Consider the following 140,458-nt stretch of genomic DNA (forward strand, 5'->3'; position numbering starts at 1 on the left):
TGAACGTGCCTCTGTGAGCCTCAGCCTCTTATGTGGGGACTGTGCTCCTCACAGCTGTCTTTTGTGAGCACCCAAGTACTGTACAAGTGTATATTTTTTGATTCTCATAAGAACTCCATTCGTCCATCCACCCACTCATCCATCCACCCTTCTATCATGCACTCACCCATCCATCATCCCTCCACCCACCCATCCACCACCCATCCTCCCATCCATCACCCATCCTCCCATCCATCACCCACCCACCATCCACTCATCCATCACCCATCCATCCTCCCTCTGTTCTCCCATCCATCACCCACCCACCATCCATCCAGCATCCCTCTGTCCTCCCATCACCCAGCAGCCATTTATCCATCCATTAGTTCACGAAGTTTCTGCTGTGTGTCTCACTATTCCAGGCCCTGAAGAGAGAGCGACAGATAAGACCAAGGTCCTCGCTCTCCAGGCGCTGATGTTCTGCTGGGGAGACAATGACGTGGGGAGTTTTGTTTGCCCTTACATGGGAAATTGAGGCTCAATTCCGGTTGACCAACTCCTCTTGGTTTGCCTGGGTCCCTCCTGGATTCAGCATGGAAAGTCTGCATCCTCAGAACTCCGTTGGCCCTGGGCAAACTGGGGAGATTGTCGCCCTTGCTCAGACAGGTTAAGTGACTTGGTCAGGGGCGCACAGCTGTTGGGTGCTGGAGCTAGACTGTGAACCCGAGTGTGTCTGGCCCTCAGCCTCGGCTGTCCCATGCCACGTCAACTCTGGAATTCCTTATGGGGAACTGGTAGAACCCAAGAAAGCCCTTTGCTCCTCTGTCTTCTTGTTGTCAAGGTACAAAAGCGGTCAGTTCTGAAAATTACACAGAGGCAGTTAGAAGGCCCAGAGAGGGGAAGCAGCGTGGCCAAGGTCACACAGCCAGCCAGGTGTGGAGCCAAGTCTCACTCTCTTTCTCTTCTCTCCTTCTGTCTGCCTGCTGTGGTTTTCCAATGCAATTTTTTTTAAAGATTTGTTTATTTGAAAGTCAGAGTTACACGGGGCGGGGTGGGGGGGTCTTCCATCCGCTGGTTCACTCCCCAGATGGCCGCTGTCGCTCCCCGTCTTCGTGGGGAAACGACACTAAACCCTGCCTAGGTTTCCTATCCGAGTCACGGCACCATTATGTCGCTCCCCGTCTTCGTGGAGGAACGACACAGGACCCTGCGCTGTTCTTTCATCTGCTCGGCCCTTCCCGGGTTTGCTGCTGGTTCTTCCCGGGTTGGCTACCATCCCTTCCACCTCCGTGGAAGGGCGGTTCCCCCTGCCACATTCCCCACTTACGCGGGGGAGCGGCACACCGCTGGCCGGCTCTCTCGGGGGCTGCACAGGTGTTCCTTCAGATAGATGTTCCCCTTAGATGTTCCTGGTGCATGTTGTCTCTCTCCTCCTTTATAGTCCTCTTCCACCAATCCCAACTCTGCTACCCACACGCCGAGCGCGCCGCTCTCCTCCAATCAGGAGCGGCTTCTGCAGCTTGTCAAGTTGGTGAGAGGCAGCTGGGTAGAAGCTGTACGCTCCTCTCCCAGCGCCACATTGTGGGAGAGCAGATGCATAGAATAAGTCTTAATTCCAGTAACAGTATAGTCCGAGTTGCTCCCCACAGCCGCAATGGCCGGAGCTGCGCAGATCTGAAGCCAGGAGTCAGGAGCTTCCTCCAGGTCTCCCACATGGGAGCAGGGCCCCAAGGACTTGGGCCCTCTCCCACTGCTTTCCCAGGCCATAGCAGAGAGCTGGATTGGAAGAGGAGCAGCCGGGACTAGAACCGATGCCCATATGGGATGCCGGCACTTCAAGCCAGGGTGTTAACCCACTGCGCCACAGCACTGGCCCCTCCAATGTAATTTTTAAGGTGCTGGAGAACAGCAGGAGGCAACTAGGTACTGAGGGCCCACTGTGTGCCAGGCCCTGAACCAGGAGCCATCACCAGCCTTGTCGTTTGATTTTCAGGAGGTCCCCTTGGGATTGGGGTTACTTCTCTTGTACAGGTTAGGTCTCCTGAGGCACAGCATGGAGGAGGAGGGAAGGGTGGAAGTGGGGGCCCCTGGTGGGGTCTCCCTGTGCCCCCAAGTCCCCATGCCCAGGCTCTGGCCTGGGGGATCGACACCTTTCTATTGGTTGCTTGTATCTCTGACTTGGCTCCCAAAACCCCGACAGAGTCCAGCTCTTGCAGGCTGAAACTGTTCCCCTCTTTACAGAATTAGGCCACGTTGAGAACGTCCTACCGTCCAGGGCCACAGGCCCCAGTTGCCAGGAGCCAGGGCGTGTGGGAGGAGAGCTGGAGTGAAGAGGAGAGAGAGTTGAATTTGGCCTCTTGTTCCGTCTCAGCAGGAGCCGGCAGAATATTGTTGGCTGTGCGGGACAGAGCAACTTCAAGGTCAAAAGCTGCTTCAAGGTCAAAAGCTGCCAGGCCTTGTAGATGTTGAAAGGCCCCAGCCAGCCCAGCTTCCCAGGGCAGACAGGCTGAGTTCTGTGCAGGAAGACGGAGTACTGGGGCCCGGAGCTGGTTCAGACGTGCCAGCCCCGCACTTAGCACGTGTGTGATAAATGGGTGTCATGTTTACAACAACGCTTGCTAGCTGTGTGACCTCAGGTAAGTCACTTCACCACTCTGAGCTTCAGCTTCTTCGTCTGTCAAAGAGGGCCAAGAGTACAGCCCCTGCCCCCGGAGAGTGTTGGGAGACGGCGGTGGAATGATGCGGCCCTTAGCGCTGGGGCCGGTGCACGGCAGGTGCCCTACAGATGTCTGCCTGTCATTTCTTTGGCACTGGGAGCCTGGTTAAGTTTTCTGCATTTGACATCTGGTTATGGGGCCTTTGAGGAAGGAATTCCTGGACATTGAAATTCACGAAGTGTCTTGCCCATGGTTAATAGTTAACGGGTGGTTAACTATTAATCAGAGAGAGCTGAGAGCCGAAGCCAGAGCCCATTGTCCTAACCACTGTACTGCTCAGCCAAGTGCTCTGCTGGGATTTGCATATTCCCGGGGAACAGTGGGTACAGGGACACACACCCCTGCCCCCAAGGAAAGCTGCTTTGCTTACCAACTGCGGGACCTCGGGCAATTGGCACTTCCTCTCCACACCTCAATGTTTCCATTCACAAAATGGGAATAATCTTCTTTGCCATCTGGGATCTTTGGAGAATCGAGGGTCAAAAGGTCTTGGTGGGATCTGTGCTTTCTAAGCATTCAGTAGATGCTGGCGATGGCGGTGACAAGGATGGGTATGATGATGACGGTCACGTGCCTTAACCCTTCCTCCCCTCAGGCCAGCCTGATGCGTGTGGTGGTGATTGGCGCAGGCGTCATTGGCTTGTCCACCGCCCTCTGCATCCATGAGCTCTACCACTCGGCCCTGCAGCCTCTGGACATGACGATCTACGCAGACCGCTTCACCCCGCTCACCAACACCGATGTGGCTGCTGGCCTCTGGCAGCCCTACCTCTCTGACCCCAGCAACCCACAGGAGGCGTGAGTGAGGGTCCCACAGGGCAGCCTGGGGTTGGGGGAGCGTGGGGCCGAGCCTGCAGAGGGGCCGCCTCCCGTCAGGATTCCCATGAGCAGAACAAGACAGCAAGGCACAAAGAAATACCAGTAAATGTGAAGCCCCTGCGAGGGTGCCTGAAGTTAGGTTCTTCCTGACGTGGGCTGGATGGCCACACCAGACCCATTGGTGAGTCTGGACATTGTCCCAGTGGGCAGATGGATGCCCGATTGGTCACAGAAGTCGCAAAGGTCCTTACGTCAGTGTAGAGACTGCCCGCTGCGTCAGCAAAGGAGCCCCTCCATGGATAATGGCTCAAACAAAATTTTTATTTTTCACTCCCGTAAATTCCAAAACCAACGTTCCTAACCAGCGGGCCGGGCTCCTTCCGTGTCTCCCTCTCTGTGCGTGCCAAGGTCACCATTCTCACCAGGCAGTGACTACCAGAGGCGCACACAGAATCACGTGTGCAGAGAATGGACTGACTCCATAACACAGATGAGAAAACTGAGACTCAGGGAATCCAAGGCTGCAGGTGGTGAGGCCAGGGCCTCCATCCTGGTTGTCTGACCCTGTGCCCTGTTGCCTTCCACTCCTATCTCTCGGTGACTCTAGGTGTCTATCGGCCAGAACACAGCCACACAGTTCTGCCTAACTGTGAGGGAGTCTGGGCTGTGAAGCTGAGCTGTGCCCCTAGAGGGAGGCGAACAGCATTTGAGGACGGCAAGCTGATGTCTGCCAGCGGTGTTTGCCAGAGGCACTGCCCAGAGCCTGACCCAACTGTGTGGCTCACAGCCCCCAAAGCCAGGTCAAAGTTTTCATGGAAACTCATCGGCCATGCGGTACCAACCTGGAGGTCCCTTTCAAATGGTGGGGGAGGAGCTCCTGCTGTCCCCACTTCTGTATCCGACTGATATTGGCAAGTCCTGGAGGCAGTGGGCCTGTGGGCTTCTAGATGTGGGGTCACACGGCCCACGTGTGCTGGCCTCGGGAGGTCTGTGCCCAGTTCAGAGCATCAGGTAACCAGAAGTCGGTGACCTTTCCAGGGACTGGAGCCGGCAGACTTTTAACCACCTCCTGAGCCACATCCATTCTCCCAGCGCTGAAAAGATGGGCCTGGCCCTAATCTCGGGCTACAACCTCTTTCGCAAAGCTGTTCCGGTGAGCGAGGGTTCTTGGCTGGGAGAGTTGGTTGAGTGACCGGGGAGGCAGAGCCTGGACCACAGACCAGGGTGGGGCCCCTGAGCCTGGCGAGTCCTTTGAGTCTCGTAGACAACAGATCCCTGGGTTCAAAACAGGTTTGCTTTGCATTCTGGTTGGTTGTGCCTTGAAAAAGCTATTTTTTGGTTTCAAATGTTGTGATTCAATTGGCTGAGACCAGCGACTCTTGTGATAATGGAGAACTGGGCTTTGATTGGCTTTGGGGAAAACGTGTACTCTGCAGGGGTGAACTCAAAAGGTTTTACATGTCACCAAGAGGTACTAAAACCCTCACAGCAAAGATGGCTGAAGCACTTATTATGCGCCGAGCCCTTTGCTGACTACAGCTGGAGACGCACTTGATTCTTGCCCTTACCGGAAGCACTGTCTTTATCCTCATTTTACACAGGAGAACACAGGCTCAGAGAAAGGATAACTTGACTAAGGTCACAGAGCTTTTTTAAAAGATTTATTTATTTGCTTGAAAGGTGGAGTTACAGAGAGGGAGGGAGGAAGGGAGGGAGAGAGAGAGAGAGAGAGAGAGAGAGAGAGTCTTCCATCTACTTGTTCACTCCCCACATGGCTGCAACAGCCAGAGCTGGGCTGATCCAAAGCCAGGAGCCAAGAACTTCTTCCGGGTCTCCCACATGCGTGCAGGGGCCCAAACACTTGGGCCATCTTCCACTACTTTCCCAGGCCACAGCAGAGAGCTGGATTGGAAGTGGAGCAGCCGGGACTTGAACTGGCGCTGCAGGCAGATGCTTAACCTACTATGCCACAGCACCGGTCCCAGTCACAGGGCTCTTAGGTAGCAAAGCCGAGATTCGAACCCAGGCCCTCTGTTGACCACGTGGTGCTCGGTGTGCTCAGAGGGACAGAACTGGGGGGATGTGCCAGGGCTGCCTGGGGAGGAAGATGAACCTCTGGCTGGGACCCGTGCCACCTCTCAAGGTTTGCTCAGTCTTTAGCGCTACACTCAGGGCTTTCTCGACCTTATCTGCTGCCTTCCCTACGACCAAGGGTGATGAGCGACTCCATGACCCAGACGAGAACACCGAGTCTCGGAGAATCCAGTCTGTAAGGGGAAGGCCTGGGCCTCCAGCCAGGTGTCTGTCCCTGTGTCCTGCTGCCTTTATCTGACCTCTTGGTGATGCTCAGTGTTGCCCCTCCCCTCATTTCTGATCTTTGCCCTGTCACAGCCTTGGTCTCACTCTCACCTTAAATGCAGGAGAACCTCCAAACACTCATGGAAAAGTCAGTGAAAAGACACATTTATTTGGATGCAGAAAAACGTGAAATCCATGCATAGCTTTTTATGATGTGCATCTCTCATGGACACTTTTTAAAAATTTAATTATTTCAGAAGCATAGAGGAAGACAGAAAGACAGGCAAACCTGCCATTGGCTGGTTCATTCTCCGGGTGCTGGCAATGACATGGAAGGGCCAAAGCTAGGAGCCAGGAACTCAATCCAGGTCTCCTACATGGGTGGCAAGGAGCTAACTGCTTGAGCCACCCCAGGTCTGTGCTGGAAGAAAGCTGGACTTAGGATCCAGAGCTAGGTACTCGTGCAGTGGGGGGAGAGAGGGACACACACACACACACACACAGAGTGAGAGAGAGATCTCCTACCCAATAATTCTCTGCCCAAATGCCTGCCCTGGGTAGCAGGGACCCAGCTGCTTGAGCTGTGATGCACATTAGCAGAAACCTGGACTTGGGAGTGGAGCCAGGACTCCAACACACACACTATGCTATGGGATGGGTGTCCCAAGTGGCATCTTAACTATGACACAAATGCCCACCCCACCCCATGGAGTTTTTTGTAGACCTCTCGCATGTGTGTGTTTCCAAAAAACACATGCAACAAAATAACCTTCTTTTAGAATTTCATGTTCCTTGAACTTTGTGAGGTCCACCTATGCAGTGGTTAAGAACAGCACTGGAGCCCCATTGTGTGGCTTCAGATCTCAACTCCGCTATTTATCCCCTGTGTGACCTTAGTCTTAACTCCGTGTGCCTTAATTGGCCCACCTGTGAAATACGGATAAGAATGATATCCAATTCAATGGCTTATTCTGAAGATTATGCGAGCTTTCATCATCACCAGGGACCCCCAGCCACTCCGGTGACCCCCTCTCTCATCTTCTTCAGGACCCTTCCTGGAAGGACACAGTTCTGGGGTTTCGGAAGCTGACACTCAGAGAGCTGGACATGTTCCCCGGTTACAGGTAAGTTTCATCTTGGGGAAAGGAGCTGAGGCCCCACGACACGGGCAGAATGGTCCAGAAGGCAGCAAGTTGCCCATCTTATCCCCTGGTCTCCTGGTTTCTGTCCAATGAGACCCCACTCAAACTGGAGGGGAAGAGAGTGTGGAATCCCAGTTCTCAGGCTCAGAAGCTCCATTTATGTCTTGTTTGGTGGAGGAGGAAGTGAGCTTCAGAGAGGCTCAGTGACTTCCCAAGATCACACAGCCAAGTGACCCAACTAGGATTCCAACCCCATCTGTGTGACTGCAAACGCCTCTCCTCTCTACCCTGACGCCTCTCTGGTCCTCTCCTCACCCCACCCCGTCCTGGACCTCCTCCACCAAGGCACATCTGATCTCCGTTCACATACCCCAGTATCAGGGATGACTTTGACTGATGGACACTTTTGTCCTTGTGTTGAACTGAAAATCATGCTTGCCCTTGAACTTCACCCCGTGGTCCTGGCCCTCCCCTTTGGGAGCCCACTGCACCTTCCTTTAATTGACAGCCCTCCGATTGACAGCTCTGATTCTGACCTTGATTCCCACCTTTTGCCTGCATGACTGTAGCTATGGCTGGTTCAATACAAGCTTGATTCTGGATGGGAGGAGCTACCTGCAGTGGCTGACTAAAAGGTGAGTGTTTAAGCTTTGGTGTGAGATGGGCATCTCCCGGGGCAAAGGTAGAGTAGAAGACTGTTCATGGGATTCCTTGCTGTCTGGGCCAATCCCAAAGTTGAAGAAAACCTGTAGATTAGACGGGAACTATCCTTGGTCCTGACCGCTACTCTAGGAATGGAGTTCCTGCACCTGACTGGGCATGAGAACCACCTGGGCAGCTTTCCACATTGGAGATCTCTTAGCAACCCCGCTCAGTCCCTAATCTTTATGCAATAGTTGTAAATGGATTCCCTCAAGGTTTATAAATACAGTTCGGTCATTAGCATAATATAACTGACTCTCTCTCTCTCTCTCTCTCTCTCCTAACTACTTTGGTTAGTTCCTCCAGAACAGTGTTAAGTAATACAGGTGCTAATGGATGTTCCTCTCTTATTAATAGGGATCTGATAGTGTCCCAAATTAGCAAACACAACCCTGAAAGATGTGCTTATATTTATATTCAAATGCATTTATATTGAGGAAAATTGCATATATTCTCTCTCTTTTTAAAAAGATTTATTTATTTGTTTTGAAAGTCAGAGTTAGGGAAAGGAAAACAGACAGACAGACAGACAAACAGAGAGAATGAATCTTCTACCTACTGGTTCACTCCCCAGATGGCTGTAATGGCCAGCGCTGGGCCAGGCTGAAGCCAGGAGCCAGGAGCTTCTTCCACGTCTTCCATGTGGGTGGCAGGGGCCCAAGGACTTGGGCCATTTTCTTCTGCATTTCTCAGGCCATTAGAATGGAGCTGGATTGAAAGTGAAGCAGCTGGGACTCAAACCAGCGTCCATATGGAATGCCAGCATTGCAGGCAGCAACTTTACCCACTATGCCACAACACCTGTCTCTATTCTCTCTTTTTTAAACATTTATTTGAAAGGCAGAGCAACAGAGAGGAGAGAGAGAGAGAGAGACAGAGAGAAAGAGAGAGAGAGAGAGAGAGAGAGAAAGAGATCTTTCATCTGCTCATTCACTCCCCAAATGGTCAAAATGGCCAAGGCTGGTCCAGGCTAAAACCAGGAGCCAGGAACTCCATCCAGGTCTCCCATGTGGGTGGCAGGGACCCATGGACTTGAGCCATCTTCTACTGCTTCCCCAGGTGCATTAGCAGGGAGCTGGATCGAGGTTAAGCAGCCAGGATTCAAACTGGTACTCTGAAATGGGATGCCAGCATCTCAAGCAGTGGCTTAACCCACTGTGCCACAGTGCCAGCCCCTGAGAACTGTATTTAAGGAACCCCACGGGTGATTCTAATTACCACCCAGGTTTGGGAACCACTGTGCCATATAGGGTTAATTCCCCTAACCTTGAGATACTCACGGCTCCTGCCTAGCCTCCCCCAGGAAAGATCACACTCACTTGTTCTCTCCTGGGGAAATTATGTAGATAAATCATTCTAAGGTAATACACCAACACGCATATGGCTCATTTTCTGATCTTTTGATGTTTCCACTATATTTCTAAAAGGAAAAGTATTCCCCACAGGGATATTTAAAGGGAAGAGGCGTCCCCAGGGTACCTCACTCCGTGTGCTCTGCTTCTGGAAAGGGAACATTCGGCTTTTTTTTTTTTTTTTGACAGGTAGAGTTAGACAGTGAGAGAGACAGAGAGAAAGGTCTTTCTTCCATTGGTTCACCCCCACAAATGGCCGCTATGGCCGGCACGCTGCACCAATCCGAAGCCAGGAGCCAGGTGCTTCCTCCTGGTCTCCCATGCGGGTGCAGGGCCCAAGGACTTGGGCCATCCTCCACTGCACTCCTGGGCCACAGCAGAGAGCCGGACTGGAAGAGGAGCAACCGGGACAGAATCTGGCTCCCCAACCGGGACTAGAACCTGGAGTACCAGCGCCACAGGTGGAGCATTAGCCTAGTGAGCCACGGCGCTGGCCAGCACTTGGCTTTAATCCATTCTTGCCTCCTCTGCTTCACATCTGATGCCCTTAGATTTTTTTTTTTCTGACAGGCAGAGTGGACAGTGAGAGAGAGAGACAGAGAGAAAGGTCTTCCTTTGCCCTTGGTTCACCCTCCAATGGCCGCCACGGCCGGCGCACTGTGGCCAGCGCACCGCGCTGATCCGATGGCAGGAACCAGGTACTTCTCCTGGTCTCCCATGGGGTGCAGGGCCCAAGTACTTGGGCCATCCTCCACTGCACTCTCTGGCCACAGCAGAGAGCTGGCCTGGAAGAGGAGCAACCGGGATAGAATCCGGCGCCCTGACCGGGACTAGAACCCGGTGTGCCGGCGCCGCAAGGCAGAGGATTAGCCTAGTGAGCCACAGTGCCGGCCTACCCTTAGATGTTACAAAGCCACATGGGGGTCACAGGAGATGCTGGGAGCCGGCAGAGGCCTGGGTTTGCATCCCAGAGCCATCAGTGACTCACCACACGACCCTCAGCAAAGCTCTTTTCCCATCCCCATCTGCCCAATGAGGGGCTGCGACCACCTCAGGTTCTCCAAGGAACCTTTGTGGAGCAGTGGTCCAGCAAGGTGCCAGTGACCTGACTGGGGACACAGCCGTTTCCTCGAGGAGCCGCTGGTGGACTCCCGTCCCTAGAAGGTTCTTTGGGAATGGTCCACATGCCACCCTCCTGCACGGATGGCACAGAGAGCCCAACACTGGGCTTTTCGATGTGTCTCGTCCTCCAGGTTAACCGAGAGGGGAGTGAAACTCTTCCAGCGCAAGGTGGAATCCTTTGATGAGGTGAGCTGCAGGGTTAAAGGGTAGGGGGAGGAGGAGAGGGGAGGGCTTTGCTTCCTGCTATGGGGTTGGGGGCCCCTTCTCAGGCTCCTAGGGTTCCCTGAAGATGGTCCCAGACTCTAAACCTCTTCTTAATCCCAGAAGGACTCGGGCAGTCTGAGAAAGGGGGTCTCTGCCTTGATGTGGGCGGCAGGGACACAGGAACAGCAGGCTCATGGTAGCCCATTTGGGGCTCATTTAAGTCTGAATCTCGGTGAGTTTTAGGGCTGAGAGAGCGAGCGCTGGATGCCTTTTTCCAGTATCAGCCACATTCCAATGTCAAAGTCAGATGCTTGGCTGCTTCCTCCTGAGGTCTGGGCTGAGTTTTCCTGGAACTCCTCCACCAAGAATAATGTTGATAGCAGCTCCCAGCACCAGGCACTGAATTCCTTCAGTCCCGGCACCTGCAAAAATGCTCAGCACGTGAAAGGCGCTCAGCCCCTGTAGCAGCCAGTGTGAGATAACGAGGACCTCCCCACTCTGGGTTGGATCCTGATGGACACTTGAGATACGTGGCTGACTCAGTGGCAAACGCTGAGCCAAGAACAATAGTAGTGCATTGCAATGTGTGGGTCCATGTCTGACCCAGGGCTGGGAGGGGAGCGGCGGTCACGGGAGCCCAGCCGGGGAGTGTGGGTATCCAGGACACACCAGCCCTGAGTCATCAAGTCTCCTGTACCTAGAGCTAGGGCTTGCACTGTGTCTTCTGCAAGTGTCCTGGCACAAGAAGAAAATCTAAAGAAACCAGAAGGCAGAGAACCGGCTCTGCTTCCTGTCTGAGATCTTTTGGGAGGCTCCCAGGTTTCTCTCTCCACCGTACTCTCTTCCATGCATTTTCCTATCCATGCTCACATGGGGTTCTCACCGCAGCCCCACTGTATCACAGAGGCAGCTAAGCCTCAAGAGGTAAAGGGATATCTCTGGGGTCACACATTGGGTAAATGGCAGAGTGGAGATTTGGAGCCAGGCGTCTGATTCCTCACCGAGCCCTCTCTCTGCTGGTTCATAGAGTAGACAGCTGCACCGGGAGAGGCGAGGGCAGGGAGGGGACAGAAAGGACCAGGATTCCCAATCCCCCTGCCCTATTGGTTGCTGTCAGGTGGCAGGAGGAGGTGTCGATGTGATTGTCAACTGCACCGGGGTATGGGCCTCAGCACTGCAACCAGACCCCTTGCTGCAGCCCGGCCGGGGGCAGATCATTAAGGTGAGTGGCAGGTGAGACCCCGGCTTTGCTTGGGAAGACTGTTCTGTGTGCTCATCTAATTTCCGAAGAGAGTGGATGAATCAGGACCATCTAAGACAGAAGCCTTCAGACATCAGGAAATTCACGTTAAAGATACAAGAAGGACCAATAACCCCCACCCTTGATCAGGGTTTCCTCTTGCTAGCGATGGCTGTACCTGTGTTGGGGGGGAGTTAAGAGTGCCTGTAGTGTCATAAATAGCAAACGCTGGTGCCAGACCTGGCCTGGGCGCTTGATTGTGTTCATTACTTTAATCCTTACCGTAACCCTTTGAGATGGGCACTCTCACATCAACATTGCCGTCTTACAGAGCGGGAAACTGAGACACAGAAGAATTAAGAAACATGCGCACAAGTTCACACGGTAGTAAGTGGAAGGATTGGGATTAGGACTCAGGCAACCTGGCTCCAGAGCCTACATGCATAATCACCTTTCCATACCACCTCTCATTGTATGTGGGGGCTGTGTGTGCGTGTCTGCCTGTGGGCATGGGTGTACCCTTGTGTCATAGGTGTGTAGGGGCAGGTGTGCATATGCCCTGACACGTGTGTGTGGTGATGTTTCTACAGACATGGGGGTGAGGCTGTGCAATGCTTCAGGGAGCAAGGGGGCTGCCACTCAGGGCGGCTCTTCCTGCAACAAAAAAGTGGCCAGTTGCAGGCGTGGACCAGAGTGGGTCATGAGAGGGCCTAGGCTTCGGCTTTGCCACTCTGGTCAAACACCTGGCCATGAAGGGGAGTGAGGGCAGCCTGGCCCAGTGACCCAACATCCTGGACAAGACTCTTCTGTTCTCGATCAACAGGTGGATGCCCCCTGGGTGAAGCACTTCATTATCACCCACGACCCAGAGAGCGGCATCTACAAGTCCCCGTACATCATCCCGGGGTGAGAACTGCACTGTTCCCAGGGCAGAGGAAGGACACCTTGACACTCTCTCTGTGCCCCTGCTGCCTGCCCAGCCCCCTTGCTTAGTCTCTGCTGTCATCTTGTTCCAGTGTTTTTAAGTGACTTTGGGCCACTACGTCTCCAGGAAGGCAGGACACGGTGGCCTTGACTGGGCTCTGTCTTGAACATTCTTTTAAGTGACAGGAGTGGGGAGGCTGGAGACGAAGCAGTGGATGTGACAAAGGTGGTGACACTAAGTGATGTAAATGGCAACAATGTGAACGGGGCTGGGATGGAGCTCGGTGTTGGCGGTGGTGGTGACACGGATGGGATGCCAATACTGCTCCCAGTGGAACCGTGGTAGGTGAGACAGTACTGTCCCGGGTGGAGGACACAGTGCTGGTGATGGAGGGGTGTGGGTGACAGCAGGTGCTACAGTTTGGATGTGGCTTATCCCCCAAGTGTGCGATGGTCCCCAGTGAGATGGTGGAATTTTTAAGAGATAGGGAGGGCCCTGTGGCCCTCATGAAGGATGCATGTGTTCTTGTTGGAGTGGACCCAGTCTGGTAGGAAGGGACCAGTTCCCAATGCAGTGGGCTGTTATACAGAGACTCAGCCTACCCCCACCCACACCCTGGTCCCCTGGTTTCTTGTTTTCATGCTCCTGCACTCACTTCTGCCTGTGGCCACTTCCTTTTCTGCTTCTCCACCACTGGTGACTCCTGTCAAAGGGGCCCTCTCCAGGATAATCGCACCATGCTGTTCGGACATTTCAGCCACCAGCACCATGCATCAAAGAAACCTCTTCACTTAGAAAGCACCCAGCCTCAAGTAATTGGTTGTAGTCTCACCAAACAGATGGATACGGTGGGGCTGGTAGCAGGTGCTGATGGAGACGACACTCGTAGGGATGTTAACAGTGTGGCAGAGGTGATTATCCCGAAGGCAATGCCAGTGGTGGGGCTGCACCGACACCTCCATGGTGACGTTAATGGTGTAGTGGTGCTGGGGTGGTGTGCTGAATGAGGTCCATGACATAGTAATGGTAGCAGTGAAGGCAATGGTGAAGGTGACATTGTTGATGGAGATGATGGTGTTGGTGGTGATGGTGTTGGTGTTGGTGGTGAAGGTGACATTGTTGATGGAGATGATGGTGTTGGTGGTGATGGTGTTGATGGAGATGATGGTGTTGGTGGTGATGGTGTTGATGGAGATGATGGTGTTGGTGGTGAAGGTGTTGATGGAGATGATGGTGTTGGTGATGAAGGTGACATTGTTGATGGAGATGATGGTGTTGGTGGTGAAGGTGACATTGTTGATGGAGATGATGGTGTTGGTGGTGAAGGTGTTGATGGAGATGATGGTGTTGGTGGTGAAGGTGACATTGTTGATGGAGATGATGGTGTTGGTGGTGAAGGTGACATTGTTGATGGAGATGATGGTGTTGGTGGTGATGGTGGTGATGGAGATGATGGTGTAGGTGTTGATGGTGTTGATGGAGATGATGGTGTTGGTGGTGATGGTGTTGATGGAGATGGTGGTGTTGGTGGTGAAGGTGTTGATGGAGATGATGGTGTTGGTGGTGAAGGTGACATTGTTGATGGAGATGATGGTGTTGGTGGTGATGTTAGCGGTGCTGGCAAGGATGGCAGTGTTGATGGTGGTGGCCAATAGTTGAGATGGTGAGCACAGGGCTACCTTCATTCACCTCAAAGCCTTAATGTTCCTTCATGCTTCACACCCTCCTGCTTCTTGTCCAGGGTCCATGCGGTTACTCTTGGAGGCATCTTCCAGATGGGGAACTGGAGTGAGGGAAACAGCACCGATGACCACAACACCATTTGGAAGGGCTGCTGCAGCCTGGAGCCCACGCTGAAGGTAAGGGGTGGGGGGGTGCCAGAGCCTCCGACCAGGGTCCTGGCAGCTGGTTCATGAGAACATTCGAAGACGGGGGCGACACCACCGCTGGAGGACTCAGGGCAGACTGATCCAGCAAGGGACCATGAAATACACCAGAACTCCACAGTGTGCAAGAAAGCATTGCAATGGGCCAAAGAAACCTGTCTTTGCTCAGCTGAGTCGCTCCCTCCTGGGAAGATGTCGTCTTTCTTCACAAAACCACTCATGGTGGACATCTTGGGGCTCCCATTTGTCCGGGAGCAGCGATGATGGTAGTGAGTGTGATGAAGGTGAGGGCAGAAGTGGTGGTTGGGTGGATGGCGGTGACAATGCTGAGAATGGTGATAGTGATGGTGACATGTGGTGACTGTGGAGGTGGGTGAATATCTTTGTTGTTAAGCTGCCAGACTGGATGCTCTGGTCCACACTGGCGTACCAAGGTGTGCGTTCTAGCTCCACGCCCCATTCCAGCTTCCTGCAAATGTACACCCTGGGGTGCAGCACTTGACACCCCGTGTTATAGGGTCCATGCCACATACGTGGGAGACCTGCGTGAAGTTCCTGACTCCAGGATTCATCCTGGCCAGTCTTAGCTATGATGGGCATTTAGAGAGTGAGGCAGCAGTTGGGAGCTTGCTCTCTGTCTTTCAAATAAATAAAACAAATGCACACTTAAGTTGTCGTAATATGGAGCTGGGACTGACGGTGCTGTTGATACAGGTGCTATAGCTGATGGGTGTGAGTGGCAGTGATAACGATGGCGGAGGCTGATAAACCTGGTGTAGTGGTGATTAATCAAGGTGAGTGTGGTGATGCTGGAGTTGCTAATGGTGACGAGACTTTAAAATCAAGCTCCTCACCACCTAAAAATGGCAGCAGGAAAGACATGGCCAATGCTTTGTCTTGCAGGATGCAAGAATTGTTGGAGAATGGACTGGCTTCCGGCCAGTCCGGCCACAGATCCGGCTCGGAAGAGAACAGCTCAGTGCTGGGCCTTCAAAGACAGAGGTATGCGCTGCCAGTGAGGAAAGCAATGCTCTTCCCAACACCCAGGAGTTCTCTGTCCTGTCCGGGGCATGGTCGTGTCTGGTTTCAGGCTCCACAGAGCCTCCCTGGCAGGCGGCCAGTGGCGGCAAACACTGCCTCCTCTGTAGATGGGGAGACTGAGGCACGAGGGTGGTGAGAGACCTGCTCAGGGTTCCAGAGAGCGCAGTGCCCTGGTTTGCTTAAGTCTGTGGTTGAGTGGGAGGAATGTGGGTGCCTGTTGAGCAGCCCCTTGATGCCGGACAGTGCGGCAAACCCATGCCATGGTGACCTGCTGGGTCTCCTCTGCAGCTCCGTGGGGAGGGGACAGTCCCCTGAACCTCACATAAAGACTCTGGAAACCTGGGAGCTGAAGTCCCTCTCCATGTCAGAGCCCTCGTGAAGGTGGGGCTGAGATGGGATTTGAACTTGATTCAAGAGCTGGTTCCTAGGATGTCCATTTTGGGGTCCTTACTCATGTCCCCTCTCAGGGGGTAGGAACCGAGTTTACTGAAGCCCTGGGAGTTGTCCTGGGCTGAGGGAGCAGATGTGGGTAGGTGGTACCTCGGCTCCCACCAGAGACGCAACCCCCCTGCCAAAGCCATCTCTTCCTTCACCCCAGATGGACCGCGTGCGTGTGTGTGTGTGTGTGTGCATGTGTGTGTGTCTGGGGCTGTGTGTGTGTATATGAGCGTGCTTCCAAAAGGCCATGGACTTCACAATTAAAGACACGCAAGGGCGTGCGTTTGGCCTAGCAGTGAAGATGCTGCCTGGGATGCCTGCACCCCATGTCTCGAAGCCTGGGTTCGAGTCTCGGCTCTGCTCCTGATTCCAGCCTCCTGCCTGTGTGCACCGGGGAGGCCACAGCTGACGGCTCAAGTTCTTGGGCCTCTCCCACCCACGTGGGAGACCTGGGTTGAGTTCCTGGTTCCCGGCTTTGGCCTGCCCCAGTCCCAGCTGTTGTAGGCATCTGGAGAGTGAACCAGCAGCTGGGAGCTGTCTGTCTGTCTCTCCTCCTGCCTCTCAATAAGACTTAAGGAAATTGAATTTTTTTAAAAGATGACCTAGATTTCCATGAACTTTTTAAGGTCCCAAATATATAGAGGGGTTATGTGTACAAATGGAAGATTGTGTGTGTGTGTATATGTGGAGAGGGGTTACGTGTGTGTGTGTGTGTGTGTGTGTGTGTGTGTATGGTATATGGAGATACCATGTGCATGTAGAAGACAGGAGGGTGGTGTGGGCATGGCGAGAGTTATATATGTATAGGTGGAGGGGCCGTGTGTGTACAGGGGATCATGTGTGTGTGTGTGTAGAGGGTGTGGATATGTGTATGTAGAGGCCATCTGTGTAGACACCTGTGTGTAGCAGGGTTGTGTATGTGGGTAGAGGGTTGTGTGTGTATGTAGGATTCATGTGTGTATAGAGGCATCATGTGTGTGTGGATGGGAGGGTTAAATCTGGAGTTGAATTCCTTGCTGGTGGCTTTAGCTTTGAGGGAGGTGCAGGGGCCTTGCCTGTGTCCCCAGGATGCACCCCCACATCACACAGAAACCCCCCACCCCATTTCAGGCCCCTGTTTTGCCGGCCTCCGTGGCGGGTGGCAGGCTGTCTCTGCACACAGGTGCTCGTTAGTCCACAGTGGGATGGGGAGGAAGACGGGGATTTGGGACACCCTGACGCGGAGGAGACCTCTGACCTCTGTTCCAGATTCTCCGCTCCCTGAGCTGTGTGTTGAAGGCAGGTCCGTTTCCTGAGCCGAGGAGACGAGTCTGGGGCGCGGGCCTCCATCCCAGGGCCCAGCCCCCTTGCTCAGTTCCCGGGGGCCCTCACCAGCCTACCAGGCACTGAGAGAGGCTCAGCTGATGCCTGGCTTTGCCCAGGACTCTTTGGGGAGCTCCCAAGGGTAGGAGGACTTCCCGCCGTCCCCCCCAAACCTGGCCACCTTCTCTCTTGTTCCTCCCAGGTCATCCACAACTATGGCCATGGTGGCTATGGGCTCACCATCCACTGGGGCTGTGCCCTGGAGGCAGCCAAGCTCTTTGGGAAAATCCTGGAGGAAAAGAAGTCGTCCAGGATGCCACCATCCCACCTGTGAAGACTCCAGTGAGCCACGCCTTCCCCACCAGGATTCTCCACTCTCCCTGGCCAAGCAATCAACGTGCTCCTCTGTAAGACAGCCTTGACCTCCCACCTGCCCACAAGGCCAAGGCCTGGACAAGAGTTCGGGCCAGCCTGGCACCCTCTCTAACCGCTGAGTCTCCCCCCATCTCCGTGTCTGACACTGTGAATGGCTGGGGGCTCTTATTCCTAGAGCCACCAGAAGAAAGGAAAGCTCAGAAAATCAAAGAGGCCGGCTGCCCAGCACCAGAGAAAACTGAGACAAGTGAAGCGAAAGTATCTGGATTACAACACGAACGGCGATGAGAAACCTAGTGGTGGACGGCTGTTACTCCAGCGCCTCCTACACCTGTCTGTGGAACCCCATTGTCCTGGGCACACTCTTGAGGAACACTGTAGGGGATTCTGTTGTAGGAAGTTGCAGGAAAAGCCGGGGTGTGTTTGCCGGCGCCGCGGCTCACTAGGCTAATCCTCCGCCTTGCGGCGCCAGCACACCGGGTTCTAGTCCTGGTCAGGGCACCGGATTCTGTCCCAGTTGCCCCTCTTCCAGGCCAGCTCTCTGCTGTGGCCAGGGAGTGCAGTGGAGGATGGCCCAAGTACTTGGGCCCTGCACCCCATGGGAGACCAGGATAAGTACCTGGCTCCTGCCATCGGATCAGTGCAGTGCGCCGGCCGCAGCGCGCTGGCCACGGCAGCCATTGGAGGGTGAACCAAGGGCAAAGGAAGACCTTTCTCTCTGTCTCTCTCTCTCACTGTCCACTCTGCCTGTCAAAAAATAAAAAAAAATTTAAAAAAAAATTAAAAAATAAAGAAAAGCCGGGCTGTGGAGGAGGCTAGTGACATCCTGCTCCACACCCAGAATGCCCCATGGAATCAGCTGCCAATGACTGGCCCCTTGGGTACCCCACGACCCTCGAGGAGGAGCTGTGGCAGGGGTCGTCCCATGAGGGCCCCCCTTACAGAGAGCCAGGCTTGCCAAGCCTTCTCCTTGCTTGTGGGGCACATTCCCGTCTCTTGTCTTCCGGTGGCACACTCTGATCTGACAATGTTTTTGAAAGTCTTCATAGAGACTAGAAATCTGTGTTAGGGTTCAGAATTAGAGGCACAGAGCCAATAGGATAGAGAGATAGACAGATAGACGATAACAGTCCGAGGTGGATGTAGGCAGATAGATAGATGGATGGGAGGGGGTTTATCAGGGGATCAACTTGAGATTATGGAGCGGGGACGTCTCTCGACATTGTCTGCAAACCAGAGCCCCTGTGGTCCTGGCAGTGTAGCTCAGTGCAGGTCCAGAGGCCTCCGAACCAGGGAAGCCAGTGGTGGGAGTCTCAGTCCAGGGCTGAAGGCCTCAGAAGTTGGGGGCCGCTGCCCTAAGACCCATAGTCCAAAGGCCAGAGAGCCTGGAGCTGTGATGTCCACGGGCAGGAGGAGAAGAGCTGGCCAGCTGCAAGTGAGAGAGGGCGTTGCCTGCTGAAACTGGGGCTGACCTCCCTGCAGTCCACCACCTCCCCCCGGCCAGTCAGCTCAAGGCCACGCCCAGGAAGCTGGCTGGCCCCTCCCTAGTCCTTAATCCAGTCAGGTACACGCCCAAGATGGGGCACTGCAAAGACTCTGCTCGTTCCTGATGATCCGTCTCCGCCCCCAGGGTTTTCTCCATCTGGGTTTTTGACAAAGAACCTGGGAAGGTTGGGGTGCTCAGGCCATCGCGCTGTGTCCCTTCCTGTGTCCCTTCGTCCCCTGGGTTCTTCATGAAGTATCTGCCGTGATGCTGGTCAGCCTAAGCTAAACAGAGGGAGGGAGCCAAGACCTAAAACTCTCTCTTAACAACCACGCAACACCATCAGCAACAACCACACTGATGTGGGTTAAAGCTTATACCATTCTAACTGGGTACCAGGCTCTGTGTCCAGCTGTTGCACACATCTCTCTCTGAATCCTCACGAACACCCCACGAGGTAGCTGCTACCCCCATTTCACAGATGGGAAGTTCGGCTTTGGCTTGGCCCAGCCCTGGCTGTTGTGACCAACTGGGGAGTGAACCAATGGATAGAAGATTCTCTCTCTGTCTCTCTGCCTTTTGAATAAATAAATAAAAATTTTAAAAAGGAGGAAATCGTTCAAATAAAATGAGACACTCTCATCTAAGTGGCCACAACATCAGAGAGAACCATCCACGTGTTCCTTAGAATACGGGAAGTAAGAGAAGGGAGGGAACCGCCCCGGTCATGTCTACACTGAACGGTCTCATCTCCTGCAATCTTTGCTCACACCGAGAGAAGCAGATGACGTTTCCCTTCGTGGAAACAGGAGACCTTCCAACGAGAGAGTGCAAGATCCAACACGCGCACCTTCAGTTCAAAGACCCCTGTGTTTCTGAGGCTCCCACGACTTGGTGTGGCTCTCATTTCATTCAATAACATTGATTTTCAGGAAAAGGGCAGGGTCTTTGGAAGCTAAAGGTTTTTCAGCTTTCTCTTTCTTTAGTAGAGGAAGCCCTCAACTACAGTTCCCTTGACGCTGGTCATTGGAAAACGTTTCTGCCCACCCGGCCCTCCTGCCCTGCCCAGCCCCCACACCAGTGGGTTATTTGAGGGCAAAGGGAAGCAACACAATCAGCCAGCAGGAAGGCAAAAAAAAAAAAAGGCAAGCAAAGATTCTGTGTTGCCCAGCAGAGCTCAGCTGTCCAGAAGTAATTAGAGCTACAGCCACTTGAGGTTCAAGGAAATGTGGACTTGAGAGAGAGGCAGGTTTGCCAAGCCGCCTGCCCTCTGACTACCGGGGTGCAGGGCGCCACGACCCAGACTTCAGGAACATGGGGTGTGTGCCATTGAATCAGGCCCTGAGCCTCAAGAAGTGGTCCACGGTGGTCTCCATAGCCTCATAGCTTCAGAGCAAAGCGCCATCCGAGCCATGGTGCTGGCTGCGGCTGCGCAGGGCCCCCACCTCCCCCCCTCCCCGGCAGGAGGTTATCACCTTAAAGCATCGAGGTCACCTTGGGTGGACGCAGAGCAAGCCAGGCCATGTGACAAATGAACAAACTCAGCCCCTTGCAATGTCCATCACCAACGTGTTTTAATAAGAGATGAACACACGCACACGCACACATACATACATACACACGCACGCGCACACACGCACACACTTGGCTTCCTTGCAAGGGTCACTTCGTAAAGAGGCTCAGTCTTCCCTGGCCTTTGAGGGCATCGGGCAGCTTCTTCCATCCTGTTCTAGTTCCCTGACCTTCACCTTCACCATGGGGGCAAAGAGTACATAAAGAAAATCCCATAAGTGGATGCAGGTCACTAAGACTCAGCCCCAAGCCCTTCCTCCCAGGGTCAACCCCGAGCCCAGCAGGCCTCTTTCCTCCTCCCATGAACAGGGACACAAGTCACGCATCTGGGACCTCCTAGTCCTCCACACTCCATGGCAGGGGTGCCGTGGGCTCCAGTGCTGGGACCCCAGGAGCTGCCTCTGTGCAAAGACCAAGCCAGCCCTCAACAGATGGGGTTGGCACGGGAACCAGGACGGAGGGGCCAGCTTGGCATCAGGGCTCCCCGGTGCCAGCCCTGGAGGGAGCTGGTGGCTGGTGTGGCATCCTTTGGGTGTGGCTACCCAATCGGCCATCTGCCTGTGCACAACACCCACAGCCCTGACATCCGTGTCGACCCAAGAGTCACCACCAGCCTGACCCACCCAGGCAGGGGCCAGGAGAGAAGCCCAGCGTTGCCTCTGCTGCCTCCTCGGGAGTCCTGCTTTGGCCTTGGACTTGAGCCTCATCTCCTTTAGGCATCAAGCTCCTTGGTCCCAGGGGAATAACAGCTTTCTGAGCTTGTTGTCTGGTACAGGTTCAGCCAGCCCCAGGGACACCTCTCTGCACTCCCTGGAGGCAGACAGCCACTGCAGAGGGAGGCAAACGGGGGCACCCGGCTCCAGTTCAAGTGCATGTCCACCTGCCAGGCTCTCACCACTCAGGCTCTGGAGAGGCGGAGGAAGGGGCCCCTGCCCCAGGGAGCAAGCGTTTCCCTGCTTGCTCGGGTCACACCTCGGTCACCTGCGACTTCAAAGCAGAAAGCCTGGGGCCAGGGGTGTAGAGAAACCTACTGAACAGGTCTGGGCGGTGGATGGCAGGTGTCACAGGGGTCTGGGCCTGGGCCGATCTGCAGAGATCTTTCAGCTGTTGTTCACCAGGGATGTGACCCAGCGACTCTGGGCGGTGGCTGCTGGGCTGCCGATGTCCCTGGACCCTCCCATGGCAGTGGTTTCCCCATGCAGACCCACAGGTTATGAACAAAGCTTCCCCGACACGTACAGAGAACCCCTGGAGCAAACGCCTCCCCAGCCCCTGGTGGATCGCAATGAAGATGAGCAAACCGAGTCAGGACACAAAACCCTGTTGGTCCAAGTGGTCCTCTTGGGCAAGTTCTTGATGTCGGCAGTGACCATCAGTGTTCCCAGCAGGGCTGCACCAGCCCCCTGGGCTCCACAGGCTCAAAGACCAGCTCAGCCCCCCAGCGGTCACTTGGTCACTATTCCTGAGAGCCAGAGTTTGACCTGGTGACACCCGGACCGTGCGTCCCTCGGCCGACCATCTCCTGGCCCCACTCCCGGTGGCTGGATTCCTGCAGGCCACGACCTTTGGTCTCGATGGGCAAAAAGCAGGACGCCAGGGCGGCCAGGAGGCAGCAGCCGCTGTAAACCGCCAAAGTCAGGTACACGGAGGATTCCAGCATCACCTGGGGGGAGGGAGGGGAAGACGCAGGTCGGTGAGAATGTCCGTGCTGAAGCTTTGCACTCCACACGCCCATTCTGTGAGCTCAGAGGGGAAAATGGAGGCTCCAGGAGGGCCAGTAGCACACCCACGTTCATATACATAATAAGGATAGGGCTGGGACTTGAACTCACACTCATGAGGCTGAATGCCTAATGCTACACTGTATCGTGGAACCACGCCTGTGCCAGCTCCCCAGCTTCAGGGCACAGGGCAGACCAGGAGGCGGTGGACTCCTGTTTTCTCCTCTGTCAGATGGGCAGAGGGGGCACAATATCCCTTGTTAATGAGAGGATGCCTGGGGAGCACTTGGCATCAAGCAGGCTCTCAACCAATATCGGGAGGGACAGGCAGCAAAGGGCCCCAAACAAACAAACAAATGAACAAACAGAAACCAAAGCTGAGTCCTGAGCTCAAACAAGTATTGGAATTCCGTGTACCTGACATATTCAGAAAAGGCAAACCCACAGACACCGGAAGTGGATGGGAGGGTGCTAAGGACTAGGGGATGGGTGGAGAGAGGAGACTGGGGGGCGGCTGGGGAGTGGACACGGGGTTCTAGTTCAAGGTGATGGAGGCGTCTTGGGACGAGCTAGAGGTGGCGGTTGTACAACCTTATGAATGTGCTGAATGGCACCAGATCATTCGTTTGAAAACAGTGCATTTGATGTGTGTAACCTTTACCGCGATAAAACATTGATATGAACAGAAAAAAAATTTAGATACGTGAAAAGCTCAAAGACTTAATAAGATCCCCAGCCACGGATAGAAACACTTCAATGCACACAGAGTTGCAAACTTCCACAACCACACCTGACTCAGAAAGCAGGCACAGGGACATTTGTGTGCATCTGCACAGTTAGGGGTCACATCGCCTGGCAGCTTCAGGGTCGTCTGCTCGGGGGACACCTGGGCTTGAGCCCTGGCCTATCTACTTCCCAGCCATGGGAGCCTGGGCAGGTGTCTTTCCCCCTCTGAGCCTGTTTCCTCATGCGCACGCCACGTTTCTTTTCTCAGAGGGTGTGTGGTGTGAGGCGCACAGATGCCTCTGCAGAAGGCGGCACACACGGGGACTGCTTGGCGGGCACTGGGTTCTGCCACACACCACCTCCTATATCCGGGACAACGCCTACCTGAGCAATGAATGGAGTGATGAGCGCACCCACTCTCGCCATGCCGCTGCAGGTGCCCAGGCCCAGCGCCCGTGTCGCTGTCGGGTACACCTGAAACACACCAGCCGGATGTGGGCTTGGGAACACACAGACACCCCTCTGTCTCCTGCAGCTCGGGACTGATGGGACTGACCCTCCCCCACAGGTCTGAAGTCCTGGCAAATCCCTCAGGCTTGCGGGGAGATTCTTATCGGAAAGGGGGTATGGGCGGTTCAACTGAGAAAGCCAGCGCGAGGCTGAGCTGAGCATGGGAGCACAACACGGGGTCCTCCCTGCCATCGGTGGTTCCCCAAGGACTCCTCTGCACATCCAGAGCCAGCAATGGCCCTCCCTGCCCCTACTCTTGGGTTTACCCAGAAATTCTGATCACAGGCATTCAAGGAATTTTGTCAAGAGACTGGGGGAGGTACATTCTCAGTTTGCACATGGGGGTGGCCACGTGCCCAGTTCCTTCCTAAGCAAAGTTTGGAGGGGCTACGCGTCTTGCAGGCCAAGATGCTTAATGAGGGGGCGTGTCGTCTGCACTCCACTCTCCCATCTTCGGGCTGGAAAGAGGACTCCATGGCCCTAAGACAGAGAGAAGTTCTCAAGCTTCATGCCAAGGACATCTTGGAAGGGGCCACTCTCTGTGGTGGGGACTGTTCTGGGCATCACAGGAGGTGGGCAGCACCCCGGCCTTCACCTGCCTCTATCTGCTTGATGCCAGCGGCTTTTCTCTCCTCCCCATGCCCCGCCGCCAGCCCCGGGCAACAGAGACGTCTCCAGACACTGCCCAGTGTTTTCCTGTGCACCGGCAGCACCACCAGATGATGGAATCACAGGCGGCAAGGAGCCTGGGTCCCTGAATCCCATGGGGAAGAGACCTCTGCTGTGTCCATGCCTGCACTTCTGGAGGCGTTCACTGGGGACGCTAGCGCATCTCTAACAAATACAATGCTCGGGGTAGGAGGGTTGAAAAGATCAGAAACAAAAAGGGGGAAAACACCCAGCTCTTAGGACCCAGAACTCAGAGTTGTCACATGTTCACGCAAATCCTTCTAGTTTTGTTTTCTGGAATTTTATATACATCTATCTTCATTTATTTATTCATTCAACAACTACTTTTTGAGTGCATACCATGTATATCTCTATATACTTTAATTCATGTAATTTCATAAATAAAATACATAAATGGATTCTTGGGAAAAGTCAGTTCCTCAATTCTATTTTGATCTAGTTCCTCTGCCAGGAAAATTCTTCCTGTAGGACCAAACTATGGATGAAGTTTCGTATGTATCCTCCCAGCTATGTCCATAAAAAATATATATATATAATACATATAACGTATATATATATCTCACAGCATTTACAAAATGTATAAATGCTAACATACCATACATATCCTTCACTGTGTCTTTTCCTTTCAGCAATATATTGTAAAATCTCATGCACATAGATACACATTGGTAGACAAGAGCACTTCAAAAAGCTTGTGGAAAATGGAATTGGGGCCGGTGCTGTGGCGTAGTGGATAAAGCCACCTCCTGCAGTACCAGCACCCCATATGAGCACCAGTTCAAGTTCTGACTGCTCCACTTCCGATCCAGCTCTCTGCTATGGCCTGAGAAAGCAGTGGAAGATGGCCCAAGTCCTTGGGCCCCTGCACCCACGTGGGAGACCCAGAGGAAGCTCCTGGCTCTGGATCGGCACAGCTCCACCGTTGTGGCCATCTGGGGAGTGAACAGTTGGGACCAAAGACCTCTCTCTCTCTCTCTCTCTGCCTCTGCCTCTCTGTAACTCTGCCTTTCAAATAAATAAATCTTAAAAAAAGGAAAATGGAACTAAAAGATTGTTTTGCTTCAGAAATTTTTGCCATGCATTCTAAGCATCTTCAAAAAGTTCATGGAGAGGCAGGTTTTTGGTGCAGCTGTTAAGACACAGCAGGATGTCTGCAGCCCATGTTGGAGTGCCTGGGTTGGAGTCCTAGCTCCACGTCCAAGTCCAGCTTCCCGAGAATGCTCACCTTGGGAGGAATAGGTGTGACCCCAGTGCTCTCACTGCTATCCATGCAGGAGACCTGGATGGAGCTCTTGGCTTTATTTATTTATTTATTTATTTTTTGACAGGCAGAGTGGACAGTGAGAGAGAGAGACAGAGAGAAAGGTCTTCCTTTTCCATTGGTTCATCCCCCAGTGGACGCTGCGGCCAGCTGATCCGAAGCCAGGAGCCAGGTGCTTCTCCAGTCTCCCATGGGGTGCAGGGTCCAAGCACTTGGGCCATCCTCCACTGCACTCCCGGGCCACAGCAGAGAGCTGGCCTGGAAGAGGGGCAACCGGGACAGAATCCGGCGCCCCGACCGGGACTAGAACCCGGTGTGCTGGCGCCGCAGGATTAGCCTGGTGAGCCACAGCGCCGGCCACTCCTGGCTCTTGCGTTTGGTCTGGTCCAGCCCTGGCTGTTGTGGGCCTTTGAAGACTGAACCAGTAGATGAAAGCTCTCTCTGTCTCTCTCTCTTTTTTTTTTAAAGATTTATTTTATTTGAAAGAGTTAGAAGGAGAGAGAGAGAGACAGAGAGAGATCTTCCATCCACTCGTTCACTCCTCAGATGACTACAATGGCCAAGGCTGAGCTACCAGGAGCCAGGAGCCCCAACTGGGTCTCCCATGTGGGTGCAGGGGCCCAAGCACCTGGGCCATCTTCTGCTGCTTTTCTCAGGCCGTTAGCAGGGAGCTGAATTGGAAGTGGAGCAGCTGGGTCTCGAACCCAGCACCCATATGAGATGTCAGCATAGTAGGCAACACCTTTACCCACTATGCCACAATGTCGACCCCGTCTTTCTGAATTTTAAGTGGAATGAAAAGTTGATAAATTTTTTTAAAAATGTAAGTTCATGTTTCAAAAATGTATATGTAAAAAAAACTCTATGCATGGATTTCAAATTTTTTATATCAAATTAAATTTATATTAGAGTCCTATTTTCCATAAACTGTTTGAGGTATTCTCATTTATCTCTTTCTTTAAAAGGTTTGTTTATTTATTTTATTTGAACAGCAGAGCAACAGAGAGATCTCTGTCTACTGGCTCACTCCCCAAATGCTCACAATACCTGGGGGTGGGCCAAGCCGAAGCCAGGAACCAGAAACTCCGTCTGTGCGGTGACAATTCCCCCAGTCACCGTCTACCTTGCGAGCGCTGGAGCACGGCTCTGCCGCCCGTTGGCTTCCCTGACCCCTGCCTCACACCGCTGAACCGGCCCCTTGCTGGAGCTCGTCTCGGTTTCACAATTTGCCTGAGGCAGGCACCAACATCTGGAGTCAGCCCTCAGCCACCAGGGCGTTGGTTCCAGGACCCCATGGGTACAGAACCCCACAGACGCTCAAGTTCTTCCTGCAAACTGCCTGATGGCGTACTTGCAAATAAACTATCCAGGTCCTCCCACACTGCAAATCCTCCTGGCTTACTTAGAGCACCCAAGACAACACCCACGCCATGGAAACGGGTGTTGTCTATATTTATAGAACAATGGCAAGGAAAACCCCCTATCGGTGTCAGTCCAGAGATAGTAATTGTACATCTGCCTCTGTTCTCCAGCCAGAGTTGGTTTAGGGAAAAAAAAAAAAAAAAAAAAAAAAAACAGATGTGGAACTACTCAGCAGGGTCACCTCCAAGAGCAGGGGGAATGTGGGGCCCTTTCATTCTGGGGCTACACAGTTCTGTAACGTTTGGGACCACGACACCGGGCCTTACTTTTTTGTTTTTGTTTCTTGTTTTTTTTTTTTTTTTTTTTTTTTTTTGACAGGCAGAGTTAGACAATGAGAGAGAGACAGAGAGAAAGGTCTTCCTTCTGTTGGTTCACCCCCCAAGCAGCTGCTATGGCCAGCGCTGCGCTGATCTGAAGCCAGGAGCCAGGTGCTTCTCCTGGTCTCCCATGGAGTGCAGGGCCCAAGCACTTGGGCCATCCTCCACTGCCTCCCTGGGCCATAGCAGAGAGCTGGACTGGAAGAGGAGCAACCAGGATAGAATCTGGCGCCCCAACTGGGACTAGAACCTGGGGCGCCGGCGCCGCAGGCGGAGGATTAGCCAAGTGAGCCGCGGCGCCGGCCTCCGGGCCTTAAGCTTTTACACACAGGAACAAAATGATCGACACCTAAGCGGGGATCCTGAAGGGCTTCCCGGCCACTACTCAGTCGCAAGGACACTCAGGCTGGCGTTTCTGGAGCGGGGGCATCCCTGGGGCACTCCTCCTACCTCGGGTGTGTAAACGTAGGCCGCTTGGAAGCCTCCGGAAATGAACGCCCTCGCGATGAACAGTAACAGAGTGAGCACATTTCTAGGGGGGGAGGGGAGAGAGCAGAGGAGCCGTCATGTTTCCTGTCTGCTGCTTTCCCGGGGGCGGAACGTGCATCTGGGCAATCAGCAAAGATGGCCATCGCCCCACGCAGCACACACCTGTGCACACCAGGGGGCGCACACACCCGCCACTCACTCCCCAGAGCATCAGGCTGAGTGATGGGGACGTCCGTGGTGCCCGGGTTTGGGAGAAGCGCTCTAAGTAACCCGAGCTCAGGGAGGAGCTCGTAGAGGCCAGGATGGAGCCAGGAGCCACTTGTGCTCGGGAAAGGAAGCTGCCACTCGGTGACTTCCAGATAATCCTGACCCCAGCTCTCTGCTCCACCGCTGCCATGAATGCCCCAGGACCCCAGCATCTCAGGGTCTCAGCTGCACCTCCCGGCCTTCAAGCTCTGGCTCAGAGATGCCTCCGTGGGTTTGATCTGGGGGCTTCCGGAGGTCCAGGGAGGCAGAGGCCACTCCCACACTTTGAGGCTCTTGTTAGATGGAAAGACGGGGACAGGCCCAAAAGGCCTGCACAACGGGGCCTCTCTGTGACGAGGTCCATTCAGGTGAGCCAATCAATACTTCTAACAGATCCGTCAGTTACACAGCAGGGTGCCCAATCAAGCAGCCGGGAGATGAGTCTACCCTGGACGTCTTTAGAGGACAACCAGGCCCCAGATACCCTCCAGCCCCCCGACCAGGGGCTCCCACCTCGAGCCTGAGCTTTGGCTACCAGTGGGGCAGCCACAAGCCTCATGCGGGACTGGGCCCCCCACCCCTCCGCCGCGGACCCACCTTCCAACACAGATGAACAGCAGGAGGCTGCAGAAGGAAAAGACAACGAAGCACAAGGCCATGGTCTTCTTGCGGCCCAGGCGGTCGATGATCCACAGAGTCACCAGGACACCTGCCGGGGGGCGAGGGGGCAGGAGGGCAGCTCTGGTGGGGTTAGGTGGTCCTCCCCGCCAAACACAGCAAAAGTGCTGGGAGGTCCCCCAGGGACTAGGCTATAGAGCACCTGATTTCCAACGTGCCAGTATTCAGACTCTCTCTCTCTCTCTCTCTCTCTCTCTCTCTCTCTCTCACACACACACACACACACACACAGCCATGGGCGTGAGCGTGGGAGCAGGCTCTGCCCCTGCCGGGTGCTCAGATGCGGGCCCACGCCCCGAGCTGAATCCTTGATGGAGGCCAGGTGAGACACACTGAAGCACTGGGTTCTGGACGCCGCTCCCAGGATCCTGACCCACAGCCCCTGTGGCATCGTGACGGTGCCGGTCTGAGCCCTGGGATTCAGGCACAACCTGGCCACAGAGGATGAGCACAGGCCCCAGGCCGCATTCACTGAGTTCAGACCGCAGATTCTGGGGCCAGGAGTCAGAGACACCTGGGTTCTACGGTGCCACCTTGCATGGAATTTGTCATGTGGTCTTGGGCCAGTTCCTCGCCTTCTCTGAGCCTCAGTTGTCCCATGTGTTAAAGGGGACTGAAAAAATACCCTATTCTCCCTGACTCAAGGGAGGCAGGACAGCAGAATGCTTATTATTACCGATGACAATTAAACTTCTTGGGTTAAGCAGTCTTACATCTGTTATCTTGTTTAATCATCAAAGCAACCCTCTAAAATAAATGCTGGTAGCAGGTGCGAAGCAGCAGGTTAAGAAGCCCTTGGCCCCTGGCAGAGTGCCCGGGTTCGATCGCTGCCTCTGGCTCCTGACTCGTTACCATCCTATTAATGCAGACCCCGGAAGGCAGCAGCGATGGTTCAAGGAGTTGGGTTCTTGTCACCCGCGTGGGTGACCAGGATTGGGTTTTCAGCTCCTGGCTTCAGCCCCAGACCAGTCCACAGGGCTGTTGTGGGATTTGGGGAGGGGGAACTAGTGGATTGGAGCTCTGCCCCTCAAATAAATAAAAAATAAGCAAATCCTCATCCCGTCTATTCAATCCGTAAATTAGGTGCCTACTGTGTGCCAGGAACTAGCCTAGGAGTTTGGGATGTGCAAGGGACCAAAAAGCAAATAAAATAAGCACAAGAAAAACGTGACTTTGAGAGAGCAAATCAGACACAGCGAGGGCTTAGAATAAGGGAACCGTCACAAGGCAGGCGCGGCCGAGGAGGGCATGGTTACTGGCCCTTCGCTGACTGGCTCCCTGTCTTGCCGTGTGATCTCTCCTGTTCACGTGCCCTCCTGGCATTGTAATGTCACCCATCACGAGGTCCTCACGAGAGGCACCCGTGCTCGAACCTCCGGGACTGTGAGCGAAGTAAACCAGCCTCGGGTGTTTCATTGCAATAGCAGAAGATGGACTGATCCATTCTGCCGCATTGCACATTCGTCACACACCAAGCGTCCACCCGAGTTCTTCCTCGTCCTCCCCGTGGGACTCAGGATCAAGGAGAACTGACACTGATTTACTGCTCCTCCTGATTTCTGTAATGGTCTTTGTCTCCCACCCAGGAGGCTCGCATCTTCTGCCAGCAGGCATGAAACCTGGAAGCCTAACTCGTTACCCTGCAAGGAGGGTAAAACATCAATCCCTTCGTAGTCGTGATTGGGGGATTTGCTTGCAGGTGCACAGACGGAGCCGCCAGGTAAATGGCCGTTGTCCGCCCAGGTTTCCCCGTGCTGGCCGCACCTTGCACGGACCGCTCACCTGGAAACTCTGAGAGGGTGGTCCACAGCAGGTCCATGTAGTCCTCCTCGCTCAGGTACTCGCACGCCAGGCTGCACTTCACCTCCACCGCCTTCTTCCTGCTGGAGACTGGGGGCGAGAGGAAGAGCCAGGCACAGAGCCTTGGGTCACAGCCCGCTCCCCAGGCCTGCTTCCTCCGGTGGGACGCAGGTGGAGTGCCACAGGGAAAGCCTGGGGCAGGCGCTGTGGCGTGGCGGGTAAAGCTGCCACCTGCGATGCCGGCATCCCATATGGGCGTCAGTTTGAGTTGTTGATTCGAGTCCCAGCTGTTCCACTTCCGATCCAGCTCCCTGCTAATGGCCTGGGTAAGCAGTGGAAGATGATTCAAGTCCTTGGGCCCCTGCACCCACGTGGGAGACTCAGAAGGAAGCTCCTGGCTCCTGGTTTCGGTCTGGCCCAGCTTTCTGAGATGTACCCAGACCCCTGACCCTTGGAACTACTCACACTTCCCCACCCCCTTTAAGCAAATGACTCAACCCTAGCCAAGAGTAACCAGACTGATGCAACTCCCAACTGATTGGATGGTGACACAATGGCTTGAAAGCCCAGACACATGGACTTTTCTTTTGTCCCAATCATACAACAGGGTCACCTGGGGAGCTTTTAAACACTGCGCAGGCCTGGGCCTCAGCCCACCAGAGGTCCTGTTTAAATTGGTCTGGGCAGGGTCTGAAAACTCCACAGGTGATTTCTCTGATGTGGCCCGGATGGAGATCCAACCTGCTTCTCCTACACATTAGCACTGCTGTGCGGGATCACACCCACACACCCTGAGGGCTGCACTTCCGTGGGGTTCTTTAGGGGGTTTTCAGTGATCATTTTAACCTACAGGCAATTTCCACCTGACGTGCTGTTAGCAAAATGCAATTGGGTGGCAGCTCCAGTGTTCTGGGTTCCCTAGTGAGCAAACTGAAACCCAACTCCAAGTGACTCAACCAATCAGAAGCTGCCTCCCAGCCTCTTCTACTGTAAGGCAACTGTTCCTCTTTAATCAGTCATTTTCTCCCCCTTACTTCTGCGTGTACCTGCTGTGCAGGTTTATGGGAGGTCATTGCCTTGGCCTCTGGTGCCAGGCCCTAGCAGCTCACACCACATCAGAATGGAGTCCCTTGTGCCAAACGACCTAATCCAACTTGACCTTGAAAGGGGGCAGTTTTCCAAAAGCAGGTGATTCACAACGACCAATCAGAGGGGGCCTAGGTTACCTGCGCTGGCCTAACCAGGAAGTCACCTCTGCTTCACCACCATCAGGCGAGGGGCTTTGAAATGGCCGATCGGCTTTGTGTTCCATTTCTGCCCTCTTCAGCCCTTGGCCCCTGTGCCCCCTCCCCCAGCTCGGCTCATCAGCACACTCATTCTATTTTATAGAATGAAGCTTTGTCCAGTTCTAGAACAGCAAATAAAAGCCAATGAATGAATCTCTAACTTTAGTGTAATAAGTCGGTCTTCTGGAACTTGGAAAAGTTCTCTCTCTGCACCCCTTCGGTGGAGCCCACACCACTTGTAGTTTGGTGCTTGCCCAATTCATGAATCACTATTGCCCAAATCCACTCTAAAATTTCAATGTGTCTTCGTTTATCTTTATAAACCTTTTAAAAATTTATGTATGAGAAAGAGAGAGAGCTCCCAGCTACCAGTTCACTCTCCAAATGCCTGCAACAGCTGGGGCTGGGCCAGGATAAAGCCTGGAGCTGGGGACTCCAACCAGGTCATCCACGCAGGGGTCAGGAAACCATCACCAATGCCTCCCAGCGTCTCCCTCAGCAGGAAGCTGGAGCTGGGGACTGCACCCGGGCACTCTCACACAGACGTGGGCCTCTCGGCTGGCATCTCACTGCTCAGCTAAATGTCTGCCCAGTCTATCTTTTAGACATGTTAACTTCAGGACTCAAACCCTGACGCAAGGTGCCGCTGTGCTAATGTGAGCTCCAACACGATCAGATTGTCCAGAACACACTGGGAACTGCCGAGTCTGCCCCCGACCCTGTCGGGGTGGGAGAGTGTGTGATGATCGGTGCAGGGGTGGGCGTGGTTGAGAGGAGGGTGGTACTCACTGCTGCAGACGTCACCCGCCTGGAAGAGTTCTGTGGTCAGCAGCACGAGTCCATAGTAGGAGAACGCATTGGAAAACCTGCCAGGAAGCAAGGGGAGGGGAGAAGAAGCCATCAGAGAAATGCAAGTCCTGGGGAGGGACCTGTGTCTGCAGCAGTGGGGACCCATCCGGGGGTCTTTGGGGGTCTTACTGGGGGCTTTTGTCAGGTACCAAGCATAGTGACACAATGAAAGGAAGTGTCCTGTGTCCAGAAACATCCTTCCTCCAAGACTTGTCTACCCAGCTGAAATCGGGGTTGGGGGGAGGGGAAGGTTTGGGAGACCGACATCGGGATGAACATAGCTCCACTGACATCTGTACTGGTGTCGGGGTCCGGCTGGCCAACTCGGGCATTGTGATTTTAAGGTCTCAGGGTGGGACGGCACAGTTTCTGAATTCCTGGGTGACTCCAGAACTAGAAGGTTCAAGTTTGCAGAACCAGAACCCCATCATCGCAGGATACGGGGGAAGTCGGTCACCACCAGAAGCCGATGGCTGATGTCCTTGGGTTCCAATCTGTGCCGGCCAGTGCAGCTGGGGTGCACTAACATTAGTGTCTAATCAGGTGCACCAGGATTCCAGTAGAGCCAGCCCAGCTGAATTACAGGCACCCAAAGCAAGCTATTCGCAACCCCTCTACAACACCCCTTCTAAAAATCCTGTGGACTCTACACACGTGTGGGCACACAGCAGGTGCTTACTAAATGCTTGATGAGTTGATTCAGGCTCTCAGGAATGCGAGGGCCAAGCTGGAGCCCAGGTATGTATATTAGCAAGGCTTCTCCTTCCTGGTCCCTGTGTGTGACCCCGTGTGGGACACTCCCCTGCTAATTAGCACCTCCACTCAAAGGTGAATTAGAAAAGTGAGAACTGGTTTTATTTAAAAACAAACCCACAGGCCGGCGCCGCGGCTCAATAGGCTAATCCTCCGCTTAGCGGCGCCAGCACCCCGGGTTCTAGTCCCGGTTGCCCCTCTTCCAGGCCAGCTCTCTGCTGTGGCCCGGGAGGGCAGTGGAGGATGGCCCAAGTGCTTGGGCCCTGCACCCCATGGAGACCAGGAAAAGCACCTGGCTCCTGGCTTCGGATCAGTGTGGTGCGCGGGCCGCAGCGCACTGGCCACGGCAGCCATTGGAGGGTGAACCAACGGCAAAGGAAGACCTTTCTCTCTGTCTCTCTCTCTCACTGTCCACTCTGCCTGTCAAAAAACAAAACAAAACAACAAAAACCACAAAACTTTAAGCCAGGCCAATTTTGAACACTGTTGATCCTCTCTGTGTACATGAATTGGTAGAGGGTCGAGAGAGTGAAGAGTGGCGGAAATTCTACTGGTTTTGGAGTTGAAGGTCATTACTCTCTGCTAATGCCTCTCCCTCAGCCTCCTGCCCCACTGTTCTTTCCGAGCTGAACAGGAACAGGACTCCAAGTTCTCAGGATTCCCATGTTGGCCAAATCAGTGGTTCCTAAAACATGGCCCAGGGGCCAGCTGCAGTACGCAGGGCCCCATGGGCAGAGAGCAAGACACTGGCATGGAGTTAACTATTAAATCTTACTGGGTGAGCCAAATTCCCTTCTATGTTTCCTTAAATTCTTCTGGATGCTATCCCAGCCTCATCGATGGGCTAATGTGTCCTCAATGCCTTCCTCTCCTCTTCATCTCTTGTTTTTCATGCTATTAGTTTGCAAAATTATATGTATCACTTTTTAAATATTTTTCTTTTTTTAAGATTTATTTTATTTATTTGAAAGACAGAGTTATAGAGAGAGGGACAGAGAGAGAGGTCTTCTATCCGCTGGCTCACTCCCCAGATGGCCGCAACGGCCGGAGCCAGGAGCTTCTTCCGGGTCTCCCATGTGGGCATAGGGGCCCAAGGACTTGGGTCATCCTGTACTGCTTTCCCAGTCCACAGCAGAGAGCCAGATCAGAAGAGGAGCAGCCAGGACTCGAACCAGTGCCCATGTGGGATGCTGGCACCTCAGTCCAGGGCATCAACTCTGCGCCACAGCGCCGGCCCCAAATATTTTCATTTTAAAAGCAGAGAGACAGAGACCTTTCATTTGCTGATTCATTTCACAAATGCTCACAGCAGCTAGGGCCAGGCCAGGCTGAATCCAGGAGCTGGGACCCCAACCCCCTCCCATGTGGGCAGCAGGGTCGTGAGTACTTGGGCCATCGCCTGCTGCCTCCCAGGGTGCACATTAGCAGGAAGCTGGGACTGGAAGTGGAGCCAGGACTTGAACCCAGGCGCTCTGATGTGAGATGTGGGTGTTCCCAAGAGGCCCCAAGCGCCCGGCCCGTGCGTCTCTTAGGTCTGAGTCCTTGGTACCGTGGCAGCCCCAAGAGCGGCTCGTCTCTACGGCTGCCGGGAACACGCTTTCTGGTGAAGCAGAGGAACACATCCTCCGTGTCCCAGGTCTCACTTTCCGTGGTTTTAGTTACCTGCAGCCAACCACGGACTGAAAATATTACATGGAAAATTCCAGAAACAAACAATTCATCAGTTTTGACTTGGGGGCTGCTCAGAGTAGCTCGACGGAGTCTCTCACCACCCTGCTCCGTCGCGAGTCATCTCCTTATCCAGCGTGTCCACACTGTGTCCGCTGCCCGCCCGTCGGTTGCTTAGTAGCTGTGTTGCTCATCAGATCGACTGTCACGTTACAGGGCTTGTGTGCAGGTAACTCGTATTTGACGTAATCAAGTTAAGCTGCCGCCTGCAACGCCGCCATCCCATAGGAGCACCAGTTTGAGTCCCAGGTGCTGCACTTGCAATCCAGCTCCCGCTAATGTGCCTGCAAAGGTGGCCCAAGTACATGGGCTCCCGCCACCCACGTGGGAGGCCCGGATGGAGTCACCCAAGCTCTACCTCCCAGTGCTTCCGGTACTCTCCACGGCTCCCGGCAGCCCCTGGGGGTCTCTGACCGAGACCCCCAGAGATAAGGGAGGACCACTGGAGAAAGTTTCCTTTGTCAGAACACTCCTCTAAGTCATTGGTGAGTCAAGTTTGAAAAAATCAAAGAAATAACCGTTCAGGTGATCACCCGGGTACCGCAAAAGCCCGACGGGGCGTGCAAACCGTTGACGTCATCAGCAAACGGTGCCTCGGGCCCACGGGCGCTCCCAGCAGGGAATTAAGACAAATGCCCGGCCTGGACGCAGGGCAGGGGTCACGCGGTCAGCAGGGCTCTCACCATATAAACCACAGCAGCAGCGTCGTCCATCGGAAGTGGGGGGTGAAGAGGTCGCGCATTTTGCCTCGGTCTGCCTGTTGCGAGACAAGGACGCGGGTTTAATCTCCCCCTCCATGCTGTCCAGCACCAGCGGGCGGCCTGGACAGGGGCGTACCCACCTGCTCGGGGAACCCAGGGCTCAGATCCACACCCGTCCTGCCAGCCAGGACCCACCCAAGGGCCAGAAGATGGAGCCATCCCATGTCACTCACCCCTGAAACCCATCACGGCTCTGGGGCGGTCCCAGGGGCCCAGGGAGCAGAAAAACAGTCCAAGGGAGTCCCACCATCACACACACACACATACACACAAATGCACACACATACACACACGTACACACATATGTACACACATACACACATACACATACACACAAATACATATGCACACACATACACACTGTCTCACACACCTATACACACATACACACATACAATCCAGCTCCCGGTAATGTCATACACATATACACACATACACACATATACATACATATGCACACACATACACACTGTCTCACACACATATATACACATACACACATAGTCTCACACACACATACACTCTACTCACACACTAACACACACGCTCTCACAATATGAATGCACACAACACTCATACTCACACATGCACACACATACACACTCACACACACGGGTATGCTCTCTCTCACACACACATGCACACACACTCAAACTCACTCTTCCTCCCCCCAAATCTGCTCTAAGCCAACGTGACAGTTACTGTGCTCAAAAACCAATCCACTTAAGGCCAATTTGCCAATAGATGGATTTGCTCAGTGACTCACTTGCCAATTTTTTGTGAAGATTTATTTATTTGAAAGGCAGAGTTACACAGAGAGAGAGAGACAGAAACAGAGACAGAGAGATCTTCCATTTGCTGCTTCACTCCCCACATGGCCACAATGGCCAGGGCTGGGCCAGGCCAAAGCCAGGAGCTTCTTTTGGGTCTCCCACAGGGTGCAAGGGCCCAAGCACTTGGGCCATCTTCTGCTGTTTTCCTAGGCACATTAGCAGGGAGCTGGATCAGAAGGACTGGAACCAGCGTCCTTAATTCGATGCCAGTTTCTTACGAGACAACTTAAATTGCTGGCCAGCGCTGCGGCTCAACAGGCTAATCCTCCGCCTAGCGGCGCTGCCACACCGGGTTCTAGTCCCGGTCGAGGCGCCGGATTCTGTCCCGGTTGCCCCTCTTCCAGGCCAGCTCTCTGCTGTGGCCCAGGAGTGCAGTGGAGGATGGCCCAAGTGCTTGGGCCCTGCACCCCATGGGAGACCAGGAAAAGCACTTGGCTCCTGCCATCGGATCAGCATGGTGCGCCAGCCGCAGCATGCCAGCAGTGGCAGCCATTGGAGGGTGAACCAACAGCAAAGGAAGACCTTTCTCTCTGTCTCTCTCTCTCACTGTCCACTCTGCCTGTCAAAAAACAAAAACAAAAACAAAAACAAAACAAAACAAAACAAAAAAAACTTAAATTGCTATGCCACAAAACCAGTCCACTTGCCAATCTTATATATTTGCCAAGTATCGCTCTTTTGCTCTATAATGTTCTTTCACTTTATGTTTCTGTGTGGGAGCAAACTGTTGAAATCCTTACTTAAGGTATACTAAGCTGATCTTCTGTATATTAAGATAATCGAAAATGAATCTTGATGTGAATGGAAGGGGAGAGGGAGTGGGAAAGGGGAGGGTAGTGGGTGGGAGGGACGGTATGGGGGGGAAGCCATTGTAACCCATGAGTCGTACTTTGGAAATTTATATTCATTAAATAAAAGATAAAAAAAAATCATATTCCACAGTTGTGATTATATTCTTTTTAGGAATATTTAAAAAAAAAAAACAACAAATTGTTCTTAGTAGCACTTTGGGAAGTGCTTGCTGTTTAAAAATATTGAACGGTAAAAAAATAAATAAATAAAAGGAGGGGCTGCCTAGTGGTTAAGACTCTGGACTGGGGGGCTAGAGCTGTGGCACACTGAGTTAAAGCTCTGGCCTATGGTGCTGGCATCCCATATGGACACTGGTTCAAGTCCCGGCTGCTCCTCTTCCAATCCAGCTCCCTGCTAACGCTCCTGGAAAAGCAGCAGAAGATAGTCCAAGTCCTTGGGCCCCTGCACCTATGTGAGAGACCTGGAAGAAGCTCCCAGCTCCTGGCTTCGGATTAGCCCAGCTTTGGCCATTGCAGCCATTTGGGGAGTGAACCAGCAGATAGAAGACCTCTCTCTCTCTCTCTCTCTCTCTCTCTCTCTCTCTGTGTGTGTGTGTGTGTGTGTGTCTACCTCTCTCTGTAACTCTGCCTTTCAAATAAATAAAATAAAAAGACCTTGGATTGGGATGGTTGCCTGTCATATCAGAGGGCCTGGGTTCGAATCACAGCTCCACTCCTGATTCCGACTTCCTGCTAATGTGCACCCTGGGAGGCAGGCAGCAGTGACAGCTCCCATGGTTGGGTGGCTTCCACCTACCTGGCTTTGGCTGTTATGCTCTCTCTCTCTCTCCCCCCCCCCTCCTTGATTCACAAATAAAATAAAATAAATAAAACTTTTTTAAAGTGAGAAAAGATTACAGGTCAAAGGTGGTTTAGTCTGCTAAGGAATATTGTCTTCATGGACAAAAGTATTTCTGTAATACATTCTTGAGTAAGAAGATAAATCCATTAGGTATTTATCAAGCATATTTGAGAAGGTTTGTATTTTTTGAATGTATTTGGGAATAGATTCATGAAAATACTTAGAAATAGATTAAAGGGGGCCGGTGCCGTGGTGCAGTAGGTTAATCCCCCGTCTGCGGCACCAGCATCCCATATGGGCGCCGGTTCTAGTCCTGGTGGCTCCTCTTCCAATCTAGCTCTCTGCTATGGCCGGGAAAGCAGTAGAGGATGGCCCAAGATCTTGAGCTCCTGCACCTGTGTGAGAGACCTCGAAGAAGCTCCTGGCTTCAGATCGGCACAACTTCGGCCATTGCAGCCATTTGGGGAGTGAACCAGCGGAAGGAAGGCCCTTCTCTCTCTCTCTCTCTCTCTCTCTCTCTCAAATAAATAAATAGAATCTTTTTTAAAAATAAATAGATTGATGACACATTTATAGAAATAATACAGGTGCAGAGATGGGCCAATACACTCGGCCTTGGTTCTATTCCCAATGCGAATGGCTGGGCTCTAGGACCCTCTGAGGACATGGAACCCACAGACGCTCAGTCCCTTATATACAACGACAGAGTGTTTATGTAGAGAGAGGAATCTTGGACCTGCTGGTTCACTCCTCGGGGGGCCAGGCCAGGCAGAAGCCAGGGGACAGGAACTCAGTCCAGGTCTCCCACTGGATGGTAGGGACCCAGGCACTTGAGTCATCGCTGCTACCCTACAGGGTGCACATGAACAGGCAACTGGATGGGAACTGGATGTGAGGCTCAACCCTGGGTACTCCCAATGCGTGTTGTGGGCGTCCCAAGCCGTGTTGTAACCACTGCGCCAAACACCTGCCTCCATTGTCTGCCTGAGGGTACTTCTCTTGTTTCTGCTGGCTGCCCGGCTGACTCTTGTTTGTTTATTTGTTTTTGTTTGTTTGTTTGTTTGTTTTACAGGCAGAGTGGACAGTGAGAGAGAGAGAGAGAGGAAGGTCTTCCTTTTCCGTTGGTTCACCCCCCAATGGCCGCTGCGGCGAGTGCACCGCGCTGATCCGAAGGCAGGAGCCAGGTGCTTCTCCTGGTCTCCCATGGGGTGCAGGGCCCAAGCACTTGGGCCATCCTCCACTGCCCTCCCAGGCCACCCACAGCAGAGAGCTGGACTGGAAGAGGAGCAAGTGGGACAGAATCTGATGCCCCAACTGGGACTAGAACCCCGTGTGCCGGTGCTGCAGGTGGAGGATTAGCCTATTGAGCCGCGGTGCCGGCCCTGGCTGACTCTTGAGGGCAGGGGCTGTGGCCTTAAATCCATACCCTTCTCCCTCTGTGTGCAGCGCGCCCACACACAGCAGGTGTTCATAAAACTTGGCTTTGCCCGGTGGTAGTGGTGGTGGGGGTCTATGATGGTGTTACCAGGCGAGCAATGCAGCCCCTCTATTAGAGACGTCTACACAGGGTGTGGTGGGACCCCTGGATCTGAGCTCATCTCTTTCTTCTTTTTTTTTTCTTTTTTGACAGGCAGAGTGGACAGTGAGAGAGAGAGACAGAGAGAAAGGTCTTCCTTTTGCCGTTGGTTCACCCTCCAATGGCCGCTGCGGCCAGCACACCGTGCTGATCCAATGGCAGGAGCCAGGTACTTCTCCTGGTCTCCCACGGGGTGCAGGGCCCAAGCACTTGGGCCATCCTCCACTGCACTCCCGGGCCACAGCAGAGAGCTGGCCTGGAATAGGGGCAACTGGGACAGAATCTGGCGCCCCGACCGGGACTAGAACCCGGTGTGCCGGCGCCGCAAGGCGGAGGTTTAACCTAGTGAGCTGCGGCGCCGGCCTGAGCTCATCTCTTTCTAACACAGTTTTCTTGCACAGCTTTCCCGACCGATCACATCTGCCAGTCAGACTTCCTGGGGCTGAAAGGTGGAGTGGAAGCACGCGTGGTCACAAGCCCCGGGTGCAGGCTTCACATTGCTCCGGTCCCTGGCCGCCTTCTCCCAGTATCCTTTCTAGAACCGGGCGGTGGACAGACACATTGAAGTCACCAGATTCCCCGTGCTGGTCTCATACCGCCCACTGTGCCTCCATCCATCCGCTGCCCACCACACACACACACACACACGCACACACACACGCCTGCCCCATCCCGGGCACCTACACTGCCCACATGCGTGCCCCAGCACACACGCACCCCTGCATGCACGTGGCCACGGGTGCTGCAGAGGCAGCAGGTGTGCACTGACCTGCCTGGAGAGGATGAGCTTCCCCAGGGGCATGGGTGCTCCGTTCTCCGTCGCTATCCTCTTCAAGGTGGCGATGGCCTTCTCCTGGTTCCCCGACAGCACATCGTACCTCGCGCTCTCGGGCAGCCACTGGGGAGGGGGGAGCAGACAGGAGACCCAGGTGGACCCAGTTAAGGCCAAACAGAGCAGTCACTCCCCAGCCACACGCTCTCAAGTCTTGGAGGGTGGGGACTTTGCAGCCAAAGACCTGGCTTCAAATCTGCCACTGTCACTCGGTAGCTGGGCTGTGTGACCCTGTGTGCAGTCAGCTGACCTCTCTGTGCCTCCATCCCCAATCCACAAGATGCGGAGCACAACAGGTCCTGCCTCTTAGGAGTTAGAGAATCCAGGCCAAGCGCTTAACACGGGGCCTGGGCTGGGTCACCGGGGTGGGGACTGGTGGTCGCAGCTGCTGCTTCTGTCATGTGGTGTGTTTCAGAGTTCCAGGGGAGGGTTCCCTGAAATCCAGACCCCGTCAGAAGTCTCACCCCCATCTCTCAAGAAACGATAAGCTCATCTGTGCTCAGCATTAGCCTGCAAACTCCGTCCCAGGGGAGACCAGAAAGACCCCTGGGCTGTGGTCTGATAGGGCGTGGCTCCTGGACTCACGCAGACCTGCATGTGTAAGTCCTACGTTAAAGCCACCAGGAGGAGGACCCTGAATCCAATGATGGTGTTGGGAGGCGGCCTAGTGGGCGGACCTCAGGTGCCCAGGGGGGGCGTGTCCTTGGAAGACAGATCTCAGGAGAGGGCTGCCAGGAAAGCTTCAGGTAGGCCATTCGTTCTGCTCCTGCCTCGCCATGGGACCCTTCCTCTGGGCGGGCTCTGCCAAGTCACTGGGACCACCTGATCTGGGTCTTGTACCTCCAAAATTGTGAGCTAATGCAACCTTTTCTCTGTGTCAGGTTAGTGGTCTCTGGCACTCCACTGTGGCGAGGGAAAGCTGACTAGTGCAGGCGGAACGGAGTCCCGACCCCAAGTGACCGGATAATGACGGCTCTGTGAACACGAAGCAACAGCCGTCCATGAGACGGCACGCACAGCAGAGAGGAAGCACAATACTGGCGTCAGAAGACCTCATGGGATGAGAGAGCCGTGTTGATTTGCTGCACACCCTTTAACCACCTCTCTGGCCTCAGCTTCCTCATCAGTAAAATGGACACGTTGTAGAGATGCCCCTTTCCACACTGTAGAGTTGTCCCTGGACATGGCTACATCATGGAGTGGGGGCTACATTTCCCAGGGTCCCTTGCAGCTAGGTGAGACCATGTGACTTGCTTTCACCAATGGCATAGGAGCAGATATTCCTGGCTGAGTGTACCGTCTCCCAGCTGCTCTTCCCCAACCTTGTCTTGAAGTAGAAAACTCCAAAGCCATAGAGGATGGCAGAGCCACCTGCTGAACAGAGAACCTGGGCCCAAATCCTATCCACCAGCCAGAACACTCCTCCTCTGTCATGCTAGAGAGAAATAACTTCGTGTTGAGCAGCTGAGTTTGTGGGCATTATTTGTGACAGTGTGTCCCCCTCACTAATATGGGGGTCCATTAGAGTCCTACCTCCTGTGGTTCTTTGCAATAATAAATACAAGAACACCTTCAAAGAGCCGGCATGGAGCCTGCCACACAGTTAAGGTGGGTAACTATTAATACCTGTTGTCGCCAGCAGGAGTCACTGTAGAACCACCCATTCGTGAGAACCTCCCCGCAGGCTCAGCTGGGGGCCCCACTGGCTGTAGTGTGTCCATGCGTGTGGTCTGCCTATGGAATGAGGACTGCGTGACAAGATCTTGCTAGAAGGAGTGATTTACACAGAGCTGAGAGGGAGAGATCGTGGGAGCTCCTGGATCCAGCTATGCCTGAAGCCAGATATCGATCCCTCTCTTTTATTCAAGTCAGCGTGAATCGGTTTTCTGTCACTCGTAATTTAATCCTGTATAGCCCCTGTAGGTGTCAACAATGGGGCCTGTGTATCCTCTCCTCCCTAGTTCTCTCCTTAGAGGACACCCCAGAAGTGTCTGCCCAGCACCCCATCCTGGGGCTCGCCCAAGCCTCATTCCCTTGTCTCACTTCCTGATTTAAAGACATAGTCTTACAAGGTGGCTTTGGTGTCCTCCTGCGCCTCCGCCCCACCAAATCACAGTGGACAGCCGCAGACCTCTGCGAGGGTACTCACGAAGCACAGGACGGCAAAGAGCAGGAGTGGGACCGCCGAGAGGATGAGCAGCCAGCGCCAGCCCAGGCTGGGCATCACGAACACAGCCAGGATGACCTCGAACACCGTCCCGATGGCCCAGAACACCTGGCGCGGGAGAAGCAGGGTCAGCGGAGCGGGGAGCGCGGCCCTCCCAGCGAGCAAGTTCAAGGTCATCAGGCACAAGGGTAGTTGATACGGTGCATGAGGCTGAGCCAGGCCTGGGGGCCCGTCCTTTCCCTGTGGTTCACATGCTGGGGCCACGGCCAGACCTCGCTGACCGCCGCCCCAGGCTGCCGCCCGCACTGTCACATTCACATATCACTGACTGTGGCCGGGCAGCAGGGCAGCTCTGGTTGTGGAGATGAGTAGGGCAGTGGACATGGCATTGGCACCGCATCCTCAAAGTTCATCCAGGTGCCAGAATCCCTGTCCTTTTGAAGGCTGAGTAATATTCCATTGCATGGACATAGCCGTTTCCTTATCCGGATGTCTACCGGTGGATACGGGTTGCACGCACATCTTAGCTACCGTAGATCATGCAGCCGTGAGCATGGCTTGCAACAGACCCATTGGTTTTTGTCTATTGACATCCATTGCCCTTGCTCAACAGCGCCCCCCAGTGCTCTGTATCAGAAATGCCCAACTGGGCTGAATACCTTCTCTGCCTCACCAAGTCTCTCTCCACCGTTTCCCACTTTTGTATGGAAAAGGATGTCCTCCGGGTGCGATGAGGGGCCTCAGGAGAGGTGGCAGTGGGGGAGGAGGGAGAGGTTGGGGCGTTCATTCCTCCGGCTTCCTCCCTGCAGGGTGGCCGTGAGCCGGCTGCTTCAAGTGCAGGTCAAAGCCCTCATCTAGCAGCCTTCACCTAGAACTCTCTGAGCGGCTAAGAAATGCGCTCTCCTCTTGCCCCTGGAGGCCTGGGGTGAGGATACCCCCACGGGGACTTCAGCGGTCCTTGGATTAAGCCCTCCTCCAAATGATGCTACTCTGGGCGTGCTGTTTCCTGCCAGACCCCGGCTTTACAACTACTGTCCGTTCCAAAACCCGATCCGCCACCTTCCCCACTGGCTCTGGAGAATCAGGGGTGACTGTCAACACCCCTGATGACCTGGCGCACAAGGGCACTGCCCAGTCAGACTGGACACCGGCCAGACACCCCACCCCCACTCTGCCACCAATGAATGTTTAATTGCTGCACACGGGAAGCTGTCGGGCGCCCGAGGGGTGGACAGGATGTTGGGCAATGAGAGGCGGTCAGGGTGTGGGATCAGCTGCAGGTGCACTTCATTATGTAGATGACGTGGACAGTGTGGCCCTGCTGGCCACCATGCTAACTGGACTGGCGTGGTGGTTAAGTGGGGGCTGTGGGGTCAACAATCAATGTTGCCAGGGTGGCCCCAGTGACCGGGGACTCTGAGTGGCTCCACAGTCACCACTGTGGACGTCAGGGGCAGCTGCACGGAGGGCGTGGCATGGGGCCACGGTATTTGCCCTGCGATCTTTTGATCATGGTTGGAAACTGAGTCACGAGACCCCTGGTTGCAGAGGGGTTGAGGGGGCTGCAGGAGCATGAGCATTTTAGGGCTGCCTATCGGCTGTGGAAGAGACCAAGGAAGGCGATCTCACGCGGGACACGGCCGGTCTGGCTGTGACACAGCAGGTGCGAGGGTGAGGCCTGGGTGTGGGCAGGACCCTGGGCCCACCCCGGCTGCGCCATGCAGCACCAAGGCCATTTTCAGGTCAGGAAGGACGCACCACCTGCCTGCTGCCACTCTCTAAAGGCGGGATCCACTCAACGTTTTGTCAGCTGAAGAATTTATCTGTAGGGTTTTGTCAGCTGAATAATTTATCTATAGGTCGCAACAGCCAGGTCGGATCCACTGAAGTCTTTGCCTGGTGAGTCTGTTAGATTTGTCTTAATCTGAGAACCTCCTGGCAAGATCAGTAGAGACCAGGCTCCCTCCTCCTTACCTCAATCAGCAAAATACACTTCGCTCTGGCTTTGATGGGAAGGAACTCGGCATACAGCGTCACCCTGGGAAAGCAAGGACAGAAATGGGTTTAAGGTCTGGGCCGGGCAGGAAAATCGCCACCGTTTCTTGAATTTCAAGGTCAACATTCCTCCAGGCATGGCAGGTGGGCCTTTTATATCTGAATTTCGTGCGATGAGCAAAAAATATAGAGATCCCGTGGCCTTGGGAAACAGACCCTCCGGGATGGGGGCTTGGCATCAGTATTTTTAACTAAGTCCCCAAATAATTCTCAAATTTCTTAAGACCTGCCATTGAACGCTATTCACAGCCCAAGAAGTCTGGGGAAATAGGACAATGGAATTAGGAGCAACCTCTTGCTTCTGAATCTCTTTTTTAAAAAGATTTATTTTATTTGAAAGGCAGAATTGAATTGAAAGAGAGAGAACCTTCCACTTGCTGGTGCACTACCCAAAGGGATATAATGGCCTGGGCTGGGCCAGGCTGAAGCCCGGAGCCTCTTCCAGGTCTCCCATGTGGGTAGCAGGGGCCCCAGCACTTGAGCCATCCTCCACTGCCTTCCCAGGTGCATTAGCAGGGAGCTGGATTGGAAGTGGAGCAGCCGGGACTTGAATCAGAGTCCACGTGGGATGCCGGCACTGCAGGCGGCGGCTTAACCCGCTACGCCACAGCGCTGGCCCCTCCTGTGACTCTTCATTCTATAGGATGCCCCTCCCCCAGTCCATCTGACAGGTCCTCAGGACCAGACCCAGGCCCTGCGGGGACACCTCGGAGAGACGCCGGGCTCCCCAGCACATCACTTCGGGGGCACCTGAAGGCAACCAATCCCATCACTGGTGACACTAGTCCTCACCGCCGGATCACGCTGGCCCCTGATGGATGTCTCCACTGAGGGCGTTGTGGGGGACGACTTAAAGGATCTGCCAGGGTCCTGCTCCCCACATAGAGCCTTTACCCGCCAGCGTTAGTCCTGGGCTCTTTCTGCCTAAATCAACTACCGCTGCGGCAACGATGGCATTTTAAAATTTCTGTCATTCCTTCCACGTGAATTAGTCGACTTTACACTGTAGGGAAAAGCTTTCTCTTCTCCCCTCTGTCTGGTGTGTCCGTCCCCACGTCCATCCATCTATCTCGCTATTTATTCAATTGGTATGGATTTGTGGATTCACAATTTTTATTATTTAAAACATGCTTATTGAGCTATTTTGTAAAATTTATTTTCATTTACTTGAAAGGCAGACTCACACACACACACACACACGCACACACATATATGAGAAAGAGAGAGGAAGAGAGAAAGAGAGATTTTCCACCCACTGGTTCACTCCCCAAATGCCCGCAACAGCTGGGGCTGGGACCAGCTGAAGCCAGGATCCAGGAACTCCATCCTGATCTCCCGTGTGGGTGGCAGGGACCCAAGTACTTGAGCCATCACCTGCTGCGCCCCCCAAGGGGACACATTAGCAGCCAGCACTTGAACTGGCACTTCAACATGGGATGCTGGCATCACAGGCAGCCTAACCCACTGCACCTTAATGCCAGTACCTGTGCACGTTTATTTAAAAGAGTGAGTTCATACTCAGACTTGCAGTTCCATCTCACAGGTCAAGTTCCTTGTCATCTTCCCAGCCTCCACGTCTATAATAATTCCCTTCTCCGATCTCAGAGATCGGGGGTCACGCCCCTCGATATGCTCACAAAGCCACTCAACCCGTCTACTTGTTTGCTCAGTGGAGCCCACGTCCCAGGTGACAGGCTGCCTCCACCCCGCCTGCCTGCCCTTCCTTTCACTAACTCAGGCTTTGGGGGGAGAAGGGAACCTTCAGCTTCTCCCCTGTGTGCCTTCCATTTTGCTAGGAGGAGAAAAATCTCTCCCCTGTATCTCCCTCCGAAGCCGGGCATCTGAGTTTCAGGATGTCCTCCTGTTAACCCCTGGCCTCTCTTAGAGGGTGGGGGGAGAGGCAAGGGGAGACCAATTTCCTTTAACCGCTTTGAGGCCAGCGGTGTTGGCGACCCACGTGGGCTCCCAGGATCCCTGTCCGAGTCACCGCCCACCCGGCAGCCGCTGCCTGTGACTCCTGCTGTCACCTGCTCTGAAGATGGTTCTTTTTTTATTTTTATTTATTTATTTTTTGACAGGCAGAGTGGACAGTGAGAGAGAGAGACAGAAAGAAAGGTCTTCCTTTTGCTGTTGGTTCACCCTCCAATGGCCGCCGCGGCCGGCGCACCGCGCTGATCCGATGGCAAGAGCCAGGTACTTCTCCTGGTCTCCCATGGGGTGCAGGGCCCAAGCACTTGGGCCATCCTCCACTGCACTCCCTGGCCACAGCAGAGAGCTGGCCTGGAAGAGGGGCAACCAGGACAGAATCCGGCGCCCCGACCGGGACTAGAACCCGGTGTGCTGGCGCCGCAAGGCGGAGGATTAACCTCATGAGCCGCGGTGCCGGCCTGAAGATGATTCTTGAGCAATGGACACTGTGGGATCAGCAGAACAATCCATCTCGGAGATGGATTCAGTTAAAGCGTTTGTCCCTGGATATCTGCACTAAACCATATCGCCACCAGAAGCCAAAACAGCCTGTTAGTCAGCAGGAAGTGGTTCTGATACGTGCAAAGGGAATTGAAAACGTTGTTTCCAGATCGATCGCATCACATACATTTGGCCAAAGTCAAGTCCAACCACTTGTCCACGCCGCTGGTGGTCTTGCACTTTGCTTTGTGTTTGTTCCCGGGGGGCTCCAGGTTTGGGGCGTGCACACCAAGCTGTGACACAAATGGAAGCTGCAGTTGTGACGGTGCCTTGAGAAGCAGGGGGATGGGAGGAGATTGTTCTGCATAGCCCAGGACTTGGGGTGAGCGAGAGAACCAGGCAGAACCTCGCGTTGCAAACTGCAGCAAAGATCTGGGCAGAACGGCTGCCGACCACGTGCACGCAACCAGAGACAGGTTGTCCAGTGGAAGAAACTGACCTGCAGGGACGAAGGTGTCCGCGGACCCCCAACCCGAGCTCCTCCCGTGGTCAGTGAGTCCCGACGTCGCCTGAACCCGCGGCCTGGCTGATCCCCCTCCCCTTTATCATTCCTGCTTCCTGTGCCTTTCACAGGCCCCTCCCACTGTGCAAGGACCCTGCCCGGGGCTCTGTTCCCTTGCACGGGGCCCAGTCCTTGCTTGACAGCTTCTCCTGCATCACCTGTTGCAAGCTGACCTCAGCAATTCCCCTGAGACCGGCGCACATGAAAAGGCCAGCAGGGAGAATCCTCGGGTAATCAGAGGGAAGGCTGCGGGAGTTCTCGTCTTCAGTGTTGTAGGAGCTTCCCCCCATCTCTCTTGTTCACTCTCTCTGTGTTCTCTCTTTCTTAATCTCTTGGTCTCTCTCTCTCCCTCCCTCCCTCCATTTCAATCCCTAGATGAGGTCATACTTAAGAATCTTGAAGGGTGAGCATTCGGGGCAGCTCATAAGGTATCTGCTTGGGGAGCCCGTGTTGTGGTGTAGCGGGTTAAGCCACCGCTTGTGACTGCTGATATCCCATCTGGGCACTGGTTCAAGTCCCGGCTGCTCCACTTCTGATCCAGCTCCCTGCTAATGGCCTGGGAAAGCGGTAAAACATGGCCCAAGTGCTTGGGCCCCTGCACCTACATGGGAGACCTGGAAGAGACTCCTGGATCCTGGCTTTGGATGGGTTCACCTCTGGCCATTGAGGCCTTTGGAGAGTGAATCAGCAGATGGAAGACCTCTCTCTCTCTTTCTGTCTCTTTCTTTCCTTCTCTCTGTAGTTGACTTTCAAATAAAATAAATACATGTTTAAACAAATAATTTTTTTTAAAGATACACACTTGGCACACCCACATCCCATGGCAGAGTGCCCGAGTTCCAGTCTTGACTCCATTTCTGATCCAGCTCCCTGCAAATGCACCTGGGAAACAGCAAATGATGGCTCAAGTCCTTGGGCCCCTGCCACCCATGTGGGAAACCCAGATGAGGCTCCTGGCTCCTGGCTTCAGCCTGGCCCCACCCTGCTGTTGAAGTTATCTGGGGGGTGAATGAGCAGATGGAAACTCTCTCTCTCTCTGTAACTCTTTCAAATAAATGAATCAATCTTTTTAAAAAAGCCAGCAATCTGGCCAGCGCCACAGCTCAATAGGCTAATCCTCCACCTAGCGGCACCGGCACCCCGGGTTCTAGTCCCGGTCGGGGCGCCGGATTCTTTCCCAGTTGCCCCTATTACAGGCCAGCTCTCTGCTGTGGCCTGGGAAGGCAGTGGAGGATGGCACAAGTGCTTGGGCCCTGCACCCCATGGGAGACCAGGAGAAGCGCCTGGCTCCTGCCATCGGATCAGTGCACTGCAGCGCACCGGCCGTGGCAGCCATTGGAGGGTGAACCAATGGCAAAAGGAAGACCTTTCTCTCTGTCTCTCTCTCTCTCACTATCCACTCTGCCTGTCAAAAAAAAAAAAAAAAAAAAAAAAGCCAGCAATCAAATCACAAAATGTCCATCTCATTCCTATATATTTTTTGGTATTCTATATTCACTACCAAGTAGCAGAGAAAACAAATGATATTTGTCATTTGGGGGCTGGCTTACTTTACTTAGCATCATGGTTTCCAGTTGCATCCATTTTGTTGCAAAAGACAGTATTTCATTCTTTTTTACAGCTCAGTAGTATTCCACAGCGTATCTATGCAACAGTTTCTTTATCCAGCCATCAGCTGATGGATATCTGGGTTGATTCAACCAAGCTTTTAATTCCCTCTTCCACTCATTTGTTGAAGCATCCCATACAACCCATCACACACATGAACCATGCTTTCCTTAAAAAGAGCTACCTTTTATTGAGGATTTGGCATGTGCCAAGCACTATTCTAGATGTTTCCATGGATCATCTCACTACATAACAGTCAAGGGGTCAGGTCATTACAGGTCCCGCTGTGTGCCTGTGTGACTTTCACCCCACTTTCCCATCTACATCTACCTGCGACAGAGAAGTTACCCAGGGATGCACAGCTTGTGAATTGTCAGCCCAGGTCTGCCTGTGTGCATGGCCCACCCATCACTTTGCTCCTTGGCGGTGTCCCCATTGTGTAAACAGCACCTCTTTGAACATCTTCGGGCTGAATCTCTGCACGGTTTCCTACGAGGGATTCCCCTAAGTAGACGGGATGCTTGGCTTTGAGACTTCCAATAGAGACAACCAAGGTGGCTCCCAAGGTGGCCAATCCAACCTGCACCTCTCTGAGCAAAACCCACGAGCGACTCCCCTTCCCTGATTGTGGAGAAAGGGGACTGAGCTGGCTACGCTTGCGAGACATGGCAGTGGTGACTTCTTTGACGTGGTATTCTGCAAGGTATTTTAAAAAGTCAATCAACATGCAAATGAGAGCGCTAAATGCAAAGCCCTACTGCTAACCCTTCTGTAAGGTGCAGTGGAGCAGATCCGAAGGGTAAAGCTTAGACGTCCAGGAGCTGCACACATACTGGACACACAGCCCAGAGCTTCCTCTCCTCCACCCACACCCCCAAAGCTGGAACCACCCGCAGCTTGCTTTGTAGCCTTCAAACCCCTTCTCTGTGCAAGTGCACAGATAAATTCAAGCAATAGCTTGTTTCTTTCTTGCCTTTTCCTTCCTGTCCTCCCCTTCTCCCTCCTTCATCTCCCTCCTCCCTCCCTCCCTCCCTGCCTTCTTTCTTTCTCCCAATACATGCAGCATCCTACTGGTGTTCCACCCACACAAATGAGAGAGAGAGAGAGAGAGAGAGAGAGAGAGAGAGAGAGAGGGGATCCCATCCATCAGTTGATTCCCCCAGTGCTTGCCCAGCCAGGCCTGTACTGGGCGGGGCCAAAGCAGGGAGCCAGGAACCCAATCCAGGTCTCCTATATGGGTGCCAGCAACCGGGTCACTCTAAACACCACTGCTCTGTCCCTGCAGGTGCATCTGCAGAAGGTGGAGTAGGGAACAGAGCCAGCCATCAACCCAGGCACTCAATATGGGACATCTTACCCACTGTCCTCAACTGCTAGGCTCAGTGCCCATCCCGCTGTCCCCATTGTTCCCGGGACTTTCTCTGGTCACGACAGCTTGCTTTGTGAGGTTGGCCAGAAATGGCAAAGAGTTTAAACCTCCTGGGGCCGGCAGTGCTCAGCAGAAGGTAGTGCCCTCATCCCGAGTGGGGCAGTGCGGAGCGTGTGCCGCCCGGTCTCGCCCTGGAGCCTCCGAGCCAGGATCTGCTCTCCAGGCGACAACGTGGACATCTTCCATAGTAACAGAGACAGCGAGCGCTACTGCAGTATTTTGAACAGCTTGCATGAGCTTCCTCCCTGTGGCTGGCTCACCACGTACTCCTCCACGCCCTGGTGATTAGTAATTAGGTTGTTTCCAACTTCTTGCTTTTGCAAACGGTGCGGTGGGAAGCACCCTGGCTGCTGGGCCCCACCCTCAGCCCCACACCTTTTTTTTTTTTTTTTTTTTTTTAATAGCAGCTCACTGTGAACGTGAGCAGCTTCATCTTCAGCCAGAGGATGCCAATTATTAAAATCGCTCCGAAAATGGAAGAATGGGCAGTGACATTAGCAACGCCTGGAGGCAGCTGATCTTGGCATCCATCAATTCGTGATGCGAACGATCACCATTATAGCACGGCGGACAATGAGAGGTTTGCATTTGGATCACACGCTTGGAAAGAAACGACCCGGGGTCTCCACCTGGCATTTCCGGAGGTCCTGGGAGGAAACAGCAGCGCCGGGCAGGTTTGCCAGCCCCTCTGAACGCCCCGAGGCAAGCTGCGAGGGGCAGCAGGGGTTCAGCTACAGCGAGAACCAACCTTTAGCCGAAGCCAGGTCAGCTCAGTTTTCCGTTTGCCACTTCCGTAAGTGGTGACTACTGAGGCCCACAGCGCCCTCTAGTGGAAATAACAACACGCTGGCCCCAGTGCTACCAGAGGTGCTCCTCGTTTTGGGGGGGTTTATTTGCACCTTCCAAAAATTTTTTTTAAATGTATGATTTGTAATGATAAGAGGGAAGGCGGCATTTACTCTTTTGCGTGAATTAAGCGCGCTTCCTTCCTGATGCTCCTTCTTAGGAATTGTGATTATCCGACATCTCTGATTAACTCTGATGAATTGTGGTTCCGGGGAGGCGGGGAGGCAGGAACGCATTCTCCACTCCCAGGGTCATCCGCAAGCCCTGGGCCCCGCTGGGCACGCATGATTTAGCAGGGTCTTCTGACTGCACAAGGGCATTCTGAACCCGTCTGAGACAATTGTTCAACACCGTGCAGCTTTGGCATCAGCCAGCCCTGACTGGAACCCAGCTGCACCTGGTCGGGCAGGCGTGGCCCCCTGCATTGTCCCTCCCCGAGTTGTTGCTGCCTTGCGCATTCTATCAAGAGTGTGTGCCCACTGCCCTTGAACCTGGGGAGGCTCCTGGGGCTCGCCTTGACCCACAGAATGTAGCAGAAATGACACGTGCCACTTCCAAGTGTGGGCCTCAGGGGGCTTTGCAGCCTCTGCTTGCTATCTGGGGCCCCTGCCCAGGTGGCCAGGTGCGGAAGCTCATGGAGCCCCCCCACGAAGCTCGCCAGCCTGCTTCACCACCTGACCGGAGACACGTGAGCACACCCAGCCGAGACAGAACGAGCCTCAGACAACCCCGCTGCAGAATTGTGAGTTAAATAATCACTGGTTTAAGGCAAGAGCAGTGGGGTAGTTTGTTACAAGCAAAAGCTAACCCTCTACCCCTATATCCCTCTAAAAACCATCCGACCCTAGGCAGCTCAGGCAGGGGCTCTGAGCCTCAGCTTTCTCACCTGTCAAATGGGGGTAATAGGGTTGTTCAACGGAGCGACGGCGAGGACACGCAGCACCGAGCCAGCACTCGGTGAGCACTCAGCTGCATTATTATGGTTGCTATTAATGTCATTATTAACACTAAGAGCAAGGAAAGAAGAGAGAAAGGAAAAGCGAACAGACAGAGGAGCGAACTCCTCCTTAGTAACTAGTATATCGGGAGCTAAAATAAAAAGCTCAAAAATAAGAGAAGTGCCCGTGTCTACCGGCTTTGCTGCAAGCACAGGGTTCTATCAAGCTGTGCTTCAAATCTCTGTCCCCCAAATGGAGAGGAATCAGATTCGGCCGCGGTGCTGGGGTTTTGCAGCGAGTCTGCAGCTTGCGTTATCTGGGTGAAGGTGAACTCCCTTTCGTGGGATGACTGCTTGGGGCCCTGCTGCTCGGATCCTTCTCATTTCTCACTTGTTGAACTCCTTATTCAGGAGAGCCCTTAAGCCTTGGACGAGAATGTAAGTTCAAAATGCATGACCCCATCAACACACCAAAGGGGGGAAGCTTATGCTCTGAAAAACAAGAACACGGTTGTGTTTGTGCTGCAGCTCCCGAGGTCTTATCCTGGCCGGGGTGAGCACATGTGCTCCTTGGTTTCAGGGTTTGGATTTGGTTCCCCACGGAGAGCTATTAGGAGGATGGAAACTTAATTGGCCTGCGGTGTTTACAGCCGGGGCTTTGGGACGGGACGTGAGCCAGGTTACAAGACCTCATCAAAGCAGAGCCCCCGGGACTGAATACAGGTAGTTGTTCCTCCCCCTGTCCCTCCTTCCCCCTCCCCCCCTCCTCTCCCTCCTTCTTAATAAAAGTTAATTTTACTTTAGAGAGAGAGAGAGAGATCTTCTACCCAGTGGCTCACTCCCCAAATGGCCACATGATCAGGGCTGGGCCAGGCTGAAGCCAGGAGCCAGGAACGCCATTCTGGTTTCCCACGTGTGTGCAGGGGCCCAAGCACGTGCGCTGTCCTCAGCTGCTTGCCCAGGTGCATTAGCCAGGAGCTGGATGGGAAGTGGAGCAGCCAGGACCCAAACCGGTGCCCGTATTATATGGGCTGCCGGCCCCACAGGTGACTTTCTAAGAAGACCACACGCAGGTGCACTCCCTGTCTTCCCCCTCCCCCCACGATTCTGGTGCCCCCGCGGGACTCTGGCCGCACAAAGGCCATCGCCAGGTCACAGGTCCCTGCCTTCTGCCACCACTGTGAGTCAGACACGTCCCTTCTTTCTGATTCACCTGCGTGTGGCACTGCAGCACTGGCAACAGGAAGTGGATGGATGCAGTTTATAAAGACTCCTGTGGTTAAGCCGTTGGAAATTACATAGCACAACCTAATTCATCCGGTTTTATGTGGTGCTGCCATGGGGTATTCTAAATGACTGGCGACTCTTAATTACCTTTAACCACGTAAAAATGTCTTTGACAAAAATGCTTCCAAATGATGAGCCTACGAGAGCCGTTTTTATAGCCAGAGAAGAGCAGCGTGTAAGGAAGCTGTAATTATTTTATGGACACAGCCAGAGTGAAGGTGGCTGTCTTTGGGGACTGAATATTTCTTCTGTGAGCTTGCTTATTGTCTTGCTTTGCTCTGCTTGCAGACAAGGGAGCTCTCCAGGGGAGTCCTCAAGAGACGAGGTTCGGTCCAACGATGTTGAAATCTCAGCTCTGCCACTGGCTGGGTGTGTGACCTCGTACGTGTCACTTCGCTGCTTTAAAGCCTCAGCTGTGGGCTGGGCGTTGTGACACACAGCGGTCACCTGCATCCCACAGCAGAGTGCCTGGGTGCATGTCTCAGCTCGGATTTTTTTTTTTTTAAGATTTATTTATTTTTATTCAAAAGGCATATTGACAGAGAGAGAGAGAGATAAACAGACACATTGAGTTTTTTCATCCATTGGTTCATTCCCCAAATGGCCACAACAGCCAAGCCTGGGCCAAGCTAAAGCCAGGTGCCAGGAACTCCATCCGGGTCTCCCACATGGGGTGCAGGGGCCCAAACACTTCGGCCAGTTTCCACTGCCTTCCCAGGTGCATCAGCAGGGAGCTGGATCAGAAGTGGAGCAGCCGGGACTTGAACCACTGCTCCTCCATGGGACGCCAGCTCAACCTGCTGCACCCCGATGTTGGCCCTTCAGCTCCGTTTGTGACCCAGCTTCCTGCTAACGTGCACCCTAGGGGGCAGCAGGTGATGGCTCAGTACTCGGGTCCCTGCCACCCATGATGGGGAGATCGGGAATGAGCTCCTGGCTCCCGGCTGCAGCCTGGCCCTGCCTGGGCTGTTCTGGGCAGTTGGGGAGGGAACCAGTGGATGGAGAACTCTCGATCTCACTCTGCTTTTCAAATAAATGAAGGTTAAAAAAAAAAAAAAAAAAAGGTCAAGTTGGTTGCCAATGGCCAACGATATAATCAATCAAACTTTTGCAACGAAGCTTCCATAAGAATGAGGAAGGGCAGGTGAAGGGGAACTCCCGTGGCTGAACAGGCGGAGGTTCTGCAGCGGGCGTCGCACTGTGCCCCTTCCCCACCCCTCGCCCTGTGCGTCTCTTCCTCTGGAGCCTTTGTAACATGCTTTGTCACAAGCCCACAAACCACACAGGTGTCCCCTGAGGTCTCTGAGCCTTCCTGGCAGAGTCACTGAACCCCAAAAAAAGGTGTAGAACCCTGCTGTATAGCCGGTCGGTCAGACGCATAGGGAGAGCAAGCCCGGGCGCTTGCTGGCATTTGGGGAGGGTCTGGGGGCGGTGGGGGCTGCCTAACTTCTCGGAGTCAGAATTGAACTGAAAACCGCATTGGAGGATGCCCGGCTGGTGCCTGCTGCAGGAGCCTTGTTTGCTTGGTGACCGGGCAAAACCTCCCACATACGTGTCCAAAGCGTGTTGTGAGGGTAGAGGGCGAGCCATTGAGTTAGGGATTTTTTTTTCCCTGCATCATCAGAGAGAGGCGTGAGATTTTACGTGTGGGGAGCAGGCAGGCAAACCAGGGACCTGACAGCATGAGTGTGAGGGGCACCGGCGCCCCCTGCTGGCCGGGGTCCTGTATTGTGTTCTTGGAGTGCTGTCTCCCTTCCTGTGTGGGCTCCCGTGGGAGGCTCCTGGGGTAGCTCCTCCCCTTTGCTGTCTTAGAAGGCGGAGCCTCTGCTTGGGCTCCTTTGCCTACATCTTCCCGGAGTTCCTCAAAATTTCCGGTCTGCTGCCATAGCCTTGTCTTTCTCTCTAGCACTCTTACGGAGTTATTCTGTGTCTCTGTGTTAAATGTTTATTTTTCATCCACTTAAAAGGCAGAATATGAGGAGTGAGAGTGAGATCTTCCATCTGCTGGTTCATTCCCCAAGTGGCAACAGCCAGGTCTGTGCCAGGCTAAAGCTAGGAGCTTGGAACTCCGTCCTGTTTCTCACGTGGGTGGCAGGAGCCCAGGTACCTTGGGCCATCACCACTACCTCCCAGGAGCTTTAGCAGGACGCTGGGTCAGAAGCAGGGCAGGCGGCACTGGAACCAGCACTCCGACCCGGGACGCAGGCGTCAGGGCCCGCTGCACCACAACGGCCACCCCCTAGTCTGCTTCCTATCACTTGCCTGTTGTTTCCAGGAAGTTTGGAAGAAGGAGAGACGGACGATGATTCTCTGTGGGAAGGGTCTTGGCAAACATTTTGAATATTCGGCTCCTTCCGCTTCCTCTTGGGAGAAGCCAGGGGGCTGGGGGGAGGCTCTTGGCACTGGCGTCCACCTGAGCATCCCTAGGGAAGGACCTGAGCTGCCGCCAGTGCATCCTCCCTGCGCCGGGAAAGCGCAGCGCCAGGTCAACGACCAGCTCACGCATGGGGCCATGGCTGTGCTGGCCGGGACTCCCCGAAGTGGAGCGTGTGCGTGCCGGCCACCAGCCTTGCCGGCTCAGCCTGATTGGTGTGGATGTGCTAATGGCCGCAGCTTCAAGCTCCCGAGGCTTTGAAATGCGCTGCAGATCCAGAGGAGGCGTCCTGTCCTGCTTTGTGGAGAAGGGAGGGCGGGAAGGACCCAGGAGGAGGGAGCGCCCCTCGCCGTCCGGCCAGCGTCCACGTGGCTCGAGCCTTTGTCTGTACTCACAGCTCCTCCCCTCCGGTTCATTCTTCCCACTGTGATGGGCTGAGTCCTCCATCCATCGCGGTGACACCGAGTTCTAACCAGAGCTTCAGTGGCTCAGACGGGCACTGGGCTGGCAGTGTCACGTGGGCTAACGTTGTCTATCCTAAGGGACCCCGTGATGGGGGGAGGGATGTTCTCCCCACTCTAGAGACAAGGAGACTGAGGTGTGGAAAGGTAACTTGCCCGAGGTCACGCAGCTGTTACGCAGCGAAGCCAGGATTCTGGCTTGGGTTCTGGTTTGCGAATCCAGGGTGACGTAACCACGCGATGGCAGACCAGCCTTTCCCTCCCAGATGACACGAGTGCACTCTCCCAGTCTGCCCCGACCGTGACACCTGCAGGCTCCGCAAGTCCACGGCCGGATTGCTAAGCTTCAGAGGGCTGCACCACCCCCGTCCCCACCCTCAGAGGCTGGTCTTGCCTCTTCCGGGGCCAGAGAGTCCATGTGTCAGCCACAGAAGCCGGTGTGGGTCCTCGGGACGGGACCACCCCCGAGGCTCCCGGAAGCACGCACGTTATTTACGTTGGGCACCTTCCGTCTTGGAAAGAGCAGTCTTATATCCTGACCGAACCGGTGCTCGGTCCAGGCGTTCGTTAGCCTTTCCTGCCCACAAAGATGCAGCCAGCACCGGCACCCAGGGGGCCTACAGAGCATTTGGCCCTGCCCCTGGCTCCGCCCCAGGATCCTGCAGGACCCTACATGGGACCAAAGGAGCAGCTGGGTAGCAAAGGTGCCCCCCAGTGGGCACACGACCTCGGAGTCCACTGGTCCTATCATGTACAGTGCTGCCCTGACGCTGCTGGCCCAGCCTTTGGAAGATGCCATGGGGGGCATCAGTGTGGAGGTGATGCCCAGTACAGAAAGGGCACACGCTGAAGACAATGACCATCGGGTGCTGCTGTGTGTCCAGTACAGGCTTGGAAACCAAGGGCTTGCAGTAGGGATGGCTTTCACTGTCCTCTTTCCCAGGGACACACTGCGGGGAGCTCATGTATGCCCCACCTCCTGCAACTTCTGGCCTTATGGGCGGAGAGACCCTGACCCCTAGAGTGGGGGGTTGGCCCTGGGCAACAAGACAAGACTCCCAGTGGGCTGTGAGCGATGGCTGCTGCCCACCAACCTGGGGCCTTTGTGGCCAGAACTGAACAGTCAAGAAAAGGAGCCAGGCTTCTGGATCAATGTCCATCACGAGGAGGAAGTGGGCTGCTGCCGTACAGTGGGCGCCCAGGCGAGACACGGCGCATCTCCTGGCACTCCCCTGCCCACTGTGGCATCAGATGGACAGGTGGGGCTGGAATCCGGCCTGCTGGTTAAGAAACCAGCTGGTTTGCCTGTGTTCCACAGTGGAGCACCCTGGCCCTGGCCAACTCTGAAGGGCCCTGCCAGCGTCTGAGCCCCCGTGGGGGGCGGGGGTGGGGAACATCCGGCCCACGGGCCGTGGAGGGCTCGGGAAACCACTGGGCAACCCCAGGCAGGCCCAGGAATTCGGCAAATCTACAGCTGACTCATCTTTAAGTGATCATTTTGTGTCGCCTGCGAATGACGTTATAAATCCCCAGATGGCCCCCAGCAGACAAAGCCTCCCAGCCCTGCCCTGCAGGACAGCGCAGCAGCCCCGACCTCGGCTTCTGCCTCGGCCAGGCCCGGTCTCCCTCCCTCCCTCCCTCCCCACCAGGTGTTGATGCCGAGAACTGTCCCAGAGTCTACTTCCCACAATGCTACTCTATGAGGACCCACGTCTGGCTGGCTCACTGCTGATTCCCAGACCCTAGCCTGTGTCTGCGCCATCGTGGTGCTCAAGAAGTGTTGGTTGAATGAATGCATAAACTAAGAGTCAAAACACCCAGGTCCGGCCGGCGCCACAGCTCACTAGGCTAATCCTCCGCCTGTGGCGCTGGTACCCCAGGTTCTAGTCCCAGTTGGGGCACTGGATTCTGTCCCAGTTGCTCCTCTTCAAGTCCAGCTCTCTGCTGTGGCCCAGGAGTGCAGTGGAGGATGGCCCAAGTGCTTGGGCCCTGCACCCACATGGGAGACCAGGAGGAAGCGCCTGGCTCCTGGCTTCGGATCGGCCCAGTGCGCTGACTGTAGCAGCCATTTGGGGAGTGAACCACTTCTCTCTCTCTCTCTTACTAACTCTGCTTGTCCAAAAAAAAAAAAAAAGAAAGAAAGAGAAAGAAAAAAAGAAAACCCAGGTCCCACAACGGAGTGCCCAGATTTGAGTCCCTGGCTCCTAGTCCAGATTCCAGCTTATGAGTACCCACCCCCCCGGGGGGGGGGCAGCAAGTGATGGCTCAAAATAGCTGGGTTCCTGCCCCCCACATGGGAGACCCAGATAGAGTTTCTGACTCCTGGCTTTGGCCATAGTCCCATCCTGGCCGCTGTAGGCACTCAGGGTGTGAATGGAGGCTTCTGTCTCTCTCTCTCCCTCTTAGAGAGACAGACTACAGGAGGTCTACCTGGCCCTCTCATACAATCTCCCTGAGTTATCTCAGTGGGCTCCTGCCTCCTACCACTGCCACATGAATACTTTCAAAGGACCACTCCTGCTCAAGAGCTCTCTGTAGCTCCCCATCACCTTCCAGGTCTTTAGCAGGCTTATGCTGGTGGACCTGTGCAACCCCAGCTTTCAATCCTCACAGATCTTACCCCTGCAAGCTGATCAGACGGGGCTTCTAGCCTTGCTCAGCCTGGGTGACAGCTTCCTCCCTTCCCATCCCGGGAAGTTCCCACACTGTTCCCCAACCCCCTTCCATGTCCACCACAATCTTTGCACCCTGAATAGCAAGGTAGGACACCACAGCAGGCAGAGCTGAGGCTCTGGGGCTCGTGGCTCAGCTCTGCCCCCTGCTGGAGGGAGGGCGTCGGCGTCAGCCTCCCTGGGCCTCCATGTCTGTGTCTGTAAGCGGGGGTTTTACTGCAGAGTTGAGCTCCTGCAGGTAGTGTGGAGGTCGCGGGGAGGCTGTTGGGAACGGTGCTGCCCAGCAGGAGGCACGAGATAGGCGGCTACTTCCAAAAGCTCATGGGAAAGGCCATCAAAGATAAGCTGACTTTGCTGCAGAAATTTTCTGGAATCCGTGCATAAGTTTCTCACGGTATGTACTTTCTTTGGACTTTTTTGAAGACCCTCATTAGATACCATTGTACTTGCTGGTGGGGTCCATCACACTTTTTCTACAGTGGGTCCCGTGGTACCCACTTGGGGTTTGCAGGCTGTATAGTGTATGCTAGACTGCTCAGTTCTGTCACTGAGCAGGAACTCAGCCGTAGCTGACATGTCACTGATGGGGATGTGCCAATAAAACTTTATTCACAGCACTGATCAGAAGGTCGGGTTTGCCCCGCCCTTCCAGAGCTGGCCGACCCCTGCCTTAGGGCCCCTGCATACCCAGGAGAAACTGGCTTCATCAACCAAGTCCAAATACTCTCAGTACCTCGAACAACAATAGCAACAACCAAGCAACACTCAGCTCACAGGTCAGGGGGCAGCCTTCGGGTTGGTTAGGAGCACACACATGCTGGGGGCGCCCTGCGCCCATGATGCTGGCATCCCACTTGGGAGTGCCTGTTTGAGTCCTGGCTGCCCTGCCTCAGACCCAGCTCCCTGCTAATGCTCCTGGGAAAGCAATAGATGAGGGCCCAAGTGCTTGGGCCCCTGCCGCTTCCATGGGAGAGCTGTTTGGAGTTTTAGGTTCCCAGCTTCAGTATGGCCCTGAGTTGGCTGTTGTGGCCATTTGGGGAGTGAATTAGCAGATGGAAGATCTCTCTGTCTCTTTCTCTCTCTGCCTTTCAAAAAAAATTTTTTTTAAGAGCATGGATGCTGTTGGCCGACAGAGCAGGGCCTAAGGGCCACTTCCACACTGATTTCACCTGCTGAGTCTCGGGTTCCTCACCTGGACCAGGGAGGCTGTGGTGACACAACAGGACCCCCTCCTGCTTGTTGCCACGTGTCAAAGTGATGCCGGCTCTCCTACTGTTGATTCCGTCACTTCTGTCACCTTCCAGCCACTGGACTGTTTTTGCTGTTGTGCCTTGGTGCACTACGGCTAACAGGGCTATCCTCTTGCTACAACACACTCCTTGATAGCAGAAGGCTGGGGTAGCCATCCTTGCGCCCCCCGGAGGCCACAGACCTCACAGTCAGCCCTCAGGGTCCCCTGTAGACACTAAAACCTGCAGATTGTCAAATCCCTCCTCTGAAATGGTGCGGTGTTTGCACACATCTCCTGTAAACTTTAAGTCATCTCCAGATGCCCTACGATACTTAGCACAACGTAGATGCTATGTGCATGGCTCTTGGTACTGTTGAGTGACTAACAACAAGGGATAAAGTCCACACGTGTTCAGTACACACAAATGCTTTTCCAAAGACTTTTGATCTGCGGTTGGTTGAATCCGTGGGGCCAGAACCCACGGATATGGAAGGGCTGCCCAGCTGGAGCTCCAGAGCTGGGTGTTTACTTACGACTGGGGGACCCCTCCGATTCCGAAGCCCACCAGTCCCCGGAGCACCAGGATCCAGCTATACACAGGGGCAAAAGCGCTGAGGATGCCGTAGTACAGGGTCCAGAGCACGCTGATCTTCAGCCCCTGTGGAGAAGCGACACACCGAGTCACAAGGGCCTCTCCGCACCTGCAGGCAGCGCGGCCTCTGCACCTGCTGCAAGCCACCAGTAGGTCAGACTAAAGCTATCCCACCTGGCCAGCAGGAGGTCGGGGTCCTGTGGCTGCTGCTGACCCCTAGCAGGTTGGCGAAGAAACTGTGGGCCACTTTGGGTGGTCCCAATGATATGCATGAGACATGACAGACTCATCCTGTGTCACTCACCATCTCAATTGTCCTGGCCAGTGATGGTGCCCCAGAAAGCTCAGTTTCTGATTGGTTGCCTGCACCTGAAGCCCTGTTCTATGAGAGCACTGGGGAGGGGGGCACAGCCAGATCTGCCAGGGTGAACCAAAGGAAGACGAACCCTGCTGGACCCGAACTTTATAAAGTCGTTCATGCAGGAAAGTTTGTCGGCAATGGCTACGCTGCCTGGGGCATGCGAGTCCCTGATGGACCGCGTCGACTTCTGTCTGCATTCACAGTCTGTCTGTAAAGAGATCTGATTTCAAAAGGTCAAATACAGGGGCAGGCGTTGTGGCACAGCAGGTTAAACTGACATTTAGGGTGCCTGCAGCCCATATCAGGGTGCCTGGGATGGAGTCCCGCCCTGCCTCCTGCCTTCCAATCCAGATTCCAGTTAATGCACCTGCAAAGGTAGCACATGATGGCCCAAGTGTTGGGGTCCTGCCACCCACACGTGGGAGACCTGCATGGAGCTCCTGGCCCCAGGCTTTGGCTTGGCCCAGCCGTGTTGGTTGTGGACGTTTGGGGCATGAACTAGCAGAAGGCAGATAGATCCCTCTCCCTCTCCCTCTCCCTCTCCCTCTCCCTCTCCCTCTCCCACTCCCTGTACCTGCCCCTCTCCCTCTCCCTCTCCCTCTCCCTCTCCCTCTCCCTCTCCCTCTCCCTCTCCCTCTCCCCCTCTGTCATTCTGTCTTTCAAATAAAAATTTAAAAAAAATTTAAATGAGGCAAATATAAGGAACCACACTGGTAATACTCAATTATAAACCCAGCTATAATCAGGGGTAGATGCTGACCTGGGGCAGTTTCTGACTCCTGGCTTTGGCCTGGCCCAGCCCTGGCTGTTGCAAGCCATTTCGGGGGTGAGCCAGTGGGTGGAAGAGCTCCTTCTCCATCTCTCCCTCTCTCTCTGTCACTCTGCCTTTCAAATAAATGAAATAAATTTTTATATAGCTAAGAGATTGGTATCTGCCACCCAGATACTGAATTCCCTCTTTTGGTTTAAGCTAGTTTAATAGGGATTGATTTTCTTCCAAGGAGTCTCGAATCAGACATGGGACATATTTAGCGACAGAGAAAATCAAAAGAAAGAAGAAAGAGCAAGAGGGAAGGAGCGGGGAAGACACAAGGACACGGGGCTGGACACAGAGGGCCAAGCCTCCCTCCGGGGCTGCTGGGGGAGGGACCGCCTGATGCCCTGCCAGGCAGCGCTCCCCGGCCCTGTCTGCTCACAAAAGATTCCAGCTGCCTCGGCATTTGTTCGCTGATGCTGGAGCTTTCCAGCTGCCCAGCGCACGGGCGGGCGCCGCCAGCAAGCGCCGTGCAAGAGCTGCCCGTGGGCCTGAGGCTTCTCATCAGCCCAGAGCCCTCCTGCCCAGCCTCGACACACAGTCAGTTCCTTGCTTCCTTCAGCGTGCACTCGCTAAGCATCTTTTATACACTGGGCTACAGGGAGAGGTGCAGCCAATATGCATTCATTTTTTTAAGGAAGGGAAGAGAGTTTAAGTTTTTAATTATTTTCATTTTATTTGAAAGGCAGACACACACACACACACACACACACACATCTTCCATCTTCTTGTTCATTCCCCCAAATGCCTGCAACAGCCAGGGCTGGGCCAGGCTGAAGCCGGGAGCCACAAGCTCCATCCAGGTCTCCCACGTGGGTGGGTGGCAGAGGCCTTGACCATGCCATATTCTGAGTTTTTCTTCCTTTGAGCCCCAGACAATAGCAATTACCACTTACCGAGTGCTGAGTGTGCACTGGAAGCTCCAAGCCCATGACAGACACTTTTATTGTTTTGCATACGGGGAAACTGAGGACCACAGTGGTCAAGTAGCTTGCACTGGGGTGACCTTGCTCAATAAACAATGAGCCCTAAGGGGTTCACCTTCCAGGCCACACACTCAGAGTCAACCTTCATCTCTCTCTGCAGCAGCCACAAATCCCCAGGCTGCAAATGGTCCTGCAGCTGACTCCTAGCCCCGCAATGTCACCCAGCAGGGGCCCTCACAGAAACCTCCCCGCCGGGCCAAGGCAGATCGAGGAGCTCCCACATGGCTGCCAAGGCTCGCCAGCTGCCCGGCTGGCCCAGGTTCTGGAGTTCACGAGCAACGTTATCATTTGAGCCCGAGCCGTCCTCTCTGAGGCTGGGCCAGAATCCAGGGCCGGGGAGGAGGCAGCTCTACAATCTGATGCTTTCTCTGCTCATTTCCAGCCACTCGGGCTCCACATTGGGTGTGGAATTTAGCCAGCCAGCCGGGGGAACTGGCAGGGCACCCCGTGGGCTTCTCTCCCATCCCAAGCTTCATCTCTTTGGCAAACATGAGTTCTGGGGCCTGATTCAGTTTTGTCTCCCGGCGGCCAAGGTCAGGATGAAGGATGCGAGGGCCGGAGGCAGATACACCTGTGTTTAATGCTGGCGCTGCCATCCGTGGGCACCACAAACTTGGCTCATGATAGTAACAGTAACAGAACTCTTCCTCTGTGCCGAGTTTCATGTTCAAGGCCATTTACTCCTCATTACAGCCCTATGGGAGGAGACTATTGCTATCCTTGCACAGAGGAGAAAACAGGCATGGAGAGATGGAGCAACTTGCCCAAGGCCGCGCAGCCTTGGAAGTGGAAGGGCTGGGATCTGAACGCACGCAGCCCGACCTCAGAGCCCACGCCCTTCACAATGATGCGTAGCATCTCCCTTGTCCAGGGGAGCCCCTTGGGTAAAAACCCAAGGGAGGGTGAGCTGTCCCAGATGCAGTACGAAGAGGAAGAGAGGAGGAAGAGCTAACTCTCCCCAGTGCTGCAACTCGGCAGTGTTATCTGCACAGGGACCCTGCAGCCTGGTCTCCCAACCTCAGCACCGGCCACGTCCCAGACCCGGCAACTCTCTGTGCTGAGGCCGGTCCTGTGCAGTTGGAGTGTTTAGTAGTATCCTTGGCGTATCCTTGGCCTCTACCCACTGAATGACAACCCAGACACGTCCCCAGGTATAAGCTGGTGCCTCCTCCCCCAAAGTGAGAACTACTGTTCTAGCAGGTGCCAAAGTGCAGTCACAACTCAGCAAATGTCGTTACTTGAAAACCTCTCTATGAAATCTTTTCAAATTTTTAAAAATTGCTATTTATTTGAGAGGCAGAGAGAGAGAGAGCACCTATCTGCTGGTCCATTCCCCTAGTACCTGCAATAGCTGGGGAGTGGCTGGGGGAGCAGGGGGCTGAAGCCAGGAGCCAGGAACTCAAATCAGGGCTCCCACGTGGGTGGCAAGATCAAACTAGTTGGGCCATCGCTGCTGCTTCCAAGGACAGGAAGCCAGAACCAGCAGCTGGAGGGGGAGGGACTCAAACCCAGGCCCTCTGATGCGAGATACAGGCCAAATGCCCACTCTGAGGATGTTTTACTACCAAGCTCATGGCTTCCTCCTAGAGCTCCGTCCTGGGGATGTCCTTGGAGTGGCTGTCCCTGCTGAGAACATAAATAAGGACCCTACATTAGCGACCTCTGTGGATTTTCTGGCAAACAAAGAACACTCATCAGTTAAGCCAACTGCTGGTCTTGGGAGGCCAGAGAGTGGCAGGAACAGGAGACGAAGGTCTAATTCTCCTCTGTCCTAGCTCAGCCACTCAGGAAGAATTTACCGCCTACTGTGAGCCAAGCCTGCATTCTCCAGGGCCACCTCAGTAGATGAAACAGGCACAGTCCTTTCATCAAGGACAAACATCCAATAGTCTTCCAGCATGTGCCCATGGCAGACATCACTAATCGATCACAGCACTGTGCCATTGCCCATGGCAGACATCACTAATCGATCAGAGCATTGTGCCATTGAGCCTTCCAACTCCCTCAAACCCGTGTTCCTGGCATGCTCTACTTGGAACAGGTACAGGGGGAAAAACACACTTGCGCTCTGGTTTGGGGAAGTCGGTAGGTAGCAACTACTAACGTCAGCTGTCACCTAGCCCAGCTTCCTCCGATCCTCATGAGGAAGCAGAGTACCAAGAATGGAAATTCACTTGATGTAGTGCCCCAGTGGCAGAGGGAGACTCCAGACTAAAGTGTTTGCCCCTCTTTTCCCCTGTCCTCCTCCCTGCTTTGTAAATCAGCAATCGGATAACAGCACTGGGAGTGCAGCGGACGCCCCCTTCTGGTTGCTGCCGTGTGTGTGTGTGTGTGTGTGTGTGTGTGTGTGTTTGCTGCAGGAACAAGCAAGCAGAACGTGTTTTTAGCTGGAGGCTGAGGAATGAGTCGTCCCTCCCCACACCCTGTCCACTCAGGAAGAAGCCACACAAAGCACCTGGAAGGATCTGTGATTATTTTTAAGCCTTGCGGTTCTTTTAAAGGTTTGAACTGGCGTAACCTCCCAAGCTCATGCAGAAGTTAAAGCCCAGCATCGGAGTTGGTGGTGTTAGGAAGGGGGAGGCATGATCAGATTATGGCATCTGGGAGGGGGGCCTGTGGGGAGACCCTTAGGTTGTTGGAGATGTGCCGTCAGAAGGTAATTCTCACAAGAGTGTTGGTCATGAAAGCCAAGTTGGGCCCTGCCTGTCTCTGCTTCCCAGCTCACCCCAGATCCTACACACACACACACACACACACACCCTCCTCCAGCCTCACCAAATGGTGGAATCAAGGCAGAAGCTCGATCTTAGACTGTGAACCTCCCAAACTGAGATGAATTGAAATATACCTCCTGCCTTCCTGCATAGCTTGTCTTAGGTAGTAGGTGACAAAAGGCAGAGTCATACAAAAGCTCTGAAGATTACATTAGGCCCAACTTGCATGAGCATAGATTTATAGCTCCTGGTTTTGGCTTGGCCTTGCCCTGGACATTGCAATTATTTGGGGATTAAACCAGCATGGACGGAAGATCCATCTACCTCTCTCTCACTCACTCACTCACTCTGCCTTTCAAATAAATTTTTAAAAATATATCTTCTCCTTTTTTAAAAAAAGAAGATCAAGTCACTTGTCCCCACCATCACACAGAGGTAGCAAAGTCAGAAGCAAGCCGAGGTCCACCTGACTCAGGGCCCCAGAGTGTAACCACTGCACCATCCTGCCTGTGGACAGTCCAGGGATGAGAACAGGGATGCAGGAGAGAGTGGGGCCCTGGATGTGCACTCTTGGAGCAGCGGCTCTGTGGGTCTCTGACTCCCAGAAGACGGGTGTTTACAGGGGGATGCTGGCCTCACAGGCCAAAACAAAGACCCCACGTGCAGGTGCGCAAACCCCACAGCAACGCAAAGGGGACAAAACCAAGGGAGCAGGCAAGGAGCACTGGAGGAGCTGATGGAGTCAGAGACTTGTGAGCTCTGTTCTTCCTTCTTGGCTTGCACATCCACTTCCTGCCGCGCCTGGGTGCCCCCAAAAGCAGATGCCAGGAGAAGGGTCCTAGCACAAAAGGTTTATTTCAGCAGTCATGCCAGCAGGGGCCTGGAGAGGGGAGGGAAGGCACACAAGGTAGGGGCCTTCACGAGCAGGTTCCCATGACGGGTGCCAGCGCTCAGTCCTGCTGGGGATGAGACATGACCCACTTCGCAAACAAGCCAGCGTCTTTTGTTATCTTCCCTTGCCTGCCCCAGCCTCATGCAAGGGAAGGGTGAGTGTCCAGAGGATGTGAGTGGGCACTAAGAGCATCATCCAGACTCTGAAATGGACACGCTTGGGGGAGCAGGTGCTCTGTATCACAATCAAGATGTTGTTTGAGACGCCTGCATCCCAGGTCAGGGTGCCCGGGCTTGAGTCCCGCCTCTGGAGTCCAGTTTCCTGCCAGTGCAAACTCTGCGAGACAGACTAAAGAGGTTGGGTTCCTACTATGCACATGAGAACTCTAGATGGAGTTCCAGGCTCTTGGCTTCCACCTGGCCCAGCTGTAGTTGTGGGCATCTGGGCAGTGAGCCAGTGGAAGGCAGATCTCTGTCTCTCTGCCCTTCAAGTCATTTAAAATAATAATAGTGAAGAGGGCATGCCTGGGTCCCACCAGCAATGTTGGCCCGCAGAGTCCACAGCAGCCTTGGAGCAGCGTCTCCTCACTGCGCCACACCGGGGCGCTCAGGACCCCTCCCAACAGCACAGTGTCTGTTACTTGTCAATATCGTCATCCGGAGAACACAGAGCTTGCGCTCAGAGGCAGTTGCCTTACCGTTTTCCTGCCGTACTGGTCTGAGATATTCCCCCAGAGCGTGGAGCTGGACATCATGCCGACAAAGACCACCTGTGGGCGCAAAGACAGTGTCTGTCAGCACAGAGCACAGCAGAGAGAGTGAATGACAAAAGAGACCCCTAGGTCACACAGCACGGAACCAAGGAGAGCCAGGCAGGGGACAAATCCTATTCTAAATGCTGCCCCGAAGGGACTTCAAAAACTCACGGAAAAATGGAATTGAAAGATACTTTTATTTTGGTGCAAAAATATTCTGAGGTGCTTGCATTGTGGCACAGCAGGTTAAGCCACTGCCTGAAATGCCAGCATCCTATACCGAGTCCCGGCTGTTCCACTGCCGATCCAGCCCTCTGCTTGTGCGCCTGGGAAAGCAGTGGAGGATGGCGCAAGTATCTGGGCCCCTGCTACCAACATGGGAGACCTGGATGGAGTTCTGAGCTCCTGGCATCTGTCTGGACCAGCTCTAGCCATTGAGGTCATTTGGGGAGTGAACCAGAGGATGGAAGATTCTCTCTCTCTCTCTCCCTCCCTCCCTCTCTCTCTCTCTTTTCTCTCTCCTCTCTCTCTCTCTCTCTCTCTGTCTATCCCTCAGTCTCTCTGCCACTCTGGTGCCAAATACATTAATTAATTCAAAAATTAATTAATTTAAACAGGTGATGGTGGGCATCAGATAACTATTTCAGTTCCATTACACATATTTTAAAAAAACATTTATTTGACAGAGAGGAAGAGTCTGAGAGGGATCTTCCATCCACTGGTTCACTCTCTAAATGGGTGAAATGGCACAGCTGGTCCAGGCTGAGCTCCACCCGGGTCTCCCGTGTGGGTGCAGGGGCCCAAGCACTCGGACCATCATCTGCTGCTTTCCCAGGAGCAGTAGCAGGGAGCTGGATGGGAAGAGAGCAGCTGGGGCTGGGACCAGGGCTCTGATAGGATCTGGTGCCAGTGCTACCAGAAGTAGCTTACGCCACTGTGCCAAAACGCCCGCCCCAGACACATTTGTTAAAGTGACGTCATTTATTTAAATTTTTAAATATTCCAATATGCTGGAAATGATCCGCAACCTACAATTTAAAAAAAATCATGTCAATTTAGGCTGCAAAGTTTTAATTCAGTTATTTTCTAGATTACCTAAAACAAGACTATTTCAAAACAACTGTCTTGGGGTGTAGTGTTTCTTTAATCATGGGACAAGTGGTATCCTTGTGTCCTGAAAGAGTTAAATCTCCCCAAACACCCATTTTCCCACAGAGAGAGATTCGGGTGTAAGAATACACTGGGTCTGTATTATAGCAATTATGGTAAACTTGTGCCACATTTCCTGCAGCAAAAATAACGCCTTCCCCTTATTCGCCTGTGTATTTGATGCGATTCAAGCGACTTCTGCAGTATTCTAACTGGTCCACAGAAAACACAACTCTAAGTGTCCCACAAGTACCAACTTCACCCTGAGAGAAGGCAGCCCAGTGCAGCGGCTGGGGCCGGCGGCTCTCACAGGTCCCGTGAGCTTATGCCAGTCAGTGTACTGCTCCCATGCCTTAGTTTCCTTATCCGCAGAAATGGGGGCAACGCCAGCAGCTCTTGCATAGCGTTGTGAGAATTAATCAGGTCATGCATGCCAAACCCTGAGACAGAGCCTGGCACACAGTAGGTGCCCAATAAGTGGTGATGGTTGTGACCCAGTGAAGGAGCAGAGACCAGGAAGCTCCACCTTGCAAGTGGCATAGACCCACGTCTACACTCTAGGATGGATCCGGGAGAATGAGTGCTGCAAACAGAAAGTGTCATTGACACAACCCTTGCCATGGGCTAGGCACCCTTCATGTTTGTTGCCTGTCAGTAGAAAAGCAGGCATTTTGCAGGTCGGGAAATAGAGCCATAAAGTGTCTCGGTCAAGGTCACACCTCTAGGAGGGGCCTAAACCCCCAAAACACAGATCTGAGTGGGGTCTTGGAAAACGTGTGTCAGGGTAAAAAGCTACGCCTGGATCGCTCAGCTCTCCACATCACGGCGAGCTTGTCATGCGGTTCCATTTTTGCATGAACTTTCGGCTGTGTCCTCGGAAGGTGTGAACCCATAGGTGCGGGGAGGTCCCACGTTCCCAGTAATTGAGCACATCAGCTGGGGACCCCTCCCCCTCCCACTCCCCTCCCCCACCCCCAGTGCCTGAGCCCGTGGCGGCGGGAGCAGAGGGGACATCCCGCAGGACACCCCAGGGGGCTAGAACTGAGCGCAAAGGAGAGAGCCGCCGGCTGCCTACCGAGGTCAGCAAGGCCACCTGCCAGCTGGGCAGGCGCCACTCACAGTGCAGCTGTGGGGCCAGGATGCTCAGGATCATCATCTCCATGGCGTCGGCCATCTGCAGAGAGGAGGGAAGCACCGTGAGGCAGGAAGCCCTGCAGGGCCCCTCGGCCACAGACTCCTTCTTGCACCTGCTGAGCGCCCACCCCAAGTCAGAACACACCAAAAGGGGCCGTGCTGTGCTGCAGGAGGTCAGCCGTCGCCTGGGATGCCTGCATCCCGCCTGTATCCAAGTGCCTCTTCGAGTCCTGGCTCCTCTGTTTCCCATCCAGCTTCTTGCTAATGCTCCTAAGAAAGCAGCAGAGGATGGCCAAGTAATGGGGTCCCTGCCACCCACATGGGGGACCTGGATGGAGTTCCTGGCTCCTGGCCCAGCCCTGGCTGTTGTAGACTCACTTCAAATAACTAAATCTTAAAACACACACACACACAGACCCTGAAAGAAAGCTCTAGTGGTTAAAGCACTATGACACCGTGCAGAAATTGACGAGATATTTAGCATTCCTGGGGCATGGGGTGTGTCTTTCCATGTTTACAAAATATGAGCACTGTCTGAAGTGGGAAAAGATCCTATTTTTAACATTCAAGAAAAACCTTTTTGATAGAGCTAGAGAGAGAATGATCTTTTTTTTTTCTCTTGGTACAATTAAAAACTCGATTGTCTTTGGTTTCTAGGTCATCTGTTCATGTAGAATTGCCAGTGTATTCAACAGGCATGACCTGTTAATGTAGTGAAACACACTAGGAAGCCCCAGTAATTAAATATCTCGGTGCTCTTAGGGGACTAGCCAGCGTGATGAAACAGGAGTGAGAGTTCAGAGCAGACTTGTGAGGCCGTGGGAACGCTGTATGGGATCAAAGCAGCTTTTCAAATTAGCAGAAGAAATGACGCAGGGAAATTGATGACCCATACGGAAAAATGTGTAATTCAATTGCTCTCCCAGACCATTAGCGAAAATCAATTTTTATAGGACATTTGGTTTTTAAAACTTTTTTTTGTTTATTTCCTTTTATTTGAAAGGTAGAGAGAGACAGAGAGAGGGAGACAGACAGACACACTTTCACCCACTGGTTCACTCCCCAGGTGCCTGCAATAGTTGGGGCGGAGCCAGGGCAAAGCCAGGAGCCCGATACTCCATGAGGGTGTCCCATGAGCTTGTCAGGGACCCCAGTGCTTAAGCCATCTTCTGCAGCTTCCCAGGGTGTGCATTAGTGGGGAGCTGGATGGGCAGAGGAGGAAGTGGGGCAAGAAGCAGGCGCTCCAACATGGGATGCCGATGTCTTAAGTGGCAACTTAACCACAAAGCACCCACCCCTCCGTTTCACCTGGAAGAAAGGTCTGGCTGTGCCGTTTGCCACGGCCATCTAAGAGGATTTGTGAGCACCTTGGAGCAGAAGACAGGACTGGCATGCACGTGGTTTTCTGGGGGAGAAGTCCACAGCTGATACCACAAACTCCCCATAGTCTCAAAGGCTTGAGAACTGGCCAATTAGTCAGAAACTTCAGCTTCTTGAGGCCAATCGCCAGCTGCCGCCAGCTCCCCCAAGCACACACCTCAATCCCACCCCCGATCACTGCACAGGCACGTGGCTGGAGCTCAGGCAAATGATCTACGTGGAGGGACTTGTGTCTGTCCTTGTGGACCGTGGAAAGCCAGCAGAGCAGCACAGGAGCCCCGTGGAGACTGCAGTGAGGCCCCTGCCACCCTAGAAATACTCACCCACGCTAACCCAGTGAGGACAGACAGCTTCCACTGAAATTTCCCAAACCCGATGGCTTCCACCGCATCTTCCACCATGAACGTATCTGCGAGGGAGTAGGGGGAGGGGTTGAGGAATCAATGCAACTTGGCTGTTGTCCCAGCCTGGGGGTGTCTGGAGTGGTCTCCTAGCCTCTGCTGGGAATCATCACCATTTTGGAATTTCAACCATGAGCCCATGCTAATTGTAACTTTCTCCCGAAGTGTGAGATGCTGTTTACCACACTTGCTGGTTCTGGTTTCCTCCAGAAAAAAAAAAATCAGAAATAGGAACAATACTAGTGAACTCATTCAAGGTAGCACCTGCTACTTCTAGAACTTTCCCTAGAAAAATATTCCAGCAAGAGTCTACAGCAGGGAAAACTGGAATATCCTCAATGCTTATGAATGGGGGGTGGGGTGGTTAAATATTATGTAGAAATGCCTAAATATCCACATTAGGAAATGCAACCCAACTGTATAATAGAATGGGTAGATATAGAAAGACACATACAGTAATATTTCTAATTAATATTTAAAAACAAATGATGGGCAACAAAACAGTATGATTCTGTTCTTAGAAATGTATGCTGGCACTGTGGTGCAGTAGGTTAATGCTCCGCCTGTGGCGCCAGCATCCCATACGGGTACCGGTTCTAGTCCTGGCTGCTCCTCTTCCAATCCGGCTCTCTGTTATGGCCCGAGAAAGCAGTAAAAGATGGCTCAAATCCTTGGGCCCCTGCACCCGCGTGGGAGACTGGGAAGAAGCTCCTGGCTCCTGACTTCAGATCAGCACAGCTCCAGCTGTTGTGGCCATTTGAGGAGTGAACCAACGGACGGAAGACTTTTCTCTCTGTCTCTCCCTCTCACTGTCTGCAACTCTACCTCTCAAATAAATAAATAAAATATTTTTTTTAAAAAAAGAAATGTATGCATGTGTGTGTTTATGTTTCATGTGTCCATGCATAGACTTCATAATTTTTTTTATTGTTGTTTTTGGAGGGGGGAAGACTCTATCATTTTTGTTACTTCCACAATTAGGAAAAAATTGATACTTTTTGAAAGCAGAATTCCAACTGCACCCAGATGGCAAAAGCTCCACATTATATTAAGTCAAAAAGTGATGTTGTGGAATGGCATATGCAGGAAGAATCATGTCTGTGATAAAAGCAGATATATGAAGGTTCTTTAAAATGTTTATGGGACGTGGGATGAAGAGAGAAGTTCATTTTAGTGCAAAAAAGGCTGAAATCCATGCACATGGAGGGTCTTCATAAAGTTCATGAAAATGCAAAGTAGGAACAAAGTTATGCATGATGTTTTTGCACAAAAATAGACATCTTTTAATTTTCTACAAACTTTCCGAAATACTCTGTGTGTGTGTGTGTGTGTGTGTGTAGATAGATGTGTACTGTTCTGGGCAGGCAAGACTGAGTGGTCGTCTTACAAACTCTTAGCAGAGTAATCTTGGAGAACACTCATTTTCCATGACGTCAGACATTTCTGTGTCTGAACACTTTCCATGTAAAAGTGCTACTTTTGTGCAAAGATGTACCTTGTAAACTGATAAGCGTTTTTGAAAAATTATAAAAGATGAAACGTAATGTGTAGGTATGCTTCAGCATATCCTGGAACAAAACTACTGAAAACAAAACAACAACACCAGGGACATTTGCACCAGGTCTGGGTTCAAGAAAGAGTGCACCTGTGTTAGTGTCTCCATTCTGATAAACAGAGCATGGTTAGGTAAGGTCTTGACCTTTAGGGAAGACTGAGTAAAGGGGATATAGGAGCTGTTTGTGCTAGCTTTGCAATTTTCCTGTAAATCTAAAATGACTCCAGCCGGCACTGCGACTCACTAGGCTAATCCTCCGCCTGCGGCGCCAGCACCCCGGGTTCTAGTCCCAATCGGGGTGCTGGATTCTGTCCCGGTTGCTCCTCTTCCAGTCCAGCTCTCTGCTGTGGCCTGGGAAGGCAGTGGAGGATGGCCCAAGTACTTGGGTCCCTACACCTGCATGGGAGACTGGGAGGAAGCACCTGGCTCCTGGCTTCAGATCGGTGCAATGTGCTAGCCGTAGCAGCCATTAGAGGGGTGAACCAACGGAAGGAAGACCTTTGTCTCTGTCTTTCTCTCTGTCTAACTCTGCCTGTCAAAAATAAAATAAAATAAAATAACTCCAAAATGAAGTTATTTCGACAATAAAGATACTGTAGGAAGAGGTTGGGTGGCCCTTCCACGGCGGACTCTGAGGGTCTCAGCCCCTGCCAGCCTGTTTTTGGAATTTCAACCACAGGGCCCTTATGTCAATCATATAGCTTCCTCTGGAAGCATGAGCTGGTGTTTATCACACTTGCAGGTTTGGGTTTCCTCCAGCAAGAGTATCCTGTACAGGAAGCCCTGCACCACTAACCCTAAGATGCAGACAGTGAGAGGTCGTTGTGTGCCAGCCACCACACTCAGAGCTTGCTGTGTGCTATTTCCTTGCCTCCCCAACATGACCCTCAGAGTTAAGGCTTAGAATTAGCCTCACGCTGCAGAGGAGGACATGGGCTTGCCCAGGGTGACATGCTGACTGCTGTAGAGCTCAGAGTTGAGTCCAGATCAGCCTGAGAGTAGAGCCTCATTGCCCCTCATATCCCCAACCTTGCCCCTTAGATCTGCCCACCCAGCAGGTCTTGGAGCCAGGTCGGCAACCCTCTCTCATCCTGGGGCTTGGGGTCACTCAGGGATGCATGGAATGTTTCCATCCATGAGCATCAGGTGGGGAGGGGGGTCCAAGACAGGTCCCAAGCACTACCTGGGCCCCTTAGTTGACTAGCTCTGATCAGAGCAGCACAAGGTCAGGTGCAAACAGACTGCCAGGGTGTGCATCCAGCTGGCTAATTCCTGTCTGTGAAACCCTGGTTAAGACGCTTGACCTTCTGTGCTTTAGTGTCCTCTCATCTCCAAAACAGAGAAGACGGTGGTAATAGTTCCAAGCAGAACTATAGTGAGGATTAATGGGTAATGCATCTACAGGGCTTAGAATAGTGCCTTGAGCAGCAGAGTAGATCTTCAGCTAAGGTCAGCTGCCCCCACACCATTGTCACCATCACTGCTCTCATAACCAACACCTATATCACCACCATGTGGACCCTTCTCATCACCATCAGCGTCACCATTACCATCATCATCACTGTTGTCATTATCACCATCACCATCACCATCATCATCACCACCACCATCATCATCACCATCATCATCACCACTGTCATTTTCACCATGACCTTCATCATCACCATCATCATTGTCACCACCATCATCATCACCATCACCACTATCACCATCACTACCATCATCATCACACCATCATCATCACCACTGTCATTTTCACCATGACATTCATCATTACCATCATCATTATCACCAGCACCATCTTCATCTTCATCATCACCATCATCATCATCATCATCTTTGTCAGTACCATCACCATCATCATCACCATCTTTGTCAGCACTATCACCATCACCATCACCATCTTCATCACCATCACCATTATCACCATCACCATCTTTGTCATCAAATCACCATCACCATCACCTCACCATCACCATCACCATCTCTGTCGACACCATCATCACCATCACCATCACCATCTCTGTCAACACCATCATCACCATCACCATCTCTGTCAACACCATCATCACCATCACCATCTCTGTCAACACCATCATCACCATCATCATCACCATCACCATCTCTGTCAACACCATTATCACCATCACCATCACCATCTCTGTCAACACCACCATCACCTCACCATCACCACCACCATCTCTGTCAACACCATCATCACCATCACCATCTCTGTCAACACCATCATCACCATCACCATCACCATCTCTGTCAACACCACCATCACCTCACCATCACCATCACCATCTCTGTCAACACCATCATCACCATCACCATCACCATCACCATCACCATCACCATCTCTGTCAACACCATCATCAGTGTTGCTGCTGTCCTCAGCCAAGTGTGAGGCAGCGACACTGACTGGCACAATTGTGATGTAACCCGGCCTGCTGAGGCCCCCCTTTCAGTGTCATTCCTGGGCCCTTGGTGCCCTCCCAGCTGCCCTTCATAAGACCCCTTGAGCACGCCACCTGGGGTGGCAGCACTGGCCCCCCTGAGCCCCTGACCTTGGCCCAGGCTGATGCCCCAACCACGGGCCCCCTCACCGTCAGTGGGATTGGCAAACTCCTTGGGCACTGCTGCCCCATCATCCAGCTCCACGGCCTCTAGGCCCGCGCGGACCCCTTCAATCTGGACCTCATGCTCTCCGGAAGCTGCGTCGTCCTCTGACCTCGCGCTCTCGCCCGTCCGCCGGAATTTCACCACCCTGGAGGAAAGAGCAGATCCAGTCACGATGGCCAGGACCCCCCTTCAACGGCCCTGCTACACAGGGCTTGTGCCCAACACAGGTGAAAGGCCTTTTTCACGGTGTGGGAATGGAATGGGTGGGGGTTGGCATTTCTGTTGAGTGTGGGAGGAGAAGCGGATTGTGTATCAGGGCTACCATGTAAAGTTGATCAGGGTGGGCACTGTACAATTCTAGAGGGCCTCTATTCTAGAGGGCCTCTATTCACACAGTGAATAAAGATGTCTTCCTCCTAGGCGTGAATGCTATTTGGAAGCATGCTGTTTGTATTTAACAGATGTAACAATTTGATCACCGAAAAGTGACCTCAGGCCCACAAGAAGGTGCTCACCCAGCATTGTTTTGTACATTGAAAGTGGATTCCAGGGAGTGGGCATCTGGTCCAGTGGGGCAGACGCCACGGTGTTACCTGCATCCATATTGGAGTGCCTCGTTTGCTCCCAGCTCGTCTGCTTCCAGTCCAGCCTCCTGCTAACGCACATCCTGGAAGGCACTGGGGGATGGCTCAAGTGCTCGGGACCCTGCCGCCCACATGGAAACCCATATCGAGTTCTGGGATCCTGGCTATGGCCTGGCCTGCCCCTGGCTGTTGCAGGCATCTGGGGGGGTGAATTCACGGATGGAAGGTCTCTCTCTCTCTCTCTCTCTCTCTCTCTTTCTTTGCCTTACAGGCAAAATGAAGATCAATAAAATCATATAATTTTTAAAAAAGAAAGAAGTATCTACATACAAAATCAGGCTATTATTAACCACCACGTTATTCCCTGGCACCAAAGAATAACTGGTGCTGTGGCACAGAAAGGGTAAATCTGATTTGGGTAGCACAGGGAACTTTGCTTGCAAAGTTCCAGAAAAGACAGGTGAAACCACAACAATTTTGTAAATCAGGCTGATTTTGTAAATACCTAAAACTCTGCTCCACTAACTCACCTTGGCTGGAAATGCATCGCCCACAGAGGGGGCAGGGTTTGCAGGGAGGGCGGCCGGGTTTGAAGCGGTCACCACCGCCATCAGGGGGTGGAGCTGGTGCTCTGTGCACTCCATCTGCACAGCCGCTCCATGCAGTGGGGATTGTTGTCACCATTGTACAGACCAGAAAACTGAGGCCCTGGATGTCATATGACGTGCCCAAGAATCCACTGCCAAATGGAATCTCATGAAGCTTTTCCCTTAGGTTTTCTTTTAAAAATGTCAAAAGCATGGGTTTTTGATCCATTTTGATTTAAATTTATTAAAAAGATTTATTTATTTTGAAAGTCAAAGTTACAAAGATAGAGAAGATAGATAGACAGATAGATAGATAGACAGACAGATAGATAGGTAGATAGGAAGAGAGATCTTCCATTTGCTGGTTCACTCCCCACATGGCTGCAGTAGCCAGGGCTGGCCAGGCTGAAGTCAGGAGCCAGGAGCAGCTTCCAGATCTCCCATGTGGGTAGCAGGGGCCCAAGCACTTGGGCCATCGTCCAGTGCTTTTCCAAGGCCACAATTAGCAGGGGCTGGATCAGAAGTGGAGCAGCCGGGACACAAACCGGCGCCCATGAGGGATGCCATCGTTGCAGACAGTAACTTTACTCGCTACACCACAATGCCAGCCCCCGATTTAAATTGTTGATACGGTGTGAGGAAAGGGTTCAACTTTGTTCTTCTGCGTGTGGATACCTCGTGTGCCTAATGCCATTTGTGGAAAAGACGATTCTATCCTCCACTGAGAGGTTTTGGCACTCTTGTCGACAATCTTCTGATCAAATCACTTGACGTGAGGGCTTACTCATTCTTCTGGCGTCTCTGGTCTGTTGAACTGTGTGTCTCTCCTTAGTCCAGTACCGCCTTATTCTGACTGCTGTAGCTTTGTAGTATGTTTTAATATTGGAAAAAGTTAGACTTCCAATTTTGTTCTCTTTTTCAAGATTGTTGTGGCTATTGGGAGTCCCTTGAAATTCCATATGGAATTGTATATTTGTGCAAAAAGTGAGATGGGGGTTTTCTTTTTTTAACACTTAACATTTGTTTGAAAGACGAAGCTACCATGTGCTGGTTCAATCCCCAAACACCTGCAACAGCTGGCTGAAGCCAAGAGCTGGGAACTCAAACTGTGTCACCTACATGAGTGGCAGGGACCCAAGCCCTTGAGCCATCACCTGCTGCCTCCCAGGGTGCACACCAGCAGGAAGGTGGATCAGAAGTGGGGCTGGGGCTTGAATCCAGGCTCTCAGATATGGGATCTGGGTAACCCACTTAACTGTTGCACTTAAATGCAACTTATGCAAACTAATTTTAAAGCACTATGCAAATGTGAGGAATTATTCAGTAAATCCCTGCCCCTCAAACTCCTTCAGTAATGCCCTTCAATCTTACAGGTAGTTACTGAGCACTTGCATAAGCCAAGAGCTATGCTAGGTTCTCTGTATAGTTTCCTATTACCCTGAAAACCAGATGTGAAGTAAGTACTATTATTATACCCATTTTATAGATGAAGACACAGATGCCCTGGGCCACACAGCTTGAAGGAGCTGAGGCTTCAGCCTGGTTGCCTTTTCTGTCAGAGCCCCGGGTCTGAATTACAGTGCGTTTCCCAGTGGGGAGTGGACCTAAGGCCTGGGCAGAGCTGGCAGGGGTTGGGGTGGGGGGAGGCTGAGCATTGCCAGACATGGAAGACGAGGCTTTGTTCTGGAGCAGGAATCCAAAGCTCCAGCTCCAGGCTGGCCGACAGCTCTTCACACAGTCACTTTTTGCTGCATCCAGCTGGATAGAGCCTCCGAACACGCACGGAGAGGTTACCACACACTGGCTGGGCCCCGCCCCCGGGGAGGTGTGGTTCTGGGGAGGGAGAATTTGCCTGCCTGACGCACCCCGGGTGCTGCCGATGTTGCTGACCTGCGTTCATGCATCAGAGTCGGACAACGATTACACTGCTCCCCCTACCCCCCACCATGCTTCCCCAGGGGTCCCATCCCACTGAGGGGCTGGTACCCGGCCCACCCCCGCTCTCTGCCAGCTGAGCTGGGTGTCTGCAGTTCCCGCTCCTCACCGGTGAGGCTGGCTGATGCCACCACCAGGCTCGGGTCTGGAGCTGGGGTATCCATTGCATCTGGGAGGCAAAAGCTTGGAGACAAACCACCTTAGGCCGGCACACTCGGATCCTAGATGGCACCCAGGGCTCTCCAAGCAGGGCCATCAAGCAGCTCCCTCTATTCAGTGCATGTGTTTATTTTGGGGGTGCTGATGGAGGTGACAGGGTGATTTAAAGCCAGTGGCATGCTTGCAAACTGACTCTCAAATAACCCACCCCTCCAAAAAAAAAAAAAACAGTGTTGCCAGTTTGCCAGGGTTGGGGGGGGGTAAGTACTCCCTCGCTGCCCAGTGTCACGCTATCAATAGTTAAACAGCAGCTTCCACAGGCGCCTGAATATTTAACAATCTGTTCCCTAGAGCTGGTAGGAGCAGGCTCTTACACACCACGGCACGCACAAGTCCTCACCCTACCAATGCATGCTACAACACAGATGCACCTAAAAATGTCCCCCTAAGGGAAAGGGGCCAGACACAGGAGGTCCCAGCTCTGTGACTGCATCTACATGAAGCAGCTAGAACAGGAGAACGGAGGCAGCCGGGGGGCTGGGGGACCGTGAGGGAGCGGGGAGGCACTGCTGCACGAGGCCCGGCTTTCCTTCTGGGGGGTTCTGGAACTTTCTCTCTCTGCAGACCCAACCAACCACAGATGGAAAATATTTGGGAAAAAATGACGGCACCTGCCCTGGACGAGTATAGGTTTCTCTTTATTCCCAGAAGAGAAGGCCATCTGCACAGCCTTTGCCTTGGGTTGGGTATTACAAGTAACCTGGGGGTGATTTCAAGCATGTGGGAGAGGCAGGCGTCCGGGAGCAGCAGGGTAAGCTGCTGCTTAGGATGCCTGCATTCCATGTTGCAGAGCTGGTTCGAGTCCCAGCTACTCCACTTCTGATCCAGGTTTTTGCTAATGCGCCTGGGAGGCAGCAGATGGTGACCCAAGTGCTTGGGTATCTGACACCCACGTGGGACACCCAGATGGAGCTCTAGGCTCCTGGCTTAGGTCTGGCCCAGCCCCAGCTGTTGCGGCCATTTGGGGGGGTGAACCAACAGATGGAAGATTCTCCCTCTCTCTCTGTCTCTCTGTCTCTCTGTCTCTCTCCCTCCCTGTCACTCTGCCTTTCAAATAAATAAACAAGTATTTTTTTTTTAAAAGATTTGCTTAGTATGTCTTTGAAAGGAAGAGTTACAAAGAGAGAGGGAGAGAGATCAAAATCCTCCAACCACTGGTTCACTCCCTAAAAGGCTGCAAGAGCTGGCACTGTGCCATGCTGAAGCCAGAAGCTTCTTCCAGGTCTCCCACATGAGTGCAGGGGCCCAACTACTTGAGCCATCTTCCTCTGCTTTCCCAGGGGCACTAGCAGGGAGCTGGATGGGAAGTGGAACAGCTGGGACTTGAACTGGTGCCCGCATGGGATGCTGGCTTTGCAGGCGGCTGTTTCTCCCACTGTACCAGAACTCTGGCTACTAAGCAAATATTTTTAAAACATATATGTAGGTTATGCATATGATTATATGCATAGTTCCTATGCAAACCCTACAACATCGTACGTAATGGACTGGAGCATCTGTAGATTTTGGTTTCTGCAAGGAAGTCCTGGAACAAATCCTGCCCCCAATACTGAAATGCAAATGTGGATGCTAATATATTAATATTAATGTCTCTGGAGAGGTCACGCAGCGTGTGAGAAGCACTGCAAACCAACTGGGCACCCAGAAGAAAGCTCAAGGCGAGGGGGGATGTTTCCAGCCTGGAACCAACCGAGTGAGGGGTGGTGTAGGATGGGCTCCAGGGAAGGGATGAGTGGTGGGGCTCCCTGCCCCAAGAAGCAACCCCCAAATCAAAAACATGAGTAATGGCCGGTGCCATGGCGCACTAGACTAATCCTCCACCTGCGGCGCCGGCACCCCGGGTTCTAGACCCAGTTGGGGTGCCAGGTTCTAGTCCCGGTTGTTCCTCTTCCAGTCCAGCTCTCTGCTGTGGCCTGGGAGGGCAGTGGAGGATGGCCCAAGTGCTTGGGCCCTGCACCCCGTGGGAGACCAGGAGGAAGCACCTGGCTCCTGGCTTCGGATCGGCGCAGCGCTGGCCATGGCGGCCATTTGGGGGCTGAACCAACAGAAGGAAGACCTTTCTCTCTGTCTCTCTCTCTCACTGTCTAACTCTGCCTGTCAAAAAAAAAAAAGTAATGCAGGGAAGGCCAAGGAAGGGGTCAGCTTTGACTCTGAAGTGCCTGGTAGTCTTCCCTGAATGCTTTCATGGCATCCTCTCTTCCCGAGCCCTCCCTGGCTCCCTACTTCCTTCTCAGGAGAGCAGTGGCCACGGCAACCACTGGGGAAGGGCATTTGTGAAGCCTTCCAGATCGTAAATGCTTTCTACTACACCTCTCTGCCCCCAGAGGGTTCTGGAAATTCACTGCAGACGTAGACACCAGGAGGCGGTGCATTGTGACACAAAGAGCTGGTGTGGATGGCAGGCTTGCTGCGTGAGTGTTGTGCGTGCATGATCTTATCTATCCTCACTGTCATTATCCCCACTTCACGGATGAGGACACTGAGGCACAGAGGGGCTGCGAGCTTGCCTGAGGTCACACAGCAGTGGCTAAGCCAGTCTTTGGCAAAGGTATCTGACTTCATAGCTCCCCCTTCTGGCCACTGTGTTGTCTTGTCCTCTGGATGCTAGCATGCCATTTGCAGCTTTGCTTGTGATAATGGGAAACTAGTAACAGCCATCAGGATGGGAGTGATGAAATATATCTCTGCACATCCTTTGGAGAAAGTGGTTTTAAACGTCTTTAAGTATCGCCATAGCCAAAGGTGGTAACGACCCAGGTGTCCACCAGCAAGATGGCGGATAAACACAACGTGGTCCATCTGCACAGTGGAATGTCATTCAGCCTCACAGAGGAAGGGAGCTGACACCTGCTGCAGCATGGATGAATGATGGGGACGTTGTATCAAGTGATAAAAGCCGGCCACAGGAACATTGTGGGATCCAACCTGTGTGTGAGGTACCTCCAATAATCAAAGTCCTAGAGACAGGAGGCAGAATGGTGGTTATCAGGGGCTGAGGAACAAGGGAATGGGGAGTTAGTGTTGTTTAATGGGTTCTGAAAAATTCTAGAGATGGATGGTGGTGAAGGCGGCACAGCCTTGTGAGTGTACTTAATGCTTTAAGTGTGTGCTTAAAATTGTCACGATGGTAAATTTTACTTTATATGTATTTCACCACCATAATCACACACACACATGCATGCACACACACACACGTGCACCTGTAAGATATCACAGGGAAAAACTCTTCAGGCTCATTATTAAATGTGCGATCCTATGCACCCATGGCCTTGGTCCTGGCTAATCAAAGTCTCAAGTGTAGTCCTGAGCTGGCACCCTCTAGGAACTTGTTAGAAACCCAGGGTCTGGGGCCCTGATCCACATCTGCTGAATCAGCACCTTATCTGCCCCAGGCAGTTTTCATGCATGCTAAAAATCTGAGATGCGCTGCTCTGGGACGGGCGCACTTACACAGCCATAGATATTCTAGAAGGATACCTGAGGAAGTGCTGTGCTTCCAATCCTAGAGAGTCCCTCAAAGACCCATGGGTTAAGGGCATGTTTCCCGAGGTCTTCTGTTAATGGTCGATGGGGCCATGTTAATGGATAATGGGTGAATGTTAAATGTTAATGTAGGGGCCGGTGCCGTGGTGCAACAGGTTAAAGCCCCAGCATCCCAAATGGGCACTGGTTCGAGACCCGGCTGCTCCACTTCCGATCTAGCTCTCTGCTATGGCCTAGGAGGGCAGTAGAAGATGGCCCAAGTCCTTGAGCCCCTGAACCCACATGGGAGACCTGGAGGAAGCTCCTGGCTCCTGGCTTAGCCTTGGTCCAGCTCCAGCCATTGTGGCCATTTGTGGAGTGAACCAGCAGATGGAAGACTTCTCTCTCTCTCTCTCTCTCTCTATATATATATATATATATATATAAAACTCTGTCTTTCAAATATTTTTTTAAAAGTTAATGTTGGAAGATGAAGCCTTTGGAAAGAGATTGGGTTGGGTTAAGCCACTGGGATGGAGCCCTTGTGATATAATCATGGGGACTTGGTAAAGAGAGACAGGTGGACATGGAAGACAATCGTGTTCCAGTCTCTGCTTCCTGGCCCACCACGTGAACCTTCCTTCCCACCTGTTCTGCCACCCACCACTCTCAAAAGACACAGGACCGACAGGGGCATCCAGGCTGGGACTGTGGACCTCCAAAGCCGTGAGCTGAAACAAACCAAATTCTTGACACAAAGTCGACCGACACAGAAGCCTGAGCCTGGTTTCTTCTGGGGAAGAGGACTGGGTAGAAATGGAGTTGGTTTTTAAAAGTTAATAAATTAATTAACCAGGGAGGCAGAGGGAGAGAGTGAGCGAGCTCCCATCTGCTGGCTCACTCCCCTGATGCCTACATGGCAGGGACGAGGTTGAGTGGAAGCCAGGAGGCGGGAATGCCATCTGGGTCTCCCACGTGGTGGCAGCGGGGGCCCAGTGACTTGAGCCATCACCTGCTGCCTCCCCAGGTGTGCATTAGCAGGGAGGTGGAGTCAGGAGACAGAGCCGACTATGGAACCCAGCTACTCTGATGTGGGATGCGGGGAGCTTAATCAGCATCTTAACTGCCAGGCTAAACACCCACTAGCAATGGGGAGTTTTGAGGGAAAGGGATAGTTTTCCCTCTTCATTTTGGACCCTTCTGTCGTGTTGGACACTTTTAACCTGGGCATCCATCACCTTCGCCGGAAAGCACAGCAGTGGCCGCGTCCCGCTGCCGACCGTGAGCTCTCTGCTCAGCACGCTGCAGACTTCCGTCTGTGACATGAAGATGGCCACGGGCTTGCAGCAGCATCGTGACAGTCATCCTGATGAGCGGGAGGACTGGGGCCCGGAGTGGGTGAACATTAACTCCCCCTCGGACCAGCCGCACCCAGGTCACGGCTCTGCCTTGACCCTGGGACACACTGACCTCTGCACGATGTGACTTTGAGAAAATGACCTGGCTCCCTGCGGTTTCAAACCACGGTCCATTCACGTTTCTTCCCTTGCGGAACACCAGAGGCCGGGTTTCAACCTGTGTTTATTAGAGCTTGTTTGAAAGCAGAGATAAAGAGGGGACCCTTGGTATCAAATGATACTCAGAAAGCCAGACTGCATTTGCAATCGGTTGGGATCCTGAATGTATGTACCACCTACAGCAGCCAAGCCTTCCCAAGGGAAAACACGTAAGGTGACAGGAAGGGAAGACGGGCTGGCACTGTCACGTGGAGCGTCCCATATCAGGGCACCCATTCAAGTCCCAGCTACTCTGTTTCAGATGCAGCTCCCTGCCAATGCACCCTGGAAAGCAGCTGAAGACGGTCCAAGTCCTTGGGCGCCTGCACCCACGTGGGAGACCAGGATGGAGCTCCAGGTTCCTGCCTTCAGCCTGGCCCAGCTCTGGCCATGTGGCCATCTGGGGAGTGAACCAGTGGATGGAAGATCTGTGTGTGTGTGTGTCTGTGTGTGTCCCTCTCTGTTACTCTGCCTTTCAAATAGATATATTAAAAAGAAAATAGCAGTGGCATATGTTCAAATATATGAGGGCTTCAAAACCAGCTGGCTTGCAATTTCTTGGCATTTCTCATTGCATATTATATATAGCGTATAATTTACTAAAATAGCAGGGAACATTTATTTTACATAGTTTTGCTATTTAAGGAAGAGAAGGACTTGAGGAAATAGCTGTCAACTTCAAGATCCTGTTGGCAGCAATGTGATTTTATGAAATTTATCTCCGGACTTCCAGTGAGGGCCTGTGACTTGATGAGGGCATTTGAGAGGAGGAAGTTCTTCTCTCTCTCATCTGAGCTTCTGGAGGTTCATCCCTTGAGCTCACGAGTCTGTCCGTCAGCAAGGGAAGCTTCACCCTGGCTGTGTTACCATTTTGAATCCCACATGGACCACCGAGGTCGCTCACAGGAAAGCAGCAGACCCAACTCCAGCAAATAGATGGATTTGAGTCTGTTTATTTTGTTTTTAGAGATTTATTTATGTATTTGAAAGGCAGAGTGACAGACAGAGAGGGAGGGAGGGAGAGACAGAACTATCCCCCAAATGTTGCAACAGCCAGGGCTGGGCCAAGCAGAAGCCAGGAGCCTGGAACTCCATCCAGGTCTCCTACATGGGTGGCAGGGGCCCAAGTGCTTAGGCCATCTTCTACTGCCTTCTCAGGTGCATTAGCAGGGAGCTGGACAGGAAGCAGAGTGGCCAAGACTCAAACTGTTGCTCTGATATGGGATGCCTGTGCCTTAAGCAGTGACATAACCTATTGCATCACAACACAGGGCCCTGATTTGAGTCTGAATCCCCTGCCCATGCTATTATGCAACTGTGCGACCCTAGAGAGGTTGCTTCATCTCTCAGAGTCCGGATTTCCTCATCTATAAAATGGAGATGGTAATTCCCACCTCACAGGGTTGCCATGGAGATGAAAGGAGTCCCTTGCAGAGAGCACCTGGGCACAAGCCATTCAGTATTTTAAATAGCATCTACTGGGGGCTGGCTGTGTGCTGAGTGCCGGGGTACAAAGAGGACATGATAGACACGGTCCCTGCCCTCCGGAAGTGTATGCTCTGGTCAAGGAGATGATTGACAGACAAATCAACTAATGCAACATTATACTTAAGCAAATGATTGCATTTTTAAAATTTATTTGACAGATAAAGTTAGAGAGAGACAGAGAGAGACAGAGAGAGAGACAGAGAGAGAGAAAGGTCTTCCTTCCATTGGTTCACCCCCCAAATGGCCACTGCAGCTGGAGCTATGTTGATCCGAAGGTAGGAGCCAGGTGCTTCCTCCTGGTCTCCCAAGTGGGTGCAGGCGCCCAAGCACTTGGTCCATGCTCCACTGCCTTCCTGGGCCACAGAAGAGAGCTGGACTGGAAGAGGAGCAGCCGGGACTAGAACCCAGTGCCCATATTGGACACTGGTGCCGCAGGCGGAAGATTAGCTAAGTGAGTCACGGCGCCAGCTCCATGATTGCATCTTGAGAAGGAAGCAAGCAGGGTGCTAACATAAAGAGCATTTGGAGCAGGGAGTGGCCAGAGAAGAGCTTCCAGGGGAGGATGAGGTCAAGGGGACAAGGACAGTCACACACAGAGGGGAAGAGTAGAGAGAACGGCTGGTTTGAAGGCTGGGTGGTAGGACCAAGGAGCAGCGGCTAGAGAACCTGGACCATGCAGGGCTCCAGAGACTGGGGTGAGGGTTTCGCTGTTGTCCTGAGACCAATGGTCTGCCATTGAAGAGTTTTAAGGAAACGCGAGAGGCTGGAAGATGACCACAGTTGAGTTTTGAGTGTTGGGCAGGCTCTTTCCTTCTCAGGAGCCAGATAGAGGATGGCAAGGAGTTTGGCACAGTGGGTAAGCTGATGCTTTGGACACCCACATCTTCTGTCAGGATGCCTGGTTCGAGTCCTGGCTCCTTCACTTCCCATCCAGCTTCCTGCTAATGCATGTTCTGGAAGGCAGCAGGTGATGGCTCAAGTGGTCCCTGCCATCTGCCACCTGCCACCAGGATTCAGTTCCTGACTCCTGGCTTTAGCCTGGCCCAGCTCCAGCTGTTGCAGGCATTTGGAGAGTGAACCAGTGGATCTGAACCAGAGCTCTCTCCATCTATCTCTCAAATAAGAAGAAAATAAAGAAGTAAAAATTTGAAGAAAAAAAAAGAACTTCATTAAAGAGAGTCCAGGAAATGATAGCTATGGAAGGTCTATGCTGTGCTGTGTTTACAAACCCCCAGGTCCCAAGAAGAGGGGCACGTGGGGATCCACCAGCGTTGGTCAGGAAGCAGAGGCAGAGGGGCTGGGCAAGAGCTTTTGTTGTGGCTTCCATGGAAAGAACCAGGTGCGGAGAGTAAGCAGGTTTAGCACCGGCCAGCCTGAGTGATTGCATCAGACAGTGGGGGCAGAGGAGCTGTCCCGGCCGGCAGGTGCCTGGTTCTGGACAGAACGGATGTGGCCCAGCATCTGGGGGTCCTGCGGAAGCCTGAGAAAGGAGTTGGCTGGGGATGTGGGGCTCTGGATTGGTTGGTTTGCATCTGCAAGGCCCGCTGGCAGGACAGCTGGTTGCTATCTCTAGGAATTAGTTAATTCAGGGAATGACAGTCCATCCAGGGTCAGCGAGACCCCAAGATGTGAAAACATCAGCATACAGAAAAGCTAAGGTGTGGTGAGGATGGGGAGACAAGCAGAGGGGAAGAGGGTGGAGGCTGGTGGGCAGGGGGGAGGGGACAGTGGTTTGCCCAAAGTGGGGTGCAGAGTTGGAGCTTTTGTTAACTGTTAGTCCCCTCTCCCTCGACACCCTTCCACTTAGCAGAGGAAACCCTCACCACAGGGGGCTCATGGGCAAGGCTGACCCCTAGACAGCTGAGTTATGACAAGGTTCCTCCTTGTTTGAGGAATTCAAACAAAAGTACTGATGCCAGTGCCCTCAGTCTTGTCCCAGATGCCCTGCTTGTGTGGCACTGGGGCTTCTCTGGGGCCTGAAACCTACTGATGGAGGAGCTTAGATGCTATGCGCTTGGAGCAGCACCTGTCAAGGTCACAGGCACTGGAGGGCTTGCTTTGCCTCCTTCAAGACAAGAACTGGGGCACTCTCTGGCCTGTAGGATTTGAGTCTTCTCAGAGGCTGCTCCTCTGCTTTCCAAAGGGTTGAGGTTCTGCCACGTGAAAGAGGGTGCTTGTTCAACTTGGACTCAGAATAGAACTTGAACTTCTATGTATAAGGAAGAGGGGAACAATTTCAGCTCAATACAAGGAGGAGAAACAGGCTGCTTTAGGAGGCCCGGGAGGCACTGCAGGAGGTATGGGTATCGTGTGGCCGTTCAGGAGTAATGATATGGAATATTTGTGCATCATTTCAGCACGCCAGGCCCAAGCTGGAATGCCATAAACTACTTAGGTAATGTCCTCACACTCTAAGAAGGACGTGGTATCAACACAGCTCCAGTAAACTGAGTCTCAGAGAAGTCACGCCACTTGGTTCACATCCCCTAGACAGTATCTAGTGTACTAGGGCCCTAGCACAAGTAGCCCCCAAATTCAGGATCTTATGCGATCAGCCAATGCTTCTCTCTTTTATTTTTTGAGCCACAGAGAGAAACAGTTTCCAAATGACTACAACAGCTGGAGCCAGAGCCAGGAGCTAGGGCATGGTCTGGGTCTCTCATGCTGGCTGCAGGAACTTGGCCAAGGACTTGTCTCCTGGGGTCTGTGTTAGCAGGAAGCTGGAGTCATGAGCTGGAGCCAGGAGAGCCAGACATGCTGAGTGTAGTAACCACTAGGCTTAATAGCTATTCCCTCAGCCAAAACAACCACGAGGGGACTGATCAGAATGCTGATTTGGGCCAAACTCTAGACTGAATGCTTTTGGATCCCTGTAGAGCGGAGCCCAGGAATCTGAGTTTTAATAAGATGCTGATGGCCACAAGAGTTTGAAAGCAATCGCCGAATGCTCTCCTGCCCTGAACTGGGGAGATGGGATGAGAAAAGTGGCTGTGATGACCTGTGAGGTCCACTCCTGAGCAGCTACAAATCTGCAAAGAAGGGAAATTTGAATTTTCTATGGATTTTATTTATTTCCTTTCACTTCCATCAGCCTGAATGGCACTGAGCTTGTTCCCTGTAGAGTGGACCTGCAGAATCTACTCTGGGCAAAATGTAACGCTAATAATAAATGATAGGTAACGTCCATGAAGCCTTTGCCAGGTGCCGGTCACTCCGCTAAGTGTGTCGTGAGCATCACCTCCAGGACGCTGATGCCATAGAAAGTGGGGCCAGGGTATCCCCACTTGGCAGAGGATGAAACTGAGGCCTACAGAAAACCAGCTTGCTCAAGGTTCCCTCCCAAGCTGGCAGGAAAGTTAGGATCTGAACTAGGTCTGCTTGAGCAGAGAGCCAGCACACTTGGGCATTCTCTGATATGTGTCAGGGCACGCAGGGCAGGGGCAGAAGGTAACTCTTCAGACTGGAAGGAGACACCGCCTTGCTACACCTCTCTAACTAGTACGATTTTGCAACATATTCATTCATGTGTCAGTTCAACCACCATGCAGTGGAGACTCCTTCTGTGTCACACTGACATGGGGAACTGACAAGGGTACACTGAGGACCGTGGAGGTGTACCTGGCTGAGAGGACAGGTGCCAGGGTCCCAGGAGGACTAAAGCCGAAGAAGTGAGGTTTGAAGAGAGAGCTGAAGACGCTGTAGAAATAGTAACTGAAGGCAGGGTGCTTGGCCTGGTAGATAAGGTGCAAGGGTCTCATCCACATCAGAGTATCTGGGTTCAGTTCCTGGCTCTGGCTCCTGAGCCTGGCTTCCCACCAATGGAGACCCTGGGAGGCTCAAATGATTGGGTTTCTGCCACCCACATGGGAGGCCTGCATTATGTTTCTGGCTCCCAGCTACAGCTGTGTTCCTGCCCCTGGCTGTTGTGGGCATTAGGGAGTGAACCACTATGTGGGGGACCTCTCTCTTCCTCTCTGTCTCTAACTCTCAAACAAACAAACAAATAAATATGTTAAATGATGAGTATATGAAGCAGTGTGTCTGTTAACTGTCTTGATTGAGCCATTTCCCAACAAAAACATATTTCGACATTTGTGCGTTTTAAGTATCTACAAGACTTATTTGACAAAAAATTTAAGAATTTTCATTTCTTCACATGTAGTTGAAAAGTATAGAGACACAGATCTCTCATCACCAGTTCACTCCTAAAATGTGTGTGATGGCCAGGACTGGGCGAGACCAAAGGCAGGAGCTGTGAACTCCATCTAGGCAGAGACCCAGCTACTGAAGCCATCCCCTAGGGTGCACGTTAGCAGGAAGCTGGTGTCAGGGGTGGAACCAGGACTTGAACTCAGGCATCCTGATGTGGGGTACAGGCGTCCCAAGCAGTGTCTTAACTGCTATGCCAAAGGCCCAGTTCTAATCAGCAAGTCAAGCTGCCATTTCTCCAATCTCCCTGATTTAGTTAAAGTGGAATGAGGGAAACAGGGAAGAAGCGAAGCTATGTCTGGTCTTCCCAGGTGGACTCAGCTCTTGCACGGCTGCTACGGAATGTTGCTGGTCAGCACAAGTAGAGGGCAGAGTGGAAGAGCTGAGCTGAGCTGAGCTGGGAGTCATGGGAGAGTTTTGAGCAGGGAGGGGCCAGGTCTGAATTTAAAGAATCCCTCTGGCTGCTGTGTTGAGAAAGGGCTACAGGGAGTCAAGGGCAGGCGCAGGAAGACCATCAAGGACAGAACAGCAATCTGCCCCAGTGAGAGAGCACCAGACCCTGAGCTGGGGGTCATGGTATAGAAGGAGAGAAGGGATTAGAGTCTGGGTGCAGATTAAAGGCAAAACCAGTAGGATGGATCAAAAGTGAAATGTGAGAGGAGTGTAGGAGGAATACCAAGTTTTTGACCCAAGCGGCGTGGCTGGCACAGCCATCAGTTTTTATGGGAGAGAATAAGAGAGGAGCAGAGTGGAGCCACAATCAAGTCCAAGTCTGGACGTGTGTCATCACAGCAAGTGTTCCTCAAGGGAGACTGTGGATTGCAGGTGCTTTACCACCTGAACAAGGTGGAGACTAAGGGGAGAAACCAGAGTGGAGAAGGCAATGACTCCAGCACCATCAACTGAGCCCTTACACAGAGCCAGGCACCTCCCATCAATGATTTCCCCAGTCCTCACAAGAGCCCGACCATGCAGATCACGCCTCCAACTTTACAGATACATAGCCTGCCTTGGGGAGATGACATCACTGACCCAAGGCCACCCAGCCGGTAAGAGGCAGGACCAGAGTCTGAACGTGGCTTGCCTGACTTGGACCCCACATTTTTACTTCTGCTGCAACTGAAACTCAGGGGGAAGATTCATTCACACGCTGGACTTCAACTCTATCTTGAAAGACAGGGCAGCTGGCACCATGGCTCACTAGGCTAATCCTCCGCCTGCAGCGCCAGCACTCCGGGTTCTAGTCCCGGTTGGGGCACCGGTTCTGTTCCCGGTTACTCCTCTTCCAGTCCAGCTCTCTACTGTGGCCGGAGAAGGAAGTGGAGGATGGCCCAAGAGCTTGGGCCCTGCACCCACATGGGAGACCAGGAGGAAGTACCTGGCTCCTGGCTCCATAGCAGCCACTTGGGGGGAGGGGTGAACCAATGGAAGGAAGACCTTTCTCTCTCTCTGTTTAAAAAAAAAAAAAAGACAGGGCTTGTAATAAAGGAGACAGCGGATTGAGCAAATGCAGAATGAAGCCTCAACTCCTTGTCATGTACTTCAAGACCCTGTAAACCCTGGTCCCTGCTGTCCTCTGCAGTCTTCCCTTGAGCCACTGTTCACTAGGCTCCAGTACCCAATTCTGAGACACATCAAGCTTTTTCCCAATTTAGAGCATTTTTTTTATTTTTATTTTTTTGACAGGCAGAGTGGACAGTGAGAGAGAGAGACAGAGAGAAAGGTCTTCCCTTGCCGTTGGTTCACCCTCCAATGGCCGCCGCGGCCGGCGCACCGCGCTGATCCAATGGCAGGAGCCAGGTACCTATCCTGGTCTCCCATGGGGTGCAGGGCCCAAGCACTTGGGCCATCCTCCACTGCACTCCCTGGCCACAGCAGAGAGCTGGCCTGGAAGAGGGGCAACCGGGACAGAATCCGGCGCCCCTACCGGGACTAGAACCTGGTGTGCCGGCGCCGCAAGGCGGAGGATTAGCCTAGTGAGCCACGGCGCTGGCCAATTTAGAGCATTTTTTTAAAAAACATGAGAAAGAGAGAACACTCCCATCCATTGGTTCACTCTCCAAATGCCTGCAACACTTTTCAAATGCCTGGACCGGGGCGGAAGCCAGGAGGTGGGCACTCCATCCAGGTCTCCCACATGGATGATGGAGACCCGAACACTTGCGCCATCACTGCTGCCTCCCAGTGTGTCTGCATTCCAGGAAGCTGGAGTCAGAAGTGGAGCCAGGACTCGAGCCCAGGCACTCTGCCAAGGGGTGTGGGTGTCTCACCCAGAGGCGTATTTAACTGCTGCGCCAAATGCTTCCCCCACCCACCCCTCCAACTTAGGGCTTTTTTTTTTTTTTTTTTGACAGGCAGAGTGGACAGTGAGAGAGAGAGAGAGAGACAGAGAGAAAGGTCTTCCTTTGCCGTTGGTTCACCCTCCAATGGCTGCCAGGGCCGGCGTGCTGCAGCCAGCGCACCGCACTGATCTGAAGGCAGGAGCCAGGTGCTTCTCCGGTCTCCCATGGGGTGCAGGGCCCAAGCACTTGGGCCATCCTCCACTGCACTCCCTGGCCACAGCAGAGAGCTGGCCTGGAAGAGGGGCAACCAGGACAGAATCCGGTTCCCCGACCGGGACTAGAACCCTGTGTGCCGGCGCCGCAAGGCGGAGGATTAGCCTACTGAGTCGTGGTGCTGGCCTTCAACTATGGCTTTTGCTCATAAAGTTCCCTCTGTCTGGAATGCTCCTCATCCATCTCTTTTTCCTGGATGGCTCCCACACACCTCTGGGAGCTCAGCTCAAACGTCACTTCCTCCAAGACATTTTTTTTTCCTTGTCTTCCATCCGGATCTGGCTCCTTGCACTACCTCAATCTTCTACAACACTTTAAGGAATTCTCATAATTATTCTTGCAATGATGCATTCAATGTCTGCCTCTCCCACTACACCAGTGCTAGCCGACAGAGCTTCCTGTAATTATGAAAATGCTCTTGAGGCTGGCACTGTGGTGCAGTAGGCTAAGCCTCTGTCTGTGGCACCAGCATCCCATATGGATGCCAGTTCGTGTCCCAGCTGCTCTTCTTCCAATCCAGCTCTTTGCTATGGCCCGGGAAAGCAGTGGAAGATGGTCCAAGTGATTGGGCCCCTGCACCCACATGGAAGACCCAGAAGAAGCTCCTGGTTCCTGGCTTTGGATCAGCCCAACTTTGGACATTGTGACCTTTTGGGGAGTGAACCAGTGGATGAAAGATCTCTCTCTCTCTCTCTCTCTCTCTGTTTCTCTCTCCCTCCCTCTCTCTCTGTAACTCTGCCTCTCAAATAAATAAATAAATCTTAAAATAAAATGCTCTGGACTATGATATCCAGTAGATTCACCACCAGACATAGGTTCCTACTGGGCATCTCAAATGTGGTTCATATGGTTGAGGGACTTATTTTTTTTTAAAGATTTATTTATTTATTTGAAAGAGTTACACAGAAAGAGGAGAGGCAGAGAGAGAGAGAGAGAGAGAGAGAGAGAGAGAGAGAGGTCTTCCATCCGATGGTTCACTCCCCAATTGGCTGCAACTGCCAGAACTGCACCGATCCGAAGCCAGGAGCCAGGAGATTCCTCTGGGTCTCCCATGCGGGTGCAGGAGCCCATGGACTTGGGCCATCTCCTACTGCCTTCCCAGGCCACAGCAGAGAGCTGAATTGGAAGTGGAGCAGCCGGGTCTCGAACCGGCGCCCATATGGGATGCCAGCGCTTCAGGTCAGGGCATTAACCCGCTGCACCACAGCGCTGGCCCCGGGACTTATTTTTTTTTTAATTTCACATGTTTCATATTATACATGATACTATATAAATTATTTCCTTTCTAAATTAAATTATCTTTAAATAGCCACAGGTAGCTGGTGACCGCTATACTAGACATTGCAACTTTGGACTTAGAGCTCCTTAAGGGCAAAAATCATTCTACCTCATTCAGCTGTAGAATCCTTTGTATGTAGGCAGCTCCCTCAGTAAATCACTGAAGGAATGAATGAATGTGGTCTGCAAAAGTTACTTTCAAGAAAGTGTCCTAGAAGGAAGAAAACTAGAAAAGTCTGAGTTGCACAAGACCAAATTTAAGGTAGAACTGGATGTTAAGTCTCTGCCTCCTACTCTCCTGTCCGTGGGACCATTCCTGAGTGGACAGCCAGTGAAAGACAAGGGTTACTTGTGGTCTCAAATGAGCCAACCCAGAGCAGTGCAAAGGTGCCCCCAAGTGCAAGGAAGGACTGTTTTCTTAGACGCCCTCATCCTCTTCACCCCTCCCCCAACCCTGTAAACGACTTAGTGGTTTATAATCTATTAACACTTGGCCTCCCATGGGACTGAGTCTGTTCCAAAGTCCACTCTTGCCAACCCTCTACAAAGCACTGTGAATCTTTTTTTCCAACCATATTGCTCTCAGGAAATCTGCTGCCTACAATATGTGCATAATGTGCACAGGGTGTGGTTTCAAAAGCATCTTAAGTCGTGATTTGTAACCCACTCAGATTCACATACCCATTCTTTTCACTTTACTTTTTTAATATATAAAAATTGAAGACAACACATTTCAGGGCTAATTCTGATTTCATTCAAATATAGGCTGTGGTTTGCAGATTGCAGTTTTGGGGAGTCCAGCATAGCAAAGACACCTATTTTGTTTTCATAAATTATTTTTCAGGTGTGAAATAGCAACAATAGCTGATAGGTGTTGAGTGCTTTGTGTCTTGCAAGAATTTAACATGTATTATCTCAGTTTATCATCACAATTCATTTATGAATCAAGTACTGTTTTGGTCCTCATGGTATACAGCTAGGGAAGCTAGGTCTCAGGCTGAATCACTTGTTTGAAGTCAACACGGTCAGCAACTGGCAGAGTCAAGATTTGAACCCAAGTCTGACTCAAGAGCCAATGTTCTTAACTGGCATAGAGTTTGGCCCCTCTAACAGATATTGCATATACTTGTGTCTATAAAACATCAGAAAGAATAATCAAGACACTTGACTCTGGGGACTAGGGTTGGGGCTGGCGAAGAGGATGCCTGCTTTTCATTCTTGCCCTTCTCTCTGATCTTTACTGACTATCTATATACTGTATTGGTCACTACATATTCACATCAAAACTATATAAACACCTATGTTTCAGTAAGTCAGAAAAAACACTCTCATCCTATTTTTGCTATTTTAAATTAGGGTAGGAATTACCATGATAATGTCATGTCTATTTATTAGTAGGTTAAATATATGTGAATCTTTTGCAAAGTTACATGCTCTGGCATTGTTTGAAAATGTGTCTCAGTAAAACTGCAGTTTCAATATGTATTTTTATTCTGAATATTAAATCTCATATTTTCATTTTTGAATTATTTTTTTATTTTGAATTTGGGCTTTGAACATGATATTTATTTTCAGGAAAAACTGGCATGTTTTCTTTGAGATTTACACTCACATATTTACGTTTTTATACACAACCTTTGGATATTTTAACCAGCTACCCTGTTAGCATTTGTGAAATAATGCTGCATTACATAACAAGATATGCCATTTGTGGATCAATTAATAAGAGCTGAAAACTAAAATTTTAAATTCATTAAGATTTTAAATGAAAATTAATTTTGTGCTGATTGGAAAGTAAATATTCCAATCCCTTCAGTACTCAGAGGCTCAGAGAACTGTTATCAGTCACACTAAGAGTCACTTGGGAGAATTCTTCAGTAGCTCAGACACACCATTTTTTAAGTCAAGAAAATGCACACATGCTAACAATAACACATCCTTTCCAACAAACCCAAGTGGAGTCTACTTGTATCATCCAAATGGCTAGTGATGCTAAGAATTAAAACAAAAACCCCCAGAAATGTTCTTTTTAATGCCCCCCTCATACTCTTGGAATTTGCTGAACGAATCACCATCTGCTTGTGGTAGGAAAAAAAATCTGTAAACCCCACCACAGGCCCCTGTTCACTTCCATCGCTTGGTTGTATTCCCCCCAAGATCCTCAGAGCAAATCTGATATCCTTAGAAAATCCCCTTCCTCAGAGGGAAGTGTCTCCCTGATATTTCCAAGACGAGTCTCACTCTAGCTGGCTGTTAAAAAAAAAAAACCTTTCATTCAGAAGAAAGCAAGAGGGCTCAGCGATGGGTGCACAGCCCTCTCATTCACACACTTCATAAACAACAGGACTTGCCCAAGCCTTTTCCTCTGGGAAGAAATCCCAGCCTTTGAGAAACTAGGCTGCAACATCGGTATCCTTCCTGTCCAAAAGCACTTGCAGAAAAATCAGGAATTTCACAGCACAGGAGGTCTGGAGAGGATGGATGTCATCGCATGGACTCGTCCATTCAGTTTACATTTCCAAAGGTGGCTACCGTTTCTTAAATGCACAGACCAGGACACCGTTTAAGATTGAGGGCCATTAAAATGGAAAGTGGAGCCCCGGTAAGCCTCCCCCACCCCCAACAAGATCCTGACAGCTCTGAAAAAAATTGAACTGAGTCAGAGATCCAGAGACTGGGCTGCTGGGGTAGGGAAATGGCTTTCCTCCTCCAGGCCTAATTCCTGCCTCCGAAATCGTTCCCTGTAAATCCAAGAAGCCATGCAGAGACGCCCCCCCTGCAGGCTTTCTTGTTTGCAAAGAAAGCCCGAGTGCCTCTCGCTCGCCCCCAGGATACTCACGGCAGCTGCCTGAGCTGGAATAAGTCCTCCTCCATGTCCGCGCTGCGCCACGACCAGTCCTTCTCATGGCCCTTACATGGTAGTGCTGGAGGACGAGCGCTCGGGGTTTCAGCACCGGGGTACTGGACAGCTCCCGCGCCGCGCGCCTCCCTCGGGCGGCAGCTGCTCAGGGGAGGGAGCCGCCGGGGACCAGCCCACGAGACAAAGCCGCCGCCGCTGGGAGACCGCGGAGAGAGTGGGCGGAGAGGAGGAGGGAGCGCAGAGCAGGCTGCGCGGGGGAGGGGGCGGGCAGAGCTCCCAGGGACCGACAGCCTCCGTGTGGCTGGTGGCCTTGCCGGGTGCCAGTAGGGCACACGGGCCTGGCAGTCGCTAGCGCATAGCTCTCTGGATGTTTATTTTTAGGAATTCATGAATCTTATCCGTATACTATTCTTGAAACCTAGGCTGCTATACCAAAAACAGGGTATGAATAATTTCTGAAAAACGCACTCATGATTTCAGTGACTGCACACTGAGCACCTACTGTGTGCCAGGCAGTGTCATAGGCGCTGGGCTGAGAACAGAGCGAACGGGGCATGTTGTCATCGTGGAGCCGGAATGATTGCAGTGCAATGATTCAAGGGAAGAAATGCAAGTGCACAAGGAGAAGGCCAAAGATCACTCGTTTGTGCATTCAACAAGCATTATGGAGGGATGTCTACAGTCCTGACTCTGGGGAACTGGGGATGAATAAGGCAAAGTCTTTCACCTGCAGGGCCCTTCTTAGAGAGTTCAGGGGCTCCCAGCCCACCTCCCACTAGGATTTTTGCCCATCTTTGGAACTTGAGCTCCATGAGCTGTCACCGATATGTCCCAAAAACCTAGACCCATGACTGGTACAGGGAAGATGCTCTGTGAATACTGAATAAATGAATGGCTCTGGAGTCAAGCTCCGTGTAAGAATCACCTGGTTCCCTCCCAGACCAATGGACTCCAACTTATTTTTAAAGATACCAATTTGTAGATTTATTTGTTTGTTTGAAAGGTGGGGTGACAGAGACACATAGAGCGAACAGAGAGATCTTTCATCTGCTGGTTCACTCCCTACATGGCCACAACAACTAGATCTGGAACAGGCTGAAGCCAAGAGCCAGGAAGTCCATCTGGGGTTCCCACATGGGTGGCAGGGACCCAATTATTTGAGACATCACCTGGTGCCTCCCAAGGTCTACAGTAGCAGGAAGTTGGAGTCAGGAGCCAGAGCAGGGGATTTGAACCCAGATGCCCTGATATGAGATGTGGTATCTTAACGAGTACTTTAACCACCAGGCCAAATGTCTGCTATCCGTTCCAAAGTATCTTTTCTATTTCTTCAAAACATTACCTTGCCTATAAAGGAAAGTATGGATGGTGTTTCAGAGAGAACTAAGTCCTCATCAAGCTTATGGAAGTCAACAGAAAATACTTGAAACCAAGGAAACAAAACCTAGCCATGTGCACACCTTGTTTAGAAGTACAGCAGTACCAAAAAGGGGAGTTAAAATACTGAGGGTGGGGTGGAGAGATGGGGACTGGAGACATTTTTTGAAATTGTAAATTTTGGGGGTGCTAGTTTATTTTGAAGACCATGTACAGGGCTGGTGTTGTTGTATAGCAGGTTAAGCCGCTGCCTTTGTTGCCTGCATCCTATATTTGAGTGCTGGGTTTGAATCCCGATTACTCCACTTCCAATTCAGCTCCCTGTAATGTGCAGGAAGGCAGTGGAAGGTGGACTCCTGCACCCATGTGGTGGGAGGCCGAGATGGAATTCCAGGCTCCTGGCTTTGGCCTGGCTCAGCCCTAGCCATTGCAGCCATTTGGGTAATGAGTGAACCAGTGGATGGAAGATCTCTTCCTCTCTCTCTCTATCTCTCCTTCTCTCTGTCACTCTGCCTTTCAAGTAAAAAAAAATCCTTTTTTAAAAGAAAAAAGTATATGCATATTGTTACCATGATATTTAAAAATACTTGTAGTAAAATATATGTCTAACAAGGTACCACAGTCTGCATGGCTTAAACAGCAGAAATTTAGTTCTCAGAGTTCTGCAGGCTGGAAAGTCCAAGACCAGGGTTCTGGTTCGTTTGGGTTTTGGGGAGAGCACACTGCCGGGCTTGCAGACGTCGGCTGGCTGCTGTGCCTTCACTCTGGCTGCCCTTAGTGCAGAGGGAGAGGAAGCAAGCTCTCAGACATCTCTACCTAGGAGGGCGCTGTCCTCATCGTGGGGTCCCGCCCTCATCTCCCGACATCCTCTAACCCCAGTTACTTCTCAAAGGGCCAGTCTCTGAATACCGTTGCACAGGGGCTAGGGCATCAGTTTCTGCACTGGGGTTGGGGAAGCACAAGCTTTTCCACTTTAGCCATTTCTAAGTGTCCAAGTCAGTGGTGATAAGGGCACTCACAGTGGTATGTAACTGTCACTGATATCTATTCCTGGAAGTTTCTTTTTTAAATGTTTATTTTATTCATTTGAAGTTGGAGTTAGAGAGAGATCTCTGATCCACTGGTTCCATTCACACCCATATGGGACACTGGCATCGCAGGTGGCAGCTTAACTCACTAGGCCACAGCACTGGTGCCCAGAGTTTTTCTTTTGTCATCCTAAAGAGAAGCTCTGTACTCATTCAACAATAACTCCCCATTCCTCTTCCACCCTTGTGTTTTCTTTTTTTAATTAATTAATTAGTTTTCATCTGAAAGGCAGAGTTACAGAGAGAGGGAGAGATAGAGAAATCTTCCATCTGCTCGTTCACTCCCCTGTTGGCCACAATGGCTAGAGCCAAGTTGGGTCAGGCTGAAGCAAGGAGCCAGGAGCTTCACCTGGGTTCTGGGTTTCTCACATGGGTACGGGGGCCCAAGCACTTGGACAGGACTCAAATTGGCACCATATGAGATATCTGTGCTGCAGATGGTGGTTTAACCCACTACACCACAGCAACGGCCCCCAGTAACTTCCGATCTACTTTCTGTCTATTGCCTATTCCACTCATATAGTTGTCCCTTTGTGTGCAGCTTAGTTCACTCAGCATAATGTGTTTTATTGTTTGTTTAAAAAATTTCTTTATTTTTTAAAATAAATCTTTTTTAAGAAAGATTTTTATTTGAAAGTCAGAGTTACACACAGAGAGAAAGAGAGGCAGGGAGAGAAAGAGAAGGAGAGAGAGAGGTCTTCCATCTGCTGGTTCACTCCCCAATCGGCTGTGATGGCCGGAGCTGCACCTATCTGAAGTCAGGAGCAAGGAGCTTCCTCCGGGTCTTCCACACAGGTGCAGGGGCCAAAGGACTTGGGCCATCTTCTACTGCTTTCCCAGGCCATAGCAGAGAGTTGGATCAGAAGAGGAACAGTAATGGCACCCATATGGGATGCCAACACTTCAGGCCAGGGCTTTAACCTGCTGTACCATGGCGCCGGCCTCCTTTTAATTAGTTTTTAACAGATTCAATAGAGTTCATAGATACGATTCTAAGAACATAATGATGTTCCCTCCTTCCCACCCTCCTTTCCTCTCCCTTTATTTTTTTAGTTTTTGAGATTATCTTTAGTTCTTTAAAAGGACCTTTAAAAGCCTACATTTGCTTTTATTTTTTAAGATGTGGCACTATTTGAAAAATATTTTATTTATTGGGGCTAGCATTGTGGTACAAAGAGTTAAGCTTCTGCCAGAGATGCCAGCATCCCATATTGGAGCACTGGTTGAGTCCTGGCTGCTCTACTTCCAATCCAACTCCTTGCCAATGTGCCTGGGAAAGAGCAGAAAATGGCTCAAGTGCTTGGGCCCCTGTCCCCTTGTGGGAGACCCAGATGAAGCTCCTCCTGGCTCTTTGCTTTCTCCCCACCTATCTCCAGCTGTTGCAGCCATCTGGGGAGTGAACCAGCAGATGGAAGAATTCTTTCTCTGTGTCTCTCCCTCTCTCTTTGTAACTCCACCTTTCAAATAAGTAAACAAATAAATCTTTTAAAAATATTTTACTTATTTTAATTTTTTTATTTATTTGAAGCACAGAGGAAGAGAGAGAGGAAGAGAGAGATCTTGTAACTCTTGGTTCACTCCCCAAAAGTCCTCAACAGCCAGAGTTGGCCAGGCCAAAGCCAGGGGCTGGAACTCAGTCTGGATCTCCCACGTGGGTGGCAGAGACACACGCATTTTAGCTGTCACCTGCTGCTTCCAGGCAGGAAACTGGAGTTGGAAGTAGGGCCAGGGGCAGCGCTGTGACATAGAGGGTAAAGCTGCCACCTGTGGTGCCAGCATCCCATGTGAGCGCTGGTTTGAGTCCTAGCTGCTCCACTTCCCACCCAGCTCCCTGCTAATGTGCCTGGGAAAGCACTAGAAGATGGCCCAAGTGCCTGGGCCCATGTACCCACATGGGAGACCCAGAAAAAGCTCCTGGCTCCTGGCTCCTGGCTTTGGATTGGCCCAGGCCATAATGGCCATCTGGGGAGTAAACCAACAGACGGAAAACCTCTCTTTGTCTCTCCCCTCTCTCTCTGTAACTCTTCTATTGCCTTTCGAATAAATAAATAAATAAAATCTTAAAAAAAAAAAAAGAATGAAAGAAAAAAAGAAAGAGATCCAGGACTTGACCCAGACTCTCTGGTATTGGATGTGAATGTCCCTCGGAGTGTCTTAACCACCACATCAAACACTCACCCCTGCTCTATGTTTAAAGCTCTTTTGAAAATCCAACATTATTCACAAATAAAAAATGTATTTAAAACACACAAAAAAACCAAGCTTTTAAATCAACTTAATATGCTTTACAGAACTAGATAAAAATGTTCACTGTCTATTGAAATTTTTAATTTATTAATGTGGCTATGTATATGTAAAATGGTGTATTACCTAAAACAATAACTCATTCTCAAATGCTCCTTTTCCTCATTACATTTATGGAGCGATTTTGTTCCAACCGTACACATATATCTTTGGCGGCAGTGCCTTTGTCATGCTGGGTCGACTTTTCTATTCACTTAACTCAGTTTTTTCCAGAGCATGTAATCATCACTTCTGTCTCAGCTGTTTGAGATATACCACTTTAAAAAATTGCCACTGTCAGTTCCCATAAAACTTAAACGAAAGGGCTGGTGTTGTGGTGCAGAGGATTAATCCGCCGCTGTGACACCGGCATCCCATGTGGGAGTGCTGGTTTGAGTCCTGGTTATTCCACTTTGGATCCAGCTCCCTGCTAATATGCTTGGGAAGCAGCAGAAGATGGACCAAGTGCTTGAGCCCCTGTCAATCACATGGCCTAGCCCTGGCTGTTGCGGCCATTTGAGGAGTGAGCCAGCAGATGGAAGATTTCTCTCTTGCTCTCTCTAGCTCTCTAGCTCTCTCTCTCTCTCTCTCTCTTACCCCCTCCCTCCCCCCTCCCTTCCTTCTTATCACTATGCCTTTTGAATAAACAAATAAATCTTAAAAGAAACTTAAATGGAGAATTACAATATGCTGTGGCAATTCTACTCCTAGGTAGAAACCCCCAAAGAATTGATGATAGAAATACATAGATATTTGTACACCAGCATTGATAGCAACATGATTCACAAAAGCCAAATGGTGAAATTAACTCACGTGTCCACCCACAGATGAATGTATACAAAAAATGTTGCATATCTGTGCAACAGAATGACACTCAATCCTAGAAAAGAAACAAAATTCCAATAGAGGCTACCAGGGTGAACCTTGAAAACATCACGTTAAGTGGAATAAGCCAGATACTAAAGGTCGGCTATTGCGTGTTTCTACTCATTGGAGGTGCCAGCATATGCAACTTGATAGACAGATGTAGAACAGAGCTTTCCAGGGGCTGGAGAGTGATGATTAACAGTATACGGTTTCTGCCAGGGCTCATGGGAAAGTTACGGGGATGTAGAGTTGTGAGGGCTGCATAGCATTGTAAGTATACTTGATGCCACTTAATTGCACACTTCAACACTGGTTAAATATGGTGGACCTCTGGGCCACTGCTGGGGACATCTGCATCCCATACCAAAATGCCTGGGTTCCAGTCCTGTCTCTGCTTAGCTTCCTGCTACGTGCTCTCTCTGGAGGCAGCGGGCGATGGCTCAGGTACTTGGGTTCCTGCCATCCAGGTGGAAAGCCCAGACTGAGTTCTCTGCTCTTGGCTTTGACCTGGCCTGACCCTGCCTGTTTTGGTCATTTGGGAAGTGAACCAACGGATGGGACATTTTATCTATCTGTTTCTGTTTCTCCTCCTTTCAAACACATTTTAAAAACTTGGCTGTTGGCTAAAAGATTACAACAGTGCGTCTCCCCCAGAGACTGCACATAGAATTAACCCAGTAATGGGTTAATTTCCAAAAGAATTGAGAGCAGGATCTTGAAGAGATCTATGCACACTGGGGTCCTTTGCTGCAGTATTCACAATGGCCAAAAGGCGGGAGTCACCTAAGCATCATCAGTGAATGAGTAGGTACAGCATAGAGTACATGCTTACAAACAGATACTATTTAGCCTTTAAAAATAAGGAAATTTGGGGCCAGCACTGTGGTGTAATAGGTTAAGCCTCTGCTTGCAATGCTGGCATCCCATATAGGTGCTGGTTCAAGTCCCAGCTGCTCTACTTCTGATCCAGCTCCTTGCTAATGGCCTAGGAAAGCCGTAAAAGATGGCCCAAGTCCTTAGACCTCTGCACCTGCATGGGAGACCCTGAAGAAGCTTCTGGCTCCTGGCTTCGGATCAGCCCAGCTCCAGCCATGCGGCCATTTGGGGAGTGAACCAGCGGGTGGAAGATTCTTCATATCTATCTCTCTCTCTCTTTCTGTGTGTGTGTGTGTGTGTGTGTGTCTATAACTCTGCCTCTCAAATAAATAAATCTTTAATGAAAAAAATGAACATTGAGGGTGCTATGCTAAGTGAAATAAGCCAGGCATAAAACAGTGATTCTCCTGATGTTGCTATCAAAGGCAGTCACACGCATAGACACAGAGTGTAGAAGGGGGGGGGGTGCTAGGGCTTGAGGGTGGGGCAGTGGGGAGCTGCTGCTTGGAGGGGATCAGGCTTAGGCTTTGTGGGATGAAAAGTTTCTGAGGGTCAGGGCTGGCATTTGGCCTTTCAGTTACGACACCCACATCCCACATCGAACGGTCTGGCTCCTGGCTGCAGTGTCCTGATAAAGCAGACCCTTGGTGGCATGGGTGATGGTCAAGTACCTGGGCTCCTGCTACTCACATAGCAGAGCTGGATTGGTTCCCCAGCTGCCCAGCCATTGTAGGCATTTGAGAATCCAGATGGAGTTCCAGGCTGCTGGCTTTGAACTGGCCCCTGCTGTTACAGTTGTTTGGGGCATGAACCAGTGGGTGGAAGATTCTCTCTCCCTAACTCTGCCTTTCAAATAAATAAATCTTATTTGAAAAAAAAAGAGCTCATTCAGCACATGACACTCAAGCTGCATGAGTCATTGCCATAAAAGCGGTGGTGGTCTTTTTTCTGCAATAATGAGGCTCCTAACTTGTGTCTTCATTGTTATTTATTCCAAGTATATTCTCATTTCCCTTGTTAATTTTTGCTTTACTTATTAATTTTTGAGGTGTGCCATTTAATCTTCCACATAGTTATGTTTTCTGTATGCTATTGATTTTTTAATATTTATTTTTATTTATTTGAAAGACAGAGTTACAGAGAGAGGCAGAGACAGAAAGAGAGGTCTTCCATCCACTGGTTCACTCCCCAGATGGCTACAAGAGCCGGAGCTGCGCCAATCTGAAGCCAGGAGCCAGGAGCTTCAGGGTCTCCCACTACTTTCCCAGGCCATAGCAGAGAGCTGGATCGGAAAAGGAGCAGCTGGGACTAGAACCAGAGCCTATATGGGATGCTGGCGCTTCAGGCCAGGGCTTTAACCCACTACGCCACAACAGCACCAACCCCTCTTGATTTCTGATTTGATTCCATTGCCATCAGAGAACACACTTGATACAATTTGAGTCCTTTTAAATTTGTTGCGACTTGTTTTATAGCCTGACATATTAACTATCTTGGAGAATGTTCCCGGTGTATTCTGCTGGGGTCGGGCAGACTGCTGTATAAACACCTATTAGAAATATTTGGTCTCAAGTGTTGCTCAAGTCCTGTATTTCCCTGCTTGTCTGCCTAGTTCCAGCCTGCTGAAGTCTCCGCCTCTACCGTCGGATTGTCTCTGTCTCCCTCCAGTTCTGCCTGTTGCCCCTCTCCATGCTCTGAAGCTCTGTTGTTAAGTGCATGCATGTTCACAACTGTTTTTTTTTTTTTTTTTTTTGAGAGGCAGAGTGGACAGTGAGAGAGAGAGACAGAGAGAAAGGTCTTCCTTTTGCCCTTGGTTCACCCTCCAATGGCTGCTGCGGCCGGCGCACCACGCTAATCCGATGGCAGGAGCCAGGTACTTATCCTGGTCTCCCATGAGGTGCAGGGCCCAAGCACTTGGGCCACCCTCTACTGCACTCCCTGGCCACAGCAGAGAGCTGGCCTGGAAGAGGGGCAACCGGGACAGAATCCGGTGCCCCGACCGGGACTAGAACCCAGTGTGCCGGCGCCGCAAGGCGGAGGATTGGCCTAGTAAGCCGCGGCGCCAGCCAATGTTCACAACTGTTATATCTTCCTGTTGGATTGGCCCTTTTTCTCATCATAGAATTCCTTCTTTGTCTCTAGGAACAATTTTTGTTTTTTTTTTTTTTAAATTATTAAGTTATATGAAAGGCAGAGTTACAGAGAGACAGAGGCAGAGAGAAAGAGAGGTCTTCCATCTGCTGGTTTACTCCCCAAACAGCTGCAATGGCCAAAACTGGGCTGATCCAAAGCCAGGAGCCAGGAACTTTCTCCGGGTCTCCCAAGTGGGTGCAGGGGCCCAGGCACTTGGACCATCTTATGCTGCGTTCCCAGGCACATTAGCAGAGAAATGGATCAGAAGTGGAGCAGCTGGTACTTGAACCGGCGCTCATAGGGATGCTGGCGCTGTAGGTGGCGGCTTTACCTGCTATGCCACAGAGCCAGCCCCAGCAATCTTTGTCTGAAGTCTATTTTGTCTGACTTCAGCCTGGTCACTCCATCTCTTTTTTTGTTAGTGTTTGCATGGTACATGTTTTTCCATCTTTTTACTTTCTTTTTTAAGATTATTTATTTATTTGAAAGTCAGAGTTACACAAAGAGGCAGGGGGGGGGGTCTTCCATCCACTGGTTGACTCCCAAACTGGCCACAATGGCTGTTGCTGCGCCGATCCGAAGCCAGGAGCCAGGAGCTTCTTCTCAGTCTCCCACGCGGGTGCAGGGGCCCAAGGACTTGGGCCATCTTCTACTTTCCTAGACCATAGCAGAGAGCTGGATCGGAAGTGGAGCAGCCAGGACTCAAACTGGTGCCCACATGGGATGCCGGCACTGCAGGCGGTGGCTTTACCTGCTATGCCCCAGTGCAGGCCCCAACCATCTTTTTACTTTCAAACTATTTATGTCTGTGACTCTACAATGAGACTCGTAGACACCACGTCTACCCCCCAATCTGTGTAGTTGGATCTTTTTAAAAATAATCCATTCTTCTAATCCCTGGATTTAAATTGGAGAGCTTAATCCATTAGATTTCCATTGCCATTTTACTATTTGTTTTCAACATGTCTTATGGCTTTTTGTTCCTAGTCTTCCATTACTATCTTCTTTTAAGTGTATATTTTGTAGTTTACCATACAATTTCCTTTGCCATTTCTTTTTTTTGTTTTTTGTTTTGTTTTGTTTTGTTTTGTTTTGTTTTGTTTGTTTGTTTGTTTTTGACAGGCAGAGTGAATAGTAAGAGAGACAGAGAGAAAGGTCTTCCTTTTGCTGTTGGTTCATCCTCCAATGACTGCCACAGCTGGCGCACTGTGGCCGGCGCACCACGCTGATCTGAAGGCAGGAGCCAGGTGCTTCTCCTGGTCTCCCATGGGGTGCAGGGCCCAAGCACTTGGGCCATCCTCCACTGCCTTCCCAGGCCACAGCAGAGAGCTGGCCTGGAAGAGGGGCAACCGGGACAGAATCCGGCGCCCCGACCGGGACTAGAACCTGGTGTGCCGGCGCCGCAAGGAGGAGGATTAGCCTATTGAGCCGCGGCGCCGGCTCCCTTGCCATTTTTTTCACTAAACGTTTTTAGTTATTTTTGCCATGGTATCCTGGAGATTACCATTAACATCTTAATTTATAACAATCTACTTTGGATTAATATCAACTTAATGTCAATCATATACAAAAACTGTAGTCCTGGGGTCAGCCTGTGGCACAGTAGGTTAAGCCACCACTTTCAATGTGGGCATCCCATATTGGAGCACCGGTTCAAGTCCTGGCTCCTCCACTTTTGATCCAGCTCCCTGCTAATGCACCTGGGAGGGCCACAGAAAATTGCAGAACATTATGAGGCCCATGAGGCCCAGATGGTGTTCCAGACTCCTAGCCTGGCCCCAGCCATTGCAGCCATTTGGGGAGTGAACCAATGGATGGAAAATCTCCATCTCCCCCTTTCTCTCTCTCCCTCCTCCTCTCCCCCTATTCTGCCTTTCAAATAAAATAAATAAATCTTTTTGTATATGTTGATCTTGTACCTTGCAATCTTTTTTAAAAAAAAAGATTTATTTTATTTGAAATGCATAGTAACAGGGAGAGGGAGAAAGTGGGAAGAGAGAGAGAGAGAGAGAGAGAGAGAGAGAGATCTTAACTGGTTCACTCCCCAGTTGGTCAAAAAAGTGGGGACTCAGCCAGACTGAAGGCATGAGATGAGCCTGGAACTCTGCCCAGTCTTCCCTGTGGGTGGCAGGGGCCCAAGAACTTGGGTCACCTGCTGCTGTCATCCAGATTCATTAGCAGAGAGCTGGACTGGAAGTGGAGCAGTGGGGACTCATGGAATGCTGGCATTGCAGGTTGCAGCCACATGCCAGCCCCAATAAGTAAATCTTCACATTTAAAGATATCTAATTCTATGTCTCTTCACTCCCCTCACTTAAGCTGTTATTGTCACAAATTACATTTTTATGCATTGTGTACATATCAACATATATTTATAAATATTGCTTTATGAAATTTTCATTCAAATCATTTAGGAGACAAAAGGGCTAGCAAACAAAAATATGTCGATACTACCTTTTAAAAAGATTTTTATTTTTTTATTTACTTGAGGGGCAGAGTTACAGGCAGAGAGAGAGAGAAAGAGAGAAAGGACTTCCATCCACTGGTTCACTCCCCGAATGGCCACATCAGCTGGAGCACGGCCGATCCGAAGCCAGGAGTCAGGAGCTTCTTCCAGGTCTCCCACATGGGTGCAGGAGCCCAAGGATCTGGGCCATCTTCTACTGCTTCCCCAGGCCATAGCAGAGAGCTGGACCAGTAGAGGAGGAGCCAGGACACAAACCGGTGCCACAGGCAGGGGCTTAGCCTACTGCACCACAGTGCTGGCCCCAGTATTCCTTTTATCTTAGCTTGTGCAGCTCCTTTACTGACGCTCTTGATTTCCTTTTGGGGTTTGAGTCACCGTCAGGGGCCCTTCTCACTTTCGCCTGCAGGATTCTTAGCGGGCATATCTTCTAGAGACAAGACTCTCTGCCTTTTATTTGAAATGTCTTAATCTCTCCTTTGTTTTGAGGGATAGTGCTGCCAGATATAGAATTCTTTTTCTTTTACAACTTTGAAGGTGTCACTCCATCACCTTCTGAACATCATGGTTTCTGGTAAGAAATCAGCTGTAGGGGCCAGCACTATAGCATAGTGGGTAAAGTCGCCACCTGCAGTGCCAGCATCCCATATGGGTGCCGGTTCAAGTCCTGGCTGCTCCACTTCTGATCCAGCTCTCTGCTATGGCCTGGGAAAGCAGTAGAAGATGGCCCAAGGCCTTGGGCCCCTGCACTCTCGTGGGAGACTGAGAAGAAGCTCCTCATTCCTGGCTTCAGATTGGCCCAGCCCCGGCCATTGCAGCTTTTTAGGGAGTGAACCAGTGGATGGAAGAACGCTCTCTCTCTCTCTCTGCCTCTCCCTCTCTCTATAGTTTTGTGTTTCCAATAAATAAATGAAATCTAAAGATAATTTAAAATGAATCTTAATGAAGAATGAGATGGGAGAGGGAACAGGAGGTGGGATGGTCTGGGGGTGGGAGGGCAAGTATGGGGGGTTGAAGAACCGCTATAATCCAAAAGTTGTACTTACAAAATTTATATTTATTAAATAAAAGCTTTCTATAAAAACAAATAAATAAAATCTAAGAGAGAGCGAGCGAGAGAGCTACAGTGTTTGGTGATGTCGAAGGCATGTAGCTTCTTGACTTCCTGGAGAGCCGAAGAATAACATCTGCTTATTACAAGAGTGCTTTTGAGAAAGTTTGGTCAAAACATCAGCAGGAAGCTGCGCAGGAAACCTCTAGAGAGTCCTTCTCCTTGGAGGAGCGTTGTATCTCGCAAAATGATTTTTGTGGGAAGACAGGAGGTGGGGCTTGTGTTCCAGTACACGACCTGGATATGGATCGGTGTTCTGGGCTGTAAACAGCGCTAACAGACCTCACCCTGCCTGCTGTTTCTGAGGGTGGTGTGAGTGGAAGGAGATGCTACAAATGCCAGAACCTAGGACTGGTCCACTTCTGGGGGAAGCGTGGGCGCAGCTCCTGGTCTCAGCACTTCCAAGTGTTCTCCGTTTCTCTATTCCCAGCGCCTCACCATGGATGGAGTGTTTACCTCCGAGGATAATCAGGGTGACTTCAAGTGACGCACAGAAAAAAGATTTACTGCATTTTAATTATCAGACATGGCCACTTGCTTTCAGGTGTATGTTTCTCCTATATGTGAAAGCAACTTTTATTATGACTTTACATTATTTATTTATTCACATTTGAAAGCAGAGAGACAGAGACAGAGAGATCTCCTGTTTCCCAAATGCCTGCAACACTGCAGATTGGGCCAGGCCTAAGCCAGGAGCCTGCAACTGAATCCAGGTCTCCCATGTGGGTGGCAGGGACCCAATTGCTTGAGCCACCACCTGCTGCCTCCCAGGGAGTGCATTAGCAGTTAGCTGGAATTGGGAGTGGGGCCAGGACTTTTTTTGAATCCAGGCACTCCAGTGTGGGATGGCTGATGCAATGCCTTAATCTCTGTGCCAAGGCCCGTCCCCTGAAATGTTTGAAAAGAACTTTAAAGACAGTTGTGTGCTGGAGGTTAGTAAATAAAGTGGTGGAGGTGGAGGCTGCCATGGGAGGGGAGGGTGGTGGAGGTCGGGAAATTGTCGGAGTCCAGGGAAACTGTGCCAGGAATGTGTCAAAACCCAGATTCCTGGGCCACGTTTTGATCCACTTGCCTAGGATGGTGTCGGCAACCCACATTATTAACAAGCAACTTGAGGCCGGTGCTGCGGTTCACTAGGCTAATCCTCTGCGACACCGGCACCCCAGGTTCTAGTCCTGGTCGGGGCACCGGATTCTGTCCCGGTTGCCCCTCTTCCAAGCCAGCTCTCTGCTGTGGCCAGAGAGTGCAGTGGAGGATGGCCCAAGTGCTTGGACCCTGCACCCTCATGGGAGACCAGGAGAAGCATCTGGCTCCTGGCTTTGGATCAGCGGGGTGCGCTGGTCACAGCGCGCAGGCTGTAAGCGGCCATTGGGGGTGAACCAATGGAAAAGGAAGACCTTTCTTTCTGTCTCTCTCTCTCACTGTCCACTCTGTCCAAAAACAAAACAAAACAAGCAACTTGGGATTTTCAGGTAGACGGGGTGAGGCCTAAACCTTGAGGAACGTGGTTTCCAATGTATTGGTTATTATCACATGAGAAATTACCCCACAGTTTAGCATCACTTTTTTTAAAAAAAGATTTATTTTACTTGGAAGGCAGAGTTAGAGAGAGAAACAGAGGGAGTTGGGGAAGAGACTTTCTATCTGCTGATTCACTTCCCAAATGGCCCCAATAGCCAGGGCTGGGCCAGGAGCTTCATCCAGGTCTCCCACCATAACACTGGCCCACAACTTAGCATCTTAGAAGCTGATAGATGGGCCCATGCTGTGGCTCAGTGGGTTAAGCCACTGCTTGCAACTCTGGCATCCTGTGTAAGTAGTGGTTTCAGTCCCAGCTGTTCCGTTTCCAATCCAGCTCCCTGCTAATGTGCCTAGGAAAGCAGCAGAAGATGGCCCAAGTGCTTAGGCCCCTGACACTCACATGGGAGACCTGGATGGAGTTCCAGGCCCCTGGATTTGGCCTGGTCCAACTCCAGCTGTTGTGGCCATTTGGAGGGATCCAGTGGATGCAATCTCTCTCTCTCTCTCTCTCTCTCTCTCTCTCTCTCTCTCTCCTCCCTCCCCCCCTTCCTCGCTCTCTCTGTAACTCTGCCTTTCAAATAAAATCTTTTTAAAGAAAAGAAAGAATTTTATTATCTCACACAGTGTCTGTGGGCCAGAAGTCCAACAGAACCTAGCTGTGTGGTTCAAGCTCAGGGTCTCCCACGAGAGCATAGGCAGCTGTCAGCCAGGGCTCAGTCTCATTCTAAACACGTGTCTGGTGGGGGTGAGCATTTGGCACAGTGGTGAAGACCCTGCCTGGGGCTCGCATCCCTCCTGGGAGTGCCTGGGCTTGAGTCCCTGCCCTGCTCTGACTCCGGCTTCCTGTGGATGCACATTCCGGGACGCAGCTGGCGATGGATTGAGAAGCTGGGTCCACACCACCCATTTGGGAGATCTGGACTGACCTCTGGGCTCCTGGCATGGTCTGGCCCAGCTCTAGCTGTTGCAGGTATTTAGAGAGTGAACCAGCAAAGGGAAGATCTTTGTCTGTCTGTCTCTCTTTGACCTTAAAATTCAAATTGAAGGAAAAAAAACAGCTTGCTGGGGCTGGACGACCACTTTCCAGATGGCGCACTCACACAGCTGGGTAGTTGGTCTCAGCGGTTGGCCAGAGGCCTCAGTTCCTTGCCTCATGGACCTCTCCATGGCTGCCTGAGTGCCTCCACCACACAGCAGCTGGCTTCACCCAGAGCGAGGGGTCCAAGGAAAGCAAGCAGAAGCAGCAACGTCTCTTATGGCCTGGCCTGGGAATTCATGTCACAGCCCTCCTACAAGAACCTCTGGGCTGCAAGTGTCAGCCTTGTTCAGTGTGAAATGTGGGTCCAGGGTCTGCAGGGTCCTGGGGCTACTGCACTCAGCTTCTTTTCATGCTGCTGCCACAGTCAATGCTCTCAGCAGACAGTGGGCCATGAACCCAGCGTCTCTGCAGGGAGAGGAGGGGCTTGGTGAGGAATGGTTTGCGACCCCTGATTCCTCATCTGTCAAAGGGAGCTGGCTCCTGAGAGCCCCTCCTGGTTAAGAAAAGAAGCAGCTGTGACTCACACAACTGCATACATCTGTTAGGCTGAGATTCTGACTCCTGATTACAGGATTTCTGTCTGGGTGGGGTTGGGAGGCTCTGAAGTGAGTGCCCTCTTAGTGGAGAAAAGCAGTCCACTAACTGCTGGCTTGTGCCGTTTAGCATCTTGGGGTGGGTGTTGTGGCTCAGTGGGGTCAGCGGCTCCTTGGGATGCCCACATCCACCAACAGAGTACCTAGTTCGAGTCCCAGTTCTGCTTCTGATCCAGCTTCCTGCTAATGTGCACCCCGGGAGGCAGCAGGTGATGGCTCAAGTACGTAGGTCCCTACCACCCACGTGGGAGACCTGGATGGAGTTCCTGGCTCCTGACTTCCACTGGGCATTTGGGGAGTAAACCCCCAGATGGGAGTGCTAGTGTTTCTCTCTCTCTCATTTAAAAATGAGATAAAGCATGCAGTGTGCTGGAAACACCTGTGGAGTGGTTGACCATGGATATTCTATAAATGCCAATCGCTTCCAGTGGTCTGGACTGCAGAGCCCTGAGCAGACTTGCAATGGGAGTGGAGGGCACTCACCCAGCAGGGCTGAAGTGGTGACTCTCAAAGTGTGGACTTCAGGCTCCTTGAGGGTATCCATAGTCCTTTCGGGGGTTACTGAGGTCAAGACTACGACACAGTTTGCCTTCCCTTCTCTCCTTCACTCGTGACTTACCCCAGATGTTTCCCAGGGCTTTCCAGTATCTGATTGGGTCGAGCTTCTGTCTTCTAACAGAACGTTTGCTCCTGCACTCCAGGTTTTTACATGATCGAGGGTTGGAGGTGGGTGGTGGGGTTGATTACAGAGAGACGGGGGGGGGGGGATTTGAAGGCAGAGGTGATTCTCCATTTTGATTGTGGTGTTGGTTACGTGACTGTGTTTATAGAAACTCAGAATTGTAAACTAAAAACAAGCAAACTTTGCCTTGTAAATTATACTTTTATGTAAGGGGTCAAAAACAATTTCTCAATTTCAATTAATTTTAAATGGTTAGATAGAACTCACATGAACAAGAAAACAATTTCAAGGGATCCAAAGACAAAACACTTTGAGAATCACTGAGCTAATATGTTAATTTTTTTTTACTAAAGCAGGTGCAATTACTTGGTCTGGAATTGCAAAAGTGATTACGTGGAAAGGAAAAATCTCTTTGGTGCTAATGCTCCATCAGCAGTGCTGTCCAGTGGGTAGCCAGCCACTGGCCACAGACGGAGCACGTGAAAGGTAGTGGGTGGTCCAAGTTGAGACATACCTAGCACAAAAACATATGGTAAATTATCTCATTGATATGACAGTGTTTTCTTTTTTTTAAGATTTATCTTATTTATTTGAAAGAGTTACAGAGAGAGATAGAGACAGACAGAGAGGTCTTCCATCCACTGGTTCACTACTCAGATGGCTGCAAAGGCGGAGCTGTGCCCATCCAAAGCCAGGAGCCAGGAGCTTCTTCCAGGTCTCCAACATGGGTGCAGGGGCCCAACGACTCAGACCATCTTCCACTGCCTCCCAGGGTGTCCACCAGCAGGAAGCTGAATCGGAAGCACCGAGAAGCCAGGACTGGAAGCAGACACTCAGAGTTGCAGGCGTCCCGGGTGACAATGTAACCACTGCACCGCACGCCTATTCCCGGTAAAACACGGTTAAGAGGTTCACCTCTTGCTTGAGTCTGGCTACAAGTTTAATCACCTGAGTGGGTCTCATTCTATTTGTTTTGAACATCTTTGTTCTGCAGACGCAGACTTGACGGATCTCACAGCTCCCTAGGCACTCTCGAGCTGTATCCAGAGACTTGATACTTTTCCAAATGTCCTGGGCTTCCTGGGATGTGAATGTGGGCGATGCTGTGGTCGGTGTGAACAGTCCATGTGAATAAGGGGCGTGCCATGTTAGCAGTACCCCGGCACCCAAGCCAGCAGTAAGCGTGGCGGCTACGATCGCCGCGGGTGCCCTGCTGATGCTGTCAGAGACGCGCCACCGCCATGGCAGGCCCTCCCTCTCCATCCACTTCCGCTGACCACAGGAACAACTGAACGTGCAAGACCTCACCTTTGAAAAGTGGCCTCCCTCTCCACACTGAAAATCTCAAACCATGGCCCAAGGTCCCTCTTCGGAGCGCTGTGTCTGGGCAAAATCTAAACGAGGAGGACCCGAGGGTCCCGGACCTCCCTTAGCAACCGACGCCGGCGCCCGTTGCTAAGGGGAAGGTAGAACCAGGTCGTGGTCCGTCAGCTATTGGTCTCCGGTGGTAGCTACTTCCGGTCCTCACGGGGACGGGGGGGGGGGCGTGCGTCCGTTGGCCTACCTTCCCCCGAGGATCTGGGACGTGGCCGTGGGTTCCGCCGCCTGGGGAGCCCTGGGAGGCTTGGAGCCCTAGGAGCCTTCGGGTCCGGCGGCAGCGGTCGCGGCGGGGGCGGCAGCGGGCCTCAGGCTCGGCCGCAATGCTCAGTTCCCGGGCTGGGGCGGCGATGACCGCAGCTGACAGGGCCATCCAGCGCTTCTTGCGGACCGGGGCCGCAGTCAGGTGAGCTTTGGGGGCGGGGCGGCCGGAGAGGCCAGGATCGGGGTGCCCAGCCGGGCCTCTGGCGGCCTTCTCACGCCCCAGTCGGGGTCCGCAGGCCCGAGGGGGTGCTCCGGAGGCGTCTGCGTCCAGCAGGGTCGGGGGCCCGGGACCGAGGCGGAAAGGACGCAGGCCTCTCGGGGCCTCCAGCAGCCCCAGTTCTGTCTGCGTTCCTCGGGAAGGAAAGTCAGCCCCCGACCCGCGCCGTGAGCCAGGGTGGGCCCCAGCACCCCCAGGGCCACGGTCCTGTCAAAGCCCGAATTCTGACAGTGCTGCCCGTGCCCCCACCCCCCACCGCCCCGAGACTGCCAGGACCCCGCAGTCCTTTGGGGGGACCCCGACCCTTCTGTCCCCCTCCCTGCCCCAGCCAGGGTCCCCCGGTCTGGCCAGGCTCTCCAAGTCGGCCTGGAGGCTCGCTATCCCGCGCGGGGCTCCTCCCCGCAAGCCCCTCCCCTGTTGTCGCTGTCAGAGCCTGCGACCCCCTCCTTCTGTTCACTGCCTCCCCCCACCCCCAGGGCTGGGCAGAGCTGAGCACCAGGCCCCCGCTGCCCACCCTGAATGGCTGAGACCTGTTGCACACGTGGATCCGCCTCCTCTGGAACTGGAGCAGGGCTAACGCACCCATTATCCCAGGGCTGGGCGCCCCCGAGGCTGTCCTGCCCAGGGCCCCCATTCTGTGCGTGGGGAATGGGCTTTGAGGCAGCCTGGCCTGAGCCCCCCTAAGCTCAGCTGGTGGCATGGCCGGGAGGAAAAGCCAGCTGACGCCTCGCCCAGCCCCCCTCCCCCCCTGTCATTTTGCTAACGACTGGAGCTTCCTGGGGTTTTGCCCGCCGGCCAGTCCTGCCTCCAGTCCCATTCCTCCACCTCCAGGACTGTAAGCACGGAGTGGCGAGCCGGACCCCGCGTGGTTTCAGGCCGTGTCCTCTGACGCGCTGTGACCGGCTTGGCCTTGGCTCTGAGTTTGAATCCGCGGGTGGTGGTGGCAGCCGCCTCGTGGGGTTGTTGTTTGCAGAAAGAGATGACGGGGTCACAGTGCCTGGCTCGGGGTGCGTGTGCGTGAACACCTGTGTTTGATGAGAGGGTTTTGAAGCAAAGTGCCCTAGCCCTGCAGGGACAGAATTCTTCAACCTTGCTGGGGACTTCTGGGAGTGTGTGTTGCGTAAAAGCACAGTGATGCAGTGAGAAACCCCACAAGTGGCTTTGATGGGTGAACCTGGAATGAGAAGCCTTCCTAATACAGCAGCTAATGTTTGCTAAGCTCTTACCCCAGCCTGTGCGTCAGGCCTGGTCCGTCCCCACAGCGTCCCTCCGATTGTGCCCATTGTAAAGATGGGGAAGCGGAGGCTTAGGGGGCGAAACAGCAAAGATTGAGCCAGATTCATGTGACTCCACTTTCTTCCTCTTCTTTTTAAAATATTTATGTATTTTATTTGGAAGGAAGAGTTAGAGAGAGAGAAGGAGAGACAGAGATCTTCCATCTGCTGGTCACTCCTCAAATGGCTGCAACAGCGGGGGCTGGGCCAGGCCAAAGCCAGGATCCTGGAGCTCCATCAGTGTCTCCCCCATGGGTCAGAGGGGCCGTCCTCTGCTGCCTTCCCAGGGGCATTAGCAGGGAGCTGGATCGGGAGTAGAGCAGCCGGGACTCGAACCAGCATCCACGTGGGATGCTGGCGTCCCAGGTAGCAGCTTAACCTGCTGTACCACAAGGGCGGCCCCTGACCCCACTTTCCTAACCAAGTTCTGTACAAAATCTATTGATTCTGTCTTAGAAGCACAAAAATGTGTTTGAAATTCAGTTACCAGCTATGACACGAAAAAATGTTGATTGGTGTAAGGGAGAGCCACTGTGATGTCCAGTGACTCTTGGCTGACCTGAGGTCAAAGCCAAGGTCACGTGATCCAGATCCTGGTATGAGGACGTGCTTTGGCTAACTTGGCGGAGGCACTTAACTTTAGAAAAACTGTGTACTGAAAGAATGACTTCAGTGTTCAAGCCTGGAATCAAGAAATCTTTAATTTTTTAAGCACTCATAAGACCCTTTATTGTATACCCTCTCCATGTTTAATATTCTAAAGGAGTTCCTTTTTTTTTTTTTTTTTAAAGGTTTTTACTTGAAAGGTAGAGTTACAGAGAGAGAAGAGACAGAGAGAAAGAGAGAGATCTTCTGTCCGCTGGTTCACTCCCCAAGTGGCTACAACAGTTGGAGCTGGGTCAGGCTAAAGCTAGGAGCACAGAGCTCCATCAGGGTCTCTCACATGGTCGGCAGGGACCCAAGTCGTTGGGCCACCTTCTTTCCTCTTCCCACGCACATTAGCAGGGAGCAGGATCAGAAGTGGAGCTGAGGCTGGTGCTGCGGCTCACTAGGCTAACCCTCCGCCTGCGGCGCCGGCACCCCGGGTTCTAGTCCCGGTCGGGGCACTGGATTCTGTCCCGGTTGCTCCTCTTCCAGTCCAGCTCTCTGCTGTGGCCCAGGAAGGCAGTGGAGGATGGCCCAAGTGCTTGGGCCCTGCACCCTCATGGGAGACCAGGAGAAGCACCTGGCTCCTGGCTTCGGATTGGCGCAGCGCACCAGCCGTAGTGGCCATTTGGGGGGTGAACCAACGGAAGGAAGACCTCTCTCTCTCTCTCTCTCTCTCTCTCACTAACTCTGCCTGTGGGGCGGGGGGAAGTGGAGCTGGATCAAAAATGGACTCCAACTGGCACCCATGTGGGATGCCAGCATTACAGGCAGTGGCTTAACCTGCTGTGCCACAGTGCCAGCCCCTAGAATTCCCTTTCTACAGAGAACCCACTAATTGCCAGGCATGAGATACGTCATTGAACAAAACAGACAAGTCCGCGGCCCTCAGAGACAGTGAATCCAGTTGAGAGAGATGGACGAGAGACAGGGGAGCAGTGACCTTGTGTGAAAGGGGGTGAGTGGAACTGGGTACAGCACAGGGCTCCGGATCCCAGGAGCGGAGAAGGCAGGTGCAGGAGCGAGCCAAGCCGGGGGGAGAGTATTCCGGGCAGCCCGGGACTTGAGCGTGGCTGGCGTGGCGTCCGGCGTGCAGGGGGTGGGAGGCCGAGCAGGAGGGCGAGGCTCTGGGAAGGTCGGGCTCCCACTCACGTTTCAATCCTGAAGCCGTGGCGTCCTTCGTGCAGCCGCCCGGTCAGCGGACGTCAGCAGGAGGCCGGGTCCTTGGTGGGGGTTTTGCCGCCTGTGCCGTCCTTGCTGGCGTCCGTGCGTTGGCGTGCGGCGTTTGGGATGCGGGCAGCTGGTAAGCGCGCTTTCTTTTTCAGGTACAAGGTCATGAGGAACTGGGGCGTTCTGGGCGGCATCGCCGCGGCCCTCGCGGCGGGCATCTACGTCATCTGGGGGCCGGTGACGGAGAGAAAGAAGCGCAGGAAAGGTAGGAGCGAGCGCAGCCGGGCCCAGGCCCTGCCGTCGGCCCCTGCGAGGCGCTGCGGGGGCTCCCGGGTTTCCTCTCGCAGCTGCCACGCCCACTCAGGAGCCCACTGTGGTGGAGGGATCTCCACCTGGGGCCCCGCTGGCTGGAGGTGGCGCATGCGCCGTCGTGGCCGCCTTGCCTGCTGTCGTGGACGTGGGAATCGTGTCTTCCGTGGTGTGTCTGCCTGCTCTGACCAGCTGCTAGTCACGGGGGAGCTCCCGCGTTAGGGTCTTCATTAATAATAATTTTAAAAAACTTAAATGCTCGCTTTATAAACAGACATCTTTTTTTTTTTTAAGATTTATTTATTTATTATTTGAAAGTCAGAGTTACATAGAGAGAGGAGAGGCAGAGAGAGAAGTCTTCCATCCGATGGTTCACTCCCCAGATGGCTACAAGGGCTGGAGCTGAGCCGATCCGAAGCCAGGAGCCAGGAGCTTCTTCCAGGTCTCCCACGTGGGTGCAGGGGCCCAAAGACTTGGGCCATCTTCTACTGCTTTCCAAGGCCACAGCAGAGAGCTGGATTGGAAGAGGAGCAGCCGGGACTAGAACCTGCGCCCATGTGGGATGCCGGCACCACAGGTGGAGGATTAACCTACTGCAACATGGCGCCGGCCCCTATCTATTTATTTCAAAGATTTATTTATTTATTTGAAAGGCAGAGTTACAGAGAAGCAGAGACAGAGAGAGAGAAAATCTTCCATTTGCTGGTTCACTCCCCAGATGGCTGTAATGGCCGGAGCTGAGCTGATCCAAAGCCAGGAGCCAGGAGCTTCTTCCGGATCTCTCATGTGGGTACAGGGGCCCAAGCACTTGGGCCATCTTTCACTGCCTTTCCAGGCCATAGTAGAGAGCTGGATTGGAAGTGGAGAGGCCGGGACTCAAGCCAGTGCCCAATTGGGATGCCAGCACTGCAGGTTGTGGCTTTACATGCTGTGCCACAGTGCCAGCCCCAGAACTTTTATAATAAGAGAGTTTTTTTAGAAAGATCTTCAGTAGTAGAGGGACGTGTGTCAGATCTCATTTGTCCCTGCAGAAAGTCTGATCAGAATGGGTACAATGGTGTCTCTCTCAGTGATTACTTTTTTTTAACTTATAAAATATATTTTTGACAGTTATCATTCATAAACAATCATTGACAAAGACACAAACTGGACTAAATTGTCGTCATTCTTTGTGGGATGTTTACAATACAGTTCCAATTTTTTTGAGAACAAAGAAACAGAAATACAGGAGTTCCTTTTGCAGAGCATCCTTTGAACTCCTGACCATCATTTATAGAAGAGAATTTAGGGGCTGGCACTGTGGTGTTGCGGGTAATGCTGCCACCTGCGGTGCCGGCATCCCATACGGGCACCAGTTCGAGTCCTGGCTGCTCTACTTCCGATCTAGCTCTCTGCTGTGGCCTGGGAAAGCAGTGGAAGATGGCCCAAGGGCTTGGGCCCCTGCACCCGCATGGGAAACTTGGAAGAAGCTCCTGGCTCCTGGCTTTGGATCAGTGCAGCTCTGGCCATTGCGGCCAATTGGGGAGTGAACCAGCAGATGGAAGACCTCTCTCTCTGTCTCTCTTTCTCTTCCTCTCCTTTTGTCACTGGGTAACTCTTTCAAATAAATAAATAAATCTTTAAAAAAAAAGTTTACCTCTCAAAAATCAAATGAATTTAAAAAAAAAAAAAGAATTTAGGTAGAGTTTTAAAACCTTGAAAGTTAACTCTGGCCGGCACCTCGGCTCACTAGGCTAATCCTCCGCCTATGGCGCCAGCACTTCGGGTTCTAGTCCCAGTCGGAGCGCCAGTTCTGTCCCGGTTGCCCCTCTTCCAGGCCAGCTCTCTGCTGTGGCCCGGGAGTGCAGTGGAGGATGGCCCAAGTGCTTGGGCCCTGCACCCCATGGGAGACCAGGAGGAAGCACCTGGCTCCTGGCTTCGGATCAGCGCAGCGCACCAGCCATGGCAGCCATTTGGGGGGTGAACCAACGGAAGGAAGACCTTTCTCTCTGTCTCTCTCTCACTGTCTAACTCTGCCTGTCAAAAAATAATAATAATAATACGACAGTCAACTCTAAAAGTTTCAGACCATGCTGAGGAGCCGCCCACCTTGCGGGTCGGGTGTGTTCTCTCTGTCGAACCGTGGGAGCTGTGTCCTCAGTGCAGACGCAGGGCTCCCAGTGTGGGCGCAGGTGAGGACGACGGCGCTGTCCTGGCAGACCAAGGGGATGGTGTGCTCTGCCCTGAGGAGCTCGGCTCGCTTCTGAAGGATGGGGAGGCGGCAGGTGCCAGGGAACGCGCAGGCGGCAGTGAGTGCTCGTTCACTCACTCCTGGCTGAGCTGCCGTGGAGGCCACGACGTGTGTCAGAGATCACAGCGACCTCTCCTGCTGTCCCTCCCGGTCTACCGGGGCAGCACCTGCAGACCAGGCCTGGCCCCCAGGCCCCTGTGGACGAGACCCTGCCCCTGTCCCACGTGACGTGCTCCTCCCTCCTGCCCCCTGCTCTTCTTTCAGGGCTCGTGCCGGGCCTGGTCAATCTGGGGAACACCTGCTTCATGAACTCCCTGCTGCAAGGCTTGTCCGCCTGCCCCGCCTTCATCAAGTGGCTGGAGGAGTTCACCGCCCAGTACGCCAAGGAGCAGGAGGAGCCGCCCCCACACCAGTACCTGTCCCTGACCCTGCTGCGCCTGCTGAAAGGTACCGTGCCGGGGGCTCACGGGGGTTGGGGGCGTCCAGGGTGACGGCAGGTGAGGGTGGAGTTGGGGGTGTCGGCAGATGAGGGTGAAGTTTGGGGGTGATGGCAGGTGAGGGTGGAGTTGGGGGTGATGGCAGGTGAGGGTGGAGTTGGGGGGTCCTGGGTGATGGCAGGTGAGGGGCTCGTCAGTAGCCTTTGGTAGAATAAGATCATACAGAGCGTCACAAAGAAACCCCCCAAGAGCTCAGTAGATAGCAACAGGCATTTAAAAAAAACATCAAAGAAAGATCCATTTACTTAAGAATGGTTTAATAGCAGCTGTTTAAGGAGGGGAAAGCTCGCTGCCACACAGACGCGGTGCTATAAGACGCACACAGGTTTGGACAACATTTCAGTTAGAGAGAGGGGAGCTCCGCTGAAGACGCAAGGCTGTCAGAGAGGCGTTCCCCACGGCCGCCGGGCACTCGGGCAGCCTCCGTGACCCTCACCAGAGAAACACAGAGAACATCAGACTGCCATTTTCGGGCCCGTCAGCAAAGGTTCAGCACCAAATCCGGGCAACTCCCTGTGCTGCTGGGGGTGTCACTGAGTGCAGTCTCTCGGGGAGGCAGCCTGCTGCTCGCGACCCCACATCTGAGACCTGGCGCCTGGAGATAGTTAGAAACAGAGGCCCGCGATCTGGCGTCCCGGAAGCAGCCCCCCCGGGGACTGGCTGATACCGGCCCCGACTCGGGTGTATCTTGCCTGGGAAGGTCTGAGGGAGCCCCTCGTGGGCCTTCTTTGTTGATCACTTTTCTGACCGTGGGAGTGGCGTGTTTTCCCTGGGATCTCTGCTGCCATCCCGTGGGCATCATGCAGAACACACTACATGCATGGTGTGTGACCGCTGCTTGGGATGTTCCCCGCGCCCCACCCCGAGGGGGAGCAGCGTGCGTGGCCAGCACAGGACGGGAGGAGCCGAGGCCCGCAGCTGCTTAGAATCATTTTAGGGAAGTTGTTTTTGTTTTTGCTTTTTAATTTGGGAGGGGCGTGGGCTGCAGAGTATCAAGTTGAAAAGACGCTCACAGCCAGAGCCTGTCAAAAAAAACAAAACAAAAAAACCTGGATGTACAAAACACCCAGCTGAGTGTTGCTTCATGAAGGAATTCCGCTATGTGACCTCTGTGTGACCTTGACACAGACCTCTTCTTGAAGCAAGTGTGCCCCTCTGCAAAAGTGGTGACTTGAGGATAGTATCTTTTACTGTTAAAGAGAGAAAGAGAGAAAGAGAGAAAGAGAGAGAAAGAGAGAGAAAGAGAGAGAGAGAGAGAGAGAGAGAGAGGAAGGAAGGAAGGAAGGAAGGAAGGAAGGAAGGAAGGAAGGAAGAAACCACTCCACAGACCGTGTGCAAAGCTGTCCACGTGAAGTCCTCGTGCAAACTGAGGGTTGCTTAGCCTTGACCTCCGGGCTCACCTGTGTGAACGAGGAGTATTCCAAAAGCTCGTGGGGAATGTGGAATTAAAACGCAGGGTGGGCTGGGCGTTGTGGCGCGGGGTTGGTGAAGCCTCCACTTGGGGCACCTGCATGCTGTGTGGAGGGCCTGGCGGTGAGCGCTGCCTCTGCTTCCCATCCAGCGTCCTGCCAACGGCCCTGGGAGGCAGGGGTGGTGGCCACCCACGGGGAGACTCAATGCAGCTCCTCGCTCAGTCCAGCGCTGGCTGTTGTGGCCTTGAGGGATTGAACCAGTAGATGCAAGATTTCCCTCTCTCTCTCTCTCTGCCTTTCAAATAAATAAATAAATAAACCTTTTAAAAATTTTTTTTTTTTGGCCGGCGCCGTGGCTCAATAGGCTAATCCTCCACCTTGCGGCGCCGGCACACCGGGTTCTAGTCCCGGTTGGGGCGCCGGATTCTGTCCCGGTTGCCCCTCTTCCAGGCCAGCTCTCTGCTATGGCCAGGGAGTGCAGTGGAGGATGGCCCAGGTGCTTGGGCCCTGCACCCCATGGGAGACCAGGAAAAGCACCTGGCTCCTGGCTCCTGCCAGGATCAGCGCGGTGCGCCGGCTGCAGCGGCGGCCATTGGAGGGTGAACCAGCGGCAAAGGAAGACCTTTCTCTCTCTGTCTCTCTCTCACTGTCCACTCTGCCTGTCAAAAAAAAAAAAAAAAAAAAAAAAAAAAAAAAAATTTTTTTTTTTTTTTTTTTTTTGACAGGCAGAGTGGACAGTGAGAGAGAGAGACAGAGAGAGAAAGGTCTTCCTTTGCCGTTGGTTCACCCTCCAATGGCCGCCGCTGCAGCCGGCGCACCGCGCTGATCCTGGCAGGAGCCAGGAGCCAGGTGCTTTTCCTGGTCTCCCATGGGGTGCAGGGCCCAAGCACCTGGGCCATCCTCCACTGCACTCCCTGGCCATAGCAGAGAGCTGGCCTGGAAGAGGGGCAACCGGGACAGAATCCGGCGCCCCAACCGGGACTAGAACCCGGTGTGCCGGCGCCGCAAGGTGGAGGATTAGCCTATTGAGCCACGGCGCCGGCTAAAAATGTTTTAAAAGATGTTTATTCTTGTGCAACTTTTTAAAAATCCATGCAGTTTTTTCACAATACACATTTCTTACAAACCTGTTGAAGAACCTTTGCATAAATCATTTCAAAATATTTTTGTGCCAAATAAGCCCAACTTTTAAATCCATTTTTCCAGTAACTCTTTGAAGTTCTCTCATACGCTTCCTTCCCTACTTCTGCTTCTCTTTCTTTTTTAAGATTGATTTATTTGCAAGAGCAACAGAGAAACAGAAATCTTCCATCTGCTGGTCCATTCTCCAAATGTCTGCAACAGCCGAGTGTGGGCCAGGCCAAAGCCAGGAGCCATGAACTCCACACTGGTCTCCCACATGGGCAGCAGGGCTCCAAGTACTTGGACCGTCCTGCACCGTTCTCCGAGGTGCATCAGCAGGGATCTGGATCAGAAGTGGAGCAGCCGGGATTCAAACCGGGGCCCTTATGGGATGCTGGTATCCCAGGCATGCAGCTTTACCCATTATTCTGCAGCAACGGCCCACTATTTCGTCATTTTAGAAATAATTTTTAATTATACGTGTAAGACACGAATAAATCGTCTTCGTGGGAACTTGAAGCACTTGAGGGCGAGCGTGTGGTGCAGCAGCTACGTACCTGCTGTGCGTCATTCGTGTTCCTTTTTGTGAGCTCATCCGTATGCGTGTTTTCATCTGTGAATTGCTTCCTTATGTCCTTTGCCCATTTAAAAACTGTGCTCAAGTATCCATAATGTGAAAGTTGCCGTTTTAACCAGTTTTAATTTTTTTTAAAGATTTATTTACTTATTTGAAAGTCAGTTACATAGAGAGAGAGAGATTTTCCATCCACTGGTTCACTCCCCAGTTGGCCGCAACAGCCAGAGCTGCACCAATCCAAAGCCAGGAGCCAGGAGCTTCTTCCAGGTCTCCCACACGGGTGCAGGGGCCAAAGACTTGGGCCATCTTCTGCTGCCCTCCCAGGCCATAGCAGAGAGCTAGATCGGAAGTGGAGCAGCCGGGTCTCGAACCAGTGCCCGTATGGGATGCCAGTGCTTCAGGCCAGAGTGTTAACCCACTGCACCACAGCGCTGGCCCCAACCAGTTTTAAATTAATGCCACAGTGCAGGGGTATTGAGTGCAGTCACAGTGTGGTGCATCCATCAGCGCATCCCCCCTCCCCCCAAGCTGCTGTTCGTCAGCCCCTAGCGAAGCTCAGTGCCCCCGAAACACACGCTCCCGAGTGCCCGAAGCACTCTTCCACTTTTTGTCTCAGTGAGTTTGAAATTGTACAATAGCTGTCATTTTCTGAGTGGATTATGTCATGTGACATAATACCCTCCCACGTCACAGCCCCTGTGGGAGCTCTGTTCCTTTCTAAGGCAGGATACTGTTCCATCGTGTGTGGACACGGCGTTTTGTCTGTCCACTCACGGGGCAGAGGACACGTGGGTGGTATTCAGCCCGGCTGCTGTGACCCGCGCTGCTGCAGGTGTTGGTGTGCGCACATCTGTTGGAGATCCAGCTTAGTTCTTTGGGGTGCATCCCAGGAAGTGGTGTCGCTGTATCACAGATTTGTGCTGTGTGATGAGGCTGGGCACTGCGTGAGGGCTCTGGGGTCTGCACCTCCCCGATGCTTGTTCCAGGTCCTGGTGCGTGTGAAGTGATATCTCCTCGTGGTTTCCATCTGTGTGTCCCTAACAGTAAGAGGCACTGAACAGTTTTTTTCATGTGCATATCTACCATTTCTGATCTCTCTTGGCTCTCTCTCTTATTCAAGTCCCCTGCCCATTGAATTGGGTTGTTTGGGGTTTTCTGGTGTTGGGTTTTAGGAGTTCTTTGTATATTCTGGATATTAATCCCTTCTCGGATGTTCATAAGGGATTTGTAAACCTCATTGTCCTTACAGCTGCACATTGTTGTACACGCCCCCTTGGGCAGGTGAGCACCTGTTTCTGCACGGTAGATTCTGGAAAAGTCACGTGGTTGCATCATAGGCTGGGAACGTGTTAGTGGACATCGCCACAGCGCCCTGTGTGTGCTGGACAAAACTGGGTTAAAGGAGGCATCACAGTTTCCCCTGGGACAGAGAACCCCGGCAGAAGGGCTGCCTGAGGGGTGAGGGAGAAAGGCAGGCACAGCCCCTTTCCCAGTTCTGCTTCCTTTGTTCTTGGGGGGCGGAGGGCCAGTCCCAGGCTATAGTTGCACCTGTGCGGCCAGACCCAGGTCTTCCCAGCACCGCTGCCTGCATCTCTGCTTCCTCTCCGGCCACTGCCCGGGTCACTGGCCTTGCTCAGAGGTGGGGGTGGGCCAGGCGGGGACTGGCGGTGTGCAGATCCTCCGGAGCCTGCGGCCGTTAAGGGTCTTTCAGATTCTCTGCAGTCAGAGAAGGCACAACCTGGCTTGCTCTGTCTGGAGTCACTGAGCTTTGAGAGTCCCCTGAGATGGCAGGCTCCTGCTTCTGTCTGTCCCACATGCTGCCCTCTGAGAGCAGGTGGTCAAGAGCAGCAGCCGGCCCACCAGTCCACCGCCGCATGCAGCCCACCACCTGTTTTGTACATAAAGTTTCTTTAAAAAAAAAAAAAAAAGATTTATTTATTTGAAAGGCAGAGCACAGGAGGAGACAGAGAGGGAGAGGTCCACTGGTTTACAGCCCACAACAACCAGGGCTGGGTCAGGCAGACCGAGGAGCCTGGGTCTCCTGTGTGAGTGGCAGAAACCCAGGCACTTGGGCCACGGCTGTGGGCTCTCCAGGTGCATTGGCAAGAAGCTGGATCAGAAGCAGGGCAGCCAGGACTGGGACTGGCACTGCGATTTGGGGTGCAGGCCTTCTGCGGCTGCACCACAACACCGGCCCTGTCCGTGTGGTCTCACGGGCACTCAGCCATGCCTGTTTGTTCAGTGTTGCCTGCATGGAGAAGTTGCGGCAGACACTGGCCGCAGAGCCCCGGGTGTGGGCTGGCCAGCCTTTTGGGGAGGAGCACCAGGCCTGCTCTCTGTGACTGTAGTGGACATGCACGAGCCCAGCAGAGTGGGCTTGGTCCTGCTCGGGGCCGAAGGACAGCCTCTTGGCAGGCCCTCTGAGTTCCACACGCAGCTCCGTGCTTTCCTGTGACCAGAAACAGAAATGCGAGCAGACGCAACCCGAGGCCGCTGGCATGAGGCGGTGCTGGGGAGTGGAGCTCAGCCCTGCCTGTGGGGTCGGACCCGATGACGGGGCCCCCGAGGGCTGGGACTTAAAGGCACTGCACTCAGTAAGGGCCTTGCAGCTGTAATGTGCTGACGGTGACAGTGGAAGATCCACTTGCGGATGGTGCTGTGGCGCAGCCAGTGATCCGCCACTGTGATGGCTGCGTCCTACATCTGAGTGCTGGCGTGAGGCCCGGCTCTTCACTTCCGATTGCCTCTCTGCTAATGTGGCTGGGAGGCAGCAGAGGGTGGTTCAAGTACTGGGCCCCAGCCACCCATGTGGGAGACCTGGCCCGGCCCTGGCTGTGTGGGCATCTGGGGAGTGGACCGTGGATGGAAGATACCTCTCTCTCTCTCATTCTGCCTCTTAAATCAATCAGTCTTTTTTGTTTATTTTTGAAGATTTATTTTATTTCTTTGGAAGGCAGAGAGAGAGAGAAGAGACAGGGATCATCTACTGGTTCACTTCCCAGATGGCCTCAACAGCCAGGCCTGAGGCAGGCCAAAGCTGGGAGCCAGGAGCTTCTTCTGGGTCTCCCATGTGGTTGCATGGGCCCAAACACTTAGACCATCCTTTGTTGCTTTCCCAGGCACATTAGCAGGGAGCTGGGTCGGAAGTGGAACAGCCAGGACTTGAACTGGCTCCCATATTGGTTTGTCAGTGCTGCAGGTGGGGGCTTGAACCCGCGGAGCCTCAGTGCTGGCCCCTCAATCCTTTTTAAAAAGAGAGAAATTCCACCCATTCACCAGAGGTGAAGACCCGAGGGAGGACTGAGTGTCAGGCGGGACGACAGGGGCCCGGATGCGGGAGAGCTCCTCCCAAGGTGAGCTCCAGGCCCTCAGTCTTCAGCTCACCTCGGTGGGTCACACTGTGCACGCTTTCTGGTTGGTCGTGGTGCTGCTGAGTTTGATAACTGTCGTACCCTCTTCTTTGCAGCTCTGTCCGGCCAGGAAGTTACTGACGATGAGGTCCTGGATGCAAGCTGCCTGCTGGATGTCCTTAGAATGTACAGGTGGCAGATCTCTTCCTTTGAAGAACAGGTGAGTGCAGCAGTCGGCCGGGCATAGCCAGGAGAATCCTTTGTCCTGGCGACTGGGGGCCTGGCCTGGCTGCAGATTTCTGTGCTGTGTTGGACAGCACCGAATGTTCCCAGCTCCCGGCGCCTCCTCCCAGCCACCTGGACAGGACAGCGTTCTCCAGTCTGTGAGGGCATCCTCTGCCGCTGCCGACCAGGCAATGACCAGGGCCGTGGCCCCCGAGCCTCCCAAACTGTGGGGCTGCAGTGGTGGGGGGGTTTCCCAGCTCCCGTTCCCTTGTTCTGCCTTGCTCTGAGCCATGTCGCGTGTGGAGAGCTGTACTTTCTTAGAAGACAGCCTGGCTTGCCCAGTTGGATGCTGGGAACACACATTCTAACCCCTCCCCCTAGTGCACTTCCCATTTCTCTCCACTGAGAGAAGGGCTTTTGCCCAAGTCCCACCCTCCATCACAGACCCAGCACATAGAGCTGTTTGTGGCATCTCCAGCCCCAGCAGCTGCTGAGCCATGGAGTGTGCAGTGTGCAGCACGCAGAGCGTGGCGTGGCTGGCTTTGCTCTCGTCCAGCCTGGGCCTCGTCCGCAGCTCGGGCAAGTGAAGGGATTTGCCTAAAGCCACGCAGCTGTTTCAGCAGCAGAGCCAGGAGTGCAGCGCATCCGCTCCAGCTCCGCCCCCTTCTGTCCCACTGCCCCTTCCCTCCAGGCCAAGTAGGTAGGTGTTGACTGATGGGATAGGCACGGGTCTGACTCCTTCCTCTCTTGGGACTTGCTCCAAAGGTGGGTCCCAGGGGGAGCTGGGTCTCTCCCGGCTCCCGGGGCGGGGCCTGTAGCACCAGTGCTGTTGGCAATAGCATGGCTGGATTGTGAGTCCCCCAAGGGCAAGAGCCTCATTTGTGTCTGAGTCTCGCTGCTCCCTTACCAGCTGTGATGAGCCCAGGAGGCAACGCCTGCTTGCTAAGTGAGGACTGGGCAGGAACAGGACCACAGGCCGATGCAGACGTGTGCGGACAGACAGCAGCAGTGGATTCAGGATGTGCGCATACGATACCCAACAGGAGGATAGGATAGAGCCTCGGGGCAGGGGAGGGGCAAGAGAGGAGGAGGATGCTGCCTCTGGTGTCCTGCAGAGGTGCGTTTTCAGTTGAGCTGTGAGACCCGTGAAGACCTGGGGCAGAGTGTTCCAGAAAAAGGGGCCAGCCAGGCAGCAGCGGGGAGGGCAGTGCGGGAGCCGGTGGCGGAGGCTGGCAGGAGCTGAGCGAGCAGGGCTGGGAGGCCGGGGCAGGGACGGGCCTTTCACTCTGGTGCAGGGAGGGCAGTGGAGGGCTCTGACCAGCCGACTGATGTGAGCTGACGTGGGTTTGAAAAGGAAGGACTCGGGGCCAGGAGTGGGAGCCGAGGGGAAAGCCGGGGGTGCTGCAGTGGTCCTGGCCTGGCTGGCACAGCTGGAGGGTGGGGTGTGTTGGGGAGATGGAGCCCGCAGGACTGCTGCTGATTGGCCAGGGTTGAGGGCCGTGGGGGCGACTTTGGACAAGGAGAAGGGGCATCCACGTGGAGGCGTGGGCCTAGCCTGCACAGGAATAAGCTTCGTGTGCTGCAGGCTGGGCCAGACACAGGAGGTGAGGGAGAGGGGTCGAGGAGGAGAGCGGGACTCTTGGACAGCAGTCAGCCATGGCAGGCTTTGTAGGCCAGGAAGGCTGAAGAGAAAAGTCAGCTTTTTATAAATAAATATTTATTTATTTTCCATTTATTTGAAAGACAGAGTCAGACACAGACAGGTAGACAGATCTTCCATCTACTGTTTTTACTCCCCGAATGCCCACAACACCTGGCGCTGGGCCAGGCCACAGCCGGGGGCCGTGAACTCAGTCGGAGTCTCCCCCCTGCCCAAGTCCTTGAGCCCCTCCCCCCCCCCGCCACCTCCCAGGATGCACATCAGCAGGAAGCTGGGGTTGAAAATGGAGCTGGGACTTGAAGCCAGGCCCTCGAGGGTGGGCTGCGGGCACCCAGAGAGGCATCTTAACCGCTGCACCAAATCCCTGCCCCGTGTCTGCTCACTGCCGTGCCTGGGTGAAGTGAGTAGGAGCCCAGGGCCTGGGGAGGGCCAGCACCACCTGAGACCCTGCCCCTCCCAGCACTGACTTTTTGGGAGAACACCACTGGAGTCGATCCTCACCGTCTGGCAATTCCACTTCCGGGGACACAGCCAAAAGCATTGAAAGCAGGGGCTGGAGCAGGGGTTTGCACACTCATGGACACAGCCACAGGGACTGGAACGGGGGTTTGCACACTCGTGGACACAACCGCAGGGGCTGGAACAGGGGTTTGCACACTCATGGACACAGCGCAGGGGCTGGAACAGGGGCTTGCACACCCATGGGCACAGCTGCATCATTCGCAGTAACCGAAGAGCTGGTGCAGCCCCCGTGTCCTCAGCGTTCGTGGTGGAATGCGACGGGGCCCTAGAAAGAGGCCTGCTCCCACCTGGGTGCCGAGTGGCCTGAGCTCCCACCTGGGTGCCGAGTGGCCTAAGCCGGTCACTGGGTGACACTGCCCACACGTGCTGCCTGTACTGCTCAGACTAGAAAGCAGAGGTGGCCGCTGGGCTGGGGCTGGGGGAACCGAGTGAGTGTGGACTTTGAGTCGGGGAGTGCTGGAGAGTTCTGAAGGTGGACAGGTGCAGCTGACCATGTTGTGGACGTACTCAGTGCCTTGGAACTTCACACTTAGAAATAAGCAAGATGGGGGCCAGCATTGTTGCGTAGCAGGTGACGCCTCCGCCTGCAGTGCTGGCATCCCATGTGGGCGCTGGTTCGAGTCCCGGCTGCTCCACTTCCGATCCAGCTCTACTATGGCCTGGGAAAGCAGCAGAAGATGGCCCGAGTCCTTGGACCCCTGCACCCGTGTGGGAGTCCCAGATGGAGCTCTTGGCTCCTGGCTTTGGCTTGGCTTAGCCCAGCCACTGTGGCCTGGGAACCAGAGGGAAATAAAATTAAGCAAGACAGTTCACTGTGTGCTGTGCATGCTTTAGCACAGTTTAAAAACAAACAGTGCTCTGGACTTGGGTGGAGCAGAGGTCAAGGCCGCCTCCGTGAAGCAAGCCCAGCTCAGCGGCGCTGGCTCACGTGCAGGCAGCCGCCAGCCTCCTCCTCCTCCTCTCGCCTCTTGGGCCTCTGCGTTGAGTCTTCTGAAGATGCCTAGGGTGTGTCTGTCCGTGAGCCGGGCCTTGAGAAAGCAGGAGCGAACTCTGCCCGTGTGAGGCGCACGGCCCTCCTGGCGGCGAGCGCCGAGGGCTGCTGCTGCCCCAGCCCTTGCGTCGCCAGGCCTCTGAAGGATGCTTTGCCCCTGACAGGATGCACACGAGTTATTCCACGTCATCACGTCGTCGCTGGAAGACGAGCGGGACCGCCAGCCGCGGGTCACACACTTGTTCGACGTGCTTTCCCTGGAGGTACGCGGCAGTTCACGTCTGTGCAGTGAATGCTGTTTGCCCATAGCTAACAAGTGCCGGAGACGCAGCTGTAATCCTTGCCCAGCCTTCGAGGCGAGACCCGGTACAAATCGGTGGCGGGAGTGAGGCCGGGGCAGGTGCTGAACGTGCACTGGGCAGTGTCATTGCTGCCTGAAATGATTGGCAGCTGCCGTCGGGTTGGCTTTGAGCAGAAAGAGGGAGTTATCGTCCCTATTTAATGGGGGGGGGGGGGGGGGAGCAGGGGCGCAAGGAATCCTCACTCCTGGGATAGTGTGGGAGTTGGTGAGAATTGCCCGGCAGTGGGGAGGCCTGCTGGAGCCCGGAGCAGGCCTCCCTTACTAAGGGGCGGAGCATGGGAGCCCGCTGGGCAGGGGCGGTCAGAATGCTGCTTTGAGAAGCTCCAGCTCTGTGTGGCTTCTGCGCCCTGTGCCCAGCCGCTCGTCTCATTCAGGGCGGGGGTGAAGGCGAGGAAGGGGGCTGCAGGAGGCTTTCAGCCTGTGTCTTTTCTCCCCCAACAGCAGCCGTCAGACGCAACGCCTAAACGAATCACCTGCCGCACGAGAGGTAGTTACCCGCGAGGCCTGGCGCGCTACATCACACCACGGTGTGCTTGTTTCAGAACTGTTGGTTTGTTGTTTTTTTTTTTTTCTGGTGACCTGCAGCCCAGCTTAGCCTTGCAAAAGCACCTGGGTGTTGAAGCCAGCTGCCAGTGATTCTCGGGGTTGGCTCACCCCCCGCCCTGCCCCATGCCTTCTCCACTGACACGTTTGTGCTCGCAACGAGGGCCGTCTTTGTGGCTGGGAGGAACTTTGTCAGCCGAGTCTGTCTCGGCCTCGGCAGGTCCAGCTAGGCCCGCTTTCCCTGCGGTTCTTCACTGTCTGCACGACTCAAGCATGGGGCATAGGAAAGAGGAACAGATATTGTCTGCAGCCGTACCGTGTGCAGGCATCGCAGTGTCTCGGTTAAGCCTCAGACATCACTGTGAAGGTACTGATGCCAGCAGGGTAGGGGAACAGTGACCCCCATCAGCCCTCCCAAGGCCCACAGCGGCAGAATAGACCCCCCGGGTCACGGAGCACCCACCAAACAGAGCCAGGGCTGAGCCCAAGGCTGCCCCGCAGAGCCCTTGTCTCGGCAGTGGTTCGTCCCCCAACCCCTGTCTTAGCCAAGTGACAGGCCCGTTGGCCAGCCTCGGCTTTTCTCAGTAAGTCAGGGCTTCATCTCATCGTATGGAGTATTCACTTGTGGTGTGCGTCCTGACATTTCGAACCTTTAAAGCATGTCTTTGTAAAAACATAGCAGCATAAAAAAAAACAAGCCAACCTTAGTGAACACAAACCGTTTTTTAAACCCTGGCTGTACCCATTATACAGAAACCACCTGTGAAGCCCTTGTAAGTTCTTCTATAAAGGAATGGCGTGTCTTTCATGGACATCAATGATGAAATCTATTTCAGTGTATTTTTTGAGAACATTTTGTCTAAAGAGAGAGTTTTATTTAAAAAAAAAAAGATTTATCTGAAAGGCAGAGTGACAGAGAGAAGGGGAGATGGAGAGAGAGAGAGAGACAGAGAAAGAGATTTTCCATCCGCTGGGTCACTCCCAAATGCCCACAGTAGCCAGGCACATTAGCAGGGAGCTGGATCAGAAGTGGAGCAGCTGGGACTTGAACTGGTGCTCACATGGGCTGCCGGCGTCCTGGCTTAACCCATTGCATTACAGCACCAGTCCCTAAATGGGGGTTTTGGGGGCAGTATTGTAGCACAGCAGGGTAAGCCACTGCCTGCAGTGCCGGCATCCCATGTGAGCCCTGATTCGAGCCCCGGCTGCTCCGCTTCCAATCCAGCTCCCTGCTGATGGGCCTGGGAAAGCGACAGAAGGTGGTCCAAGTACTTGGACCCCTGCCACCCTTGTGGGAGGCCCGGATGGAATTCCAGACTCCTGGCTTCAGCCTGGCCCAGCCCTGGCTGTTGTAACCATTTGGAGAATGAGCCAGTGGGTGGAAGATCTCTGTCTCCCCTCCTCTGTCACTTTGCCTTTCCAATAAATAAATCTTTTAGAAGCCTAAATTTCTGCCGCATGCAGTAAGGGGGTTGTGCCCAGGGCTGAAAGTGGCACAGCACAGGGCGTTTGCATTCCAGGGTCGCCTCACCCCTCGGCCCCGCACTGGAAGTCTCAGCACCCCTTCCACGGGCGGCTCACGAGTAACATGGTCTGCAAACACTGCGAACACCAGGTAAAGCCAGCCCCAGTGCGAGAGCGCTCCTGGCCGGGTTTTCCCTCGGGATTCGTGGAAAGACCCTGGGGGGAGGGGGGAGCTGGCCTCCGTGAGTGGCGTTTGCGGTTGCCTGAGCCCTGCACAGCTGGTGGCCCAACTATTCCCCTTTGGTTAGTGGTAGCCTGTCCCTTGGTTCTCCCTGGGCGTCTTCTGCACCACGAGCAGCAGCCCCAGGCCCCTGTGCAGGGGTGGGAGATCCTGCCCTAGGCTTGGGTCTGTCCTCACAACAGTCAGATTCTAGGACGGCCTTTTTTTTTTTTTTTTTTTTTTTTTTGCTTTTGAGGTTTTAGAGCAATTATGGAAAATGTCCAACGTAATGCAAAAATAGGGAGTTGTGCAGCTGTCACCTCAATCCGTGTTAGAACATTTGAGTCACTCCCCAACCCTGCAAAAGCCCCAGGCCCATTCTCTCCATCTCCCCCAGCCTGGCAGCCACTAGTCCACCTCTGTCCAAGGCTCTTCCCATTCTGACAGTTCATCCAAATGATCCAAATGGGATCGCCCTCTGTGGCCGGTGGCATCGCTCACCGTGACTTCCCTAAGGGTCTCCTGTGTGGAAGCATGGAGCAGATGCCAGCAGGTACCAAAGCCTCATACGGAGAGAGCACGTCTTGCCACATGCTCATCCGTGGGTGGACACTTGGGTCTTTCCCACTTGTCTGCTATCAACGTGTGTGTGCGCACTTTTGCATAGAGGTGTGCGTGCTTTGGTTTCAGCTGGGTGTATATGAATCCATAGCTCCCAGGGTAACTCCCTGCTTGACCTCGGGGAACTACCAGGTACCCAGATGGGTGCACCATTGTAGGTCCCGGTGTCTGCCCAGCCTCGCCCATGCATGCACCATCCGATGCCTCGGTTCTAGCTGGCCCAGTGAGTAGAAATGGATAGCTCATAGACAGGATGTTTTCAAGCTTGATTGAGCCACAACTGACAAATACAAATCATATACATTTACGGTGTACAAAGTGATGCTTTGTTGGACGTATGAATTGTGGAGTGAGTGCCACCGTCAAGCTCATGGAAACCGCTCACGGGGTCACCTTTTCTGTGTACGTGGTGAGATCACCCTGCTGGGCTCGGGCTGTGTCCCGACACCGGGCAGCAGAGCCCCACTCAGATTGCTTCACTTCTAGCTGCTGCTCTTCAGCAGGCCTCCAGGAGGCCTCCCCACACACGTGGGGGTTGGTGAAGGGTCCTGGGATGGGCCGAGTGTACACGTAGATTTGGGGGCTCATCCTCGCTGTGGCTCCCATCCTCCTGGGCCTTCCCCTGCCCTGTCTCCCAGCACCTCTGTCCTGCAAGGCCACTGCTTCCCACCACCCAGCACCACACAGACTGGGCGGAAAAGCTACCAACTCGCAACTCTCACCCTCGGAGTTCCTGGTTTTCCAAGGACCGACTTCTTTTGCATTTTGGCTGCTTTGGTTACTGCCCAGTCATTCACGTGGCTCTGTGTGGGTTCATGTTTTATAGCTGTTACCATCAGCAGGGAGAGTTAGCCAGGGAACTGCCATTACCACAAAGCAGATACCCTCACCCTGTTTTAGCCACTATTGTACAACCAGCAGTATAACAGGAACATGGTCCCACGTGAAGCACGTGTCTTTCTGCTGTGTTTTTTCAAATATTCTGTTCGGTGGGCATGCCAGACTCCATCTAATCATTCCAAGGAGTCCCAGCTATTCTCAGAGGTTTGCTGTCGCAAATAACAGTGATGAGTGTCTCTGTATGTGGGTCCCTGGCTGTTCTCTTAGGGTAGAATCCCTACGTGGCTGCCCCTGATGGTCTAGCAGTGTCATGCCTCTTGTGTTTGTTTATAAGGGATGTTTTCGGGCCGGCGCTGCGGCTCACTAGGCTAATCCTCCGCCTCGCGGCGCCGGCACACCGGGTTCTAGTCCCGGTCGGGGCACCAGATTCTGTCCCGGTTGCCCCTCTTCCAGGCCAGCTCTTTGCTATGGCTCGGGAGTGCAGTGGAGGATGGCCCAAGTGCTTGGGCCCTGCACCCCATGGGAGACCAGGAAAAGCACCTGGCTCTTGCCATCGAATCAGCGCGGTGCGCCGGCCGCAGCGTGCTGGCCGCGGCGGCCATTGGAGGGTAAACCAACGGCAAAAGGAAGACCTTTCTCTCTGTCTCTCTCTCTCTCACTGTCCACTCTGCCTGTCAAAAAAAAAAAAAAAAAAAAAAAAGGTATGTTTTCACAGATTTTGCTTCCTAGTAGGAATGTTTTATTAAGTTCATGTTGGGCACCTGAATATGAAACTCTCCCAGCCGTGTATCTCCTACCTCTAGAGCCTCATGTGGGTTTTCTGCAATATTTGTTTCAGAGTCCTGTTCGATTTGACACCTTTGATAGCCTCTCACTAAGCATTCCTGCTGCTACGTGGGTATGTACCGTGTCTGGCTATGGCGGGGTCTGTTTTGCGGCATCTCAGTTGGGGGGCCTAGAGGCACCGTGTGTTATTACCACACATGGCTGGTGGCACGCCGCCCTGACTTTGCCATGTGGTTCCCTGGCCTGACTGGGGGGAGATGAAGGTAGGTGGCTTCCTCTCGCGGCAGCAAGGCTGTGTGTGCATGCACAGTGTGCACACGGCGCACAAGACCTTGGCTTTCTGCCATGCTGTGTCCTGCCTGCGAGTCGGCCAGTAGGGGCAGTCGGGTGCCGTGGGCTTTCAGGAGACATGGCTGTGACTGCGAAGCCTCATCCCGGCCCACAGAAGCCAAACACCGCTCTGGGCTCCCAGGTCATCGGCTGATAGTTCCGGCTCAGCCCTCTTGTAAACCACACGGATTTTCTCCTTGTCACACTATAGGGGCATCCGCTGACCCTGGACCACTGCCTTCACCACTTCATCTCGTCCGAATCCGTGCGTGATGTCGTGTGCGACAACTGTACCAGGGTGAGTGTCCGGCCTGGGGCGTCGCCCCCAGAGGCCTGTCCACCCTCGGGTGCCGGGGCTCCCCTCAGCCCACTCCCTTTCCACGTTACTGACTTGGGCCTCGTCTCTCCCCGATGAGTGTCATTTCATCCCCAGTCTTTAAAGGAAGTGTGGAAGTCGTGATCTGAGATGGGACACGCATGCCCTAAGCTGTCAGGTCCCCCGCACCCCTAAGTAATTCCATTGCCAGATATACGAGGCGCTGACTTCGTGGAGCCATTGTTGAAGACAGTGAACAGAGGAGATGACGTCCCGGTGACAGGGTTCCTGTGCTGGTTCAGTCTGTCTCCACTCACTGCTGGTGCCCAACGGGGGGCGGGGAGACAGGCCCCCAGGCCCTGGGCAGCCGGGTCCTTTAGCAGGTGGCCCGCGGGTGCCGTGTGTGTGCAGGGGTAGCGCTGGGCGACCTGCAGCTCTCGGGGACGTCTTGTTCCAGTGTCGCTCCCCCTCTTCGTGGAGGAACGACACTAAACCCTGCCTAGGCTTCATATCCGAGTCACGGCACCATTATGTCGCTCCCCCTCTTCGTGGAGGAACGACACAGGACCCTGCGCTGTTCTTTCGTCTGCTCGGCCCTTCCCGGGTTTGCTGCTGGTTCTTCCCGGGTTGGCTGCCGTCCCTTCCACCTCCGTGGAAGGGCAGTTCCCCCTGGCCACATTCCCCACTTCCGCAGGGGAGCAGCACACCGCCGGCCGGCTCTCTCGGGGGCTGCACAGGTGTTCCCCTTAGATGTTCCCCTTAGATGTTCCTGGTGCATGCCGTCTCTCTCCTCCTTTATAGTCCTCCTCTGCCAATCCCAACTCGGCTGCCCACACGCCGAGTACGCTGCTCTCCTCCAATCAGGAGCAAGTCCTACAGTTTATTGGTTGAACTGGAGGCAGCTGCGTAAAAGCTGTTTTCCTCTCTCCCAGCGCCATATTGTGGGAGAGCAGGTGCACAGAACAAGTCTTAATTCCAGTAACAGTCTAGTCCGAGCTGCTCCCCACAGATCCCCCTTTCTTTTTATTTTTTGGCGTTGATACGCGCCTGTCTTCGGTGTCCCGCGGCACACACTCTGCTCTGCTTGCTAGAGTTGCCACAGGTTCTTACAAGTCCTATCAATCAGGCAAACCGAATCCGGGTCCTCTCTTCGCCATGTTGTGAGGAGGTTTTTAGGCGCTGATGCGTGCCTGTGTTCGGTGACCTGCGGCTCACACTCTGGTCGAGCCGCCTGCTGGTGCTTACCGCCTTAATCAGGCAGACCGAATCCAAGCCTCCTAATTGCTGTATTGTGGGGAGGCCTTACTGATGTTAATTCGTGCCTGTCTTCGGTGACCTGCGGCGCATAAGCTGCTAGCCGCCCGCAGGTGCTCATCGCCTCACTTAATCAGGCAGACCGAATCCAAGCTCTCACATTGCTGTGTTGTGGGGAGGCCTTTCTCTTTCTCTATTTCTCTATCTCCGGGCATTCCTATCTCTCCCATTCCACTTCTATCTTCCAGCATTCCTATTTCTCTCACTTTACTTCTAAACTTCTATTTCTCTTATCCCTGCGGCCTCCCGGCGCCCGCCCCGAGGCTGCCTCTCGGCGGCTTTCCGGCTCTGAGCCGCTTCAGCCCGCGCCTCTCTCATCTGCGCGGCTCGGCTTTGCGCGCACACTCCGCGGTCTCACACTTAGCCCAGCGTTCCCTATCTACTTGTGCCCCGCACGCTCTCTCTGCGTGCGGCAGCCTCCGCGAATCACACAGCGTCAGCTCACGTCTCCGCCACTAGTATTCAATCTAAGTTCCCCGGGCTAACCTGGCGAATTCAACCCAGCTCACGTCTCCGCCCCACGATTCGGCTTCCCATCCTTTGCTCCCCGGGCTAATCAGACGGATCCCAATCTGGCTTACGTTTCCGCTTCTGGTTTCAACTTTTCACCCCCTATTCCCGGGCTAACTTGAGAATCCCAAAGTGGCTTTCGTCTCCGCCTCAGCCTGCCCCCCGCGGCTTCAATTTCCCTAACATTTTTCTCTACCCGGTATATTTCCCCAAGCTTTCCTCCAACAATACTCCTCCCTCATTTCTCCTGGCCTCTCCCCACAGTCCGCATCCGAGTCTGTTTGTTCTAGCTTTCACTTTCGCTTTCGACCTTAGAGATTTCTCCCAGCTTTCCCCCGTAGTCCGTATCCGAGTCTATGCCTAGGCTTTCAATAGCTTCTTCCGGCACCTTTTTCGTCCGGCTTTTCCCTAGGCTGTTTGCTAGTCTCTCTCTCCGAAATTTTCCCATTTCTTCCCGTTTCTTCCCTCCTAAGTTTCATATCCGTCCTAGGTTTCCTATCCGAGTCACGGCACCATTATGTCGCTCCCCCTCTTCGTGGAGGAACGACACTAAACCCTGCCTAGGCTTCATATCCGAGTCACGGCACCATTATGTCACTCCCCCTCTTCGTGGAGGAACGACACAGGACCCTGCGCTGTTCTTTCGTCTGCTCGGCCCTTCCTGGGTTTGCTGCTGGTTCTTCCCGGGTTGGCTGCCGTCCCTTCCACCTCCGTGGAAGGGCAGTTCCCCCTGGCCACATTCCCCACTTCCGCAGGGGAGCAGCACACCGCCGGCCGGCTCTCTCGGGGGCTGCACAGGTGTTCCCCTTAGATGTTCCCCTTAGATGTTCCTGGTGCATGCCGTCTCTCTCCTCCTTTATAGTCCTCCTCTGCCAATCCCAACTCGGCTGCCCACACGCCGAGTACGCTGCTCTCCTCCAATCAGGAGCAAGTCCTACAGTTTATTGGTTGAACTGGAGGCAGCTGCGTAAAAGCTGTTTTCCTCTCTCCCAGCGCCATATTGTGGGAGAGCAGGTGCACAGAACAAGTCTTAATTCCAGTAACAGTCTAGTCCGGGTTGCTCCCCACATTCCAGGGCTTGTGGCCGAGTTCTGTGGTTTCTGTTTCAGCTCGAAGCCAAGGGCACGCTGGACGGCGCAGAGGTGGAGCACCAGAGGACCACGTTCGTCAAGCAGCTGAAACTCGGGAAGGTGAGCGCCCCGCGGGCCCCGGGGCCGTGGCTCTCGAGGGCTGCCCGTGCCGCCTGAGCCTGCCTGAGCCCACCGTGCTGCTCTGGTTTCTCTCCCCGCCGCAGCTGCCCCAGTGTCTCTGCATCCACCTGCAGCGGCTGAGCTGGTCCAGCCACGGCACGCCTCTGAAGCGGCACGAGCACGTGCAGTTCAATGAGTTCCTGATGATGGACATCTACAAGTACCGCCTCCTGGGCCACAAGGCCCGGCAGCACAAGCCCGAGCACAGCGAGAGCCCGGGGCCCGCGCTGGACCTGCCCGGCCCCAAAGCAGGTGCATGCCAGGGAGCTGCAGCCGCACGCAGGACTTCTCGGAGCAGAGGGGAGGGTTTGGCTTCCCCACCTGCGGGGCCCTGAGGTCACGAGCTGCGGCATGAGGACGGATGGTGGAGTAGGAGCGATTTCTGCGGCCAGGGGAAAAGACAGAGGTGGCTGGGCCGTGAGACCGTGTCACAGGCGGGCGTGCAGCCTCGCTTCCTGTCCCTCAAAGTGACGATGGCTCACATTGTACCAGGGATTGTGTCTCCCTTCTCCCCATTTCCATGGGCCACGTGGGCAGGACTGTCCGGCTTGGCGTCTCTGGACTCCTGGCTTGGTCGATGGCTCTGTTACCACCTCCTCTGACCCATTCCGTTACTGCCCTCACACGGAGGCAGCCATTGCTGTGGGTCCCAGGGAGGCACAGGAGTGGGGAGCAGCCTCAGACTGATGAGAAAATCGGGGGTCCATGAGGTTCAGTGATTGAGTCCAGGGCAAACAGCAAATGGCAGAACTCGGGTGTGGTTCCAGGGCAGAATTATTTTTTTTTTAAGATTTATTTATTTATTTGAGAGGCAGAGTTACAGAGAGAAGGAGAGGCAGAGAGGAGGAGACAGAGAGGTCTTCCGTCTGCTGGTTCACTCCCCAAATGGCTGCAATGGCCAGAGCTGGGCCAATCCAAAGCCAGGAGCCAGGGAGCTTCTTCTGGGTTTCCCACATGGGTGCAGGGGCCCAAGCACTTGGGTCATCCTCCACTGCTTCCCCGGGCCATTAGCAGGGAGCTGGATCAGAAGTGGACTTGAACCGGCCCCCATGTGGAATGCTGGTACTGCAGGTAGAGGCTTATCCCACTAGGCCACAGCACCGGGCCCCCAGGGCAGATTTTTCAAGGTGTCTGACGCGTCGGGTTCTTGAGAGTCACAGGTGAGGAGGAC

At 53.0% G+C, this 140,458-nt stretch overlaps 3 protein-coding genes and 1 long non-coding RNA gene across 6 annotated transcripts in view; 2 read left to right on the top strand and 2 right to left on the bottom strand.

Annotated features, from left to right (window-relative positions):
- Positions 1–17,837, top strand: part of DAO (D-amino acid oxidase) — a gene marked incomplete at its 5' end in the record, with an annotated part of 21,020 nt that extends 3,183 nt beyond the window's left edge. The window contains 10 exon segments of the mRNA NM_001082189.1: positions 3,292–3,494; positions 4,554–4,668; positions 6,861–6,937; positions 7,525–7,590; positions 10,263–10,317; positions 11,453–11,557; positions 12,399–12,481; positions 14,242–14,359; positions 15,290–15,388; positions 17,370–17,837. Of these exon segments, the coding sequence (NP_001075658.1) occupies positions 3,301–3,494; positions 4,554–4,668; positions 6,861–6,937; positions 7,525–7,590; positions 10,263–10,317; positions 11,453–11,557; positions 12,399–12,481; positions 14,242–14,359; positions 15,290–15,388; positions 17,370–17,501 (1,044 nt within the window). The 3' untranslated portion in view covers positions 17,502–17,837.
- Positions 17,838–20,574: 2,737 nt separating this feature from the next.
- Positions 20,575–97,185, bottom strand: SVOP (SV2 related protein). The gene is made up of 16 exons (XM_070066014.2): positions 96,836–97,185; positions 76,108–76,268; positions 71,866–71,951; positions 70,104–70,202; positions 67,823–67,894; positions 61,300–61,424; positions 44,870–44,933; positions 42,878–43,003; positions 40,666–40,794; positions 35,757–35,830; positions 32,533–32,609; positions 30,440–30,547; positions 28,577–28,688; positions 27,695–27,776; positions 23,429–23,518; positions 20,575–22,260 (listed from the first exon to the last, which is right to left on the bottom strand). The coding sequence occupies exons 1-16, from the start codon at positions 96,868–96,870 to the stop codon at positions 22,054–22,056; spliced, it is 1,647 nt and encodes a 548-aa protein (XP_069922115.1). The 5' UTR covers positions 96,871–97,185; the 3' UTR covers positions 20,575–22,053.
- A 16,264-nt stretch (positions 97,186–113,449) lies between these two features.
- Positions 113,450–114,379, bottom strand: LOC138847424 (uncharacterized). 2 transcript variants are annotated; one of them, XR_016226975.1, is made up of 3 exons: positions 114,199–114,379; positions 113,839–113,993; positions 113,450–113,709 (listed from the first exon to the last, which is right to left on the bottom strand). It is a non-coding gene; the product is annotated as an uncharacterized LOC138847424 (long non-coding RNA). The 2 variants fall into 2 exon arrangements; XR_016226976.1 differs by lacking the exon at positions 113,839–113,993 and having other exon boundaries at positions 114,199–114,376.
- Positions 114,380–114,462: 83 nt separating this feature from the next.
- The window catches only part of USP30 (ubiquitin specific peptidase 30), a 29,648-nt gene continuing 3,652 nt past the window's right edge, over positions 114,463–140,458 (top strand). Inside the window, exons 1-11 of one of the 2 annotated variants that reach the window (XM_070066013.2) lie at positions 114,463–114,673; positions 117,993–118,102; positions 120,641–120,823; positions 127,451–127,554; positions 130,897–130,995; positions 131,538–131,580; positions 133,157–133,251; positions 135,620–135,679; positions 136,109–136,195; positions 139,147–139,227; positions 139,332–139,539. In XM_070066013.2, coding sequence (XP_069922114.1) covers positions 114,591–114,673; positions 117,993–118,102; positions 120,641–120,823; positions 127,451–127,554; positions 130,897–130,995; positions 131,538–131,580; positions 133,157–133,251; positions 135,620–135,679; positions 136,109–136,195; positions 139,147–139,227; positions 139,332–139,539 — 1,153 coding nt within the window. In that variant the 5' untranslated portion in view covers positions 114,463–114,590. Of the gene's footprint in view, positions 114,674–117,992; positions 118,103–120,640; positions 120,824–127,450; positions 127,555–130,896; positions 130,996–131,534; positions 131,581–133,156; positions 133,252–135,619; positions 135,680–136,108; positions 136,196–139,146; positions 139,228–139,331; positions 139,540–140,458 lie in introns of both variants that reach the window. The other variant, XM_051835849.3, reaches the window with a different exon arrangement.

Source organism: Oryctolagus cuniculus, chromosome 21, assembly GCF_051225735.1.
Source record: "Oryctolagus cuniculus isolate XC-2025 breed Fujian yellow rabbit chromosome 21, ASM5122573v1, whole genome shotgun sequence".
Classification (NCBI taxonomy): domain Eukaryota; kingdom Metazoa; phylum Chordata; class Mammalia; order Lagomorpha; family Leporidae; genus Oryctolagus; species Oryctolagus cuniculus.

Coding starts and splice junctions, on each gene's coding strand:
- SVOP (XM_070066014.2), bottom strand. CDS start 96,870: ATGGAGGAGGACTTATTCCAGCTCAGGCAGCTGCC. Junction 61,425..67,822: donor ACCAGTACGGCAGGAAAACG/GTAAGGCAACTG, acceptor GCTTCTCCACAG/GGGCTGAAGATCAGCGTGCT. Junction 35,831..40,665: donor AGCTCATCCTCTCCAGGCAG/GTCAGTGCACAC, acceptor GTCTCGCAACAG/GCAGACCGAGGCAAAATGCG.